The sequence below is a fragment of the Taudactylus pleione genome, unplaced genomic scaffold, assembly GCF_031769625.1.
Source record: "Taudactylus pleione unplaced genomic scaffold, aTauple2 ptg000066l, whole genome shotgun sequence".
NCBI lineage: Eukaryota > Metazoa > Chordata > Amphibia > Anura > Myobatrachidae > Taudactylus > Taudactylus pleione.
The window spans coordinates 5,235,532-5,357,916 of record NW_028284468.1 but is presented as its reverse complement, the minus strand read 5'-3'; the positions used below and the strand labels follow the sequence as shown (position 1 = coordinate 5,357,916).

The 122,385-nt window shown below is 45.3% G+C and overlaps 1 protein-coding gene across 2 annotated transcripts; it reads left to right on the top strand.

The window, feature by feature from the left end:
* The first annotated feature begins 21,845 nt into the window (after positions 1-21,845).
* On the top strand, positions 21,846-101,279 carry PID1 (phosphotyrosine interaction domain containing 1). Of its 2 annotated transcripts, none has more exons than XM_088466566.1 (3): positions 21,846-21,998; positions 51,624-51,770; positions 99,345-101,279. In XM_088466566.1, the coding sequence occupies exons 1-3, from the start codon at positions 21,969-21,971 to the stop codon at positions 99,819-99,821; spliced, it is 654 nt and encodes a 217-aa protein (XP_088322692.1). In that variant the 5' UTR covers positions 21,846-21,968; the 3' UTR covers positions 99,822-101,279. The 2 variants fall into 2 exon arrangements, with proteins under 2 accessions (XP_088322692.1, XP_088322694.1); XM_088466568.1 differs by lacking the exon at positions 21,846-21,998 and adding an exon at positions 29,987-30,065.
* Positions 101,280-122,385: the final 21,106 nt, after the last annotated feature.

Sequence of the window (122,385 nt, the reverse complement as noted above, 5' to 3'; positions counted from 1 at the left end):
TGACTTATAGGTGTTTTACTTGCGCTATACCATGAGGTTTAAACACATTGCAAATGCCAGTGTGTATATTGGGCCTGATTCAGACTTGGGAATAGTAAGATAAAGCAAGTAACTCAGGGCCTGATTCAGCAAGGAACGCACGGATGCAGACACACGCAATCGACCGATGCGTGAATATGCAAATGAATGCATACGCACGGCAATCACAGCAGAATAAGCAGACGCCCAGCACTACATAATACCACCCACTTCCCTTTACTTGCGTCCTCTATACACTGTTGACACTGTTGCTTTTTCCTCCCTGCTGGACTCTCTTCTCTCCCCTATCATTTCTCTCTCCTGTCCTGAACAAGCTACTTCCCTGTACAATTCCTCCCTTGCTTCTGCTCTTGATTCTGTTGCTCCAGCAATAACCACTCACCCTCGCAGATCCACACCACAACCCTGGCATTCCAAATGCACCAGATACCTACAAAAGTGTTCAAGAATTGCGGAGCGTCAGTGGAGAAAGTCACGCTCTAAGGCTGACTTCCTCCATTTCAAATTTATTCTCTCCTCCTACAGTGCTTCCCTATCTCTCTCCAAACAAACATATTTTAAGAACCTCATCTCCTCCCAGTCCTCAAACCCCCGGCGTCTCTTTGCCACTTTCAACTCCCTACTCTGCCCTTCCCCTCCTCGCCTTCCCTCCTCGCTCTCTGCCCTCGACTTTGCCACCTACTTTACATCTAAAATTGACTCCATACGTGAGGACATCATATCCCATCAGACCCTTAGCACTCCTCTCCCTCCTTGCCCTTACCACCCCTCCCCTTCTGTCTCACCAACTCTGACATCCTTCTCCCCTGCTTCTGGAGAGGAAGTCTTGGCCCTCATCCGGTCCTCCCCTCCTTCCACCTCCCCTCTTGACCCTATCCCTTCCCGTCTCCTCTCCCACTTGTCTCCTTCTGCCTGTTCCCATCTGGCTCACCTCCTTAATCTTTCCCTATCATCTGGCACTGTCCCTTCTGCATTCAAACATGCTCTTGTCTCCCCCATTCTTAAAAAACCTACCCTTGATCCTAACATACTTTCAAACTATCGACCCATCTCTCTTCTCCCTTTTGCTTCCAAACTCCTTGAGCGTATTGTCTACAACCGCCTTACCACCTTTCTTTCCTCCCACTCCCTCCTTGACTCATTTCAATCTGGCTTCCGATCTCTCCACTCCACGGAAACTGCCCTCACGAAAGTCAGCAACGACCTCCTTGCTGCCAAATCCAAGGGCCACTACTCTCTGCTCATTCTCCTTGACCTCTCTGCTGCATTTGACATTGGAGACCACCCTCTCCTCCTGCAAATCCTATACTCTCTCGGTTTACGTGAAACTGCCCTCTCCTGGCTTTCCTCCTACCTCTCTGATCGTTCCTTCGCTGTGTCCTCTCATGACTCCTCTTCCCCTCCACTTCCACTAAAGGTAGGAGTTCCCCAAGGTTCTGTTCTTGGACCTCTCCTTTTCTCCCTATATACATCCTCTTTAGGTGAACTCATTAACTCCTTTGACCTCCAATATCATCTCTATGCAGATGATACTCAAATTTACCTTTCCACCCCTGAGCTCACCCCTGAGCTCCTAACCCATATCTCCAACTGTCTCTCTGCTGTCTCTTCGTGGATGTCCCAGCGCTTTCTTAAACTTAACATGTCTAAGACTGAGCTGATCATCTTCCCACCCTCTTCCACTACATCACTTTCCACAATTTCGTTATCTATTGATGGCACAACTATCTCCTCTAGCCCCAAAGTGCGCTGTCTTGGAGTTATCCTAGACTCCTCCCTCTCCTTTAAACCGCACATTCAGCACATCTCGCAGTCCTGCCGTTTTCACCTAAAAAATATCTCCAGGATTAGACCCTTCCTCACCCAGGATGCCACTAAAACCCTCATCCACTCACTGGTCATATCCAGATTGGACTACTGTAACCTTCTCCTAGCTGGCCTCCCAGTCTCTCACCTCTCTCCACTACAATCTGTTCTCAATGCTGCTGCTCGGCTCATCTTCCTCTCCAGACGTTCTATATCTGCTTCCCCTCTCCTTCAAGCCCTACACTGGCTCCCCTTCCCCTTCAGATGCCAATTCAAGGTTCTTACATTCACCTACAAAGCCCTCACCAAATCCTCTCCCGCATACATTTCTGACCTTCTCTCCCTTCACAATCCCACCCGCCCACTTCGCTCAACTAATGCATGCCGCCTCTCTTGCCAACTGATTACTTCCTCCCACTCCCGCATCCAAGATTTTGCCCGTGCTGCTCCCTACCTTTGGAATGCTCTCCCTCTCCCTATCAGACTCTCCACCTCTCTACAAATCTTCAAACGGGCTCTCAAGACCCACTACTTCATCAAGGCCTTCCAGCACTCCTCCTAACCCACCTCATGCTCTTTCCTTCCTATCTTCCCCTTCTGTGTCACGCCTGTCTGTCTGCCCCTCCCCTTAGAATGTAAGCTCTCATGAGCAGGGACCTCTTCCCTCATGTGCTTCTCTTTACATTTTCTTCTACTCTCTACTCCCCATTAGGGCACCTAACACGGGACCGCCAACTCCCGGCAGCTTATTGTGAGTGCTTTAATCACTATTTCAGCAATGTATATAAGTTGTGTCCTTGTCCTGCACTGTAATGTACTGTAAGTTACTTGTTTCTTGTTCACTTATTAGTTCTATGTACTATGTAAGGCGCTGCGGAACACTTGTGGCGCCATATAAATAAAGGATAATAATAATAATAATAATAATATACCTGGCAAGGCAGCGGAGACATCAGTAACATCGAGAACCGTCAAACCCATACGCACAATAGTGGTTGACCTGACCCTGCCGCAGACATAACGAGACTTCCTGTGTGCAACTAGACCTCAGGCTGCCTCCTCCACCGTAAGGGCTTAATTATACACGCCCCTTAAACGCTGTCCAAATGCACAGGCACGCCTGCGTTTGCCCGACCCCCCCCCTCCCCGGCACTACCCACAAATGGCACTTCCTGTCAATCACTGTGCTCTGGGTCTGCGTTACCTCTGCAAACGCAGTTCCCATCGCAATAGCTGGTTCGCACACATGCACTGCGATGCATGCGCATACATATCGTTCAGTGTGGGCATATTATCCACTGCACTAGATGAAGAACGATTGCACGATTACAATGTCGTAATCGTACAATCGTTCTTCTATCGTCTAGTGTGTACGCACCTTTCTCTATTCCCAAATCTCAATCAGTCTAATGTCAGCTTGTGTGCTTGGGATTTCAGCTGACATGTATTAATGCATTTTAAACAAATTGTAGTCTACATTCTCCCGGGAGGTGGTCGGATCGTCGACAGCGCGTGGACAGCTAAATTGTCAATGTGTAATGCCGACTGCAGAATGCCAATGCTGTACTTATTTAAAGCATTTTATCCCGTTTTGGCATTAAGGGGGGTATTCAATTTGGAGCGAAAAGTCCGTGCTGGACTTTTCGCTCCACATCGGAGGTTTTCCGGGGATAAAGTATCTGGCGCATGCCCGTTTTATCCCCGTATTCTATTAGAAATCAACAAAAACGGGAGCCAGCAGAAAGGTAAGTATCGTCAAAAACTATGGGTACCCCCATTTTTACCTGCTGAAGGAAGTTGGGGTTCCTATTCCTAATAGCCGCGGCAGGTGCATATTTGCGGCTGTGAAGAAGTGGTGAAGAATAGAACTTAGATTTTTTTTTTTAAATAACTATTCCTATCAAATTTGGGGTACATGAAAATGGGGGCAAGCATATTTTTAAGTCCCTAAAATGATATTTAAAAATTCTGCAAAAATGCACCTGCCGCTACTCCTGCAATGAAGAAAACACCTGCTGTATTTAAGGGAACCCCTCTGGAATCAATTTTGCTATTTTATTTTTTTTTACACCCCAAAATTTTACATAATTTTGTTGGGGTGTCCCGATTTTCTTTTCAATTTTTTTTTTACACAGATCTTTTTTTTTGGCCATTTCCAGGGGTGCAGGCTATTTTTTTTACGCCTGCACCCCTAAACCCCAATTCTGCACTTTTTTTTTCACCATGGTGAAAAGTTATCCCCGTTTTTTTACAAAAACTTTTCGCACCGGCGAAAAATCTTTGTAATTGAATACGGGGATAATTGAAACATGCGCATGCGTGAGACCCGCTACGACCGACAGCGCCGGTCATAGCGGGTCTCGATCCAAAGGGGGCGAGCTGTCGATGTTGATTGACAGCTCGCCCCGTTTGGAAGGCGGGCCGGGGGGGTGGCAGCCCAAACGGAGGCGTTCCCATGGGAACGCCTACCGTTTGGGGGTGGCCCCACTGACATCACTAGTGATGTCAGTGGAGAGCTTCCGGCTCAGACAGAGCCAGAAGCTCTCCGGGGCTTACGACAAGTGAGACCCTACCCTAGGGTCTCGTCGTAAGCCCCGATGGTCGCGATGGTCTCTGACCATCGCGACCATCACCGAGGCGGTCGTTAGAGCTGTGGGTGTGTGTTTGAGTCCCGGTGTCAGGGAGTCCCCCCCCCAGTGTTACTGTGGCCCCCCGTAATAGGTGCTGGGAGAACTACATCTCTCAACAGCCCTTGCCGCACCCACCTGCCCCTGGAGCCTCCCAGGAGCCCCCGGGACTCCCAGCAGCCCCCTCTCCAGTAAGAAGAGAGAGGGGATGCCACCAGGAGCCGTGGAGACCTGGGCAGGTAAGTGACTTTTTTTTTTTTTTTAAATGTACGCAGTGCATGGTTTTCAGTGATGAAAACCCCGCGTCCACTGTTTTTTTTATTGAATCCTGCAGGTATCGGGAGCGTGCATACCCGCAGAATTCCAAAATTGGCCGCGAGGGGCGCAAGGTTTTAGCCTCGCTAAACCTCGCGCCCAATTGAATATACCCCCAAGGGTGGCCATGAGCAGCATATGTGTGTCACACAGATCACATTTTGAAACTGTGCTACTGTACGTTCTGAGCAGTATCCTCCCAAAATGTCTAAATCATCTGAGAATGTGAGGATGAGTAGTATTGAGGGACATTTAAATGTTGTTATTCTGCAAAAGGATGATGTTGACAACTATGTATCTGACAATGATAATGATGATGACTGTTGTACGTGAAAAAGATTATGATGATGATGATAAATGTCTCCAAGTAAGACAGCCACCAGTGGTCCCACCTCATGCACATGATAAGCACATTGTTGTTATGCCTGGCCAAAAGACAAAACAATCCACCTCTCAGGTGTGCAACTATTTCTACCCCAACCCAGACAATGTTTGTCAGGCCATCTGTAGCCCTTGTGACAAAAGAGGTAGGAATGTTAACCATCTAGGTACCTCCTCTCTAATACGTCATTTGCAGTAATATCATGCAAGTGGTTCATCCAAAAAAGTGAAGTCACACACAATAAGCAGTCCAGTAGCAGCTGCTAGCAGCAAAATTATCATGCATCCTGTGCCACCAACACCCTCATCATTGGCCTCCACAACAGCATTATGTATTCTTGTATCATAGGATAAAATGTAATCTAATGCAATCCATAAATCCCAAGAAGAATCTCTGGGCCCTAGAGCAGCTTCTGTTGGGGGTAGATTATCATCTAAGAAGGGAAACCAGAGCAAGCCTAATTTCCATCAATTGTCTGTCAAACAATAATTAGAAAGGGAAAGCAAGTATGACAGCTATGTTGGCATTTGATCTACATCCAATATCTGCATTAACGCAACAGGTTTCAGACGATTAGTAGAGGTCATGTGCCCACGCTACCAAATTCCACCTCAATTCCATTTCTCTCAAAAATCAACCCCACAGCTGTACATAATTCCCTTGAAAATAATATTGTACCCACTATCCACCTAACTACAGATATGTGGCACTGGTCAAACAAAAGACCACATGACTGTGACAGCCCTCTGGATAGGTGCATCATCCTCATTCTCTCAGCACAGCAGTGCTAGCACACTATGCCAACGCATTCACTTTATCTTCTGCTGGCTTCACAAAGATACATACCTGCGTAAACGCCATAATATATTGAAATGGTTTACCCCACAAAAACTTTCCTCTGGATTTCTCATATCTGATCACGGAGCCAACATGGTGCATGCAATTTGAATGCGTATTTTAAAAAAAAAAATTTAACAATTTTATTAATTTTCATAAAGTGTCATTAAAGACGTATACAAAAAATACATGTGAATATTATCATAAGGATTGACCAAAATAGCAGACATGGTAAAAGACAGACGAATATTACAACATTGGAAGGATATCATACAATCTGCTATAAGTGTTATAATGATCACACTTGAAAAACAAAAGTGTTATAGTGGTTGGTGGGGGGTAAAGAGGGGAGAGGAAGAGACACACGAGGATAAAAACAGGTAATTACGAGCACAAGACAGCAGAATACATCTGGCAGCAGTCTGAAGTATTGCGGTGGTACAATTTCTGTATGTTGACTAATTGGTGTAAACAGCTTTGAATGCGTAAATTTTAACACATTCCATGCTGTGCCCACCATTAAACTTGGTGGTCCAGAATTTCCACAAGAAAGAGCACTCTGTGCAGGAGATGATCTCTGTGGCCCATAAACTTTTGAGGCATTTTCTGTATTCTGCAACAGCATGTAGAAAATTGCACATCTGCAAAAAAATATAACTTATAAATTCATCAGCTATAACAAGAAATTTTAACAAGGTAGAATTCCATATTTTATATGCTTGAATTACTGGAGGAACAGCACTAAGCATCAAGAGCTGCACATCTAACCATGATATAGAGAGAGGGGGGACATGTTACCTTACTGCAGCACACTGGAGAATCTTTCCAGTTTTATGCAAGCTACTAAGTCAAGTCATACCCCTAATTAAACTACTTGAAAAGAGATGCTGAAGTAGGGTATGATAAAAGTGATTCTACAAAGTATGTTGACCTAGCAGATGAATGAAATGACCCATAGGTGTGCAAGATCTTGCAAAATGATGACTACATCCTCTGCTTCAGCTTCTACTGCTGCTATTAGTAGTAATAATAATAATGTCAATATGTATGGGTCAATCCATTAGGTGTGAGATCCTTGCACCCACGAATAATTGCAACTGTATGCCGCACTTACGGTACCTCCAGACTCCATAGGTCTGCGAGCAAAAATGTGCAAGTCCGGGGTGAAATCGGGTTGAGAGGGAGGCAAATTGCCATGCTGTTGTCGGCATTTCTATGCCGTTCCAACAGCAATTCGCCCCCTACGCATCCAATTGGATTGACCCCTGTAGAATTTTGGAGGGATATTTAAATGCCAATAAGCAAAATAGCAAAACAGTATCCATTGGAATTTTGGGAAGGAAGGAAGGAAATTTGGAGCAGGTTGTACACACTATCTGTAGAGTATTTAAGCTGCCCACTCACCAGTGTGTACCCTGAAAGAGTTTTTTTATCACAACAGGGACCATCGGGCCTGATTCAGAGACGTATGCTAATGCGATCGCAACACAGCTGCGAAAATATACTAATGTTAGCAAAGATCACCTAAGCATAAAGACGCACACTGCTGCCTTCTTGCCTGCAAGCAATGACGCATACCTACGTAAACATCAGTTACATCGAAGCACATCAGCGGCCATCTTGCCCTTGCGGCAGGTCTGATCTGACATGCAGAGCTGCGTATGTAGCTAATTTATTCACGCCTATGTAACGGTGTTTAAACGGATAAGGCATGGCTGTGATTTTGTGACCACTCCCCATTACCACCCCTGAACGCTGGCAGTCTGTCTCTTGCTTAACAATGGATTCCTCTTTGTGTGCATAATCGCAATGCGATCGCAGCGCAAAGACAAACATTCGCTCGATCTGCGCGAAAATGGCATTAGCGTCCGTCTCTGAATCAGGCCCATTGTGAGTGATTTATGTAGGATACTTCCAAAAATTTTAGAGAAATTGGTGTTCAGAAAAAATAACTACAAATAGTTTGAAGACCACAGTCATCCTTTAAAACATTGGTATGCAAGCAGGGGGGTATCTACCCATTGGCCAGGATGGCACTCACCAGGGGCGCCGGCTGAGGGAGGGGCGCCACCCAGTGGTGCCACCCACGGCCATGGGTAGAATCGCATAGGACCTAGTTCAGAGTCTTAAGTACTTTTCAGAACTCAGAAGTAGTTCCTCCTATTACCAGCTCGCAGGAGGCTGTCTGACCCTGTTGCCGGGCTGGCTCGCAGGGGGCTGTCTGACCCTGATGCCGGGCCGGCTCGCAGGAGGCTGTCTGACCCTGATGCCGGTCCTGCTCGCAGGAGGCTGTCTAACCCTGATGCCGGGCTGGCTCGCAGGAGGCTGTCTGACCCTGATGCCGGGCCGGCTCAAAGGGGGCTCTCTGAAGGGGTTTCCGCAGCTCCGCTCATCATATGGAAATCGGGGGAGACTGGAGGCTGCAGGAGGAGGAGGGCACTCTGGGGCTGCTGAAAAGGAAGGGAACAAAGCTTCCAGGTAATGACCCTGGGGCATGATATGAGGGATGATGGTGATTGATGGGATTTGGGGGTTAGTGTATGAGGGGGGTTAATCTCATCACTGGGCTGTATTCTCTGGGCCTGATTCAGAGCCGGACGCTCTGACCAGAGCGCTCGCTCTGAATCAGGGCCCTCCTACCTCAAAATGGAGCGGCCTCTTGGACGCTCGCATAGCTGTGGGTGACCATCCACAGCTTATGCGAGCGTCCATGATGATGGCTTGCGACGAGACCCTGCGGTAGGGTCTCGCTGCCGCAAGCCCAGGAGTGATTTTGGCTCTGTCAGAGCCAAAATCACTCCCACTGACATCACTAGTGATGTCAGTGGGGCCGGACCCAGACGGTAGGCGTTCCCATGGGAACGCCTCCGTCTGGCAACCACGCCCCCGGCATGCCCACTAAAGGGGGAGTGCTGTCAGTCACCATCGACAGCACGCCCCCTTTAGTGCAAGACCCATAACGATGGCTTGGCCGTCGTTATTCAGGTCTCGCACATGCGCATTTGGGTACCATCGACCCGCTTGCGAGCGTCCTGCGCTCGCGAGCGGGTCTGAATGAGACCCTCTGTGTATGTATTACACCTCCCCTCCTCACTGACTGCTGCTCCCTCCTGGGGAGCTTTATTCATTCCCATATATGTACCATATCTCCCACCTCCTCACTGATTGATACTCCTTCCTGGAGGGCTTTTTCCTCCCCATTTAGGTACTATAACCCCTCTCCCTCTTCTCCTCCCATCCCCACTGACTGCTGTTTCCTCCTGGCAGCTTTATTCCTCCCCATCTATGTATTATACTCCTCCTTCTCACTGACTTCTGCTCCCTCCTGTTGCGGTATATGTAGTTTAAATACCGCTGGGTTGCTGATGCCGGAATCCCGACACTTGTCAGACTCCCAGCACCGGCATCCAAACGGTAATTTTTGGGGTTAGTGGGATGGGTAGGGTTATGCACAAGAGGGAGGGTTAGGCTGCGGGGGGTGAGGTTTTGGATTAGGCTTGCAGGAGGGGGGAGGGTGAAGATTAGTCTGTGGGGAGGGAGGGGTAGGGTTAGGATACTTACCGACAGGTGTTGGTGAACTAACCCTGTCGGGATGACAGCGTCAGGATTCTGAGTGCTGGCATTCCTTACCCAAAACCGTGGGGGCCTTTATTCTTCTCTTTGTGTGGCATAATGTATATAAGGGGTACTACTGTGTGGCTCTAGGGACTCTAGCATGTGGTGTAACATGTATTAGGAGTACTACTGTGTGGCGTTTCGTGTATATGGGGTACTACTGTGTGGCCTAATGTGAAGAAGGGATATTACTATGCAGTGTAATGTGAGTAAAGGGCAGTACTGTGTGGCGTAATTTGAATTGGGGGTATTAATTTGAGGCCACGTCCCTTCCCCATGAGACCACTCCCCTTTTTCAGAGCGCTCTTTCCCTAGTTACAATACGGGGGGTGGGGGGCACCAGTCCCTTACTTTGCCAGGGGCGCTCGGATTGCTGGATACACCCCTGTATGCAAGTCTAGATTCCAGTGGGGATGAGCTAATATTGGAAAGAAAAGATGATGAACTTCTTGACATCGGCGATGAGGAGGGTGATACTTATGAAAATTATGATGAAATTGTCAATGTCAACAGTGACGAAGATGATCACAGAGACCTAGGCCCAAATAGAAAAAATTAAAAGTATATATTTTTTTTTATTTAAATTGAAAAAAATTATATGATGTTTTGCTTCATTCCACCAAGTTGCTTGCAACAAGAACAAAAAAAATGTGATGTTAAACTTACTTTATATTTCTTTCGTGGGAGCACCCCCCCAAAAAAAAAAAAATACTATCTGCAATCTGAAAAAAATCCATCTCCTCTGTCACAGAAGAAGTGTCTGGTGGTTTGTAAAGGTTAGAATTGCTTCACTTGTGGGTGGAGGGCCCACTCTATAATGGTCATTTTATGAGTTTGCTTGTTGGAACTTGGAGGTATACAGTTTTCAAAATGACCATCATCTGCGCACTTATAGATTCATGTTTCTTGTTGTGACTAAATTTTTTAAATAAATATAAATAATAAAAATAAAGGCTGCATAATGCTCATCAGAGCCGTAACTATACTTTTTGGTGCCCTGTGCCAGAAAGAGCATTGGCGCCCCCCTAATTTTACAAAGGGACATGATGCAACCAAAATGGGCCATTGCTTCATGGGGAAGGGCCAGGGAAGAGATAGGGGAAGTCAGGAGATCCTGGGGATGAAATAAGAGGAAGCTACAAGCAAGAATGATAATAAACAGAAATTTGACAGGCCCAAACAGCACCCCCTGACCTGTGGTGCCCTGTGCGATGGCACCGGCCGCACTACCCTAGCTACGGCCCTGATGCTCATGTAATACTCTCCAGAGCCCTGGGGAGGGGATGCTCTAGGTGCTGATAGCCAAGGCTCTGTAGAGCATTACACAAATAGCATGCAGCCATAATTTTCAAGAAAAGGGGTGGGGGTTGGACTGCAAGGTGAGGGGGCTTTTCCCACAAGAAGCAAATATTTGAAGTATTGTGCAATATTTACAATGTAGGAGGCCAAAAACTTGGTAGACCACACATGGCTAATAGATAAAACATGACGACTGCATTAGTTTCATAATGGAAAGGAGGCTGCAAACTGGGTGTCACTTTCTGAATTGGCCATATGGCTTGCAGTAACATGGCTAGCCAGCTTCACTGCCTTTCCACTTATCCAGCCCTCTCTCTGCCTTCCCGGAGACTGACTTCCCCATGAGGCGGGCCTTAAGTCCAGCGGCAATAGGAGGCGGGACTTAATTCCGGGGGCGAAGCATAAGCCCAGAGCCACGGGTACTGCACACGAACAGAGAGAGGATCCTTGGATGTGGCGGTGCCCACAATAAAAAAAAAAAGAAAGAAAAGAGGTGCGTGCTGGCTGCTCTTGCTATATGTAATTGTTGTGTAAATATATTATATATGCATGTATGAAAATATATAAATATGCATTGTATGCATGCATACATATATATATATATGCATATATATATATTTGCAATTTATATATTTTTAGTAATAAATTGTTTATATATTTTATATTTATTTAAAAATTTTTTGTATTTATTTATGGTTCATACACTAAATTGTGCAATTTTGCACTTTTGAATGACATATGTTTTAAACACACCGGTCGCTATCAATTTCACTGTTTGCACATATATATATATATATATATATTAATTTAGATTACAACACCTCACTGTCTTTATGTATTGTATTTATGAATAATACAACAGAACAGGCTCTGTTGTAAATTTAGGATTTTTCTTTTTCCTTTTAAATGCTCTCATACCCCCACATGTTGACCACTCCCCCAATTCAGTACAGGTGAGGGGGGCGCCACAACATACCCTTGCTCCAGGCACCATGGCTCCTAGCTACACCTCTGACTAAAGCATCTTTTTTCATATTCTATGTGGTCATATTCTCATGCCCTGAAGTCTGGACTAACATTGTATTCTTCTTTCTTTTCATGCCCTGAAGTCTGGACTAACATTGTATTCTTCTTTCTTTTCATGCCCTGAAGTCTGGACTAACATTGTATTCTTCTTTCTTTTCATGCCCTGAAGTCTGGACTAACATTGTATTCTTCTTTCTTTTCATGCCCTGAAGTCTGGACTAACATTGTATTCTTCTTTCTTGTGTCCTGAAGTCTGGACTAACATTGTATTCTTCTTTCTTGTGCCCTGAAGTCTGGACTAACATTGTATTCTTCTTTCTTGTGCCCTGGAGTCTGTGCCACAATTTTATTCTTCTTACTTGTTGTGCCCAACAACAAAAGGAATTTTAGACAAAACCAAAGTCACAAGACAAAAATGGTTCAGAGCCAAGACCAATACCAAAATACGGGGGTCAGGGCACATCTCGGAGTATCATTGCAAACTTGTAACCATTTGTTGGGTTGACATTTATTTTTATAATGTTTCTGCACTTTGTAAACAAAACTTTATTTTGTGAGATGCTTTTCGCAGATAAATGATATTCGAGAACTGCTCCAGTGTATATTACTATATTTCAGTTGGAACAATAATGATTGGCAAGTGTCATGGAATGCATTAGGAAGGTTCCGTATATTGGGGGAAAGGCCTCCAAATTAGTAGTTTAATTCTCAAAAGTAGAGAAAAGTAATTCACTTGCCTGTTTCTCCTTGTTAGCAAGCAGTCTCAGCTGCCACTTATGGAGTCACATCTGTCAGGTCATTGCAAACTGAAATTTTTCAGTGGGTTTCATCTCAAAAGGACAGTGGTTCTCAAACTTGGTCCTCAGGACCCCACACAGTCCACATTTTTAATGTCACCCAGCAGGTACACAGGTGAATTCATTACTCACTGACACATTTTGAAAGACCCACAGGTCGAGCTAATCATTTCACTTGTGATTCTGTGAGGAGACCTGGAAAACATGCACTGTTTGGGGTCCTGAGGACTGAGGGTCTCATTCAGACCTGCTCGCGAGCACAGGACGCTCGCAAGCGGGTCGATGGTACCCAAATGCGCATGCGCACGACGGAGGGAGCTCCATCGTGCGCATGCGCGAGACCCGGATAGCGACAGCCAAGCTGTCGCTCCGGGTCTCACACCAAAGGGGGTGTGCTGACGATGGTGAGTGACAGCACGCCCCCTTTGGTGGGCGTGCCGGGGGCATGGCTGCCAGACGGAGGCGTTCCCATGGGAACGCCTACCGTCTGGGGCCAGCCCCACTGACATCACTAGTGATGTCAGTGGGAGTGATTTTGGCTCTGATAGATCCAAAATCACTCCAGGGCTTGCGGCAGCGAGACCCTACCGCAGGGTCTCGTTGCAAGCCCGATGGTCGCGATGGTCTTGACCATCGCGACCATCATCATGGACGCTCGCATAAGCTGTGGGTGGTAACCCACAGCTATGCGAGCGTCCAAAAGGCCGCTCCAAATTTAAATAGGATGGCCCTGATTCAGAGCGAGCGCTCTGGTCAGAGCGTCCGGCTCTGAATCAGGGCCTGAGTTTGAGAACCTGTGCACTAGGAAAAGAGTTCCTTTTTACTGTCAGACGGCTTTGTGTATGGTAAACCATAGCTTTTTATACAATTGGTATTATCTGTTTGTCAATCACAGTTACCCAGATCAGGACAGTCTGCCTATAACAATAAATCAATCAATTCAATGTTTTTTGTTCTCCAAAAGGAGAACATTTTCAAGACCAACTTTCTGAAACCACAACACATTGAATTAATTCATTGCAGATGGCAGGAGCCGCAAAGGTGCAATATCGATAGCAAGGGAACTTGCGCCATCAGACCTTCACCATCGACTGCTGAAACCATCACTGTCAGATGCAAACCATTGACGGGCCAATGGCCATCCCTAGCCTAGATCCAAGAAGATGAGATTCAGTGGTGAGATTCGTTGAAGCTGGATGTCAGAACTACCAAGGTCTTAAGGTGGCCATACATGGCACGATATAAGTGCCGTTCCTACGAATCGGCACGATATAGGTGCTATATCGTGCCGTGTATGGGCACGATATCGCATTCAGATGAAGGAGGGGGGAGCCGGCATATCGTGCGGTCAGCGGGGACTGCACGATTGCCGGCGGTGACAGCATGATCTGTCTGCTGACGGATCGGCAGTCGCACTACATGGTGCATCTACGCATTTACAGCTTCTGCTGGACAAAGAAATTAAGAAAATACCGCAAGGAACAGTAATCTTCCTTAAATCTCATTCCCTACATATCTTGTGGATCTGAGTGATTGACGACACTCAGGTACAGTGCAAGAGTGAAGCAGGATCTCTGCTGTTCTGTCAATAACAGAAGAGAAGCCTCATTACAAACGATAAAGCCCAAAATGGATACCCCAGGGTTGGCTCTAAGGATGTCAGTATTGTGCTGTAACTGTATATCCTGTGCATTATGATATAACTATTACAGTGTGATTGATTTCATCCTTTCATAAATATTAACATATCGTTTGTACTGGACAACAGTCATAAGCTGATGGTAGCCCGGTAAGTGGTGAAATTGTGCAAGTGTACTTTCCAGGTGACTCTGGTTACAGTCTCCATTAGTTATGCTTGTGGGTACCCCTGTATTGTGACACCCCTAATTGGCTCCAAAATTCTACCACATCCCATTGAGAAGTTCAATTTCCTTCAATATTCCCCCAACATGCCCTCAGCTGCTCCATACTTCCCCCACATGCTCTCAGACCTCCAAATGCCACAAAATGCAATCAAATGCCTTCGGAATGACCCCATAAGTGCTCAGTTCCCACATGTATTACCAAACTCACATGCCATTCAGACCACCCCATATGCCCCTCACACTTCTCCACATGCACTCACACATTGTCACTCAGACATCCACACATGCACTCACACCTCCCCACATGGCACTCACATCTCCTCACATGCACTTACACCTGCCCACATGTCAGTCAATCCTCACGTCGCTCATATCTCCCCACATGCAGTGCTGTAACATGGCGGCAGTGCGGCCCTCCCCACATGCCCTTACACCTGCCCACATGTCACTCACACCTCCTCAAATGTCACTCACATTTCCCCACATGTCACTCACACCTCCACACATGCACTTACACCAGCCCACATGTCACTCACACCTCCCCACATGCACTTACACCTACCCACATGTCAGTCACTACTCCTCACATGTCGCTCACATCTCCCCACATGCCAATTTAATCTCCCCACATGCAGTGCTGTAACGTGGCGGCACTTACACCTGCCCACATGTCAGTCACACTTCCTCACATGTCACTCAGAACTGCACACATCACTCAGACGTCCCTACTCACACCTCCTCACATTCTCTATATGGTGCCCGCATACAAAAAGTGACTTATTTTGTAGAATGACATTAAACCCTGTATTGCATGAATTATAAAATATATGTACACATTTGTTGCCCACAGGCAACAGCATGCAATACAGAGTTAATGGAGATTCATGCCATGATTCAGAGGTGGCCACTAGTGTGTCTTTTTGCACAACGCAGCTGCGTCCTCATGCTAATGCCGCAACCCATGGGATTTGTACAGAGACGCCCACCGGCTGCGTGATAATGCGGAGTTTAGGAACCTCTGATATAAGACATAATTAAAGGAATAAATGTAAACTTTTGGTGGCCAGCAATCCCACAAATGTAGGCACATCATACATTTTTTGGTGTGTCTGAATTTTTGTACTTTTGGAAATGACACTCACAGGAGGGGGCTTATTTGGAGCTGCATTGGCATCAAATAATACAAATGAAAGTGACTGTAGTAGTTTTATTCACTGCATATTGCTCTAGCGCTAATTACGCTATGTATTATTATTAATACTAATATGAATCCAGCATATTCCGAGTTACTGCTACAACTACATTCTCTCTTTCACATTTCGCCATTCTCGATTATTATATAGATTATATTTTTTTCTACAAGGAGCCACAAGAGTCCTGTAGAGTCGCACATAGTAAAACATACAGGACTACATGGGTATAATACAGCAGTGGCGTATCTAGGGGGGTCGTGCACGGCACGTGCCCTGGGCGCAATCGGACTTAAAAACAGTGCTGGTGGAGCTCACTCATGCGCTCCACCTTCCGGCTCCCACAGTGGGTTATGGGAGAGACGTCAGAGCTGGCCGGGAGGACAGAGGTGCGTATAAGGGGCACTACTGGGGGCACTGCATAGGGGTAAAGATAAATAGTACAATAGAAATGTAATAATAAAAAAAATATAAAACACATAAAACCCAATACTGAGTATAGGCACATAAAGAAAGAATTTAAAATGTATACATATAATCATACATTGATGTGTATACTGAATAATCAATCTACAAAGGCATTTGTTATGGAAACCCTGTAGGCACTAAAATAGTAGGAATTAAGCAATGATTAAGCACCAGACGAAAGTCTTTAGATGGCAAAAAATCCAGTTACAATGTTAGTTGATTTACTGGCCTGTGATAAATCTTGGAGGGATCCTTAATTAGCGATGATCTCACAGTCAATGTTATTCCAGTGCAAGCAGATGGAGCCTCTTAATAGTATTCAACACCTTGAAAAAGCTGCTCATATGCAGTGAAATGCGTTGGAGATTTCACCCTGGCTATTGGCACTTGTCGCTTTGGAAGCAAGCACTGGGACGCTGTCTGGATTTAGGACTATGGTCCTCATTCAGACCCGCTAGCAAGCGCTATGCGCTCGCAAGCAGGTCGATGGTTGTGCATTGTGCACGTGTGGAATGCGCAATGCGCGTGCGCAAGCCCCGCAGCAAGTGAGAAATTCTCTCACTCCGGGGCTCGCTGCAAACGGGGCGGCTGTCGATGTTGATCGACAGCTCGCCCCGTTTTGTAGGCGGGGTGGGGGGGTGGCTGGACAAACGGAGGCGTTCCTGAAGGAACACCTGCCGTTTGTGGGCAGCCCTACTGACATCACCAGTGATGTCAGTAGTGAGCTTCCGGCTCTATTAGAGCCGGAAGCTCACTGGGGCTTGCGGCAGACGAGATCCTACCACAAGGGTCTTGTCGCAAGCCCAATGGTCGCGATGGTCTCGACCATCGCGACCATCACCTGGACGCTCGCAAAAGCTGTGGGTGGTCACCCACAGCTTAATGAGCGGCTAGGAGGCTGGCTTTAAAAAAGGAAAACGTCCGCCCTCATTCAGAGCGAGCGCTCGCTTTTTGCGAGTGGCTCTGAATGAGGTCCTATGTGCAATATCTCCAGCAACTAGCTATTAGGAGGCTCTTGCATTGGAATACCATTGACTGTGAGATCATCGCTAATTAAGGATCTCTCCAAGGTTTTATCACAGGCCAGTAAATCAACTAACATTGTAACTGGATTTTTTTTGCCATCTAAAGACTTTCGTCCGGTGCTTAATCATTGCTTCATTTCTATTATTTTAAGCGGGGCACTACTACTGAGGGCATTAAGGTGCATATGGAATGGAAAAGTATGTTCCAAGAGTGACAAGAAACGGTGGTGTGTCATGTTGACATGCCCCATTTTCCAGTGGCCACGCCCCTTGTGACATGTGACCACACCCACTTTGCACATACTTCTCCTTTTTGTTACTTGTCCTGGGCTCCAAATACCCTAGCTATGCCACTGGTATACAGTGAACAATATAGACAGATGTGGTCAATACACAAATTGAAAAAGAAACATAATTATAATCTGAAAAAAAGGGGGGAGGCTGGGCTGCACATCCTAATATAAACATAATAGGAGGTGCTATTATACTGAGACCTGTAGTTCTAATGCAGAAAAAACGGAAAATGTAGGTGCACACACTAAGCACAAAGGGCCATATCCAATTAGCTGCGATAAGCCGCAGCAGTGCAAAAAGTTTACACTTGTGCAAACTTATTGGAAAAAATGCGTACCGCGCTATCCTTTTAGCCGCGGCTATTCGCATGTGCGAATTCTTCATAGTCAAAAGCAGCAAAAAATTTTAACCATCTCAGAGCAGGTATAAAGTTAATTGTTAATTAGCTAAATTCGGCCGATAGTGACATGTCATTTTTGGGGTGAAAAGGTAAAAACTGTTGGGAAATAGGTCTAAAGTAATGGTATTGGTATTTTAGGGAATGTATGGATGGGACATGTGTTTTTAGGATTGCAAGTACAAGTAACAGTTGTATTTATAAAAATTTTTTAAAAAATGCACTTTTATGACACAAAAACATACTTACATCCATTTTAATGCACCCCCAATTTAACCACAGCATTTATTTTTCCTCAAAAAGTGACACATGCGGGCCAACAGTGCTCAAAGTGTTTGCATGCGAAAACTTGATGCTTTCGTGTCTAATTGGATGTGATCCTATGAATACTGATGATCAAAATATTTATACTAAACTCTAACAATTAACATGGTTTTTAAATAAGGTTCTTAGGTGCCCATTTATCAAAGTTAATTTGAGGTAAATTCCACGTAAACACCTGTTTTCGGGGATTTACCTCAAATACTAAGTATCCCCCGGATGTATCTCCGATACCTGCTTTGATCCCTCCATTGCCGCCCGCAGCCGCCTCCCACATAGGTTTCTATGGGGGATGCGTTGCTGCCAAATGTATCAATATCGTGAATGCAAAGCATTCCCGGTATTGGCCCCAGTAGCTAACGCCATCTGAAGATAGCGTTAGCCGCTGTAGTCTATGGGGACTTACCGCATGTCAGCCGGTGGAGGGATCTCCCAAATCCCTCCGCCGGCAATGGGCGCCGCTCATGTGCAGTCCGCGAGACTACGCATGCAGTAGTCCCGCATGCACTCCGGCCACATCGCATGTCTCCCTGCATGTACCACTACATACATTCAGTCGGTATGATCGCATTTTGCAATGCGATCATGGGCGGTACTGGATGCCCTGATCGCATTGCAAAATGTGATCATTAATAAATGGGCCCCTCAGTACATGTTTGGCCAAAAGTGTTTGCCCACCTACCACATCACGGTGAACCTAACCTGGGTTCCTAACATCCCTAATACTGACACATAATTCTAATCTGCGAAAGGCATAATTGCAGACCAAAGCATAAGGAGGGCCTTGCTCGCAAGAGCTTACACTCTATGTAGTAGAATGCGTGCTTTGGGGCTTACAATGCAATTCCTTGATGGATTTAGAAAAACTGATACTGAATCCACCAAAACTAGCCAGACGGTATGCAAACGTAACAACTATTTACCTGTCAGTTAGCTGTCCACTGAATGAGAGCAGACTTGTGTTAACATAATTTAATTACCTGCTGCGGAAAGGAAACGAAAGGGGAAAGGTGAAGAGCAGCCTTTCCTGGAGGCCTTTGTAAAGAGCTTTGTGAGTTGCAGAATATAAGGAGGAAAATAGCTCCCATGATTATTTGTGTCACAGGACAAGCAGCTCAGAAAGCCCATTACAGGCTTATAACCTGGACTCCAGGTGAATAAAGAACATTTAATCACTTTACAAATGCAAAAACAGTAACAATCTCACTTGCGCTTTCGGATTGTTCAACAATGGCTGAAGATGTCGTTCTTTCTTTTAATCAATGAAACCGTCCTCTGTGTTAGATCAGCCCAGGGCCGTAACTAGGGTAGTGCGACCAGTCCCAAGGCACAGGGCACTGCAGGGCAGGGGGCGCTGTTTGGACCTGTCAGTTTTTCTGTTTATTATCATTCTCACTTGTAGCTTCCTCTTCTTTTATCCCCAGCATCTCCTGTCCTCCCCTATCTCTTTCCTGGCCCTTCCACATGAGGCCATGGCCTCATGTGAAAATTGACAGGCCCAAACAGCGCCCCCTGCCCTGCGGTGCCCTCTGGTCGCACCACCCTAGTTACAGCCCTGGTATTCATCCTACCCTGGCCCAGTGTTGCAGAGACTTTGGGCTAAGGATGGCCATTTACAATTGATGGTTAACAACCATCAATAGTTTGTACCAATGCGTGATGGTTTTGCCATTGATGTTGGACATCCGATTGTTTTCCGTTATTGATGGCAGGGAAGGTGGTAATTTTTTTTCCCCTTGGTGAAGTGCTTATCTCTGGGCCTGATTCAGTATGCACTGCTGATCGCAGATTCCCAATGTTCGCACCAGTGCACATGCATAGCTCCCAACTGTCCCACATCCAGCAGGACAGTCCCATTTTTTTGGGACTGTCCCAGTGTCCCACCCGCGGGCCACAGTGTCTCTCGATGGGGGGGAAGTTGGGGGGAGCACAAACAACTGCTCTGTTATGCAGAGCAGCGGGTGTGCAGGAGAACAGATGCCGTGCGCATGCACACGGCATCTGTTCATCAGTATACGGAGAGTGCTGGGCACGCCACCATAGTGAGGTAAAAGGGGTAAACCACGAGATTCCACCCCATTTTCCCGAGGCTCATCCCACTTTTCCCGAAGCCTCGTCCCTTTTTGGTCGTGCAAGCACGCCTATGGCACGCGAACTGTCCCTCTTTGGGAGACCTAAAAGTTGGGAGGTATGCACAATTGCAGAAGAGGTCTGCGATCACACATGCAGTTCAGCAGCAGATAAACAGTCTGCTGCCGTTTCTGGACAGGAATGGGGCGGCAACGGCCTCAGTTTCTCAAAACGAAGGTGTGTCTCCGCCGTGGGGGGAGTGTAGAGACTAGGAACTGACAGAGATTTCCTGGCCTCTATTACTCATCTGTGGCGTCGGGCTTGTGTGACCCCCATGGCAGCGCAGATGATCCGTTACTGCTCGGATCAGTAATATATGCAGGAGGCATGACGCCTCCTACTACATTACCATATTAATGCTATCACGGCCGCTACCATGTTAGCAGCTGTGAGTCTCTGCGTCCGCAGCTGAATCACCCCTTCTGCTCCCAGCGGCCTGCTAAGCCTATCCCCCCTCCCTAACTTTTCTGCCGCCTGTCTTTTCCCGCAGCATGGACAGCCATCGATGGTTTAGTCAATGGTTTCATGCCATTGAGGTTGTCTACTGATGGCACCAACATTGGTTATACCACCGATGGCCATCCCTAGGCTCAGGTGCTGGGAGGCAGAGACTCTGAAGGGGGAATGCCTACACCCTCTTGTATACATTGTGCACATGGAGGTCTTGGATCACAGCCTTGCAGAGGGGTATGATTACTCCTCCTCTGCACTCCTACTGGGTGCCTACTGACCTGGGTAATCTGTACCCACTCCCCCCTCCTCATACACAAAAACGATATATATATATATATATATATATATATATATATATATATATATATATATATATTTAAAGCGCAACAAAATTTGCTGCGCTATATAAGAAACAGTTAATAAATAAATATATGGATGTGTGGCAGTGCTATCTTACCTCCAACTATAAATAAGCCCCAATACTTTTTTAGCTAATAACAGATGTTAAGAATACTTTTCCAATAATGAATAAATGCACCTAGGTTGCTGATATTGGTGGGAAATCAGTGGTGTATGTAAGCAGAACACTGTCACACCCGGGACACATGCATGCTGTCAGGTGTGGGACAGAAGTATAATAAGGAGGAGGGAAGGAGACTTCTCCATCACTGGTGCCAGTGACACAGTGACAGCAGCACTGACAGACGTGACAAACTAGTGACAGCAGCACTGGCGCCTCTGAAATGGTTAATACGTTTCTATGGTAACAGCGCATGTGACTGGACTGGGACGGAGCGGCAGGCGCGCATACTTTCTATGGTGTCACGTCACACCCAGGGGGCGGGACATACATTGGGACACCCGCCCCTTTGCTAAGAACGCCGGGACAATAGGGGGAGACAGGGGGAGGAGAGAGGAATGCCAGATAACGGGCGGAGTCTCTCGGGGTAACGTTTAGAGGGAGTGGGCGGGGTTATCCGGGATAACGGGGAGGGAGCAGCAGCTGTACCGAGGGGAGCGCCGGTCGGGAGTGCGCACTTTGCAGACGGTGAGAGCATCCTGTGCGCGGAGTCGGAGGAGAGATGTGGCAGCCGGCGAGTGAGAGACTGCAGGTAGGGTGCGGGCGGGAGCGAGAGCCCGGTGCCCGGGGGGGAGACTCCGTGCCCATGGTTGCGCTACAGCCCCGGGCCCAGTGTGGAGGGGCGGCTAACAGCGGGAGGGTCACGGTTCCCGGGTGGACATGTCTGAGGAGGGTATGGGATGTGCTAGTATCTGTGGTATTGGAGGGCATTCGTGTTTGGTGTCATGAAAGAAAAGGGTATTACAGCTGGGCAGAGGGCAATGGAAGAAGGGGTGGTTGCTGGGTACAGAGGGCAGCACAAAAAAAGGTTGACTGCTGGATATGGGGCTATGACAAAAAGGTGGATGCCTGGTGCAAAGGGGGCATCGAAAGAAAAGGTAGATTAATGTTAGGCATGGGGCAACGGAAAGAAGGGAGGATGACTGCTGGGTACAGTGGGCAATGGAAGGGAGGTTGACTGCTGGGCATGGGGCAACGGAAAGAAGGGAGGATGACTGCTGGGTACAGTGGGCAATGGATGGAAGGGAGGTTAACTGCTGGGCACAGGGGGCAACAAGTGGAGAGGGAAATAACTGGGCAGAGGGGGCAACCGATGGAGGTGAAATTCAAATAAGGGGGGTGACTTATGGGCCAAAAGGGCAACAGAAGGAGGGAAGGATGACTACTGGGCAACGGATACAAAGGATGAAGGGGAGGAAGCAAAGTAGAATAATTACTGTGAAGGGAGGTGATAGAAGAAAGTACCAGGGCAGAGGGGAGGGTTCCTACACCTTCAGACAAATACTTTGATACTCCAGACATTTGCTGTTATTTCAACAATACGAAACTAACAATTGTAGTAAAAAAAAAAATCTTTGTTCAAAAATAACTAAAAAAAAAATCTTTGTTCAAAAATAACTCCTTCATATACGGTCTTTACAGAACAAACCATCTTTTGTGTTACTTTTGTTATGTTCTACGGAAGTAGGTCTTGAGTGGAGAGAATTGGGTTGACAGTGTGGCTTACTGCATTACAACCTGCCCCTGGAGGGTATACCAAAGGAAAGGGCAGTTTGGTGTAGTGTGATGATGATCTGACTTCTTATATGGGGCACTTCTGACTATCATAGTGGATAGAGCCTTGGATTTCCATTTGTCTGCTTATTGGCAAGTCTCATGTGTTCATAGGCGTGCTCATATTCTATTTGTCTACAATCCAAATAGCATATTGTTTAGACTGTTCCTCAGTCACTGTGAATGTGGCCTTCTGCAAATATCACCTAGTTATTGGTAGCATGACGTAAATTGGTGACACAGAATCATGGAGAGCTATACCAAAGGAATTTGAGGAATGTGACATTGAGATCTTAATCTGGGTACACACTTCTCCGATCCTCTGGGGAACCAACTCCAGACCAGACTGTTGACACAATCCTTCTAGAGACCTGGTCGCAGATACAACACCTAATCTATGCGTACACACCTGTCTAATTTTGCTGCAGATCTCAAATCTGCATCTGCTGAAAGGATTGTGTCAACCTACACCCTCTTCCATTCTTTGGTAGGCCAGCTGCCACTCACTGCTTAGTGGATGATTTGGACAAACCCAGTCGCAGGAGTGTACACACTTCTACATTGGTCAGGTGATTGTTGATCTGGACTCTCTAGATTTTTCAGCTATTTTAAATATCTTTTGACAAGACAAGGACTGGATGAAACCAGAGGTTGTGTGGGTGGTACACACTCTACTTATGTTGAACCAATTGTTTGGTCGAAGGTCAGATTGGATGAGAATTGGACAAGTGTGTATCCAGCAGTACCTCTTTGTACATGTGTTTGTAAGTTTAGTTAGCCCTGTAATTCGTGTCTAGTCTATCGATCTAAATAAGAATGTTTATCTAACTAAACATGGAAGATTGTATTGTGATTGCACAAGTTCTATGCCTGTGTGTATATTATTGTAACTATTAACCATTTGACTGATTGTTCTCCTCATGCTGCTTATCATGAACTTATGCTGATAGAGCAGAGGTGGGGACTATCTACAGCCGGGGGATTCAGAGTGCTACTGGGTCTCTCCTGCCTGCTAGCACTATTAAGGCCATGTAAATCCTAATAGAAGCCACTCTATTGGGTCCATTTTACACTGACCCTTTAACTGCTGGCACCCATTTTCAGAAAAATAGGGGTTCTCCACATTATTTCACCATGCTGATATAAGAAAATCCTATCTGTTCTGAGAAAAAGTTCACATTTGTAAAATAAAAAACTTGAAGTAATTCCTGAGAAAGTCGATAAAACTAAAATAAAGCATTGGCTTGTTCATTGGCGAAAAGAGGAAGTTGGATAGGGTCAAAAAGTAGTTGTTAATTTAGTAAAGTAGCCTATATATTTTTATATTTAGCAGTATTTATTGTATAGCTCATAATTAGTTTTTTTTTTTTTTTTCCAATATCTTTTTTGGAGTTCAGCAAAAACTTTGCTTGACTCGCTTGTTGCTTTTCACAGTTATCTAGTTATAACTCATTAACACTGTTCTGTTTTTACTTGCAGCATAAGTCAGTTTTCATATTCAAATATCAATATTTGTAAAATAGCAAAAAACACCTGTGCATGGCATAAAGGTAAAAATAAAACAAAATGATAAGGTGTAGTTTTAAGGCTGGTAAGCCTGTATACCTGGTTGAGGTGTATCAATCTAAGCACGAGGTCTTAATATTACTGTGCAGAGCTGGCTTAGGACTGGATCACTAGACTGCTTTGAGGGGTCCCACAGCCAGTAGTGGCAGTATCAACCTTTTGTCGTAGACAGAGACGATGTGTCCCCACTAGATACTGGCACTGATTCCGATTGCTCCCTCTCTAGGATCGGCAGCTCACTGCTACTAGAGATTGTCAGGATGCCAATCTCGACCATCAATTTAGTGAAGCCAATGGCTGGTACACTGCCAACTACCAGCATCTCCAAACCACACACAATGATGGAGTCGGTTATGCACCTGGCTCTGTGCTCACTTGTTTACACTATTTCCTTTACTAATTGTGTCAGTTTGGTATATCAAAGAAAGAGTATTCTATCCATTGATCTGCCTGAATACCCTGAGATATGTTGCATATCCAATTATGGGCCTGATTCAGCAAGGATCACAGTTATGATCGCAATAGCGCTTACGCACGCAGTCTCACTGTGAAGATATGCTAATGATCGCGATGCCATACGCAGCCTAACATAAGGACGCCCACTTTACCTTACACACATTCGTAATACTTGGCAAGACTGCGAAACCATCGGTAACACCGAGTACCATAGCAGCCTCACGCACACTTGCACAAGGTCTGACCTTACTCAGGAATTGCTAACCTCATCGCACGCAGCTGCGTATGGCATCGCAGTGGCTAATTTTATGCACGCCACTGCAACAGTGTTCAAACAAACTGGCACGCCTGCGTTACGCTGACCACCCCCATCACTGCCCCCAAAAACAGTACTTCCTGTCAATCACTCTGCGATGGGTCTGCGTAGTTAATGCGATCGCAGTAGGGTGTTCGCGCACTGTGAAACATGCGCAGAACGCAACAATTGTCCGATTGCGTGCGTAATCGCAATAGTGATCCTTACTGAATCAGGCCCTATGTCGTGTGTGTGTGTGTGTGTGATTATAATTAGTGTAAGGTGGGCATGTGGTATGTTGGTGGGTCGGACCTGTCTATTGAAATAACTGGTGGGGCTGTTGATACTAAGGTAGTACACAGTTGTGAAAAAGTTGTGGTATACCATATCGACATTGAGGATGTTGACAAGGTCAATGTCAACATTCACATAATGTCGACACGTCCACAATGTGGACAATATCAACAGTACTATTTTACCCTAACCCTCATATGTTCATAATGTATCATGCATAATAACGACAGTCTGAATTCCAACAAGCAGCTACATACCTGTGGAGGGGTGGTGCCTAATATTCAGTAGTAATACATTTTTAGGACCATGCAGGACAAACCCCAGCTGCCATGGCAACTAAACAACAATGTCCATTTTCTTGGCTCAGTCCTACCTCTGAAGGCAGGCGATGCATGGTGTCTGTATGTGCACAAGATAGTCCCAAGATTTGTGGTTTACAAAATGCATAGCACAGCTCTGCGAACCGGTATTATTCTTACGGTTAAAGCTGCTCTCACTGGAAACATGAGTGATGTCACCTTCTTCTTCTTTTTTTTTTTTTTTTTTTTTTTTTTTTTAGGTGTCCAAAAGTGCCTGTGGTTATAGCAATTCACTATGCCCAACACATTGGCTGGAATTGCAAAGGTGTGGGGAATCGTCTAGTCATTTTTTTCATTTATCTAAGAAGGACACGTTGCGTTTTCTTGGTTGGTGCATGGGCTGGCATATTCCATTTTTGTTTTGTCAGTGCACGCAGACTGGTTTGAATATTTTTCTTTTTCCCCCTCCGTAGGGGTGTATAATGAGAACACAGGCAGGGTTTTAAGTGCTTTGAGGTGGCACAGGCTGGCATGTAATCACTACCAAAGTACGTGGCTTCCACCACTAAAACTATACAAGAAATTTGTCCATGCCTGAATTAATGGTCTTTATTATATTGCACAAACATGTATACTGGGCTCTGTGAACATAATCACTTGCACATATGTTTTGCTGAACATATTATGCTCAAAATTGCATCCTGCTGTAGTCTTTAGAAGGCATAGAACAGCCTTAAATAAAATTATATGTTTAATTGTAACTAGTTATCAAAAGGTATTTGGACGTGTTTATGATCGTTACCAGTTGCTCTTTTGTATTAAGCAACTTCTTTATTTTGTGAGCATGTATTAACAATGGGCCTGATTCAGAGATAGACTGTATTGCACAGCCGGGAAATGAAGCAGTAGTGCAGCTTGTGTGCGTGCAACGAGGTTAGCAATTTCTGAGTAAGGTCAGACCTGTTGTAATTGTGCATGGGGGCCAATGTTACCTCGATGTTCCCAATGTGTACGCAGGACTGCAAGGTGTTACGGTTATGAGATAGCGGTAGTGGGCGTCTCTATGCCGGCTTTGCGATTGCATTCATTAGCATATTTTCGCAGCAGGACTGCGTGCGTAATCGCAGCAGTGATTGCAATAACGTTCCGTAGTGAATCAGGCCCTCTTACATGCCTGGCTCTATCCAATTCGGCCTGACGCGGGCACTGATCGGGGTTTTGTTTTGTTTTTTGTCGGGACCCGAAAAAAAAAAACGGTAAAAACACAGGTCCGCAAGCTTATCGCGGCACCTTCGTGTTTTCAGGGAAACTGTCCTATTATTTCAACCGAAATAATAGGGTAGGGTGAAAAAAAAACAAAAAAAACATTGGCTAAAATCAGGGATAATCGGCGAAAAATCCCAGTTTTTCACAGATCGCGGGGTCAATTAGCGCCCGAACAATGTTCGGGGCTAATTGGATACCGCTCTTAGGGCCCTATTCAGACCCGCTCGCTAGGCTGCGATGTTTGCAATCTGCGCATGCGTATAAGTCGCAGTGCGCGAACTAGTCCATGCAATCGGGAAGCGCTCGCTGCGCATAGCCAGCTCACTAGAATGACAGGACAAGCCGTTTATGGGTGGTGACTGGATGGTCGATGAACATCGAGGGGGGCGGGGTATGGGGGGTGCGAACGCAGGCATGCCTGAGTGTCTTAACACCGTTTCAGAGGCGTTCATAATTAAGACGCAGCGTCATAGTACACGTCACATGGTTGTTTTACACACTGAAGCTCTCTCAGTGCTTGCGGTAGGGTATGGTCGACCACAAGTGCTGCGTTTGCTTCCGATGGTACTGAAAGTGGGCGTCTAAATACACATCGCGATCTCGAGGTAAGACATAGTGGTCGTGCCTTGCCGTGCGATCGCAGGAATTGCATACTCTGGCTCTGTGCGAACGCATCTAGCGAGCGGGTCTGAATTGAGCCCTTAGTCTGGATGTGATATTCTGTAAGTTTTCTTGTAGTGTCTAGAATGAGTCCTATGACCAGTTCTGTTTCCAGTGTAGATTACAGATTACTTGTTTTCAGTATGTTGACATTTTGGACCCTTTCCACAACTAAAACTTGTACACTGAAACCTAGATGAGAACCATTAGGACTATGATTATAATAACATTTTTATTATCTGCTGGTTGGTAAGTTTCCTCTGTAAATAAAGCCTTGGTGAGCAGGACACCCTCTACCTTCTCTCTCATGTGCAGCTTCTTTATCATCCTTGTATGTAACAGTGTCCATTTATGTAACACTTCTTATACTCTCTTTCCGCTGCTGTAGAGGTTTGTGGTGCCTTACAGGTAAACAATGATAATTATTAGGTATTTTTTAGGTTTAGGATATCCTTATGTCTATATCAATCATGTTTAACTTGCCCGGGGTATTAGCCTGAAACACATCTGTCACTTCTGTTCCACCTATCTATGTACTATGCTCCAGTTTTAGTACATGTTCTCTTGTTTTAATCTTAATACTTTCTCTCTAGAATGATTGTAGACTTTTCCCTAGTGTAGATTTTTGAAATGTTCATGTATTAGAAAGTTTATATCCTACTTCGCTCTCCTCTGCCTGTACTCCAAGATATACATGAGGACGATTCAATTGTTTTAGCCGCTGCTATTTGTTTTTGGTAACTGACGGAGCAATGAAATTGTTGCGTGATTTGGGCGCGAAGAGCCGCAGCTGCGCACATTTCTGCTCGCAGCTTCCCGGGGTGGCGAGCAGAAATGTATGATAAGCCGGCCGGTTGGGTGGCCAAAGCAGCCCTTTAGACTGGGTTAGCCACTGGTCCCCAAACGGAGCAACAATTGAATTGCTCTGTCGGGCTCCCATTGCATTTGGGCACCCAGAAAACATTTGAATCTCCCCCCTAAGTGTTCAAATTAATGGAAATAAACTGGTGTATGCTAAGCCGTGTGTAATTGTTTGGCAAATATGATAAATCATGTCAGGTCCACTTTAAATCTCTATATTGGTCTGTCTTTCAAACATCATAAAAGGTTATTTGTGGGTTTTTGGATAATCCCGAAATTAACTTTGCATTGAGTTTTTCTGTAAGAGCTAGTGGTGGCAGCCATTTTCCCATTTAAACTTCTTTGCTTTTAAGAGTCAAATATAAATGACAGATTTTGTTAAGTTACTACATTTATAATCTAAATTATTGCTATTTTATAACTTATTTAAAATGGGAGATAGTCGGCATCACGGCGTGTGGGATGCCGACTGTCAAAATACCGGCGCCGGAATCCCGACCGCCGGCATCCTGAAGGTAAGTATCTGGGGTTAGGGGGATGGGTGGGTTTAGGGTTAGGCACTAAGGGGTGAGGGTTAGGTTTAGGGTGCGGGAAGGGAAGCAACAACATCTCTACCAAGCCTAGTGCTTGCTGGATTTTCCTTTCACCTGGGGGTCCCCAGAGTGGGAGCGCGTCTTATGGACTTCAGAGTAGTAGGAACGGAATTTAGTACAGACGCTTGGGTCCGGGCTCTTATCGCTCAAGATACAGTTTGACTTTTTAGTCTCCTCCTCTACCTTGGTTTTTTACCACAGGTTTGGACGACAGGAGTATCATTTTACAGTAGACTATACACAAGTTCCATCCACGAGTATGGTGGTCCAGGTCCCCAGACCGGGGAAAGAGGATTTTAATCTAGTCTCTTCGTGGTTACGAAGCCGGATGGCTTGATCAGAAATCTCAATCCATTCCTACGGATAGAGTCCCTTTCTCCGGGGAAGACGGTACTAGGAACGATCACGACATCTCTGAATATCAAGAATTCCTATCTAGTCACCTCTCCAGGCGTTCCTGAGTTTCGGATTTCGAAACTCTCATTTCCTCTTACCCTTCAGCTTATTATTTAACCCTCGGTATTCACAACAGAGGATCACTATGTTCTGTGTACTTGCTTTGCCTCCTCCTCTTCCGTTTGTTTGTTTTTTCTCAGCTCCCCTCGGGCACAGTTTTTTCTTAGACTGGGGTATAGATGGGGAGGAGCTAGTCACACTTCTTGAAATTTAGAGTGCCAGCACCACTTAGTACCGTCTATACCCCACTGTCTTTAGCCTCCAGTGTTCCCTATGGAATCGGAGAAAGGGATTTATCGGTAAGTACCAAAATCCTGTGTTTTTTTGTTTTTTTTTGTGTATATTTAGGATGTATAATAGGGGATCCGGTCAATATCCCGGCAAAGGGGATGCCGGCACAGGTATCCTGAAGGTAAGTAGCGGGGTTAGGCACTAAGGGGAGGGTTAGGTTTAGGCACCAGGGAGGTTTAGAGATAGGGAGAGGGTTGCCTTACCGACCGACAGGTGTTTGTATCCTAACCCTGTCAGGATGCCGGCATTGGGTTTTTGACCGCCAGGATTCCGAGCGCCGGCATCCCGTACTCAACCCGTATACTTGGACAGTGCTGAAAAGCACTGATCATCCAGCACACCTTGATCTATAGTACTGCCCAACCACAGGACGTAATGAAACATTTCTCTACCTCTTTTTTTGATTGTAAAGGAAGCCTACAAGCAATTATATAACAAATAGGAAGTAAGCCTGTAATTTTCTATTTGTATGGAAATCCAGACATAACAATTTAGTGTATTGTGGTGCAATGTATAAGGTCAGAAAAGATCATAGCACAAGTCAAACTTGCATTCATAATAGCTAAGTATACTATCGGAGATCTGATATGATATTGCAGTCCTCTGCTCTTGGTTGCCAGCAAAACTCCTATTCATGCATAGAACCGAGTGTCAGGAAACCAGTGAAAACATTATAGCTGCAGAGGGAATGTAGCTCCAGATGTTGCCTGGACTTAGAGAGAAGGATGACGTGACTAACGAGTGGCGTGGGTCTGAGGGGTGTGCTAGATGATGAGAAGAGTCTGGGATTGTCAATGCCAGCATATTTAGGAAGTTACTTGATCTAGTAGAGGACACACAATATACCATCTTTGCGGGAAGAAGCATTACCGACACTGCCTTCTTGGCCTCCCTTGTGAGTTACTTTCTAAATTGCATTTTAATTTTTATTCAAAATGCTATTATGGTAGAAGATATTTGTTTTCAAACTGCTAGAAAGTCTACCGACTCTGCCTCCTTCTGTAGGCATGAAGTGGCTCTAGCCTCGAGAGTAGGCTGCAGCAATGGAGGGGAGGAGGACGTGTAAAACAAAATAAATGAAACCACAAAAAAAGTTCTGCTACAAGTAGCTAACCTAATATACTGCTATACACTAATATACAAAGTATAAGTTTACTGCTCCTAATATTATTTGGTACTGTATGTTAATCCTCTGTGTGTGTCTGTATATACAGCCAGATTTAAAGTTGTACTTAGGTTTACATTGGGCAGTGTACTTAAGTGCATATGCAAGACTTGTGTCTATAGCAGTAGTTCCCAAACTGTGCGCCGTGGCTCCCTGGGGTGCCTCTGGACACTTGCAAGGGATGCCTCAGGTTGCAAGGGATGCCTCAGGTTTCCAGCACCAAATCAAATGATTTGTGGTCAATGTAATGTAAAGTGCAAACCTGTCCACCACCACATAACTCAGCCTAAGGATGACAGATGAGCACAATTTACTTCACTACATTTATCTTTAATTTCTCAATAACAAACTTTTGGCATAGGGGTGCCGTGAAAATAGTGCTGATACTCTAGGGCAACGTGATTCAAAAAAGTTTGGGAACCACTGGGCTATAGTTAAAAATAACACTTGTCTTACACATGCAGCCCCTTACCCTTGGAGAGGCGTTTCGGGCCATTGACGTGAAAGTAAGGGTATACACATACAAGAAAAGGACTATCCTTTTGAGATGCATCTTTTTTGGATTGAAATGGGTATTGAAATACAATGGATCTAAATTCTGCACTTACATAAACCTTATGCAGGTTTTACAGTTAACAATGATTGTTACATCTTTGCTGCAGAAGCAAGTACACCATGGATTTGAGGTTCCACATGTCATAAGATGTGTGTGTTTTTGCATACGACCTGGAACTGCTCATATGCAAACGAGACACTTTTTTGCTTTCAGCTCAATATCAACCCAAAGGGTCTTTTTGCCAAATATGAACTCTGTAATTACCTCTGCTGCATCTACTGCCATCTGCACTGGGCCGAGTAATCTGTCTATTGCGGGTCCCTTGTTACTAGTCACAAACCAACACTGAAAATTGTAAGAGCTGTAAGATGAGGTATGTGTTATATACCTTCTACAAGAATGTACATCTCACTAATGGCTACAGATAGGATAGGGTTCTATTTGTTAATTAAACAATTTAATCCTCAGGGGGTAGTTTTAATTCCAAGCAATGTTTGATTGTGACGTGTGGCTGTGCACTTCACTCTGAATTACAGAAGCCCAACATTACAGATTTTCCTGCGCTCCTCTGGGGCGCGAGCAAATTTCTACCATGTTGGTGGTCATGAGTTGACAGCAAAGCAGTCGGAAAACCATAAACTTGCAGCTATTGCTCCGAATTGAATCGTCCCTCTTAGTTAGGAGTAATGTAGCTAGAAGTGCAATCCATGTTGTGGGGAAGGGGGGCAGATGTAGAATGTTCAGACAGATTTAGAGTTGGCAGGAGGAGTCCCCTAGCTGAACTGCAAATCACAGTGTAAAACAAAGTACTTCTGTGCTACATACAGAATTGCATTTGCTCCCTTGCATCACAACATGGTTTGTTTAGGTGCAAATATGCACACTTTGACAGTTCTGTGCCAAATGTTCTATTTAAAGGACCACCAACCTTAAAATAAAAATTGTTCATTACAGATGTTTAACATTCACAAATATATTCAAAATTCGTCATACTTTGGCTTTGCATTTGCTTTTATAGCAGAGATCAAACCATTTTCTCCATTTTCTATATATAAGGCTAAGGGCTGCTTACCAGTGGCTGATATTTGCCTGCAGTGCAGGGACCAGGAAGTGACCTGCAGTGAGGGCGGAAGTGCGGTTCCATGACCATAAAGCCATCTAAAGAAGAAACTTGTCCCCTCGCGGGCTCGCTGCGCTTGCTTCGGGCACGGTGACTAGCTACAAGATTATATTCCCTCTCTGTCTACGTGTATGGTAGGGAATTACGTTGGACAGTAGCTGATGACGTCAGGGTCCTCTCCACGAAGGGAGTTTAGACACTACCCTGCTTCGCTGGGCAGGCTCTGAATGTTGCTTGTTACTTTTGGTCAGTCTAGTGTGCATGGACTGCACCCAAAGTGGTTCTCATAACGATGGATGGCTCCACTATATTGAAGTCTGCTTTCAGTGCTTACCTACCCGGCTATGCAGGACACTGGATGTTACTGATGTAGCACAGACTGATCTACAACGGTCATGATTACATATCCTAAATCAGTGTTGGCTAACTTTGACACTCCAGCTGTTATGGAACTACATAACCCAGCATGCACTGCTACAGTTTTGCTATTAGGGCATGCTAAAACTGTGGCAGGGCATGCTGGGATATATAGATGGAGTGTCAAGGTTAGCCAACACTGTCCTAAATGTTGCTGCCTGCCAGGGCCGGATTAAGGGGGGGAGACAGGGGCGGTCATCCTGGGGTCCCCACACACATGCGTGGGGACTAGGGGCACAGGTGGACTGCTGCCTGCGCTGCTGCATGATCAGCAGATCGCAGGCAGATACCTGTAAGGCAGGGCTTGACAAATTTTTCTAAAATCTAGGAGCCAAGATGAAAGTGTAGGAGCCAGACCACCGTCCCCCAAGAAAATACAGGACTGAGAAGCACAGCTCCGTGTGTTATGCAACTCTTATACACGCTATACTAGTCCACAAAATGGATACAGTAAAATGGAGGCCCCCTCACTGCTCTGCACAGCTCCCCTGCTCCACCCCCCACCGTCTAGTAATCAGTCCACATTTCACATAAAATAATGGTGCCAAAAAGTACAACAAAATCCCCCTCCCCTTGTGGTCACACCTCTGCAGCCGCTCCGCAATCCCTGGCCACGCATAGACCCTACTACTGGAGAGCTCTATGCAGCCGGAGATAGGAGACAGTAGACAGCCGGGACGTACAGGAGGAGCAGCCTAGACTGGGACAGACAGCAGGGATCAGAGCAGGCCGAGCTGGAGAGGAGTTGTCAGTGCAGCCCGGGACAGACAGAGGCACAGCAGTCACCGCAGGCACCACTCAGCACATGCACTCCTGTGCATGATATGAACACTGCAATACTATAGACCTGAATCTCCGCCAGAGCTAATGAGTATCTGCTTCCTCCCTCACTGCAAAATCTGGTAGCCATGGCGACCTGGTCCCCGGGATTTGTCGAGCCCTGCTATAAGGGGATAGTCCAGGGATCCGCAGTGCTCAGTAACTTTATTGAACCGGCGGTGCCAGTGGGCGGTGCAATATAGTTTATTTTGCTTAATCTGTGCAGTATGTGTGACTCCATGACGTCATGCAGTGCTTCACCCATTGAAAGAGAGCATGCAGCCCAGGAGCTGTGCTGCAGTGAGCAGCCGAAAAACAAATAAGGTTAGGGGCTGGGGAAGAAGATGCAGTGTGCCGAAGAGACAGACCGGGTCTGTGAGAGGGTCACCAGGGGGAGGGGGGGCACTGAGGCTGTATTGGAGGGGGACAAGGGCCCCCACAACTTAATTTCACCGAAACCCCCACAAGACTTAATCTGGCCCTGCTGCCTGCAGTATTCTATACAGGGATACTGATATGAAATATGTTCTCTCTCTGGCATCATTGCTGGTAATCTCAATCAAACCTATATGTCCCATTCTTCTAATGCCTGTCTTCCATGACGAATACATTAGTTCATTGAACTGAGGTGTCTTGTGCAATCTGGAAACTTAGATGGTATTCTCGTCTTGCAGAAGGTTGTCCTGAGTGACACGTATTAAGAAGGTCCCGGGGGACCAAGGGCTGGCTGTCCTGTCCAGCTGGAGCCTCTGCTCCATTCTAACCCACTGGAAAAATCTTCTCCAGATGGTGGGCCGGACGCGCTGCCAGATGAATTTACACAATCCCACAGACAGAGTTTATTTGGCAGATCCCGAGCAGCTTTAAATCTCTTTCTAAACTCTGGAGAACTGAAATAAAACATCTTATAAGGCAAAACTAAACTAAAGGCGCTAGAGGTTTTTTACAGCATCACGGAGACTCGTATGCCGGACAAAGTGTGCTACTGTACGTGCTTAGAAAATACATCTGGGCACTCTGTACACAATTTTAAATGAGATCTGTAAGATCTATTGATTTACCAGATAATTATGAACTTCTAAAGTGACAATTTGGAGTCAAAATGATCTCCCTAGGGTTTGAAACTTAACCAGGAACTCTTTACACTAATGAAGCTGTGGTACTGTACATACCTGTAAATTGCCATTCCTGTACAGTAAATGCAGACACTTCTGAATACGCAACCAAACCGTACTTCCTGTTTAGAATTGGGAATTATTTTCTTTACTGGATATAGGCCATGCTCCAAAAGATCTCCCAGCAGTAGACCACAGTCTTCCACTGTTACTTAATCGATAAGTTATTATTTTAAAGCAGTTTTATCATTTTATTTTAAAAGTGCAGCTTACATGTGGCACTTAGGCTCCATTGTTAGTTTGAGCTTAATTGTGTACATCAGCGGGAAATGTGACACCTGCTTCTTAAATAAAAAAAATAAATAAAAAAAACACCAATAAAAAGTGATTTTAACAAAACAATTTTATATTTTCAAAAACTTTGAAGAGAGCTGGTACAGCAGATGAAAGGGGATTTAGGAGGCGGGGGTACAGATTTTGAGAAGTCATGGGCATCATTATTTGCATCATGAAGTTCAAGCAGTAGGTAACTTTGAGTGAAGGAGGCATTGCTCAGATTTTTACGAAGGATCAGGAAGTGAACAGGCTCATTGAGTGCCAAATTGAATAGAGCAATCATGTACTATACTGTTAATATTCTGTTATTACATTTGGGAACGAAACAGTAATAAAACAAGACTGGGTAATAATAACACAAAGAAGTAAGAGGGCCCTGCCCGCAAGCTTACAATCTATAGGGACAAATATGTTCTAGTTTGTATATTTCCAACACTTTATTAATTAGAGAGGGTAATATAGGCATTAAGAATTCTTCGAGTTGAGTGTTGTTGGATATCTGAATGCATATGGCCTATTAAATGATTATGGCTATCTAGAATTGAGCATAGAAGGAGGCAATATTATGAAAACTTGGGTGACAATTGATTGTTTGTAATTTCTTCAATAAGTCAATGAGTCTACTGTACCACCAGAAGCTTCTTAATTAGACAGCATCACCAAATTTGAGACTGGGTGCTCCATCTCGCAACCTGTTCAACAACGGTTTGTAGTTGATTGTTGGACGGTTTGTAAATAGGGGAACCCGGTCCCACCTAAACAAGTTTATAGAAATTGTATTTATTTGTGTGCAAATCAAATATTTTGTCACCTCCTTTTAAATTTAGCACCAATCTTCTAGCTCAAGTCTCCTCCTCCCATCTGAGCTCATGCAGTTCCTTTTGGAGGCTGAACTAATTTCAGTAGAAAATAATTAGAAGTAGAAATCAAGCCTCTATGACCTGCTTAGGTAACCAGCCTCCATAGAAGAGAGTTGGCAGGGAGCTCACGACTCGATCGTGGTGTTGTATAATGGGCAAATATGGAGATAATGGCGGAAGAGGTCACAAACTTCACAAATCTTATGGAAGGAGTGTGAAGGTGTCACCTGTGATAGGCACCTCATGTCCACATTGCAGTGGGAGGGTGTGCTGTCATCTAGTGGGCATGGCCACACAGCCAGGGGCATGCCAAATGGTAGAGATCACTAAACTGCTTCTGGTCCATATCGTACATCTCTTTAACTGCTACTTACATCAGTGTCACCCATTCACTCCTGACACAGCTACCCAACTGCCTGGCGATCGGGACATTGCAATCCCAATTGTGATAGCAGCTCTCCAATCGGGACTGTTGAGTGTAAATTGGGACTGTTGGTGTATGCTGGTACCTAGAGTTGAGCGAGACTTTCATCACATATACGGTATGCTATGATCGATGCACAAGCTTTCAGATTGTATTACTGGTACTCCCATCTCTGTGAAATGACCTGTTGCACTTGAGCACTAAATATGTGTGATATTCTGCAACAGTTTGGCACATCCCTACTGTGCAGCTGACTTGTGTGTTCCTCTGCTGCTCTAACTGGTAAGACAGAGGCACTGGCTGACCTCACACCTTTCCCTTGGGACTAGTAAGAAAGAGGCACTGGCTGACCCTCCCACACCTTTCCCTTGGGACTAGTAAGAAAGAGGCACTGGCTGACCTTCTCACACCTTTCCCTTGGGACTAATAAGAAAGAGACACTGGCTGACCTTCTCACACCTTTCCCTTGGGACTAGTAAGAAAGAGGCACTGGCTGACCTTCTCACACCTTTCCCTTGGGACTAATAAGAAAGAGACACTGGCTGACCTTCTCACACCTTTCCCTTGGGACTAATAAGAAAGAGGCACTGGCTGACCTTCTCACACCTTTCCCTTGGGACTAATAAGACAGAGGCACTGGCTGACCTTCTCACACCTTTCCCTTGGGACTAATAAGAAAGAGGCACTGGCTGACCTTCTCACACCTTTCCCTTGGGACTAATAAGACAGAGGCACTGGCTGACCTTCTCACACCTTTCCCTTGGGACTAATAAGACAGAGGCACTGGCTGACCTTCTCACACCTTTCCCTTGGGACTAATAAGACAGAGGCACTGGCTGACCTTCTCACACCTTTCCCTTGGGACTAATAAGAAAGAGGCACTGGCTGACCTTCTCACACCTTTCCCTTGGGACTAATAAGAAAGAGGCACTGGCTGACCTTCTCACACCTTTCCCTTGGGACTAATAAGACAGAGGCACTGGCTCACCTTCTCACACCTTTCCCTTGGGACTAATAAGAAAGAGGCACTGGCTGACCTTCTCACACCTTTCCCTTGGGACTAATAAGAAAGAGGCACTGGCTGACCTTCTCACACCTTTCCCTTGGGACTAATAAGAAAGAGGCACTGGCTGACCTTCTCACACCTTTCCCTTGGGACTAATAAGACAGAGGCACTGGCTGACCCTCCCACACCTTTCCCTTGGGACTAATAAGACAGAGGCACTGGCTGACCTTCTCACACCTTTCCCTTGGGACTAATAAGAAAGAGGCACTGGCTGACCTTCTCACACCTTTCCCTTGGGACTAGCTGTGCAGTACATGGCTGTATTTTAAATCGCTTCTTCCACTGTACTCTTCTCCACTGTTTTGTGGAAGGAATGCAAAGCACATGGGATGTCACATTGACATCTCCCTGGGAGACGCGGGAGATTTCCTGCAGTGTCTGGCTCTGACTATCAATGCCGGCAAATGTCTGTGCAGCTGCTGTCAGTCTGACAACAGAGGGTTTAGGGGTAGCCACGCTCAGAGCGCCCATGGTATCTAGCATCCTGACCTCCCATAAACATCTTTATATTTTTATTTAAATCATGGCTGTTATTACAGCTGTATATTAAGGTTTCCTGCGTGGATGTGATAAAGTAACTTGTAAACCCGCTTATTTATATGCTTATCAACAATGATTTCTATAGCGCCTACATAGTGTTCAGTTCTTTACAAACAGTATTTAATCCTTCTCATCAGTCCAGGCTCCAGTGGATCTTACAATCTACATTCCCTATGTCACATGTGATGTAAAGCATAACATACAGTATTGGTCCTATGTCCAGTGGGTATGCAGTCGGACCTAATCCCGACTGCTTTATCCCGGCGAGGGTTAAATGACAGGCATCTAAATCTAGATGCCTGTCATTTTACTGACGCCAGGAGACCGGCGCCCGGCATCCCGATCGAAGTGATGCTGGGTGCGGATAGCCACAACTTAGATTTAGGGCTCCCGGGGGGGACTTGGGGTTAGGCACCCCTCCGGGAGGTTAGGGTTCGGCTAGGGGGAGGGAGGGTTAGGATTAGGCACCTAACCCCAAGTCCCCCCCGGGGGATTTAGGCTTAGGTGGCGGGGAAGGGGGGGTAAGGGATAGGCACTGGGGGGAAGGTTAGGGTTAGACACCCCTAAGGAGGGTTGGGGGGGGGGGTTAGGTTAGTGAATACTTACCTGGGAACGATTGGGATTTTCACCCATGTTGGGCAGCCGCTGTCGGGATTCCAACTGCCGGTCCGGCGGTAAATCATACCGATTCTGTCCAGTGAGACCCTCACACACGCCACTGGAAGAGACTACATTATCTGAGTTAAGTCGTTCTAAAACCTATTTCTTCTTTCACCATTTTGTTGCTAAATGTTACACTTTGGAATGCGTTTTATGTAATGGCAATATGCTACATTTTTCACTTCTAGTTTATATAAAACCACAGGAAAACATGATCAGCTCTTTTAAATTATTCCATCAATGATTCATAACCACACAACCCAATCTGTGTGTCACAGTTCTAGGCAGAATGTGTCAGTGTCATAAGAATTTTGTGTTATCAGTGAGAAGTCTCAAAATAAAGTAGATGTCGCATTTATATAAAGCGTGTGTGTGGGTGGGGGGTTATTTCTAAAGAAGGGGCCCACAAGTGCCTTGGTTTATCAACTTTTATTATGTTTTATAACAACATTTTACAATGAACTTAGGAAGTACAGACGCTGCGTTTGTTGGGTAATGTAAGGTGTGAGGGACTTATGTAACTGCGATTCTTTGCCAGACGCTGGATATGATTAGAAAGAAGGGCAATGCAGCACTCACTGCTCCTTGCTGGTGTAAAGGGTAATTGAGTATGGATATGCAAGTGTAATGCCTTATTAGAGATTAGCAATGTGCATATTTTATTTTGTTTGTTGTGCAGCACACATTTAGGGGAATATTTACTAAAGGACGATTTTAAAATCTATCAACATTACTGCTCTGTCTCTGGTGCTAAATCGCACATTTACTAGCAGACGATATTTGATTTGGTTTTTTAAGTGTTAGTAAATGTATGATTTAGCCCCAGATCGATTTTAAAGTGTGGTTAAGGGCGGGGGAGTTTACTGTCCAAAAATGCAATATTAATAAAATACATAGCTGTGTCCTTAATACCCCGAAGCTAGTTATTTCCTCATGTGCACTTTCCATCAGCCGGCTCAGTGACAGCTCCATCCTGAACTTTGATCGGTGATTTGGTGTTTGTGGTTTTCTTGGCATCCAGAAGAAAAGGGACTAAATTAATTAAAGTAACCCCAGAAATGCCAGCTCTGTTCTAAGCAATCCCAAAGCATTGTGCTGCGTAGTTGCCCCTAGCATAGGCATGTCCCAGTGACATGCAGTAAGGTAAATGCTGGGGAGGCACTGGCACTGTATGATTTACAGATACATACAGTATATGCACCTGAGGGGTCATGTGGGCATTATACATACAGTATATGCACCTGAGGGGTCATGTGGGCATTATACATACAGTATATGCACCTGAGGGGTCATGTGGGCATTATACATACAGTATATGCACCTGAGGGGTCATGTGGGCATTATACATACAGTATATGCACCTGAGGGGTCATGTGGGCATTATACATACAGTATATGCACCTGAGGGGTCATGTGGGCATTATACATACAGTATATGCACCTGAGGGGTCATGTGGGCATTATACATACAGTATATGCACCTGAGGGGTCATGTGGGCATTATACATACAGTATATGCACCTGAGGGGTCATGTGGGCATTATACATACAGTATATGCACCCGAGGGGTCATGTGGGCATTATACATACAGTATATGCACCCGAGGGGTCATGTGGGCATTATACATACAGTATATGCACCCGAGGGGTCATGTGGGCATTATACATACAGTATATGCACCCGAGGGGTCATGTGGGCATTATACATACAGTATATGCACCCGAGGGGTCATGTGGGCATTATACATACAGTATATGCACCCGAGGGGTCATGTGGGCATTATACATACAGTATATGCACCCGAGGGGTCATGTGGGCATTATACAAAGGTGCTGCAGTATATAGTGCTGGAAATTTGGTGTGTTTTAATCCATGATGTGCGGAAAAGATAGACAGGGGAGGCAGTGCCTCACCTGCCATACACTTTTTACTACACAGAGTTTTGACTATAACAATGATTAGAATAATACAAAGAAGATAATTTATAAAAATTTCTTACAATTTTTCTTATTTTTATAGTCAAAACTCTGGAGCATACTGAAGTATGACAGGAAAGGCTCTGCCTCACCTGACCACACATCACTAGACTGTACCTGGTTCTGCTTATTCAGTATTCTATATAAAGTACACACGCCTAACAAAGTATAAAATGGTCTTTCCTGTCAGTTGAAGGGTAACTTCCCCCAAAACTAAATTATTCCTTTTATAGGAAACACTATTTTTAGATAATAGTTTTTCGTATATAGGGCCTGATTCAGTAAGTGCAACTACTGACACAGATTGAGTGATTGTTTGCCATCGCACATGCGTCTAAGCCGAACTGCGGTTGCAATGTCATTACGGACAGAGAAATCCATCGCAAACTGAGTTACGAGCTGTCAGCGTATGGGGGTGGTGGTCGGAAGAACGCAGGCGCGTCTCCATTTGAAAGCTGTTTCCTGGGTGTGCAAAAAGTAGCCACTGCGATTGCATACGCAGCATGAGTGCCCTCTGCATACAAGGAGACTTGCAGTGTTTGCGGCTGGTCAGATTTGCTGTAAATGCTGCGTGAGTGGCCGATGTGCGTCGATGGTACCAATGTTTACACAGGAAAAACAACATTGGACTGATGTGAGAAAGCCCTGGTGGGCGCCTTTAGGCCGGTGGAGCTTTGGCAAGCATTAGCATATTTTAGCAACTGCGTTCCGTAAGAATTCGCATATGCGATCCGTACTGAAACAGGTCCATTGATATTAGATATGTATAACCCAGTAGCAAAAGATTACCTATTGCTTTTATAACAATTCTGTTCCCTCGTGTGGAGTGAGACGCAATTTCAGTTTGTGGCAGCACAGACGGTGTAATGGTTAGCATTACTGCCTCACAGCACTGAGGTCGTGGGTTCGATTCCCACCACAGCCCTAACTGTGCGGAGTTTGTATATTCTCCCTGTGCTTGTGTTTCTTTCCTCCGGGTACTCCGGCTTCCTCCCACACTCCAAAAATATACTGGCAGGTTAATTGGCTCCCACCAAAAATTAACGTGTGTGTGTGTGTGTGTGTGTGTACCATATGGTAAGGAATATAGGCCCTGATTCAGAGCCGGACACTCTGAAAGAGCGCTCGCTCTGAATCAGGGCGTTTATTTTTTTGGGGAGCGGCCTTCAGGCCGCTCGCATAGCTGTGGGTCACCTCCCACAGCTATTGCGAGCGGCCAGGATGATGGTCAAGACCATCGCGACCATCGGGCTTGCAACGAGACCCTTGTGGTAGGGTCTCGTGGCCGCAAGCCCCAGAGAGCTTCTGGCTCTAATAGAGCCGGAAAGCTCTCCCACTGACATCACTGGTGATGTCAGTGGGGCCGCCCACAAACGGCAGGCGTTCGCATGGGAATGCCTCGGTTTGTGAAGCCACGCCTACAAAACTGTGCAAGCTGTCGATCAAAATCGACAGCCGCCCCCTTTTTGTGCGAGACCCGGAGCGACGGAGCGCCCGTCGCTAGCCGGGTCTCGCATATGCGCGTGTCGGATCCGGCTCCGGCATGCGCAGTGGCCTAACATCGACCCGCTAGCGAGCGGGTTTGAATCAGGCCCACAGAGTGTAAGCTCCTCTGGGGCAGGGACTGATGTGAGTGGCCAAATATGCTCTGTAAAGCGCTGCGGAATATGTGTGCGATATATAAATAACTGGTAATAAATAAATAATTCCCGTAACTGTGCAGCTTGTGGGGATGCACAGCGGATGCTTGCTGTGTGTGCTATGTAGATAGGGAAATGGATTTCATTCCACAGTCCATGATGGCGTTGGCTTGTGTTTTAACAGGGCACAGCTGTGTGACTGCAATGTGTAAGTCTGTGAAGACAGGCTCCCCATCCTACAGTTTCCATGATCCCTGCTATGGTGCCCACACACCGTAGATAGACTGTCCCCTGGTACTAGAGATTAGTTCCTTGACTTCAATACACTTTTGGCTGTGAAGTTTTGCACATTTCACTAGCTCACAATTCTAATCCAACAACATCACACGGCAGTGTGAATTTACCTTTTGTGTTCCCGACTATGGAAACACAAAGCAAAGTGGAATATTGTATAGCTGGGACTTTGCACCTCTGTGTAATGGACTTTCTTGCAGCAAACTCTGCACCAAATTCTGCCACTGCTTTGCTTGTCTCTACCTGCAAACAACTGCATAGCTGTCACTAACAAGGCCATTATCCCGTTCAGTGCTCTTAATACATTGGATGTAGCCAGTAGGCTGAACGAATAGGATGTGTGTTCTGCAATCCATTCCTACCAAGCCACTAAAACTACATGAGCTGCTTGGTGTGGTTACTGATAGAGCTGTAAGTCTCCTGTCTGTACTGAACTTCATCCATCTTATCTCTTTATACAGCTACAATTCTCTGCCGCTATAAATTGTTTGGTAATTCTTTTGAACAAATATGTGACCATGTCATTCCTGTGCTCTCCAGATGTGACCCCTGTGCAAGCTCTTAGTCTAATCCCCCTCACTTCAGCCAGCCAGGGCTTTTCCTGCCTTTCCCCTGTGCTTGGCAGATGGTACGCTTAACTTGGACGTTTCAAATTCTGAATGGAAAAGACTATTGCTGAAATGTTGTTTGGGAAGGAGGCCAGTTCTTTTATTCTCCAGTTTACGAGTAAGGATATAACCTCTTTGGTTTGAGCACCTATGTTTTGTCACATGCTTGGAATGTTTACGTACAGTGGACCTATTACCTACTCATGGAGAAGGCAGGCATATTATGGGCTGTACCAACAGTCTAAAGAATGAAGCCAGTCTGTTCCATGAGAACTTGTGCCATTGCTGAAACAAAATGTTGCCACAAGAAAACAGGGGAGGTTGCGGTTCTGGTTCCAAACCTTCAATTCATGTAGCTGGCTCGTCCTTTACATGTGTCAGCAAACCTAGGAGACACACACACACACACACACACACACACACACACACACAGCTGCACTGTAGAGCAGACTAAGGCTTTGTTGTATTTAGATCTTCACTGCTCAGTGGGCATTTATAGCTGTGCTGGCCATAGAGTTTGATATATATTATGTAGAGTGGCAAGTGGATGCCAGGACCATATAAAAGCCTGCCTGGATTGCATCCAACTGAATGGCTATGGAATATTGCTGTATGCAGCAGATTGATTTATATAGCACTGCAAAACAATCCTTAATGCAAGGTTCCATTTCTTATGTAAATCTCTATGCCATCCTATGGATCTAGGTCTTAGCACAACATTTTTTTTTTTTTTTTTCTGTTAACTAAATTCTCGACAATTATTGCCTATGAAATGGTATTGTAGGCAACACCTTTTTTAAAGGAGATTTTCTTCCTATTCAGGTAAAGAATAAATGGGGTGATTCAGCAGATGACACACAGATGCTTGCCTGCATGCAGATTCCCGATAGTCTGGAATCTGCGCGTGCGCAGGACCCATTCTGCGTATGTGCACAATGGGTCCTGCGCGATTGCACGTCGAGTGGCAGCAGACTGTCAGTGATTGACAGTCTGCAGCTGTTTGTGGGAGGGAACCGTGACCGTTTCCTTTTTCCAAAAAAGGAGGCGCCTCGCTGCCGTTTGGGGGGGAATGGGGGGTGCAGATGACCCGGTGCTGTGTATCCCTGCCTACAGTATCCCTGCCAGTGATTATTTTGAACAGAGGATCTATACCCTTATGAATTGGAACTCTCTTGTGACACATCAGTGGACATTCAATACAAGAGCAATCTCATTACTGTATACTTGGACACGCACACTGTATGCTTTATGATAGTTTCCCAGAGCGCTGAGATACCTTATTTTTCCTTACTGGCAACAAAGGTTACCTAATCTCTTGATGCTAGCGACACATACATCAAATACCTGGATTTCCGTACACTGCTATTCAAAGCTGGCAGCCAGGATATACCACATCAGATTGGTTCAGTGTCTGGTTGCCATCGCAGATGCAAGTAGAAGTGTCTACAATTTGACTTATACAAAATTCCCCTTACTGACGTTTTGCTTTAATGGCCACAGCCATGTGAAGGAAGGACCCAGGTGCCTCTCCACAATTGGTAAGGTATTGTGCAGCATGACTAGAACATAGGTGTAGATATAAAGTACCAACCAGTGGGGTGTGGATTGAAAGATAGTGTCGACAGTGTCTAGATAGACACCAGATGTTAGACAGTCAATAGGTCGATCGGGACAAAAGGTTGACATGTAAGAAGGTCGACAGGTACAAATGGTTGACGGGGTCAAACGTTGACACAGTAAACAAAACAAAAAAATGTGTTGCCCATTTCTAACGCTAATCTTCACCCTAACCCTTCCCTTGATTCCTAACCGTCGTGGTAGGTGCCTGACCCTAACCGTCCTTCTAGTGCCTAACCCTAACCATCGGGGTAAGTGTCTAAACCTAACCCTAAAAAAAAAAAAAAACCAAAAAAAACGTGTCCACCGTTTGTCCCTGTCGACCTATTGACTGTCAAACATCTGGTGTCTATCTAGACATTATCGACCTTTTACTGTCGACCTATAGACAGGATCCAAAACCAGTCGGCTCCTGTCCTTTTTAAAACGCAGCCTGTAAAGTGACAGGAGCTGATTGGTTGGTACTTTATAGCTCTCCACGAGGAGTCTCTGGCCATGGCAGGTAATCTGTGGGTTGGATCATACCCTTCTACCTGGTGCATGAGATTTTTCTTAGATGCGTACTGCAAAGCTCATGGTAGTGGTGGCTGATATTCCTTTTATAATTTCCATTCTGACTTTCTGCTAAAGAGAAGATGCATTGTTCCAAGAATTAGATGTGTGGGCTATTGTTTTTAGTTTTCCCTTTGGGTACAGAATCTCCATATGCTCTGCATACTTCAGCTATAGCCAGATTTTGCTTTCCTGTATGAGAAAAGATTGTCTTTGAAGGTCCTGTCTGCTGAAAACTAGAAATGTGGAGTGTAAGATGCTGCAAGAGTATGTGATCTGAAAGGCTGTGAAGTTCTGCGACTCTCCCGTAACCTGGGATCTTATGCTGAGGAGATGGCAGGTCCCTGAGAGTATTATCATGAACAGACTTGTTTTGGACAATCTATAAAGCATAGCATAACATAACGGGTTTTCATGTTATTATTCAGCATTTGGAAATGAATCACATGTTTGCCTAAGAATAGGAATTTCCTAGAAACCAATGGATTATGTACTGTACTTTACTTTAAACTGCATGAGAAGGGTACATGGGCTCTACCCTAACTCTTCACAGAGCTACCATAGGACTGTGCTGCAGGCTATGCGGCTGATGCGGAGTTGAAGATGTGTTCGTTTGCAGAGCTGAGTGACTTTGCACTGCGCATGCTCCGGGTATAAATGTACACTAGCACAGTTGGGTACATTTTAATTAGTTGTACACTACACTTATGTTGGAAAAGTGGTACTGGGTTGTAATGGGGAGCTCTCACCTAGGCCCGAGTTCAGTGATGGTGGAACTATGGACTATGCAGAGTTGGATGTAAGCGAAAAATATGGTAGTGTGAAGGCGTATTTTTTTGCACCTAGTATAATAGAGAACTGGCTATTTACAGTCACCACTACTACACCAGTCTTGTCTGCCAGCCACGCTACTTGGTGAGTGAATGGCCAAATAAGAAAATGTAGCGCTCATTCTAGGTCCAACATGGAGCCGGCAGCTGGACCGTAAAAAGGGCACTTGTGCTGAAAAGGAGGCATATCCTTAAGGTGCACCCACTTGTCATCACTCTTGGGGGTGTGCCCAGCACTTAGACATGCGGTGCTACCCCTAAGCTCTCACATCGCTGTGAATAGATTGTGTGCCTGCGCACTGAATCTATTCACCGGCAGTGAGCGCTGCAAGACCACCTAAAACCACACCACCACCCTCCTTCCCCCTGCGTGTGAGTGGACGGCACATGGCACACCCAACAGGCTGTTTCATCAGGGCGTATTTTGCAGGTTTGAATTTAGGTAGGATGCAGTGCCCAGCTAAAACAGCCTAGCTGGAACATTAATATGACACCAGTTAAAATTCAGTAAGCAGGGTAGCTAGTAAAATCAGAGGTGCTTATAATACTGGAGAGTAACATACATTTTATGGTTTAATGAAACGTGCCAAAAGGAAGGCAATTTTTTATTTATTGCTAATGCAAGCTGTTAGCTGCTATACTTATACCTGGCTGAATTCCCATGATGAACAGGGTTACTCCTTGTATTCGGTACACTCTGATTTTCACACCTCTCTGCTTGTGTAAGAACAGTTTTTATTTCTGGTAAACTGGTGGTTTGGACCAGGAATCTGAGCCTTCCATAGCTGGACTGGATTTCCATCGAGAATGACTTCATATGATCTGACGAGCCCTGGGTGCAGGAAATGTTTCTCTTTTATATACGCTTTTAGGTTTCCTGCTGCTTTATCATGAGATGCAAACCTGTTTCAAGTCATTGCTGTAAAAGACAGAATGGGAATGGTTATTATGTAAAACTTCCCATACAGCTTTTATGGGTAGCCCTTAACTTTTCCCCGATGTCTTGTTTATTTTCTGTGATCGTCTCCTCAAAGGAAATGGCAGCTCTTATCATCATAATTCAGCTTCTGTAATGTGACTTAATCCAATGTAGGCCCTTCAGTCTTAGGGGTAGATGCACTAAGCCTTGGAGAGGGATAAAATACCAACCAATCAGCTCCTAACAGTCACTTTTCTAACACAGCCTGTAAAGTGACAGTTGGTACTTTTATCTCTCTCCACTTAGATCTATCCAAGGTTTGGTACATCTCTCCCTTTTAGTTGTTCTGTCATTTTCGGTCCCTGACTTTTTCAAAGCTTTAAGATCATGTGTCCGGAACAGAGATCACATACGGGGTCAGACAAGTCAAAAATGAAAGGAAGTATGCCAAAAAGATCCAAAGAAATGGAGGTCAATGTTTGTCATTTTATTTTCTCTTGAAATTTTTATTTTTATTTTTTTTGCACCAGTGCTATTTACAAACAAAATATACGTAAAGGTATTTGGGCAATTAAAATGATAAATTTAGTGATGAGCAGCTAGTACTAGAATTTCTACCTCTGAGGTAATGTAGCACTTGCTGCCAGTAGAGTGTGCATTGGTTTATAGTTTGCTATGATCCTGCTAATGGTTAGAAAGCCAGTGTAAATCTATTTGGGTTTCTGCAAAATTAGTTTTTAATGTTGGAAGTTGGAGCAGAAAGTGCATATCGTGAATAACTTCCTTTCTCATGTGGAATCTTGTCCAGGTTCCCGGTGACTGTCATTTCACTTTTGTGTGCCTATAATTCTTTTTATTGGCCAGACATAAAAATCGTCCATAATGAGATTTCCATTCCTCCGCAAACCTGAATCACCTTTACGAACTCTCAGTTCTAATGTGATAATTGCATTGGGATGTAGGAGAAAATCATTTGCAATCATTTAAAATACTAGGCTACAATTTAATAAGTAGTGAAATGAAGGGGTTAGAATATTTGGTGGTTATTTCTGCATTATATGTTTTAGCCACAAAAGAAATCCTTGTCATTTTCACCAAAATTCCACTCGGACATTCGCTTCTTCAAAATTAGTCAAAAGCATTGTGAGGAATTTAAGATTTTTTTTTTTTCGCACTTCAGACCAAAAGTGTTGTGAGGTGGCTTGAAGTGAAGGCAAAAAAAGATGTCTATCATGTACATATGGGCACGATTCTATTCAGCGCGATGTAAATAGCTCCCGGAGCTATTCAATACACCGCGCTGCCAAGTCCGACTAATGATTTCTTCTCTCATCCCTCCGGGGATGAGAGAAGAAATCCGACAAAAGTCCAGGCGCGAGGCTGTTTTCTGCCCTTCGCGCCTGGAAAACAGCCTCGCGCCGGGAAGTTAGGTCGGGGAATGCCCGTTATCGTGCCTAAACACCCTGTTTAAGGTGCGATAACGAACCTTCCCCGACCTAACATCGCGATGAATTGAATAGCTCCGGGAGCCATCTCCCGGCGCTATTTACATTGCGCTCAATTGAATCGTGCCCAAAGACACAGCTACAGAGGACATGCTTAGAGAGAGTTCAGAAGGAGATTCTGCTCAAGCCAGAGGATGTGGTAAGTGTTGTTGATCATTGTGATTGTGCTCCAGTGGAATTCCACTGCCCACGGATATTGAAAGTGGGCGTCTCAGGGCTTGCAATTTCTGGCACTCGCAATTGGGGGAAGGTTGAGACCAGCATTTTATATTGGCAGCAGCGAATCCGGAACAAATCGCAGTGGCACATGCATTAGCCACCTCTGAATCGGACCCACTGTCCCACAAGAAATGTACTCAAAGTGGAGGGCCTGATTCAGAGTTGGGAACAGAGTAAAGCTGCATATACACGGTATGATCTGTTCAGTGAACGATATCACTGAACAATTTCCCTTGAACTTTCTGTAGTGCAGAACAAACGATATTGGGTGTACACAGTGAAAGATATCTTTCAGTGAAGTCATCCTGCCACATCTCTGATCAGGCAAATCTACATGAAATTGTCCAGGTTGGCCTGCATGTACGGACGACCAAAGATATCGTTATTGTCCATGCGGGAGTGCTCATCGTTGGTCATTCGCTGCATGAAAATGAATGATATGGTTTATCGTTTAACATTATCGTTCATAGATATCATACCATGTGTATGCACCTACCATCAAGGCAGAGATGAACGAGTGGGAGTCGATTTTTTTTTTTTTTTCAGAACGGAGCTTGGCGCTGGCTAAGCCCCACCCGTGTTTTTGATTGGTCTGCCGTCCGCAGCAGTGGCCATTGAGGGGTACAAACCATTGATGGTTACTATCGATGGGTCCATCAGTGGTTACCATCGATGGCATACAAACCATCTATGGTAACCATTGATGGACACCCCTCCGATGGCCATCAATAATAAAAAGCAAGTAACTGTGCATCTTGGTAAAACCATGCTGTACTGCAGGTGGGGCAGATGTAAAATGTGCAAAGAGATTTAGATTTCGAAGGGGTGGGTCCAAACTTTAATATAAATTGCTGTGTAATAATAAAGCTGCCCAGCATTTGTGGGATACATGCAAAAGCAGCCAGTATTTACCCCACATGCAAAAAAAAATATGATTTAAGATTGGCTGAAATATCCGTGTAAAGAACACAGAGGATTGTTTAGTAATATACGATCAGCATTGCTAAAGTTTTCTATTCCATTTTAAACAATGCGGCATAACATTTTTTACTTCAGAACAAGAAGCTTTTAATGGAAGACATCACATAGAAAGCAGTGATCACAGTAATGAACGGTACCTTGGATATTCAATTGGGAATGGGTATGATATACTGCCGGCCGCATGGCCGGCGGTTCGATTCCCATCAGCGGCAGCCCGACAGGAGTAGAGTGTGACGCAGCGGAAGCCCGACAGCGCTGGAAATCCCGATCGTGGATAGGTAAGTATCCACTAACCTAACCCCCCTAACCCTAACCCTCCTTAGGGGTGCCTAACCCTAACTTCCACCCTCCCAAGTGCCTAACCCTAACCACCCCCTTCCGCGCTGCCTAAACCTATGTCCCCTGGGGGGGTGCCTAACCTAAGTCCCCCCCGGGGGTGCCTAACCCTCCCTCCCCCTAGCCTAACCCTCCCGGGGGGGTGCCTAACCCTAAGTCCCCCCCAGGAGCCCTATACCTAACCTCCCCCACAACCCATCCCCCCCCACGCAGCTGTCTGCTCGCGGCGCCCGGTGTCGGGGAAATGCGGGCGTATACATCTAGATGCCCGGCGTTTCACCCTTGCCGGGATAAGACAGTCGGGAAGCCGGCTGCCGGTATATAGGCAGTCGGCTTCCCGATTGCTTCCCTACAATTGCGTGCTACTTTGCTTTTATAGCAAACAGATGGTACCCTATAGTATGTCTGCAGCGATGGGACGATGGATAGGACTATTTATTTATTTTATAATATGCTTTAGGATTCATACATCTGTTCTGCTAAATTCTAGGAACTAGAGCATATAAAACTGGAGGAACCTAGGACTTCAATGTTAGGTTTGGGGGTGGTGTCCCTATGAGAAGTAGTTATGTAGAGACACACACACAGGTTAGGCACTTGCCCAAGATGAGTCCATCATTGTATACATTCCTGTTCCTGGATGATATCTATACAAGCCATGTGTTCCAATACAGAGCTCTGGGATCTATGAGGTTAAATCCATTCCCAGTATTGCCACATTTAACAAATCTGTACTTTCATGGAGTTCATGGAACCCTGTTGCATTACCGGAAATGGTTTGCGCAATGCACAGAGGTCACCCAGCTCGCATAAGAAAAACCACATATGCTTCATGGTTTCTGTTTATTGTTTCTGTGCATTGATTGTCCCATGGTGGCAAATGAGCAATAAGTCTGCTAGAAGGGGACTATTGTTTAAAATTAAGAAGCTTGTTAAACTGCTTCCTGTGCTTAGTTGTTTGCTGGTAATCCATCCATCCTTGTGGTAAATACTTCTAATTCCGTCCGCAGCACTTCCAGACCATGATCAAATCCAAGCTGAACGTGTTAACCCTTCGTAAAGAGCCTCTCCCAGCGGTGATCTTCCACGGGCCAGAAGCGATTGAACTTTGTTCCGCCACTCCACTCATAAAGCCTCGGCCGCAAGCCGGATGCAAGGTATCGTTGTGTTAAATAGAGGGCTTAGGCATATTCTGGCATGCGGGTATTCAGGACACTAAGAAGGTGTAGCTGCCGTTTAAATAATTGGACTTTTTCCTACAGCTCTTCATTTTGTCTAATTGGTTCTTTTAATGTTTGCCATCTGCAATTTTATAATACTGTCTCTAACAAACAAAGCTCGAAATAATCTAATGCAAAATCTTGTAATCTTTATGTAAATGCTGCAGTTCCCATACCAAGATAGAATCCACTCATTTCATATTCCGCACAGCGTTGTGGTGGAGATTTCATTGCCAGCCTGGTGGCTTGGGGTTACAGGCAGGAAGTCTGGTGTGCATAGGGTAAAAATGCTTCCTAAGCACTTACAACTTTTCTGCAAGTTATTAGAATTCATATCCGGTTATTTCTATAAAATCCTTTTAAATGTTTGTTTTATATATTTACAGATGTCCAATGTCTATGATTTATAGTTTAAGTGGTACTTTAAAGCTGGGCACACAGATGATTTCTCAGACGATATGCACGATTCGGTCGGATCGGGCCAACATATTGTCAAAAATGGTGTAGTGTGTACCCACTATGTTTGTGTTGCGCGCTCCAGTTTGGTGTCTGCAGCATCGTCAGGTCGTCCCTACATGCAGCTCAACCTGACGATGCAGCTGATGACCTCATGCAGTGGGATGCGGCAGTGGCCAACATATCGGGTGATCGGGCACCAGATCTTCTAATGCAGGGATGGGGAACCTCAGGCCCAGGGACTGTATAAGCCCCCCAGAGCTTTTTTTCTGCTAGCCTTATTTGGCTAGCAGGGTGCCTAGAATAGCACCCTGGGTGGCCGTTTGTGGGTGGTAACAGGGGCAGGACACTAATAACGGGGGGTTGGAGCTGCGAACACAGGAGTGCCAGATTGTTTCAACGACGTTTTTACAGACGTGCATAATTACCAGGCAGAGTCATAGCACACGTCACTTGCCTTTTTTTTACACTGATTTCCTTGCAATGCTTGCGGTAGGGTAAAGCAACCGCAAGCACTGCGTTCACAACCGATGGTGCTCGATGTACCAATGTTTTAATACACTTCCTGGAGATGACGTGGTGCTGGTGGGCGGCTCTGCCTGTGCGATTTGGCGTACGCTCACACAAAGTGGCCGCTCGCTAAGACATGGTGGGCGTGCTTATGCCTTGGCGAGCGATCGCTTCCCGTGGCATCACTTTGACAAATTTCCATACGCATCAAGCAAGCGTACGCAGATAGCGAACTGGTCTGAATCAGGCCCATAGAGGGGAGGCAGCCATTTTGTGAGCTGCAGTAATATTCATGAGATTGCAGTCATTTCTCCACATGACTGACTGCTAGTGCATAATGCTGCATCCTAATAAACGTGTTCATTCACTGTGTGTATATGATATATACATGTATAGTACAGTGCAATTTATTAGTCCATTGTTTCCTTAACTCTTCCAATAGTTAAATATATAAAGTCTTGTCACCCTACTTTTTAATTATGCATTGTGTGGTAATGGTCTGTTGTATTGGAATACATTACATCTCCCAGGTAGAATAAGCCTGCGTAGTGTTTTGCATGCACATGCAGGCTGCCTAGAAGAAAGTATGTGCATTTGTGTGCGTGTGTATTTTGTTCACTTTCAGTGTCTTGGGTAAGTATTTAACGTGAACCACAACTTCATTTTTACATGTCCCCCTCACTGAACACAATTTCACTATTAACCTGCAGTGTGTGATTGGACCATACATTGTGAGTTCCTGTGTCCATCAATCCACAGTAATGGATCATAAGCTGCTCATTCAATTTGCTGGCCGTGGAAGACTCTAGGTGCCAGATATATTGATTTGCCTTTGTCTGTGCCCATTTGCATTCAGCAGATGAATGAAGAGATTGGTGTTGGCTCTAAACTCTTTCCTCATATAGTAGCCAGCATTGGTTCCTGCCTGCTCTTGATATTGAAGGAAATGGAACACACAGAACAGAAGACTTCGGAAAGCCCAGTGCAAGTCCTCTGTTTAGGCTGCTGTCACTATCTAGATCTCTAGGTCCCCTCTCATGTTGGAGGGAAATGTCTAATATTTTACACATTTTTGCATCCTTTATAGAATTTGTCCATCATGTGTTCAACTTGGGAGAGTGTTACATGTGATTAGCCTAAATGTGTGACCTGTGGCAGCTCTGTCGGAGTCCTGAAATGTTGTATGATAAGAGTTGCCGGAGAATGGTGATTAGTGTAGCAAGTACATACTGTAGTATCATACTTCCATTGTACACATCCCATTTAATTACGATTTGGCTGCAGACTCCTTTATGATGTCGATGAGAAAAGCTGGAAGAGGCAGTGATCCCATTGTGATGACTTGATCCTTTTATGATGACATCTGATGTCACTTTGAGATTCTCTCAGAGGACGCTGGCTGGCTATAGCATTATCTTCTAACTGCTTGCATGCAATATTGACATTCAGAAGTGATATTGGTGTCTATCAGGTTTATGCTGTATCATGGTGACAAAGTATCCTGACTTCCTCATTCAGGGATTCCTAACTGTCTGACATATCTGTAAGTTCTCATCGTAAGTGACTTAATAATTAGCGTAGGGGTAGACAGCCTGTGGAACTCCAGATGCTGTGGAACTACACGTCCCAGCATGCCCTCCCACAGTTTTAGCATGCCCCAACAACAAAACTATGGCAGGACATGTTGTGAGGTGTAGTTCCACAGCAGCTAGAGTGCCACAGATTTCCTACCCCTGGATTAGCACATTCTCCCAAAATGATCACTCATTGATTGACCTGTCCTGTCCTGAAATGAGATTTGAAATCCCTACAATGTTATCCAGTTTTCATTAACCAACATGAACCCAAGAACACAAACTCACTCCTCCTCTGTGGTAAAACATTGCATTGTACAGTATAAATACATCAAGATACTGTATCTGCAGTAAGGAGTTTAACCTGAGACTACTGTAGTCCTGTAAATTATGATTATATATATATATATCTATTTAAGTACTCTAATTTATAATACACCAATATCTTCTCACAATGCTAATTATGGTGGATATGTAATTTACTCCTCCATGCAGTGACATTAACGGTGCCTGAAATGATTGTAAAACCAAGGCATAAATGATGCAGGGATAGGAGAACGGAGACGCTTGCAGCTGCAGAAAGCCACGTCAAGCACTCTAGCACAAAAGATCAAAAGGCTGCAATTTTGGAAAAGGACCAAAACACTGTATTCATGAACCCCAGTCTGCATTACACAGGGGCCACTTCCTTACACAGGCTCACTGTTGTACAGTACGATGCAGGCTGCATGGATATTTATTAACATGCACATATTGTATAAAACGCCGCCATATCCTGCAATGCTTTGTGGTGGAAAATAGCCATCACTGATAATGATACTGTATGTTGGGAGATAACTATGAATGTATGAATTTTGTTTTATAACAAAATTCCTGCCCTAGTTAGACAGCAGTTTCCTATCTCTGGGGGTCATTCAGACCCGCTCGTGAGCGAAGGACGCTCGCAAGCGGGTCGATGTTGGGCGAATGCTCCGTTGAGCTCCATCGTGCGCATGCGTGAGACCCCGCGAGCGACGAGGAATACGTCGCTCGGGGTCTCGTACCAAAGGGGGCGTGCTGTCGATGGTGAGTGACAGCACGCCCCTTTGGTGGGTGTGCCGGGGGCGTGGCTGCCAGACGGAGGCGTTCCCATGGTAACGCCTATCGTCTGAGTCCGGCCCCACTGACATCAGTAATAGTGGGAGTGATTTTGGCTCTGATAGAGCCAAAATCACTCCTGGGCTTGCGGCAGCGAGACCCTACCGGTAGGGTCTCGTCGTAAGCCCGATGGTCGCGATAGTCAAAGACCATCGCGACCATCATCATGGCCGCTCGCTATAGCTGTGGGTGGTCATCCACAGCTATACGAGCGGCCAGGAGGCCGCTCCATTTCTAGGGAGGAGGGCCCTGATTCAGAGCGTCCGGCTCTGAATCAGGCTCTCTGCTCTGTGAATGAAGAAACAAATGGGTAGATGTAAATATGTGTGGTCATTTTCTTTTTTTTTTTAAATTCTTTATTTTGAAAGCTCATAAAAAAGAGAACATAAAAAAAAACACAAATATAATAAACAGTATACATGAGCCATTTTTCAATAAAGTAAATAGCAATAAACATATATGGGGGGAGGGGGTGAGAAGAAGGGGTGGGAGGGTAATGGGGGGGGATTGGGAACAGGACTATCAAGAGAAACAAAATATGTCTTTCCTTTTTTTTTTTTTCTCCCCCCCCCTTCCCTCTCTCCTTTATAATAAATAAATACTAGACAAAAAGTGTTATAAAGATAGAAAGAAAAACATACCAGTTGGAAAACAGGAGAAAAGAATAGTCAGTTAGGGAGGTTTGCATAGGGAAGTCGGGGTAGGGAAATCAAACTCAACCATCGCGCATGAGTCACATATGAGTAGTGAGCGCAGGGAGCAGAGGTAGTGAAGTGTTGTCATATGAGAGCCGTGGAGCCCAAACTTGAGAAAATATATAGCCTCTATCATGAAGATAATAGGTAATATTTTCCATTTCCGCTATATGCCGTATTTGTGATTTTAGGGCAGAGAGAGTCGGTGGAAAAGGGTTTTTCCAATTACGGGCAATCAGACTCCTAGCAGCAACTAGAATATGGGACAACAGCTTAACAGAGCGGTTGCTGAGATTAGGAGAGGGGTAATTTAAAAGGAAAGTCCATGGGTCTTTTGGGATCGGTTCTCCAAAGACCGTATTTAGGAGAGTATGAACAGAGGTCCAGAAAGTTTCAAGAGCCGGGCAGGTCCACCAGATATGAATTAAAGTACCTCGGAGGCCACAGTTTTTCCAGCAGAGAGGTGAAGCAGAAGGGAACATATGGGAGAGCCGTACTGGAGTATAGTACCAACGGTAATACAATTTATAAGAAGTTTCTTTAAGGCGAGTAGAGATAGAGGTTTTAGCAATTGCCAGTCTCATGTCGTCCCAAGCCTCTTCATCAGGTGGAGGGCCAAGATCTATCTCCCATGAGGATTCATGGGGATTATTAGTAGGCAGAGCAGCAACAATGAGGATACCGTATATTTGAGAGATCATCCCTTTGGACATAGGGTAATATTTACAGAGCCGTTCGAAGGGAGTGAGGTCACGGAGAAGCGGGGTCTGTGGTAGGGAGCCTAAAAAATGTCGTATTTGTAGGTATTCATAGGGATTTAAAGATTGAGTTGGACATTGCAGTTGTAGGTCTGAAAGAGAGAGCCAGAGCCCTTGTGAACAAAAATCAGCAGGAAATTTGAGGGATGCTGTTTTCCACGACGTCATGTCGGTCGCATGTAAACCTGGGGGGAAATTGGGGTTAAACCATATAGGGGTAAGAGGAGATATAAGGGTGGTAATATTAAATTTAAGTGAATATTAGACCCATATGTGGAGGAGGAATTTGAGTGTTGGAGGAAGGTTAGAGGGAGGAGGACGGTGTTTCTTTTGTAGGCTCCATAGGGAAGAAAGGTCTGGGGAATTGATATAGCTAGATTCAATATCAAGCCAGGAGGACATTCCATGGGGGGAGTAGGAGGACACTATTTGGGAAAAATGTGAGGCTAAATAGTAGAGCTTAAAATCCGGGAGACCTCTACCCCCTTTGGAAATAGGTTTTTTAAGGATGGAAGAAGATAACCTAGGTGGCTTACCATTCCAGATGAAACGGTTGACTGATTTCTGAAGGTTTTGAAGGAAGGTAAGGGGTACCGCCACTGGGAGGGTTTGGAAAAGGTAGAGCCATTTGGGGAGGATATTCATTTTTACTGCGATGATCCTGCCCAGCCACGAGAGTATAAGCCGTTTCCAGGAAGTCAGATCCGCTTGTAATTTAGCAAAAAGTAGGGGAAAATTTTCCTGAAATAAAAGATCATAACGGGATGTCAGAAAGACCCCAAGGTATTTAATTTTTTTATATTGCCACTTAAAACTGTAGGAGGATTTAAGGGTCTCAACATCCTGGTGGGGGATGTGGAGGGGCATGGCTTCAGATTTTGAAAAATTAATTTTATATCCAGAGAGGACACCATAATGGTCTAATAACTTCTAAAGGTTGGGTAAAGATATCCGGGGCTGAGTGAGGGTAAGTAGGATGTCGTCAGCGAAGAGGGCAATTTTGGAAGATGAATTCCCGACCTGCACTCCGTGAATGCTAGGGTTTAGTCGGACGAGGGCGGCCAGGGGCTCTATCACTAGGGCGAAGATCAAAGGGGACAAAGTGCATCCCTGCCTGGTGCCATTTGAGATAAAGAAACAGTTGGAGGGGATTCCATTGATGGAAACAGTGGCAGAGGGAGTGGAATAGAGGGCCATGACACCAGTCAGGAAGTCTCCCGACATCCCAAACGATCGTAGGGTCTGAGACATAAAGGTCCAAGAGATCCTATCGAATGCTTTTTCAGCATCGAGAGAAAGAACAATAGCTGGAGATCTCCTGGAGTTTATGGTATGAATTAAATCTATGGTTCTAACGGTATTATCCCGAGCTTGACGACCCGGCACAAAGCCAACCTGATCATAATGAACCAAGGAGGGAAGGACCTGGTTGAGTCTATTGGCTAAAATTTTAGCATATATTTTAATATCTAGATTGAGAAGGGAGATAGGCCTATAATTAATTAATTAATAATTGTGCGGGTCCTTACCCTCCTTAGGTATCACGACAATTCTGGCTTCTAACATATCCGCAGGGAAGGAGCCCCCTTGTAAAACAGTATTAAAGAGGGAGTGCAGGTGGGGAACCAGATGCTCCATGAATTTTTTATAGTATGCAGCTGTAAAGCCGTCAGGTCCGGGGGACTTGCCAGACTTCTGTTGTTTAATAGAAGTTATAATTTCCTCTTCTGAGATCTCCTCACTCAAACCCCGGAGTGCCTCCTGAGATAGCTGAGGAAGATTGGCGGTGGAAAGAAATTCTTGGATTGCCGTCTCAGTAGGTGGGATAGAAGTAGGGTATGAAGAAGAATGTAAGTTATACAATTTATTGTAAACATTTTGAAATTCAGATCGAATGAAGATTATTGGAATTTTTAATCATAAGGATATTTCTATGGGTTCGTGCCGTACGAAGCCTAGATGCCAAAATCTTATCAGCTTTATCTCCTTTTTCGTAAAAGGTTTGACGCAGCCATTTTAGACGTTTAGCTGTGTGTTGGGAAAAAAGGAGAGCGAGGGAGTGTCGAACAGCAAGGAGCTCTTGTTGGAGGGAAGGGCTAGGGAACTGTTTATGTTGTGACTCTAGTTGTTGAAGACTAATTGAGAGGGAGTTAGTACGGGTTTGAAAATCTTTTTTAGCTTTGGAAGCTATACTAATCAAATGTTCCCGTAGAACAGCTTTATGAGCCAACCAGAGAGTGGAGGGAGAGGTGTCTGGGAGAGCGTTTAATTGAAAATAATCCGTAAGTAGGGTTTTGAGACGGGTGATCGTATCGCGAGAATGAAGAATGGTGTCATTTAAGTGCCATGTCATTGGACGAGGACGTTCAGTAATACAAGATAGATCGGCTGAAACAGGAGCGTGATCAGACCATATCAAAGGATGGACATGAACATCCACAAGTTGCAGGGCTAGGTCGTGGCTGAGCAGGATCATGTCTATACGGGAATAGGTGTTGTGGACAGAGGAGAAGAAAGTATAGTCTCGAGTGAGGGGCTCTCGAACCCGCCAGGAATCATAGAGAAGCTGGGATTTCATGAGATCAAGCAGCGCCTTGGAATTACGGAGGTCTGCCCTGCCAGAGTTAGTGGCTCCCGAGGTAGATCTATCCAATGAAGGGTTCAATACTGCATTAAAGTCACCAGATACAATAAGGGAGCCCTGCCGTTTACGAGAGAGGAGGGTGTCTAGTCTAGTGAAAAAAGCTGGTTGGGCTTGGTTAGGGGCATATATGTTAACAATGGTGCAAAGAATATTAAGAGTACCCACAAGAATAAGAAAGCGACCCTCTTTATCTTCATAAGAATCGATCATATCAAAAGTGAGGTGGCGGGCAAATAGGATAGCAACTCCTCGTTTCTTCTGCTTAGAGTCGCAGGCATAATATGTGGTGGGATAGGATTTAGAGCGAAGTTCTGGATGGAGATTTCGCAGGAAATGAGTTTCTTGGAGAAATACTAAATCTCCTTTATATAAATTAAGAGTGGTAAAAAGTTTGCTACGCTTTTGTGGGCTATTGAGGCCCTTCACGTTGAAGGAGAGTACCTTAAGACCCATGCGCTATGGTTGAGAAAACAGCTAAAAAAAACACAAAAAACAATTGAAAGTGGAGAGGTAAGCAAAAGTGACACATCATCAGACATGTAAAAAGGAAGAAGTGGTCCTGTTTGAGAAGGAAGGAAAACCGGTAAGGGAAAAGGAAGGTAGGTCGGCCAAATGGTACAGAGGTCCAAGGCCACGGGTGCTGACAAAGGGGAGGGGAACTATGCACTAATGAAGCACATAGGTCAGCAGATGGGTACAAGACCCTGGGGGAGGCGCGGCAGAGGTAGATCGTTTATCCATAAAGAGGTCATAGAGAGGAAAAAATATATACATATAGAGCCCTCCCACAAGCCCCAAATATAATAAATATATGGAAAGAAAAATACAACATCGTACAAATGGAGTATAGGAAAAAAAAAAAACATAGATAAACCTAAAAATAGAAATCAAAAAATGATTGGAAAGAAAAGTAAAAAAAAAAAAAAAAAGGGGAACAAATAAATGGGAAAAGAAAATACAATAAAAACAGAAATATAAAAATTAATAAACAAGAGATGGGAATAAATCGAGGAGTAAAACGAGGGAAAAATCATCCCAAAAAACACTGAAATACCAACCAATAAACAGAGTATATATATATATATATATATATATGTTCATAGATTTATTTATTTATATATATATATATATATATATATATATATATTTTTTTTTTTATATACAGATAAATCAACAAAATCTCAGTAAGATTATAATAAATGAACAGCTAAGATAAGAACATATATAGATGTATCTTATATTCATTATGATGGAACTTCATCAAAACTTAATTACATAAACTTCTATAAAAATATCAAAAATAGGCTAGATGAGTTCCAGATACATATAATGAGACGGTAATGTAAAATATTCGTAATGGGGGACATCCTCACAAGTGGAGGGACCCCATCACGAAATCACAAAAATAATGCAACAATGAACCTATTAGAAGGTCTTAGGTTTCAGAGATCTGAGTGGAGGACTTGGAAGACTTAGGAACAGTAGACCATTCAGATGGAGGGGGGCGTCGAGTCGGTTGTCGAGACCTTTGAGGGAGGGAGACGGAAGGTGTAGGACCAAGTTCTTCGGATATGCCCAGTGTTGATAGAAGAGGTTGAGCTTCGAGGAGAGACCGAGCCATATGTAATTGGTTCTGGTGCCATATTAGAATGCGAAAGGGGTAACCCCAACGGTATCTAATATTATGACGACGTAGCAGGGTGGTAAGAGGCTTAAAGTCCCTACGTTTAGCAAGAGTCAGAGGGGAAACATCCTGAAAAATCTGGAGAGTAGCATCTCTAAAAGTGACTGAGAGAGCTTGCGAACTTCTCTCATTATAGTCTCTTTGGCTGTAAAGTAGTGCATACGTAGGATGACGTCTCGGGGTTGAGAAGAAGATTGGGAGCGCGGCTTTAGCGCACGGTGGGCTCGGTCTAGGAGCAGGTGATCTTCCTGAGTAGAGGGAGAGAGTTGCATGAACAGGTCTTTGAGATAGAGCTCAAGGTGGGGGAGCTCGACGTCTTCGGGAATACCTTTGATGCGGATGTTGTTACGTCGGGCCCTGTTATCTTGATCTTCTTGACCGTCTTGAAGCTGAGCAACATCTTGACGTAACTGTGTAAGGTCGGCGTCGTAAGATTGTTGGGATGTAACCACCTCCTCAACTCTACGTTCTAGTTGGTCTGTTCTGGAACCAATAGCAGAAATTTCCACTTGCATGGCATGAAGAGCCTGAACAGATTTTTTCACATCTTTGAGTTCTTTGAACAGTAAAAGGAAGTCCCTGCGAGTAATGGGAGAGAGGTCATCTTCTTCCGATTCGGAGTTGGAGTGGTCAGGAGCTGATTCTGGTGCAGTATCTTTAGCATCAGGCAAGGATTTAGGTTTTGAAAGATATGGTGTAAGGTCTCCTGCGAGGGATTTCTTCGCCGTTCTAGGCATTATGAATATCGATGTATAAAAGGGAGCAAAAAAAAAATGTAAAAGAAACTCCACGTGTTCTAATTAGGGGTGGGAGGGGATGAAATCAGTTAGTACATGTTGTAGCTGTAGCTGTCAGGTCGGGAGGGTAAACTGTATATCAATCTCGGCCACTGTAGTAAGAGTCGTAAGGGCGTCAAGGGGCCCAATTGCTAGTAATGTATGGAGATCTCTATGTAGGCAGCAACAAGGTCCCAGTCACAGCAGATGGAGAGAAAGTAGCCCGTCAGCGGAGGTCCCAATCCAGCAGGAGGGAGAGAGCTGTGGATTGAAGCAGTGGATGTTCCTTAGACTGCAGGAGGGGGCCCCAGCCGGCGGTGTTCTGCAACAGTCCAAGGTGACCAGCACACAAGGGGAGAGGGTAGCAGGAGAAAGGAGGGCCCAGCAAGAGAGGAGAGGTCTCCAGATGCCTGTATATAATAGAACAGGCCAGCAGTAGTAGATCAGGTCCAACAGGAGGGGGGCAGCCAGTGGCAGAGGACCAGATCCGGAAGAAGAGGGGCAGCCAGAGGTGGTAGCAGAGGCCCTGCACTTCTGGAGTGCAGCCGGGGCTCACAAAATGGCGGCCTCCCGCGATTCGCGGTTCCAGCCGCGGGTATTTCTAGGGGTCTCTGGGGGTATATACCTCTTCAGCCACAGCCAGTGAGGATCCGGAGGAGGGTAGGGATGTCGCGGCAATCACCCGAGGGGAGCGGCAGCGGTATCCAACAGCCGCGATGCCGCTGGCAGAGTCCCGTCGGGGACAGAGCCAAAATTGAGGCCGCGGCTTCACCCTCAGAGTAGGCCGAAGCGGCGGTCGGGCGTCTGCGGATTCGCGACAGGCACAGCAGGGTCTCTGGGAGCCGGTAAGGTGTAGGAGCCCTCTGGGGAGAGTCAGCAGTAAGCAGGGGCTCCACAATATACTGCTTTTATTGCCGGTCAGACGGAGCCAGAGAAAGGCACGTCTGCTCCGGTGCTCAGTTAGGCCACGCCCCCCTGTGGTCATTTTCCTTTGTACTCCGTCATGTGGGGAATGCTCTTCTTTCTCTTGGCAACAACTCGTGGGGGAACAAAGGAGGAAAAAGCAATTCCAAGATCACTTCTAGTGTAATTCACTCATGCAAATTCCTGTACTCCCCTATAATAGGCGATGGTCAGGTATACAAGGGTTTCCTAGCAGGGACATGTCTTACTTCTCCTTCGTAAAGCACCCACTTATGCTTTTACTGAATATATGTTATTATGGTAATGCACCATTAGTGCACTATATACGTTTTTCTCTTTTGAGGGCAATGTATGTTGGCAACATATTGAGATTTGAGACCATGAGGGATTCAAAACAAACCTACAGTCAGGTGCATAAATATTGGGACATTGACAGAATTTTCATATTTTGGCCTCTTATTCACCACCACAATGGCTTTGAAATGAAACAAACAAGATGTGCTTTAACTGCAGACTTTCAGATTTAATTTGAGGGTAATTACATCCAAATCAGGTGAACGGTGTAGGAATTACAACGGTTTCTATATGTGAGTCCCACTTTTTAAGGGGCCAAAAGAAATGGGACTATCAACTCAAAAGCTATTTCATGGACAGGTGTGGACTATTCCCTCGTTATTTCATTATCAATTAAACAGGTAAAAGGTCTGGAGTTGATTCTAGGTGTGACATTTGCATTTGGAATCAGTTGCTGTCGACTCTCAATATGAGATCCAAAGAGCTGTCACTATCAGTGAAGCAAACCATCATTATGCTGAAAAATTCAAACAAACCCATCAGAGAGATAGCAAAAACATTAGGTGTGGCCAAATCAACTGTTTGGAACATTCTTAAAAAGAAAGAACGCACCGGAGAGCTCAGCAACACTAAAAGACCCAGAAGACCACGGAAAACAACTGTGGTGGATGACAGAAGAATTATTTCCCTGGTGAAGAAAAACCCCTTCACAACAGTTGGCCAAATCAAGAACACTCTCCAGGAGGTAGGTGTATATGTGTCAAAGTCAACAATCAAGAGAAGACTTCACAAGAATGAATATAGAGGGTTCAACACAAGATGTAAACCATTGGTGAGCCACAAAAACAGGAAGACCAGATTAGAGTTTGCCAAACAACATCTAAAAAAGCCATTACAGTTCTGGAACAACATCCTATGGACAGATGAGACAAAGATCAACTTGTACCAGAGTGATGGGAAGAGAAGAGTATGGAGAAGGAAAGGAGCTGCTCATGATCCAAAACATACCACCTCATCAGTGAAGCATGGTGGTGGTAGTGTCATGGTGTGGGCATGTATGGCTGCCAATGGAACTGGTTCCCTTGTATTTATTGATGATATGACTGCTGACAAAAGCAGCAGAATGAATTCTGAAGTGTTTTGGGCAATATTATATGCTCATATTCAGTCAAATGCTTCAGAACTCATTGGACGTCGCTTCACAGTGCAGATGGACAGTGACCCAATGCATACTGCAAAAGCAACCGAAGAGTTTTTTAAGGCTAAAAAGTGGAATGTTATGCAATGGCCAAGTCAATCCCCTGACCTGAATCCGATTGAGCATGCATTTCACTTGATGAAGACATAACTGAAGGGAAAATGCCCCAAGAACCAGCAGGAACTGAAGACATTTGCAGTAGAGGCCTGGCAGAGCATCACCAGGGATGAAACCCAACGTCTGGTGATGTCTATGCGTTCCAGACTTCAGGCTGTAATTGCCTGCAAAGGATTTGCAACAAAGTATTAAACAGTGAAAGGTTAGATTTAGGATTGTTTAGTTTGTCCCATTACTTTTGGCCCCTAAAAAAGTGGGAGGCACATATAGAAACCGTTAATTCCTACACCATTCACCTGATTTGGATGTAATTACCCTCAAATTAACTCTGAAAGTCAGCAGTTAAAGCACATCTTGTTTGTTTCATTTCAAAGCCATTGTGGTGGTGAATAGAGGCCAAAATATGAAAATTCTGTCAATGTCCCAATATTTTTGCACCTGACTGTATATACACTAATTTAGCACCTGTTGTAGGTGAGTATTACTAACGAGTATGGTCAGTGCCAGATTGAAGTCCTCATGGGCCTGGAGCTAAAATTTTTGAAGGGCCTACTGAATGCTAATGACCAGTGTTGTGGAGGTGTGGTCTGCACAGGGGGTGTTGGTAAATTTGGCAGCATCGCATACCCCATAGAAACCTATAGAGGATGCGGTTGCCACCGAGAATGGAGGGCGCTATCGGAGATATCTGCTGCTGTCCCTCATTATACATCTAGGGAAAACGTAATATTTGCGGTTTACCCCCGAAAACTGGTATTTTTGGTGATATAGCCACAAGTATACAATGATAAATGGGCCCCTCCACAACACCAGCTGGTGACTGTCACATACAGAAAAGAAAAATAAGACTACTGAGGATGCACATCGGAACCCACATGGAATGTCTGCACAGGTGACCAGGCAGAGACAGAAGGGATAGGAAAGAACAGGAGGAGATGGGATGAACACAGATGGGAGGAAGACAGGGAAGAACAGGAGGAGATGGGATGAACACAGATGGGAGGAAGACAGGGAAGAACAGGAGGAGAGATGAAGAAAGAATGAGACTGGAGAAACACTGAGAAGAACAGGAGAGATAGAAGCAAAATGGGGAGACTGGAGGAAGACTGGGACAAGAACATAGAACGACAGGAGGAACATGGGGGTGGGGGCAGAACAAGGGTAACTGACGTTTTCAGGGTATGCCGGCAAAATGTAAGCCCCAGTAGCTAACACCATATGTAGCCTATAGGCTGCATTGCTCAGAGTTTACTGGGAAAGCCTCCCTGGTAATGGGCACATGCGCAGTATGATGACTGCATGGGCAGTAAAGTAAAGTGATTACATTACTTTGCACATGGCAATGACGGGCTCCTATCTGTGCTCCTGTACCTGGATGTGTTGTTCTTATGTCTGGGCGGTACATCATTTATTATTGCAGCAAATAACTGTGAGAAATTTATGATTTGTGTCAAAAACATTTAATAAATATGCCCAGTCACTTCATCTCTTGCACATCTGTGTGTATCCCGTTTTGGATAATGAATACAGTGCGTGCTCTTACCCTTGTCAAACGCACCTAAAAGTAACGTGCATGCTGTACACAGGAGGCAGATCTTCTTTTTTTTTTTTTTTTTTAAACTAAATGGAATAACAAGTATACGTCAATAGTGATTCCCACTGAATTATTTCAATTTCATCCACTAGGGGACACTGGAGGTGCTTAAACTGGGGTATAGAGGCGTGGATAGCTGGAGCTGGCACTTTAATAATTTAGAAGTGTGAAGCTCCTCCCCCTCTATGCCCCTCCAGCCCTCAGTTTAGAAAATGTGCCTAAGGAGCTGGTCACAACCTGCTGTGCTCTAGCAAGTCAACTATTTTATTTAACATATTTATTTATTTTTGTTTTATTATTTTATAACACATTTTACATTTGTGTTTTTTTTTTGTTTTTTTTGAGGTACCTTTCGCCACCTATCTAAGGTGGGGTCCGGGTAACTGGCGACCTGTTAGCCTCCTGGGTTAATATGGAAGGAGTGTGCAGTGCTTCAACTAAAAGCTACTGACAGCTCCTTAACCCCACACACACCCCTCCACACCTCCCCCCCACAGACTGCCTCCAGGAAGAAGCTATGAGGAGAGTGCTGTTCAGAGGAGCCGTCCAGAGGGGAGCACAGTGAGTAAATCACATGCACATTCCCCCGACTCCTGGCCAGCGCTGGCTTGAGAGAGCGCTATAAGTGCTGCTCATTGATTGTTACTTCTCCCCTCTCCCCGCTGATGAGCGCGACTACTCAGCGGGGCTAGCACAGGGAGGAGGTGATTACTGCAGCGTGGCTACCATTTTAGAGTTCTTTGGACTTGAGAAGGATGGCGGAGCCTAACAGAGCGGGCTTCCTGGCTTAATTAACGCGCCACTGGCTGTTAGAGCAGTGTGGGTGCCGCGTTTAACCTGTTGTTTGCCTGCATCTCTCCACTACAGGTAGTGTGCAGGCACATGCAGAAGGCTGATTCTCCAGACCACATTCCTGGCAAGAGGCTGTGAGTAACACTGGGGTGTCAGTGCAGGGAATCTAATCTGTGGGAGGGGGTACCTCTTCCTCGGTGTCCCAGCCAGCCTTCTGCTTTATTTCTCTTTTACTTCAAATTCACTGTCTACTGTGTCTGGGTGACTGTTGTATATCCATGTCAAACAGAACAAAAGCGGCTCAAAAGATGTTTGTCTGTTCTAGGTGTAACAACAAACTATCTAAGCCGCATGCCACTGGGTCTTCATTATATGATGCTTGTATAGCAATAGATCCACCTATGGCTGCTACTGACTCAACTGCTCCTCCATGGGTCGCTGACATGGTAGGAGTTATGTCAGAGTTAGCTGAGGCACGTAACTCTCAACCTCCCTGGGTGGCGGGGTTAACCAAATCTCTAGACACCTTAGTACAGGTTATGGGTACAGCGGTGCCTGCACCCTCCACTTCCTACCAGAGACCGACACAGAAGCGTACTCTGACGACTGTTCTCCAGCCAGAGGAGTCGGACGAAGAATTCCTCGCTACGGAAGATACCGAAGAAGGGGAATTGGAGGAAGCCTTGCACGATACCCCTCAGGAGTTAGAGTCCACCTCTCCTGAGGTGGAATCTCTAATTTTGGCGGTCAGAAAGACTCTGAATTTACCTGAGGATACAATTCCTCCATCACAGGAGTTTGAATTATTTCACGAACAACCTAAGAGCTCTGCGGTTTTTCAATTCTCACAGAAACTGCAGCAACAGCTCTCGATGGCCTGGAAACAGCCAGATAAGTGGTTCCAAATTCTGCGCCAGTTTTCATCTAGCTACCCTTTTCCATCATCCATGATGGAGAAGTGGGAAACACCTCCCCCAGTAGATGCGTCTGTCTCCCGTCTCTCAAAGAAAACAGCACTCCCAGTACCGGGAGCTACAGTATTAAAAGATCCGTCGGATCGTAAGTTGGAGACAACGCTAAGATCTATTTATACTGCCGTGGGTGCTCAAATTAGGCCCACACTTGTTACCGCTTGGGTTAACAAGGTGTTGGTTTGCTGGGCCGACCAATTGATTACAGGTTTGGACTCTGGTACTTCAAGAGCAGAGTTACGTTTACTAGCGGAACACATCCGTGAATCTGCAGTTTACATGGGAGAAGCTTCAAAAGATATCAGTCAGATTAGTACTCGCATATCTGCTTCTGCGATTTTGGCCGCAGAGCCCTCTGGCTGTGCGCTTGGCAAGCTGACGCAGAATCCAAGCATGCGGTGGAAGGTCTACCATTCACTGGCGACATGCTGTTTGGGCCAGAATTAGACAAATGGATATCCCAAGCCACAGGGGGTAAGTCTTCCTTCCTCCCGTCAACTGCATCAGCTCCCAGAAGATCTTACACTGGACCTTCGTTTAATTCCTTTTGTGCGCCTTATTCCTTTAGTGGTAGGGCAAGGGGTGCGCCCACGCAACCAAGAGGTGGCAGAGGTAGAGGTCGTCCACGCACGGTTGCTCGTAGACAAGAGCCTAAACCAACTGAGAAACAGGTGGCATGACGGCCCCCCCCCCCTCAACCTCGGTTCTTCACTACAAGTCTGCCAATACAGGCAGAGAAAGCCAGGGTTCTACAGGAGGCTATCCAGTCTCTAGTAGTATCTTCTGTGCTAGTTCCGGTCCCGGAACTTCAACGAGGTATGGGGTTTCACTCAAACCTGTTTGTAGTACCCAAGCCGGTTGGCTCGGTCAGGCCCATCTTAAACCTAAAGTCTTTGAACCTGTATCTGAGGATGTATTGTTTAAAGATGGTCTCTGCAGTCAGTCATAGCGAGCTTGGAACCAGGGCAGTTCCTATTATTATCCCTGGATATCAGGGACGCCTATCCATGTTCCCATTTGGGAACCACACCAGGCCTTTCTGCGTTTCGCCATTTTGAAAGATCATTATCAGTTTCAGGCATTGCCGTTCGGATTATCCTCTGCTCCCCGCATCTTCACCAAACTCATGTCAGTCATGATCGCTCTCCTTGGTTCATCAGGAGTGAACATAATACCTTATTTGGACGGCCTGTTACTCAAGGCTCCATCTGTGTCTCTTCTATCAGATCATGCCTTACTGACATATCACACTCTAATCCAACACGGTTGGATAATCAACTTCAAGAAGTCGAATCTCAATCCGTCCCAAAAACTTCTGTTTCTGGGCATGATATTGGATACGGAATCACAGAGGATTTTTCTTCCAACAGACAAGGCCAGTTGTTAGTTCAGCTGGTCCTCAGAACAAAGAAGGTGTCAATGCTTCTTTGTCTGCGTCTCTTGGGGAAGATGGTAGCTGCTTTCGAGGCACTACAGTTCGTCCGGTTCCACTCCAGGGTGTTTCAGCTGGACCTGTTAGCACAGGGGTCAGGGTCTCATCTGCTTCTACATTGACAGATCAGTGTGAGCCCAGTTACCAGAGTAGCCCTTCTTCGGTGGACACAATCCAGCGATCTGTTAGCTTGCCGAAGATTCGGAGTGTGGGACTGGATCATCGTAACAACGGATGCCAGCCTTCGAGGATGGGGAGCAGTAGTCCTCGATCATCACTTTCAGGGTCGATGGTCCCCTCTAGAACAGAAGTGGCCAATAAATGTGTTGGAACTCAGAGCGATTTAAAAAGCTCTGATAGAGGAAACAGAGTTTCTAAAGGCTCGTCTGGTAAGAGTTCAGTCCGACAACGCGACGGCCGTCGCTTACATCAACCGCCAAGGAGGGACTCTGAGTCGCATGGCTATGCGAGAAGTAACTCAGATCATCCGGTGGGCTGAAAATCAGTCAGTAATCCTGTCCGCGGTATTCATTCTGGGTGTGGACAACTGGGAAGCAGATTAACTAAATCACCAGGATATCCATCCCGGGGAATGGAAGCTTCATCCAGACATGTTCAACGTGCTGATACATCGATGGGGATGTCCTCAGGTGGACCTCATGGCGTCACGATTGAATCGTCCGCTTCCAGTATACGTGTCAAGAACTCGAGATCCGCAGGCGGAAGCAGTAGACTCTCTGACAAGTCCGTGGATCTACGACTTCGTTTACCTTTTTCCTCCGATTCCACTTCTTCCTCGTCTTCTAAAAAGGATAAAACAGGAGACAGCCTCTGTAATTCTCGTGGCCCCGAACTGGCCTCGAAGAAGTTGGTTCTTGGACCTTCGGTCTCTATTGTCAGACGATCTGTGGCCCCTTCCTCTGCGCCCGGATCTTCTACAGCAGGGGCCTTTCATACACCCCAACTTAGCGCAACTGCGTTTAACGGGATGGCTCTTGAAACCGATATCCTAAGACGTAAAGGCATCCCAGACGAGGTTATTCCCACCATGCTACGCGTCAGGAAGACAGTTTCGGCTGCGCATTATCATCGCATCTGGCGTGCTTATATCTCATGGTGTTCTAGTCGGGATCTTCCGTCTAGGACCTTTCGCTTATCCCGGTTTCTGCTTTTCCTTCAGACGGGTCTGAATTCTGGCCTTCGTCTGGGAACCTTAAAGGTGCAGGTTTCTGCCCTTTCCATCTTCTTTCAAAGGAAATTGGCCCTCATTCCTGAGGTGCAGACGTTTCTTCAAGGGGTCTTGCGCGTGCAACTTCCTTTTCTACATCCAATTGATCCATGGGATCTTAATCTAGTTCTTCTGTTCCTTCAGTCGCCCATGTTTCTTAAGTACCTATCTTGGAAGACTGTAATCCTCCTGGCTCTTGCTTCGGCTCGTAGGGTTTCGGAATTGGGGGCTCTTTCCTATAAACCTCCTTACCTAGTGTTTCATGCGGATAGAGCGGAACTCCGGATGATGGCCACCTTCCTTCCTAAGGTCGTGTCGTTTTCCATATCAATCAGCCTATTGTGGTACCATCGTTGGTGGAGGACCTACCGGTAAAACCTTTTCTCTGATTCCACAGGGGACACTGGATGCCCACCTCTGTGCTCTTTGCCTGTGTTTGGTTGCTTCCGTATGATGTATGATACAGTTATTGTGTGTTTTTCTCTCCTTTTTACTCCGTTTGTTCTCCATCTCCTCTCGGTTTTCATTTTCTAAACTGAGGGCTGGTGGGGCATAGAGGGGGAGGAGCTTCACACTTCTAAATTATTAAAGCTCCAGCTATCCACGCCTCTATACCCCAGCGTAAGCACCTCCAGTGTCCCCTGTGGAATCGGAGAAAAGGATTTACCGGTAGGTACCAAAATCCCGTTTTTGCAGTTACACTTACAAGATGTCTTTAATTGATCGGTACAGTTATAATGTAGATGCTTTGCTTTCTGATGTACTGTACATTAGTAAGAAAGCCAAGCTTCCAGTTCCTCTTGTGGCCCAAAGAAAATATTATCAGTTCTGATGTTGCAACATTGAGAGCACATTGTAACTACAAGCCATAATGTGGCTTCCTGCTGCTGACTACTAGGGAATTGTGTAGGGGAACTTGTTTGGTGGTATTTGCTTGGAATGATTTTTGCTGACATTTTGAATAATAGCTAGTACTTTACCTGCTACATCATGTGCTGTTTGATACCATTGTTAATGGGGAATTACATCCATAATAAAAATGTAGTTGAGATGTGTGTATATGTGTGTGTGTGTGTGTGTGTGTGTGTGTATATGTATGTGTATATATATATATATATATATATATATATATATATATATATATATATATATATATACTCTCTCTATATCTATCTCGCATACACATATAGCACTCCCATTCTGTTAGGTCCCACAGAGCCTCTAATGGTTTCAGCAGGAGATCCACTCTCATAGTAATGTTTGCCATTAATTAAAATACTTATTGTGTATTTATTGTTATTTTGATTATTGATTTTGGCTTGGGAGGGAGCTAGACCCCCACGCTGTTGTGCCAGGGCAAAGAAGTAGTACAATACATAGCTCAAATCAACCCTGTAGTCACAGTATAGCACCACCGGAAGAATCCAGGAGGTAAAGATGCCAGGGGGTTGCAGCAGGGAGACTTGCAGATGGGTGAGCATAATGTCACCTCCTAAAACACACCGGATCGGTACTGTAATTAGACTAGATAATGGTGGAGAGTTTGCTGTAAGATACACATACTGTGTTGGCCTTAAAACAAACTGCAAGTTAATTCACCCATCATCCGGTTACATTACAAATAAGTGTTCTTCCATGTAGTGTTCAATTTTGCTTTCAAAATAATTGGTGTAGATGGCTAATATTATGTAGGCAGTGCTGTAAGGGAACACAAAGCAGCAAAATATCCTGTTAAAGCTAAGTGTACTGTGTATTACATACCCTAAAACACTGGCGTTTCATGTCTTGTATAATGCGGAGTCACACTTAACGATGCACCTCTGACGGACCGATACTGCACGATTCGGTGCCCGATATGTCGGCACCAGCCTCATCCCACTAAATGTCAGATTGAGCAACATGTAAGTCCGATATGACAATGCGTCTGACGACCAAATGGGAGCGTGTTTTGTCGTTAGTAGTGTGTACACACTGGCCGATGTTGACGATGTGTCGGCCTGATCCACCGGATCAGATGACACATTGTCTACATATCAACTAATGTGTACCCAGCTTAATTTGTCTCCTACCCCATCTGTAGGAAAGACTGGAATATGCAATAAAAAGTCATATGTATGTAGCAAGTTAAAAAAAATAAATAATTCAGTTTTAATTAGTTTGTCTTTGTTGTAATTATGTCAGTACACTCCATATACCAAAATACTATTCTTTCATGAAACCTAAGCTAATAAGAAGAGTCCTGTATCTATCCTGGCAATTATGTTACTGATCTGTTGTGCAAGACTGTTTAGCATGTAAATTATCTTTAATGCATATTTCCGAGGCTTTGAACCTAGGAATGCACAAAATCTACTTTTACCAATTTCCTTTTAACTTGAATCTGCAAATTCCATGTCTGAATAGATAATCTCAGGACATCTATTTATGTTTTTAAAGAAGTTCCCAGTTTTAAGTATAGACACAAGTAACAAAGAGGCTTGATATGAACTACATATTAGAAGCATTTATTGATTCTATTATAGTTGATAGGTAATAATTGTGACCTCTCTGAATGGAGGACACTGTACCCTCTATTAACGTGCATTTCATGTTGTAATTGGGTTATCATTTAGTTAATAGAACTTCCAGACACAGAAATGGAAAACTACAGATGGTCTTGTACTATAAAGTACAAAATAACTGGTTACTTTCAGTGTTTTTTCCTCTACAGTTTTATTTTACTTTTGAATAGAAGGGATATATACGCATGAAGGAGAAGATAAGTGAAACGCGGGTGTTGGGCAAACATTCTTATTTACTTTGATCATCAATATGCATGAAAAAAACTAATTGAAAGTTAAAAATATAACAGTATGCCCTGAATATAGAATGTTACAATCTAAATGTATTTTTAAAGGCCCCCCATATGCTGTAGGATATGCACCTTGTGATGAGACTTGCGATCCAACGACCAACATATCAGGCGGTCCCCACACACGGAGCAAACGGGTGGCCGGCACCCGATATGCCGGCATCCCCCTCCCCCACCCGCCTAGTACTGCATGGGATCGTACATCGCATCCCCAGATCGACTGACCATGCAGAAAGATCTGGAGGTGCGATGTACCATCACACTGGAGCACGCACAGGCCGATATCCCACCCACACACTGAACGATATAGCAGCGATATCGTCCCAATCACTCGGATCGGCTGCTATATTGCAGAGTGTATGGGGGCCTTTAGGGATCATGATTATACAAAATATTTTTTAAAGAAAAGAAAAAAAAAAAGTGTGTAATCAATTCAAAAAATTATGTCCAAAGAAAGAATAGATATTACATAATAAGAATGGATTTACACATGTTGGTAACAGGCCTTGGTTATACGTGTCACCCCTGTAGTGTAGCAATTACAATATATACGTGGTCATACAAGTAAATTAAACATAGCCACGTGGAAAGAAGCATATTGTGGTTATATTAACAGATAAGTAGTACTACTGCATATGGTTCATTTGGATGTAATAAAGATCCCAAAAACCTTCTGATAGTATCATTCAACACTTGGAGAAGAGACGATAGTGCCTATAGATCAGGGGGTCTTCAACCTGTGGGCCGTGGAGCTGTTCCCCGTGGCCCCCCAATGGTTATTGTAGTGCGATCCGCACTACACAGAAACAAGCGCCAGGTAGTATACACCGGAGGCGGTGTGTTTGTTTTGGTAGCAAATGAGAGTCAGACAGACTCTCATTGGCTGCTGCACCCACGGCCGGAGCTCACGCGTGAGCTCTACCTTTCAGCTCCCGCAGTGGGTGGTGGGAGAGATGTCATGACGTCTCTCCCATAGTGGAGGACAGAGGAGCGGACAGCAGCAGACACATGAGATTCATGTAAGTGTTGTGGTGTTTTTTGGGGGGGTTTGTGTCTTTGTCCTATATATGTAAGGGGCTCTGCATGGGGGGACTACTACTGGAGGCACTGCATAGTGGGGACTACTACTGGGGGCACTGCATAGTGGGGACTACTACTGGGGGCACTGCATAGGGGGAGACTACTACTGGGGGCATTATATAAGGGGCACTGCATAGGGGGACTACTACTGCGGGCACTATATAAGCAGCACTGCATAGTGGGTACTACTACTGGGGGTCATTGCATAATGGGGACTACTACTGGGGGCACTGCAGAGGGGGGCAGTTATAGGACATAATTAATGGAGGAGGGGGGACTGTTATTGGGCATAATTATAATTGTGGCAGGGGGATCTAATTAAAATGATAGGAGGAGGCAGTTATGGGACATAATTGTCTATTGAGTGGGCAGAGTCTAAATACCGCAGTACAGCTTAGTGGCCCTCGGGCTTCGTTTAATTTTTTAATGTGGCCCACACGGTCTTAAAGGTTGAAGACTTCTGCTATAGATAGTAGGCAGTAGAGGAAATAATAAAGAAATTCATACCCTGTGCACAATTAAAGTTCACTTCTAACTAGATACATGGGAGAGATGGAATATGCAAACTATTCATGAAATGGATAATGGTCAAATACACGTGTGTGTGCACGGTCTGTCTGTACGAAGAAGGGGAATATCCTGCGGCACCACGATAAGTTCCATACTACTTGTTCTTTCATCTTTCCTAGGTAATGTAGTTTCACCCATACACCATTGTTATGGCCCAATCAGGAACTTTAATGTTTGTTCTGTACAAGTTCATTATTGGAACATCCCGTGTATACTATTATACTATATCTCTTCTGTATTGCCTCTGCATATTGGTTTTATCCCCTGGATAACGCCGAACAGTTAACGTTATTTAATCTTAAACTTCAAAGGAATACAGTATGCATACTTTCCAACTCTCCCTGATTGTCAGGAAGACTCCCTGATATAGTAGCAATCTCCCTGATTGCACCTTACCCCTATTATGTAGCTGTTATTTAAAAAGAAAAAAAAAAACAGAGATACATACAATACAGTACATTCCAAGAGGATCAATAGTACCATTTCCTTCCATTTGTTATAAGACACAAAGGGCTCGATTCAATTCAGCGCTTGTTAAATAGCTCCCGGAGCTATTCAATTCACTGCGCTGTTTGGTCCGACTAAAGGATTTCTTCTCGTATCCCCCTGAGGGTGTGAGTAAAAATCTGACTAAAGTGCCGGCCGTGTGTTTTCCTGTTTAGCGCGGCGCTAACAGACACGCAGCCGACACTTTATTCGGAGAATACTGGTTCTCTAGACTAAACACCCAGGTTAAGTCATGAGAACCGGCATTCTCCAAGTTAACTGGCAACTGTCGGACCAAAAAGTGCGGTGAATTGAATAGCTCTGGGAGCTCTATTCAGCATCACACTGAATTGAATTGAGCCCAATGATCCCTTTGGCTGCATGCATTTTCTGAAAAGTATCCGTGTGTTTTCATCAACAAGTAAGTCCTACTAACTGCTTTGGGGTTCATTTGGATTTAAATCAATTTTATAACACCTCTCAGATGTAGCAGTACACGCCCACTTTATCTCAGTATCCAATCACAGATTAGCCTGCAGTATACAATGTGACTGCACTGCACTCGCTCTGTGACCTCACTAACAAATCACAGGCTAGTCTGCAGCATACAATGCATGACTGACTGCACAGTTGCTGCTGATTAAATATCTTACTTAGGCCCAGAATGATTTGTATCCCAGCCGACACAACGCCCTATATATCCTTCCATACACACTGCACAATGCAGTGCGATATACACTTCCATTCTGCAGTCACATGCATGTGGTAGTCAGCAACGTCATCCCATCTGACGTGCAGCACATCAGATGACTGTGCACACTGAGCAATATGGACAATATTGTTCCAATCCTCGCCGGAATGCTATATCGGCCAATATATCGTCTCATGTGTCCCCCCGCCTTAGTGTTCCAGTCATTTTGTAAAAGTAATAGGCTGAATAATATCAGTTCACTAGAACTTGCAACATTTCTGAAGCATTCTATATTTTGTGCCCCATGGATAACCATGGTTTCTAATAAATGGATTGGCTTCAGTCTTGTAAATATTTGGTTCACCCCACAAAATGCCTAGAACCCTCATATCCCTTTGTAAATAACTGTAGGAAGTATATGTTTACTGCTGTGAAAACCACATCTCCACTGGAGTAATGTTGTAAATAAACACGTGAGTTATTTTGTGCTCCTTAATTGCCTGAGCAAAGTCCTACAGTGTCCTTTGGTTTATTCGCTAAACAGCTGCCAGTGTAAGTAGATTGCTGTCAGTAGTGGTTGTGTGCTGCTGTGTTGTAGAAATGAAAGCAGGAAAAGCCAGATGATGAATACTTCAGATAAACAAGGCTGATGTGCAGTTAGGACTTCTTGGAAATCCTTTTTTGTTTCTTTTAAACAGCGTTTTTAGCGAAAATGTTGCTTACTGAAGACATAAAATTGTTTATTATGCAATGTGTCACGACAAGCCTCACATAAGCATGCATGATGTGTGGGTGTGAAAGGGTTACTCAAAACAAGACCACCTGGTCTGTCTAAAAATAACTAAAATTCATCTATTGCATCCATTTCTGCCATCACTATTTGGGGGAAGAACTTTAGCAAGCCTTCATTTGGGTGTAGTAGCGTCCAGCGGTTCAAATACCGACAGCGGCAGCCCGGCAAGTATGAAAATCCCGATCGTCCCTGAGGTAAGTATCACTAACCTAATTCCCTACCCTAACCCTCCCTTAGGGGTGCCTAACCCTAACCTCCCCCCCAAGTGCCTAAGCCTTACCCCCCTTCCCTGCCACCTAAACCTAACTCCCCCGGTTTAACCCTAACCTCCCCCGGGGGTGCCTAACCCTAACCCTCCCTTTCCACTAGCCTAGCCCTAACCTCCCGGGGGGGTGCCTAACCCTAACTCACCCCCCCGGGAGCCCTAACCCATGCGCGGCTGTCGGCGCCCGGCATCACTCCGATCGGGATGCCAGGTATCGGTTTTCCGGTGTCTGGTTAATGACAGGCGTCTAGATTTAGACGACTGTCATTAGTACCACGCCGGGAGTAGAACGTCTGGATGCCGGCAGTCGGGATTTAGACCGTCTGCTTCCAAACTACATCCCCTTCATTTACTCCGTATTTTTTTCGTTGTACTTGCAACGTAACCAGTATAAAACAATGATTTAATGTAGCATTATATGACATTAAAATTCTTTAAGAACACAAAAACAGAACATTAATACATGGAGTTTAAAATGGCAGTCTGAATGCTCATTGAGTAAAAAATGGTGATAACAAAATGACACGCAGAGACAAAACTGTTTACTTGAAATAAAAAAAATTTGGAATAGAACCAGAAACCGTTGTTTCTCATTCACATCCTTAGGAATGCTGCAGGCTCTGGAGAATTCATCAGTAGAAAAGAGAACCCCAATAATTGACAATTTTTAACTTCGTCAACATTTTTTAAAACTGCTTTTACTCCCTAAGCCCCCCTTCTTTGTGTCATCAGATAGAAGGTGGTGTATGCTGATCTGTTTTATGACTGAATTTATTGCTGTTATTATTTCATTTATTTGAGAAAGCTGTACCTGGGAAATCTCTGCTTTTGGACTTCTAGAGATTATACTAATAAGTCCAATAAACAGTGTATGCTTTTACGCATAGGAAAAACATTGTGTTAGATGAATTCCTTGGGAAGATATATTATGTGGCAGTTTTTTTATGGATGACCCATTTCAAAGGGCTAGTTCCACTTGTAAAAATATACAAAGGTCTCGCAAAACTTTGATGTATTATATTCCACATGTATGAAAACCACTCCTATCGAGGTGACGCTGTTGAATACTGGACCTCAGCCTCCCTAGGTCGTCCTTCCATCTTCCTAGGACTTCCATTTGTAATATCTAGTAGCTTACCAAACAACATATATTGATCCTTGCCATTAATCCCTGTGTTACACTGCCTTGATTTGGGGCATGTGTAAGAGCAGACGTTCCTTACATTAGACTTCTCTTCCGATGCTCTTATTACGGGACAACCGTGACGTCCTTCTAGGCCTCTTCCGGCGTGCTCTCCGGACATGGATTATCGCAGGTATACGCTTTGTTTGCAAACTCACTGATAGTGGTTCCTGGTTGACCTTTGCTGCTTCTCAAAGAAAGCACACCACACTCTCATGCAAATTTTCTAACTTTGTGACCCTGTTTCCTGCCATTGGATGGGGTTGTCAGGAGACCTACTGATCTTGATTAGCTTTGTATCACATCCTCCACCTCCATGAAAAGGAATGATATATTTTCACTAAATGAAATGCTGCTGACCAAGGTCCTGGTTTCTCAAGTCAGGTATGTGAGGGAAATGGATCTAGCCCCCTACCCCACCCTGACTGCTGACAAATAATTAGGAATAGGACATTCTCAAACTCTGTCCTCTGGACCCCAAACAGTGCATGTTTTCCAGGTCTCCTCACAGAAACACAAGTGAAATAATTATCTTCCACCTGTGGATCTTTTAAAATGTGTCGGTGAGTAATGACTACACCTGTGCACCCGCTAGGTGACCTGGAAAACGTGACCTGTGCGGGGTCCTGAGGACCAAGTTTGAGCACCACTGGAATAGGATAACTGATAGCTTCATTTCAGCTTGGATAACAAGGACATTCTGCAAAGTGTATTGTGTATAGTTAAACCTCAGATTTATTTATTTTTTTTTTTTCTATGTTTCCCTCTGCCACTTTATACTTTATCAGGGACTGTAGCCCAAAATTGGCAGTGTGTTGGGATAAGATCTGAGATCTGCTTTCCTCGTTCCTACCATGTCCTTTTACTAATGATCCTCACAAAGTCTATTCTGCTACCCCCTACATGTTGAACATGTTGTTTTAGGCTCCTTGGTTATTTCTTCAAAGCAAGTCAGCTGGTCCTCATTTACACAGTATAGACCAGATTTCATCTTCAAGATCCACTGGTTTTCATTGTCCTCCATAAGATAGATACGAATGATACAGAAGAGAGGTCGTTAGGCAAGGCTCAATGTCTAACTGGTTATTCACTGTGCTTACAGAGAAATCGGGAAGCCGTTTTGCAGGCTAAACATATACATTCAGTAGGAATTACTGATAAAACGAGGTATGAGCTAGAAGTGTGAGACTTCACTGGAACCTATTAGATTGGTAGGCTGAATTCTCATGAATAATTAGTTCAGCTTTAGAGACAGCCTCACTGAAACAATAAAGAGGGTTAGAATGAGTTTAGAGCTTTCCCCCTTAGGGAGTACATATAAATAAACTACTCTTATTGCATACTATCACCAGGGATTACCTTAAAAACTTTCCCTGACCTTTTTTCTTTGTTTTAGTGAGGCTGACTGTACTGTAGCTGCTTGAAAGCTGTCAGATTTCTCATTTCAAGGTAGAGTTCCTTTTCTTCCCATCCAGTACGTCTATAATGGCAGAATAACCGTTTTACTGTGTCACGTGACCAAATGATTCCAACCCAGCACTCCTCTTCTAGGTATGAGATAGCAAACCTCTGTTCCTGACCCATTACAAGTGCCTCTGATCAGGGAATGCCCTCTGGTCTAGTCCAAGCACAATTCGACTATAGTGGGTGAGAGTGTGCACGCAGCAACAGACAGCAGCCTGTTGTAGTTAATAACATCACTACTTGCTTTGAAGACCATATGGCATGCAAAGTACATTCCATGAATTGTATACAGGCCTACAGATACGTACATCAAAGGCTCATTAGGAAGAATGGAAAATGTTAGGCATACGGCTAGTTTTAAACATTTGGTAATGTCTGTTAAAATTAGGGATGAGCGGGTTCGGTTCCCTGAGAACCGAACCCACCCGAACTTCGGGGATCCGGGGCGATCCGAGCCCAAGCTCGGATCTCCCTGTCTGCCCCGGATCCCTCTCCCGAGGCAAAACCTCGAGATCTGCTGTCGGATCTCGAGGTTTTGCCTCGAGCGGCCATTTTAAAAAAAATGCCTTTGCCTTTAATGGGCAAAGTGCTGATTGGCTGACAGAGCCGTCTGTCACGGCTCTCAACCAATCAGCATTATGGTGCTCATTTGCATGTAGCACGGACTCGTGAGATCCGTGCTACATGCATCTGTGTGATTGACAGTGACACAGAGCACAGATGGGTCAGTGAGACCCGTCTGTGCTGCTGTGTATTTCAATGACACAGATGCACGCACGGACCAGGAGATCCGTGCTACTTGCATCTGTGTCATTGACACAGAGCACTAACGGGTCCGTGAGACCCGTCTGTGCTGCTGTGGTAAAAAAAAAAAAAAAAAACCTGTGTAAAAAGAAAAAAAAATGGCGTGCCCCCCCCCCCAAAAAAGAGCAACCAGCCCCGGGCATTAGTGACCCAGTGCTGGGTGTGCTTAAATACAGGGGACAAACGACATAGGGGTCCCCTGTACTTAAACACAACCAGCACCGGGCTAGTCAGAACCAGAGCTGGTTGCCAAAATACGGGGGACAAACGACGTAGGGGTCCCCCGTATTCTGCGCAACCAGCTCTGGGCTCTGATCCGGTCCTGGTTCTGGAAATACAGGGGAAAAAAATGAGTAGGGTTCCCCTGTATGTTCCAGAACCAGCACTGGACTTTTTCTAGCGGGGGGCTGATGCCACAGCCAGGGGAGCCCTTTCACCGGGCCCCCCAGCCGCAGCATCAGCCCTGACCGCTAGTCAGCCCAGGCCGGGGATCCCTGGAGAGCTGGGGACCCCCCCAATAAAGGGGTCACCCTCTCCAGGGCTCCCCAGGCCCATGCTGATAGCCCGGTGGCGGGTTGATTGTGTGGTGTGGTGTAAATAAAGAATATCAAACATTGTCTTTACAAGTAGAACTGCAAGTCCCAGCTAGCCTGCCCCGCATGCTGGTACTTGGAGAACCACAAGTACCAGCATGCAGGGCATTAAGGGCCCACTAGTACCTGTAGTTCACCTGTAAAAAAATGTTTAAAAAAAACACAGGACACACACGCCGTGACAGTATAAGTTTATTAAACATACATACATACACACACACACACACACACACATGTACACATACTCACCTATGTAACCCTGTAGCATCGGTCCACTTGTCCGGTAAAGTATCCATAGGGAACCTGTGAAAAAAAACATACTCACCATCTCCTATGCGAGGTTCTGTCCTCTTCGTTCCAAAGTAGGCATCCCCGGACTTGGCAAAAAAAAAAAAACGAAAACGCGATCCACGAACTTAGTACCGTTCTATAGAACGGTACTTCCCGAATGAGAGCTTAGCGGCGGGGTATCACCATGGAAACCCCGCTGCTAAGCGTTCATTGGCTGAGAGAGGCCATCTCCCGTCTCTCTCAGCCAATGAACGGCTCCCTCCATTGTAGTCAATGCTGGGAGCCGCAAGGTTATTAAAGTTTACCCTGCGGTTCCCACCATTGACTACAATGGAGGGAGCCGTTCATTGGCTGAGAGACGGGAGATGACCTCTCTCAGCCAATGAACGCTTAGCAGCGGGGTTTCCATGGTGATACCCCGCCGCTAAGCTCTCATTCGGGAAGTACCGTTCTATAGAACGGTACTAAGTTCGTGGATCGCGTTTTCGTTTTTTTTTTTTGCCAAGTCCGGGGATGCCTACTTTGGAACGAAGAGGACAGAACCTCGCATAGGAGATGGTGAGTATGTTTTTTTTCACAGGTCCCCTAGGGATACTTTACCGGACAAGTGGACCGATGCTACAGGTTACATAGGTGAGTATGTGTACATGTGTGTGTGTGTGTATGTATGTTTAATAAACTTATACTGTCACGGTGTGTGTGTCCTGTGTTTTTTTAAACATTTTTTTTACAGGTGAACTACAGGTACTAGTGGGCCCTTAATGCCCTGCATGCTGGTACTTGTGGTTCTCCAAGTACCAGCATGCGGGGCAGGCTAGCTGGGACTTGCAGTTCTACTTGTAAAGACAATGTTTGATATTCTTTATTTACACCACACCACACAATCAACCCGCCACCCACCGCCACCAGGGGTGGCGGGGATAGCCCCGGGCTATCAGCCTGGGCCTGGGGTGCCCTGGAGAGGGTGACCCCTTTATTGGGGGGGTCCCCAGCTCTCCAGGGATCCCCGGCCTGGGCTGACTAGCGGTCAGGGTTGATGCTGCGGCTGGGGGGCCCGGTGAAAGGGCTCCCCTGGCTGTGGCATCAGCCCCCCGCTAGAAAAAGTCCAGTGCTGGTTCTGGAACATACAGGGGAACCCTACTCATTTTTTGTCCCCTATATTTCCAGAACCAGGACCGGATCAGAGCCCAGAGCTGGTTGCGCAGAATACAGGGGACCCCTACGTCGTTTGTCCCCCGTATTTTGGCAACCAGCGCTGGTTCTGACTAGCCCGGTGCTGGTTGTGCTTAAGTACAGGGGACCCCTACGTCGTTTGTCCCCTGTATTTAAGCACACCCAGCACTGGGTTACTAATGCCCGGGGCTGGTTGCTCTTTTTTGGGGGGGTGCACGCCATTTTTTTCTTTTTTTACACAGGTTTTTTTTTTTTTTTTTTTACCACAGCAGCACAGACGGGTCTCACGGACCTGTCATTGCTCTGTGCCAATCACACAGATGCATGTAGCACGGATCTCCCGGGTTCGTGCTACATGCAAATGGGCACCATAACGCTGATTGGCTTCCTGTCTGCCACTGCAGTGCCACTCCTAGATGGGCCACGTGTTTGTGCCGCCCCCTTGTGTCGCTTAGCATAGTCATCCAGCTTCCTCGGTACAACCTTTTGGCCTAAAAACAATATTGTGAGGTGTTCAGAATAGAGTGGAAATGAGTGGAAATTAATGTTATTGGGGTTATTAATAGCGTAGGAACAAAAAAAGGCCCATTTATGTGATTTTAGCGTTTTTTTTTTATTTTTTAAGAAAAAATCCAGATCCAAAACACAAAACCCAGAACCCAAAACACGGAAGGGTGGTTTTGGCAAAACCAATCCAGATCCAAAACACGAAGAAAGATCCAGATCCAAAACCAAAACACAAAACACGAAAAGTGTCCGGTGCACACCCCTAGTTAAAATGTACAAGTGTCTCCAACAGCAACTACAATTGTTATTCTACTACCTTACATATCAAGTGTTCTCACCACCTCTTAGATTGGAAGAGGTTTAGACAGAGACGTAAAAATTGGGCATTTGTGTACACCCAAATTTGCATCCATATACTTTTAGGTTATGTGGCAATAATTGGAGTTGGGTGTATTATAAGATTTGTGCTGTTAAATCTGGCAAAAAGTGCGTCTGTTGTCTTAAACTCCCTAGAAATTGTACTTTTTTGGCCATATTCACTGTAACGTGTTAATGTAAAGATCTACACTGAAATAAGTGTGTAATCAACTCTGGGGAAAGATAATCAAAGTAAATGACCCCAAAAGAGAGCAGGGCTACTTCAAAGAAATAGGATTTTGTTCTATACTGAGAAGCTGAAAAATTTGTACTCAGTGGAAAATGCTCTGAACTCAGCTAGTTAATGTACATTAGATGTCATAATGCACTTCTGTTTCCTCTATAGTCTGTCAGTGTATTGTATTGTTTGTGTGTTTCTGTCTTTTTTTCTTTTTAATACGCCCAACATTCCCAGTTTACAAATGCACTTCATTATTTGCATGGACCGTGCTGTGGTGTGGATTCTTTATGCCCACTGTAAAGACAAAATGTCATTCTATGGAATAACCACTATTGGTGAAAGCCAATAAGCTGCACTTCTCACCCTTTCCACTGTCCAGCTATCTCCTGAGGCCCCAGAATAACTGTCTTCTCATTGGTCATTATAGAGCGCTAAATGGTGCCACCTTCTTCCCCTCCTGGAAATTATTACAGAAATAATACATAATGGCATGAAAAACACAAGCCAATCAAAACCCAGAATGAAAATAGAAATTCTGGGACTTTCTCATGAATGTTGGGACTGTTGGCTGATATTATGAAAAGGCAAATAATGTGCAGACTCAGACCTGCAGACACAGTTTATATCACAGGAGAACTGGACACAGCAGATTAATATATTTGTCTTAAAGCTGCATGATGAATGGGCTCCATATACTACCTGCATTGGGGATTTATAATGTTGAATATTCTAAATGCCGAGAACATCCCATGGAAACGTTCTGCTTTATTCTTGCTTTTGTTTTGCTGCTGCTAAGAGTTCTTCCAAATCTGTGACTTTGGATGTAGAATAGGCTCCACAAATGACTGACTTGGGATGTGAGGTGAGATCAGATACATAAGTGTCCTCACTCGTCTCTGCTGCAGTCGCACCAAACATCCCCTCTTGGCGTGCCTGGTCCCGTGAGACTCTGCTAGCACCTTACGTCTTGTTAGACCAATTTTCAGGCAAGGAAAATATGCAAAGTCGCAATGCGCTGCAACTAGGATGCTCTTGGAGACTCTGCTGATTAATTTGATCTAGAAGTAATGCATATCTATGTGCGACTGAGTCTCTCAATCAGCAAGCCAAGTGCTATGATGCAGCGATAACAAATAATTCAAACCTATGACGCTGCTCTCCAAAACAGCAACAGTCGATGACCGTAAGTCACCAACTTACATGAATGTACATATATGACCTGTCTCACATTGGCGAAGTGGAAGATTGTGCCCATCACCAAGAAGGAAAATCCAGGCACAAGCGCAAATGGGAAGATAATAAGGTAGTTGCAGAAGCACAATGGACTCTGAGCTGATGCAGAGTTGAACAAAGGGATTATTCTATTATATGGTGACTCTCCCTAGTGGACCATGACGTATAAGGATTCCTGTTCACCCACAGTAACCACCTGCTACTACATTGTAAGAGGTTAAGTCACTGCCATCACCAGGCTCCTGCAACAACTACCTGAAGCTCTTGTTTCTGGGTATGTGTAGTCCTGCTGCTGCAACACCTGGATGGCGATGGCTAATTCCTCATTGGCTGCTTTCTACAGACCATTCTGCTTTGGTCTGCAAGCAGAGCTCTAGTTTGGAGATACTCTGCTCAAACCAAAAACAGCCAGAGAATGGATAAGAATTTGTGCTTATCTGGTGATCACAGGATAAAAAGTAGATGCAAAGTAACTGTTATTAGTGCCTATAAATTACCCTGAAAAGGACTGTATTCTCAGGTGATGGTACCAGGGATACACATCATACAAGGTATACAGGAGCTCAGATGATCTACACATTCCAGGGCCACAGCAATCCTTTTTATTCTGTTCATGCCCATATTATAGCAGGGTAATCCAGTCCCTGTCTTTAACCAACCCATGTGGATGTATGTGTTGTGCATATGTATCCACCTGGAGCGGTTACACACTTGGATACATTGTATGCAGTGATTTTGAGGGGGCTCTTACCTATCCATGCACTGCAAAGGAAACGCAGCTAAGCCTCTTTCAGCTCCCTGGCATCTCTAGGTGAAAGGTCTAATCTTTAGATCCCCTGCCTAAAATACTTAGAGGCTTTGCCCAGTGTCCTGATCCCTTGGGCTTATGTGGGAGAATGTCCATGACACGGGATAACAGTCACTATCTGGGCTCCAGTGTAGCAGTTTGCTGGTGCTCCCCTGAATCGCTGGGCCTGCAGCCCCTCTACTGGACCGCCAGGGATGTGGGGATCCCTGACAGGACCATCAGCACACTGGTTCCTGAGGCCAGGCATTGGAGCAACTAAAGGCCCCTGGAGACCACCAGAAATTTACTATACATACCGTTTGCATGTGCTTGCTTTATCCATCATGGCACTGCTTCCGGGGATCTTACGCTTCTGGCTGTAGCCAGTGCTTTACATTACATTTCTAATAAGATACATGGGTACATGTTTTATTATACACAGTGCCCTGCACTAAAATAATCAGCATTGCACTGCAGGACGGGGCTAAGGGTCTATTTACTAAGCAGTGTTAGGAGAGAGAGTGAAAAGTGATAAGGTGCCAGCCAATCAGCTCCCAACTGTCATTTTTCAAACACTGCCTGTGAGATGGCAGTTAGGACCTGATTGGCTGGCACCTTATCACTTTTCACTCTCTCTCTCCTAACACTTAGTAAATAGACCCCTTAATGCTCCCAGATTCACTCCTGCACATCGTTAACTCTACTTGATCCTCTGCACAGGGACATAACCCTCTAGGTGCCACAGCTGCCAGACCCAGGTTGGGTGCTGAGCAATACTACTTTTAAAATGTGTTTTATATGCAGCTCATACATTTCTAAATTAAATTTTTACACTGGGCGCATAGTGCCAATGTTCACTACAAATGACGCCACAGCACCAAAGGGTAACCCTTTCAGTGCCACGGCGGACTTCTTACCATGTGAAGCCAGTCTCCAGCCACACTTATGATAAGCTTTCACAGAAATAATGACTTGGGATGTATCATAGGATAGGCTATCGCAGAAATAATGACTTGGGATGTGTCTTTGGACGTAGGATAGGCTATCACAGAAATAAGGACTGTGTGTGGCATTGGCTTTAACAGACCTGATGATTTATGCAAATACAAATTATCCAAATAAAAAAAAAAAACAACTTCCTCCTATGGAAATCAGGTTTCCAATAGTTAGATGTGAAAAGGTTCCATCCTGGCAAGCTAGAGGGGGAAAGCAAGAGAAGCATTAATAGTACGATGAGCTTACTTCTAGATCCGATATATCAATAGACCAGTAGAGGTTTAGGCCCCAAGTGCCAAGATTTAAAGCGGCAATTTTTTTACCTGGTTTTGCTGCTTTAAATCCAATCCATAAAATGTGCACCTTTAAAGTTCGATATGAACATAAAGTTTGTGTACAGTATTTAGGCCCTCATTCAGAGCCGTACGCTCTGAGCAGAGCGCACACTCTGAATGAGGGCCGCCCTCCATAAAAATGGAGCGTCCTCCTGGACGCTCGTATAGCTGTGGGTCACCACCCACAGCCTATACGAGCGTGCAGTTTGATGGTCGTGACCATCGCGACCATCGAAACTGCGAGCCGGAGCCTGCGGTTGAGGTTTTCAACCGCAAGCCCCGGAGTGATTTTGGCTCTATCAGAGCCAAAATCACTCCCACTGACATCACTAGTGATGTCAGTGGGCCGGCTTCTGACGGGAGGCGTTCCCGTGGGAACGCCCCCGTCAGGGAGGCACGCCCCCGGCACGCCCACCAAAGGGGGCGTGCTGTCAATCAACATTGACAGCACGCCCCCTTTGATCAGACACAACGAGCGAAGGACTTTCCTTCGCTCGTCGCGTCTGGCGCATGCGCACGACGGAGCTCCCTCCGTCGTGCGCATGCTCAGTGCAGAACATCGACCCACTTGCGAGCGGACAGCCTCTCGCGAGTGGGTCTGAATCAGGGCCTTAGTCTTCTACAAATATGGGCGGGCGATTCGATTGTTTTTTAAGGTGTGATAATTAATGAGCACCCAGTGTTGCAATTCAAGTGTTCTGGGCGCTCACTAATTATCGCCCTCTTCGCCGCGTTTAGCTGTGTAAAATGGCTAAACCCATCTAAAATTCTCGTTAGGGCACGCTAACTGCGGTACACCTGTCAAACCGTAACGTAGGTGTCCTAAGGCGAGCTCAGGGAGGACAGAAACCTACCGTGGAGCAGAAGGGCACATTTCCTGAGGGTGCAAGCAGAAATGCTAGCGCTGGCGGCTATCGTGCCCTGACGGAGCAACAATTGAATTGCCCCGCGGGTGTCTTAGAAAAAAAGCAGCCAGCAAAACAATTGAATTCCCCCCCCCTTCCCTGGAGTCCAGATAGTTGTGTATTTAAAATATTTGTTGATCTGTAATGTAGAACATTTGCTGGCCATTTCTCAACACATGGAGTTACATTGATACTGTATGTAATGGTTTTGATTAGGAGTATGTGAGCATCAGCAAGTAGACACATTCCTGCTGCCTGCACTGTCTTCCTCTGTCCCTGCCATTCCTGACATTGTTCCTGCCCAAATCATTCCAGCAGATTAGGAAGATGATGTCGGTAATGTGCAATGCTTGTGCTGGTGTTTATACGTAATTGGATACTGCCGTTGGAGAACATCTTGTCGGTCATTAACAGTATGACGGGTTAACGCCTCCCACGACGAACATCCCTACTACACCCGTGTAAATGACAGAGTGGAGCGCTGCTTCTTACACGCATGTGTTGTCTTGTTTTTCAGTAGGAATGAGAGCCAAGAGACCTGACCAGTGCTGCCATAACCTACAGCCCTGTTCTGGGAATTTCATGAGTGTTTTGCATAAGAAATCTCTGTTCCTCTTGGCCTCATTTTGAAAACAATCTGCTGCAGCAAGAACAAACCCGTGACTGGTTTGGATAACTGCGACAAAACAATTTTGTTTGTATCCGTCCAAACTGGGAACTATATTGAACTGAGATGAAACCTTATTTATGAAAATTAAACCCTTCCATTCGTTAGGAACACTTGATTTAATTGAGGCCTACACATTGTCATTAGTTCCTAGTGAATTGAATTTTGATTGCAGCCACAAATGTGGCGGCTTCACTGTGTGTGATTGTGTGTGTGTCCATAGTCACCAACAACTGTACCTATGAAATATGACCACCCACATCAATGCCTATATTGGTCAGTGACCCAGGCAGAGCAGCAGGATTAGCCTGTGTGCGGTAACATGACTGTGTCCTTTCCTCCTTTTGTCTACTTTCTAAGGATTGATGAGGGCCAATACAAGTAGGAAAACAAGACCCTTTCTGTATTGGGAGAAACTCCTAACCCAGTGGTGTAGTGGAATGAGCACCTAATGTACATTTATTTCTCTGTAGATGCAGCTGTGTCATTTAATGACAACAAACACGTTTTGATTGGCTTTGTAATCTCTCCAGGCCACAAATCAATTTCCAGCTCACTATTCTCTTCAGACAAACTGCGCTGTCAGTGTTGAGGTGCAGTCTGGTGATAGCATGGCAAACACTGGGTTAACAGTTGAGTGCATTTCAGTACGTCTGGCTTTGGAATGTAGAACTGGATCCAATGTTTTGGCTCCACAGGAGCTCCTGCCAGATGTTTGGTGTTTTTGTCTTATGTAGAGCTCTGCGGTTGTGTCTTCTAACACAGCCCAATGCTCCGTCTTTTAACGGTTTCCTTGCCAGAATGAGCCAGAACTTGTTGGAGGATCTCTAATTAGGAAGTGTAGGGTTAATAAAGTCTGTTTGTCCTCAAACTTGAAAGTATTTATTAACAGGGAAAACAGAGGCGTAGCGGAAACTGACCTAATGTCTGAGTTTAACATCTTTCAGAGTGCATAGCATCAACAGGCTGATTTAGAGCTCAATACTGAATCCGGTGCCTTCTGAATGTAACAGGAGCCTGCATCCATATCCAATTTTAAGCTTCAGCAGATCAACATTGGATACATCTGCAGCCATAATTCCTAAAACTGCACTGATGGTTCCTTTTTATGTTGTTTTTCTTTCACTTTAAATTATTCCTTTCACCTATTTGCGAATTTAATCAGTGAGAGGGCATTTAAAAAAAAAAAAAAAAAAAAGAATATCACAAAGACATGTATTTAAATAAAACTACCTCAGTGTACATTATAGTTCTCATGATCTGATTGGTCTGGAGGAGACACTGGGAGATTTTGATTGACATGACGGAGACTTCCTTTATTCTCCCACAGACTTGTTGAGTAGAACTGTCATGTAGCTATAATTGCAACAATTATGAATAACCAATATCCTCAAGCTAGCGCCAGTTCTAGTCCTCTATTTTTGTGTCCAATATTTAATGCATCAGTTTGTCTTGTATTGATTTGTTATTGTTTGCAATTTGTGTACTGTATATGTATGCATGTTCCACCTCTTTAATGTTTAGTTTGCTCAGCTAACCTAGGCCCTGATTCAGAGCCGCTCGTTCTGACCAGAGCGCTCGCTCTGAATCAGGGCCCTCCTCCATTAAAATGGAGCGTCCTCCTGGACGCTCGTATAGCTGTGGGTGACCACCCACAGCATATACGAGCGTCCAAAAAGATGGTCGCGATGGTCTTGACCATCGCGACCATCGGACTTGCGACGGAAACCCTGCGGTAGGGTTTCCCAGCCACAAGCCCTGGAGTGATTTTGGCTCTATCAGAGCCAAAATCACTCCCACTGACATCACTAGTGATGTCAGTGGGGCCAGCTTCAGACGGTAGGCTTTCCCATGGGAACGCCTCCGTCTGGCCGCCACGCCCACCAATGGGGGCGTGCTGTCAGTCACCATCGACAGCACGCCCCCTTTGGTGCGAGACCCGGAGCGACAGCTTGGCTGTCGCAGTCCGGGTCTCGCGCATGCGCACGAGGGAGCTCCCTCCGTCATGCGCAGTGGGGACCATCGACCCACTTGCGAGCGTACTGCCGCTTGCGAGTGGGTCTGAATGACCCCTCTAGTGTGCTTCTTGCATTTACTGGTTAGTGGTAACTGTATGCCCCTAAAGTCTAACACACTAAAATGGATACATGCTTATTTCTTATATGTTAAGGTGTGTATCCACTAGCAGGTAATGGAATGACAGTACGATTACATCATTGTAATCATACAGTCGTTCCTCATCCTGTAGGTACCCACACTGGATGATATGTCGTTCCGTGCAGCCACCCTCCCTCATCCCCAAAAATGCCCAATCTGTCGTTATCGGCAGATTGACCGACATGTTCAGGCGATGATTGATGTAAAAGACGACCAGCGGTAGCGCACATCACTGCTCGTTTTCAACATTTTCATGCCCTATATGTGAACGATTAATGAGCGATTTAACAATGTCTTTCTCGTTCAATCGCTCAAATTAATCGCCTAGTGGATACGCGGCCTTAGTGCAGATGTTATATACCTATGTGCGTGTAAACCCACATGTAACCAATTCCCCTTTGAGATAAAAGTGCATGAAGTCACCCAGGAAAAGCAATGTGGTCACCATTGGAGTTTGTTAGCTGTGAGTGGAAATTCCCATGGCTTAAGGTAGCTATAAAGCCAAAAATATGAGATATGGTAAGAACTTACCCTTGTTATCTCTATTTCTACGAAGTCCATAGGGTTCCACAGGATACCTTGGGGTATAGGTGTGACGTCAGTCGCAGGGCACCAAAGAGTTAAGCTTTCAGCCTCCCAGGATGCACTAGGTCCCCCTCCTATACCCCGCCCCCGGGCCAAGGCACCTCAGTTAGTTACCAAGCCATAGGCCGGAGGAGGAGAAGGAAGAGAGAGAACAAAGATCTGGACACATACAAGAATCACATTCTCACCAGAGGGAGACGGAAAACCGGTGACCAGAGCAAAGCCCATCTGCAGCACAGGTGCGACAGGGCGGGAGTCCTGTGGAACCCTATGGACTTCGTAGAAATAGAGATAACAAGGGTAAGTTCTTACCATATCTCATATTTTCTACTTCAGGGTCCATAGGGTATCCACAGGATACCTTGGGGATGTCCCAAAGCAGTATCCTTTAAGGGTGGGGACGCTCCTGTGCAGAAAGGAGAATCCGCCGCCCGAAGGAAGCATCCTGAGAGGCGAAGGTGTCAAACCTGTAATACCTCACGAAGGTATGGACAGAAGACCACGTAGCAGCCTTGCAGATCTGAACTGCCGAGGCACCACGTCGAGCTGCCCACGAAGGACCCACAGACCTAGTGGAATGAGCCTTCAGAGAAGGAGGGACCGGTAGGCCTTCATGAAGATAAGCTTCAGAAATAGCCATACGGATCCAGGCTGCCAAAGTTTGCTTTGAAGCAGGCCAACCCTTTTTACAGAAGCCATAGAGGACAACAAAGCGTCCGACTTCCTAAACAAAGAAGTGCGGTCCACATAAGTCCTTAAGGCCCGCACAACATCCAAAGAGGCCTCACCCACGGACAGACCCGGTGAGTTAAAGGCCGGAACAACTATTTCCTCGTTAACCTGAAACTGGGAAACAACTTTGGAAAGAAACTCGGGCCGAGTGCGGAGCACTGCCCTGTTCCCATGAAAAACCAAGAAAGGGGGTCTACAAGAAAGAGCCCCTAACTCAGAAACACGTCTGGCTGAAGCAACGGCCAGAAGGAAAACAGTCTTAGCTGTTAGCCATTTAATATCCACTGAGCCCAGTGGTTCAAACGGCGGTCCTTGGAGAGCCCTCAGGACCACAGCCAAATCCCAAGGCGCCACAGGTGGAACAAAGGGCGGCTGAATACGGAGAACACCTTGCATAAAGGTGCGCACATCCGGGATTGTAGCAATCCTACGGTGAAACCAGACAGATAGGGCCGAAACCTGTACCTTCAAAGAAGCAAGGCGAAGCCCATGATCTAGTCCCGCTAGCAGGAAGGCGAGAATCCGAGACAGACGAAACTCCCGCGGTGCATAACCTCTCGGTCGACACCACTGGAAGAACGTATGCCACACGCGATGGTATATCCTCGCGGAAGACTGTTTCCGAGCTCGTAACATGGTACGCACCACAGAGCTGGCAAACCCCCAGGACCTCAGCATGGCCGTCTCAACAGCCACGCCGCCAAAGACAGCCGAGTCAGGTCCGGGTGAAGACAAGGACCCTGAGACCGAAGGTCCGGTCGTAGCGGCAACCGCAGAGGACTGTCCACGGACAGACCCTGAAGGTCTGAGAACCAGTGCCGTCTGGGCCACGCGGGAGCTATCAACAGGAGCGTCCCTCCTTCCTGTTTGAATTTCCGGATTACCCGTGGAAGAAGGGAGACCGGAGGGAACAGGTATGCGAACCTGAACGTCCACCGGACGGACAGAGCATCCACCAGAGACGCCCCTTCGTCTCTTGTGCGAGACCCGTACACCGGCAACTTGTTGTTGTGCCGGGACGCCATGAGGTCGATTTCTGGAAGACCCCACCTGTCCACCAGTAGTTGAAAAACGTCCGGGTGCAGGGACCATTCCCCTGGATGAACGTCCTGGCGACTTAGAAAGTCCGCCTCCCAATTTAGCACTCCCGGGATGAAGACCGCTGATATGGCCGGAAGATTGCGCTCCGCCCAAACCAGGATCCGAGAGACCTCTACGAGAGCCGCCCGACTGCGAGTTCCTCCTTGCCTGTTTATGTAGGCCACGGTGGTAGCATTGTCCGACTGGACCTGCACCGGGTGACCCTGGAGAAACCGCTGTGCCTGCAGGAGAGCATTGAAGACCGCACGGAGTTCCAAGATATTTATTGGAAGCTCCGCTTCTGTCGGTGTCCACCTGCCCTGAAACAAGTGTGGACCCGAAACTGCTCCCCAGCCCCGAAGACTGGCGTCCGTTGTCAACAGGACCCAATTTGGAACCCAGAACGGACGTCCCTTGTTGAGGTGGGTCATCTTTAACCACCACGCAAGGGACAGGCGAACCTCCGGGGTGAGCACAATCGTCTGGGACTTCAGAGACTGAGGCAGCCCGTTCCACTTGGACAGGATCAGGTGCTGCAGAGGTCTAGAGTGAAACTGGGCGTATTCCACCATGTCGAACACCGACACCATGGAGCCCAGTAAGCTCATCGCCGAGTGTAAGGACACCCGGCGGCTGTGCAGACAACTGCGCACCCTTGACTGTAAAGCAGAGATCTTGTCCTCCGTCATGAAGATCCTTTGCTGTCCCGAGTCCAATAAGGCTCCAAGATGCAGAATCCTCCGAGACGGGATTAGAGTGGACTTCTGCCAGTTAATTAGCCAGCCGTGCCGTTGCAGCAGTGCAATGGTCAGGTCCAAGTGGTGTAACAGGAGCTCTGGAGATCCTGCCACCAATAACAGGTCGTCCAAGTACGGCAACATGCGGACTCCTTGCAGCCGCAGAGAAGCCGCCATGACCGCCATAGCGTCCTGTATGTCCAATGACACCATGTAGTCCCAAGGTTCCAGCGCCAGAATGATGGACCGTAGGGTCTCCATCCGAAACTTCGGGACCCGCAAAGACTTGTTGAGTGCTTTGAGGTTGAGAATCGGACGATATGACCCATTGGGTTTCTGTACCAAAAATAGATTTGAATAGAAACCCTGGCCCCTCTGGGAGAATGGAACAGGCACTATAACTCCAGCCTGGAGCATAGTGTGCAATACCTTCCGCAGCTCCGTAGCCTTGTTCCGGTCTGATGGTAGACCCGTGGTGAAGAATCGAGCCGGGGGTCTGTGAAGGAAGGAGAGGGCGTACCCGTGAGAGACCACCTCCAGAACCCAAGTGTCTGTCGTAGTGAACGACCAACACCGGGAGAACTGCAGCAGGCGGCCTCCCACCCTGGGATCCCCCAAGGGGAGACCCGGACCGTCAGGCCGCAGGCTTGTCATCTGGCTTGGGGGCCGGACGTCTGGTACTCCATGCCTGTTTCCGGGGCTTGACCGATTTCTTAGGGCCAGCCTGTCGAAACGACTGTGGTTTGGGCCTGCCCTGGGCCCTAGATGACCGAAAGGACGATGGTCCAGAACCAGAAGGAGCAGCGGCCGACGGGAGACAAGCAGATTTGGCTGCCGCCAGCGTGGCCACAATCTTATCCAGATCCGGACCGAAGAGAACTTCTCCGGTAAACGGCAACGCTTCCAGACCTTTCTTGGATCTGCGTCCGCCTTCCAGGATCGCAGCCACAAGGTGCGACGAGCAGCTACCGCTGCTGAAGAAATTCTAGACACCAGAGTACTAATGTCTAGAGCCGCCTCGTTGATGTAGGTGGCCGAATCACGGAGATTGCCAATCAACTCCGCTTGTTCGGCCGGACAGTCGGATTCAAAAGAAGCCTCTAATGAATCCGCCCAGCGCTCCATCGCTCTGGCAACCCAGCAAATGGCCATAGCCGGCCGTGCTGCCCCCCCTGCAAGGGAATAAGCGGACTTCAGGCAGATTTCTACCTTGCGGTCCGTAGCATCCTTAAGGGAGGACATGGATGGCATCGGCAATGTGGCACTACGGACAAGACGGGTCACGTGAGAATCCACCTGTGGAGGGGATTCACACTTAGCAAAATAATTATCCGCGAACGGATAAGCCACCGCCAGGCGTCTCTGCGGCTGGTATCTTTTGCCAGGTTGTTTCCACGCCTCCTCTAAATGGTCCACCAACTGACCCGAAAGAGGAAAGACTGTGGCATCGCCCTTCACATCTTTGAAAAAGGCATACTTAGATTTAGCCGCTGGGGGAACTTCGTCCTCAATCACCAAGGCTGTGCGGACCGCCCGAATAAGTCCAGGAATATATACTTTGGACTTAGCATCAGCGTCCTTAGTATGGAAAGGTTCCTGATCGTAAGGATCCAGAATCTCCCCATCATCAGACGTCCCTTCGTCATCCTCATAAGGAGCGGACAGAGACGCCACCGGCCTTTTATGAGGCCGCATCACAGACTCCCCTTGCAACACATCCGACAAGTGCTGTAAAGAACTCGTCAGGGAGTTAACCCACGCTGGCTCCTGAGAACCCGGGAGCGGGGAAATAGGGAGACTGTGTGGTACCACCAATTGTCGTGGGAACCCCTGCCTGGGTGACGACACCACAGACTGCTGGGACAAACCCATCGGAGTAAACGCGGGCTGCGGAGCTAACTGGCCCACTAAAGCTGTTAACGCCTGAGCGAAACAAGCCCAGGGCGGCTCCTGTACCGGTGCTGTAACCGTAATAGGCCGCGCCATGGACAACACTGCCGGCAAAGGCCCTCCGCGCTACCCTCCCCCTCCGCTAACGGTACTTTGCACGTGGTACACTGTAGCCGGAGGGGAAAATCACTTTCAGACATGATGGCACCACGTATGTGACCTCTCTCACCAATTAAGTATTAAATAGGCGAGAGACCACCCTGCAGCACCGCACCGCAAGGGCTTTAGCAGAAAGAACAGGGACAGTAATAAAGCTGACAGTTTAGAGAAGAATAGTTACAGGCAGCGCTAGCACAGTCACATACAATGCAGAGAAATAACAATTCCTGCACTAACAGCGCTGATCACTCAACTACACAGACACAGGGCCTGGTAGGACACAGCGCTGCATACACAGACCTGAGCCACAGCGGAGGAGAGGTATGCGGGGGGACCCAGACCACGATGCTTCCTTCCAGACTTCCAGCAGCGTTCACCATGCGTTGCAGAGAAGATGGCCGCCGAGGAGCAGAGAGAAGCTGGCCTGGGGGAGGAGCGCTGACACAGGACCAGTCAGCACAGTGCAGAGAGGGCTGTGTGCAGCGGGGGAGGCGCCGGCTGTGAGACAGGGAAGGCGCGCTCCCCTGGCATGCATTTAACCCCTGGGACGCCGCAGCGCTACCGCTCTGCTGCGGTCCGCTGTCCCAGGGGGTAGTGGAAGCGCAGGTTGGTCGCCTGGCTCCACGCTGCAGCCAGTCCCCAGGGAGCCCCCTGCCTGGGGACTTAGGACCATGTGATCAGCGGGGACCCACCGCGGGACCCCGCTGCTTACCTCTGTCCCCCTTGAATCCGGCCATGGTCCGGAGCATCTGGGGTCACCGCTAGCTGTGACCCCAGACGCCCACCAGCATCCCCGGATCAGTACCGGCGTTCTGGTACCGGCGGGGTGTAGGGAAGACAGCATGGACGTCAGGACTGACTGTCCATGCTGTTCATCCAGATATGCAGCCACAGCTGCATGAAGAAAAAGCTTCAGGGGCTCTTCTAGCCCCCACTCCAACAGGTGCACCCGACTCCGGCCGGGCACCAAACTAAACTGAGGTGCCTTGGCCCGGGGGCGGGGTATAGGAGGGGGACCTAGTGCATCCTGGGAGGCTGAAAGCTTAACTCTTTGGTGCCCTGCGACTGACGTCACACCTATACCCCAAGGTATCCTGTGGATACCCTATGGACCCTGAAGTAGAAATGCATGTTGGAATTGGTGGAACCTCTGGAGACTTCTGCTGCAATGCATTGTGGACCGATCACATACGTACAATTGTGAGCTGACCCTCTATTCATCCATCACTTCAATAGTGTCTCCTGCTGCAGTCACTTGCTCCCAGGGGATGTATTGGCAGCTTTTCCATAAACTTTGGTTCATTCCACAAGAGGTGACGGGTCCAATTTAAGCCGCAGTCTCACACTGCAACATTCAGTGTTGTCTGGAAGTGAGATATTCAATGTATCGCTGCCATTCTGCTTGTGCCAGCGGGAGCAAACCAGAGGAATTTTAAATGGTCATTACCCTGCTGCATGCCAACTCTGCCTGCTATAGACTGAATGGAGAACGGTTTGTGCATTTCTCTCACAGCTAGGGACATGTCTGTGTGGGCAGACCTAGACATATCCCTGTTCTGTCAGCTTCTTTTCCTGTCTCTTTGTGACCAGGGCTGTCACTGCTTGTTAGTGCTGTGCTGGGCAGTGAGTGCACTTGGCTCAGAAAGCTGGTTTTTCTATAGTCACCTTCTGTTTATTTTGTGCAGTGTAGGACACCTAAATAATTAGTATAATAAGTTGGAGGTAAAATGTTGAGCAAGGTAACTATTTTGGGGGGAAGGTGGGGGGTAGCTGCGAGACTCCTTTTTTCTTTTTTTTTTCTAGAAACTGTATACAAAAACTTTCTTTACCAGATTGTATTGCATTGTGTTATTTGTGCTACTCCTGCTCAGGGTTGGGTACAAGATCCTGGCAGCCGGGATCCCAGCAGTCAGAGTACCTACAGCAGAATTCTGACAAAATTAGGTAAGTATCCTAACCCTCCCCTCCCACAGCCTAACCCTAATACTTACCGTCGGGATTCTGGAGCCGTGATTCCAGCACCGGTATGCTGACTACATCCTCCTGCACATGGCCCTCAGGTAGCATAGGTGGGCGAGGCAAATGATTACATTGGATATCTAATATACTACTAATTTCCTTTATAAAATAGCATTCATAATTGACATTTATCACATGGGATGCAGTCAGCAATGCTGACCGCCGGCTTCCTGACTGTCAAATCCCGGCAAGGTACTAATGACAGGAGTCGAAATCCCGACGCTTAGGGGGCTCCCGGGGGGGGGACTTGGGGTTAGGCACCCCCCTGGGAGGGTTAGGCTAGGGGAAAGGGGGGTTAGGGTTAGGCACCCCCGGGGGTGAGGTTAGTTGGGCACCCCCCGGGAGGTGGGTGGGCTGCGGGGAAGGGGGGGTTAGGGACATGGGGGGGGGGGGGGTTAGGGATTCCTAAAGGAGGGTTAGGGGGGAGAATAGGGTTAGTTATATTACCTTTTCAGCTGTCGGTATCTCCACCCCTGCCAGCTTTCGCCGTCGGGCCATGTGGCCAGCGGTATTACCTACTGATTCCTATCATATGCCTTTTTGAGAAGAGCTGAGCAGACTTTAATACCATGTAATTGCTTTAATTATAGAAAGTAAAATATGGACAACCGCTGCAATTGAACTGTTTATTCCCGTGCAGTTATTTGTAGGTGATCTCTTTTGTAACAGCTTCAAACTCCTGGTCATACCATGATGTATAGGATTCACATCAAATACAGTCCCTTGCCACGTGCAATGCACAGTCCCGTCCTGGCTACTTGAATACCTAGGGGACTGAACCAGTCCTCCCTCTGCCAGCACACTCCTCTTCCGGCTATCAGATGTAGTGGGGACACAGGATGGGAACTACTTGTGAAGAAGTTTGTCCTATTGACACTGAATATCTGGACATACTGTAAGATATGGTGGCACGCAATGTTTTTATGCTGCAGGATAGAACCTCCTTTTCTAATGCAAATTCAGTTTAGGTACCTGAATCTAGCATAACATATTCATTAATGTATGTATTTTTTATATTCTGTAGGGGTGTTTTTGTTTTGTTTTTTTCTGCGTAACTTTCCAGCTATTGAATATATATATATTTTTTTGGCTTTAGGTGACTTATCTGGGAAAAATATCTGCAACAGGAGTCCAGTTCTCATCAGGATGCACAGAGCAGCTAGTGATTGAATTGTGGAAGAACCACACTCTGGCGCGTGCAGATGTGTTCCCCTCCAACGCCATCCTTGAAATCCGTCCCTTCCAGGTACGACTCCATCACCAAGACCTCAAGGGTGAAGCTACTGTGCACATGGACACGTTCCAGGTGGCCAGGATTGCCTACTGCACAGCAGATCACAACGTAAGTCCCAACATCTTTGCCTGGGTATACAGGGAAATCAATGATGACCTGACCTTCCAGATGGATTGCCATGCGGTGGAGTGTGAGAGCAAGATAGAAGCCAAAAAGCTGGCACATGCTATGATGGTGGCATTCAATAAAACCTTCCACAGTATGAAGAGCGATGGGCGAATCCACAAGGACAGCTCCGAAGAAGAGACGTCTCAAGGATTCGAGTCTGATGACGGCTGAACGCACTTGGTCCTGTTCCCGGATTAGGCATCAACAGTCTGGAGCAGCAGCAGATGGTGAGAGGTCTGTATTGGGAATGGGACCATGGAACATTTGCTGGGCCGCTTCCTGCAAAGTACTACAGCATCTACAGAGGAGTGTCTGTTACAATGCTGCTTTCCCAAAAAATGTGACAACACTTTTTCCCTAACCTCTCCAATTGGAGCCTGGTAGTTTTTAAAGATATGAACGATCTAATGTTGACGCCAGTTGCCTTGGAAACCCATGGATCCATTATCTTTTCATAAAGCATGGATCACTCTCTCCTACGCAGAATGAAAACCTTTAATCCAATTGAATCGGACCAAGCCCCGTTTTTATGCGTAAAAAAATAAATCAAATGTTAATTTTAAGCATTTCAAAAGCATATTTTTATTTACACAGCATATGAATTGTATACAGTATTTTTTACCATGTTATTGTATTGTCTTTAAACCATATGTGCAACCACTTACCTACCTTGTTATAATAGTATTACTCCTGGTTAGGCTTTTAGAGCATGTTCTACAGGTATTTTTTAAGATGGGGGGGTTGAGGACGTCTCGCATAAAAGCCTTTTAGTTTACAGTCCTACAGTCTAATAGATTCTCACGGTCTAGATTATTGATTTATATAAACTGGCAGAGACCCCTCAGATGAGACCAAGCACTTTACAGATCCCTGTACAGCATCTCTGGCTCAAGGTGGTGTCTGTACATAGATATACTGGCAGTGACATTCAGTTGTCTCTTCGACACAAACTAGAAACCCTTAATTTACATGGTACCACTTTTGATTTCTCTTCCATAAATCCACCGTCTGTTTGCCCCTCTATATCAATTAGAAGTCCCTGATGTAACCTTTCTGCCCTGTACCTTAGGACTGTGAACATGTATTAGGTTCATCTATTAGTGCATATTCAGAGAATAATAAGCTATTATGCTTTAGTACAAATATATCTGCTGTCTAGTTACTTGTTCAACAGGACAACACATGTTTGACGAGAGGTACGACACTGAAGTTCTGGCAGAGTGCAGCATAACTCTATCTAGGGTTGTTTTGTGTGACTTGGACGCTATGACTTCTGACAGATTAATAAGTCGGTCATGTTTTGCAATGCGAATTGCACATTGGATAATAAAGTTTTTATTTTTGTATTGGGCTCCCACATGAAGGTCTGATAATATATCGGATTATGTAATATTCTGTACATAGGCATTTTATGAAATTATATTCCTTAATAAGATGTATGTTAATAGTTAAACAAAATCTGTACTTTTTGGCGTCACTGTGAATGTGTTTTGTCCTGTTTGCTAAAACTTAAGATTTGTTTTTTTAATATATGTCAAGGAAATCTTCCCCACAAGCTATTTGGTTTGTCAATGTGTTGCTTTTTCATATAAAAATGTATTATTTACAAAAGTAAAATACAGACCTATTTACGAGAAAGGTGTAAGTTGTATTTTATTTTAGTGTTCAGAGAAATATTGGTGAAGTTGACTGCTTTTATTTACTTATGTTATGCCGCGTATCCACTAGACGATATAATGAACGATGTCGTAATCGTTCATTATATTGTCCAGTGGATATGCCATCAACGACCAGCGATGCGCGTTTCCGCTGGTCATTGACGACGTTGCTCATTGCCTGTACTTGCAGGGCAACCTGACAATTTTGTCAGCTTCTGCAAGTATGGGGATGATTGAGGGTGACGTCACTGAATGATTTATCGTTCAGTGTGGGTGCTCAATGTCGTTAAGGACATCACTGCCGGGGACACACTACAGGATATCGCTCATGGAGTGAATCGTGTACTGGATATGCGCCTTTAGCCTATAACTGTTTGTTTGATTTTATAATTTGCTAATTATAGAACATGTTTGTTGCATGTTTCGTTGCACTGTAAGAATATTGAAGCAATGTGATAAAGTGCACAAGTGTCCTTGTTGCCCTGACATAGTGGAGGCAGCCATCTTGTTGCATAACTAAAGCTGGGTACACACTTTTGGATCTATCGCAAGTGCGTCGGCGGGTGTGTACACCTGATATGACACTGAACAATGTTGTAGTAAGCGGAGATTGACAGCATGCACGGGTTTTCCACAAATGAAGTTATCCTAGTAGACGCCAAGCTTTGTTTATACATAGAGATTTATCTACCATTGGATACATTTACACTCAGAGCCTACGTAAGGAAAGGCGCATTCCAACATATTTGTTATGGTGAGTCAGATTCATTACAAGATGTGTCCCGCTCAAAAATATTAGCACTTAGCCGAGTGGTTCCCAAACTGTGTTCCGTGGCACCCTGGGGTACCTTGGGACACTTGCAGGGGTGCCTCAGGTTAGTGGTCCAGCACCAAATCAAATATTTATGGTCAATGTAATGTAAATATGTGGACAAGCAGCAGCGCAAACCTGTCCACCACCACATAACTGAGCCTAAGGATGACAGGTAAGCACAATTTACTTCATTTTACTACTTTACATTTTTTTCTGAATTTCTCAATAACAAAATTTTGGCTTAGGGGTGCCGTGAAAACAATGCTGACACTCTTTGGCGCAGTGATTCAAAAAAGTTTGAGAACTCCTGACATTAGCCTATGAGTGTACAGCGGTGTGTATTTGTGTCGAATTATAACGTAGGCTTATAACTTACTATGTAGCAAATGTGACATTAACCTATTTGTGGTAATAAAGTGTCATATACACAAAGGAGAATAGATTGACATTTAGTAAATGCAAAAATGAATATGGAAAATGTAATTAAATACAATTCCCCCCCTTCGGGAAGCAGTCGGGAAGGGTTAGGTTAGGGGCTCCCGTGGGGGACTTAGGGTTAGGCAACCCCCCCGGGAGGGTTTGGGGAAGGGGGGACGACTCTAATCTGGTCTTCCTGTTTTTGTGGCTCACCAGTGGTTTACATCTTGTGGTGAACCCTCTATATTCACTCTTGTGAAGTCTTCTCTTGATTGTTGACTTTGACACATATACACCTACCTCCTGGAGAGTGTTCTTGATTTGGCCAACTGTTGTGAAGGGGTTTTTCTTCACCAGGGAAATAATTCTTCTGTCATCCACCACAGTTGTTTTCCGTGGTCTTCCGGATCTTTTTGTGTTGCTGAGCTCTCCGGTGCGTTCTTTCTTTTTAAGAATGTTCCAAACAGTTGATTTGGCCACACCTAATGTTTTTGCTATCTCTCTGATGGGTTTGTTTTGATTTTTCAGCCTAATGATGGCTTGTTTCACTGATGGTGACAGCTCATTGGATATTGAGAATCAACAGCAACTGATTCCAAATGCAAATGTCACACCTAGAATCAACTCCAGACCTTTTACCTGCTTAATTGATAATGAAATAACGAGTGAATAGCCCACACCTGTCCATGAAATAGCTTTTGAGTTGATAGTCCCATTACTTTTGGCCCCTTAAAAAGTGGGAGGCACATATAGAAACCGTTGTAATTCCTACACCGTTCACCTGATTTGGATGTAATTACCCTCAAATTAAATCTGAAAGTCTGCAGTTAAAGCACATCTTGTTTGTTTCATTTCAAAGCCATTGTGGTGGTGATTAGAGGCCAAAATATGAAAATTCTGTCAATGTTCCAATATTTATGCACCTGACTGTATGTAATTCAAGCTCTGAAAAGGCTTTTTTTTTTGGGGAACTTGACAGTGAAGCTGTACGCCATGCTGCACGGCAGCTTGTGCAGCAGAGGGTTCTTTTCAAATCCCTCCCCGCTGTGTCCCCACTGCCTCTGGTTCAGTGCATGCTCCACTGCCCACAGTATCTAACCTCTGTGGCCGGGCAGGCAGCCAAGCGCTCCAGGGTGCACTGCTATATGCCCAGAGTCTGCTGCTCCCTGTGCCCACACTACCTCCTGCCCACAGCCTTCACCACTGTACACAGCATCTGGATCTTCCAGTGCCGGCAGTTTCAGTGCTAGCACAACCAGCTGGCTAGCACTGCTAGAACGGCTGCAGATGATGTTAATTACAGGTAAAGCTAAAGTCCTGCTATAAAAGCCTTACCCGCCGACTATTATCACCCCTCCCTGCCCTCTTCGGCACCACCTCTGTCCCTCTTTCCCCGCGTCCTTGGTACCCGAAGCCTGCATGCCCAATGAAACACTGGCAGGCTAGGAGATGGCTGAGGGCACACTGGTAGGGGGGTATGGAGATTGAACCGCGGGGACACTGACAGGGTGATACGAGAGAGAGGGCTGTGGGACACTGACAAGCTCATCTCCTCTGCTTCTGTCCATTGTCTGCAGTGGCTCATCTCCTCAATGGCTCCAGGTTACCGTCGTTGCCTTGGTCCATCCTCCCCTCCAGGCTCCCCGGCATACACTAAGGCCACTTGAGCAGCACAGCTCGCACTACGCTGGCCTCATAATGGGACACTTACTGTGCAATGAAATGTGTTGTTGTTGTTATATATATATATATATATATATATATATATATATATATATCTCTATCGCAACACGTGTGTGTTCTTAAGATTATATATTATAAATACACAATTCACTGTATACTACTACAAGTGTGTGGTCGGACTAATCAGCGCATGCATCCTTATGGACACCTCAACTACAGTGGAAAAGTATCACTTTTCCGAAAAGCTGACTTCACAAAAAGCAGCTTTGGAAAGTGATCCTTTTATTAGGGAGGCATGATGAATGAGGTATGATGAATGCCTCCAAAAGATGTTTTAAACTCGCTGTGAGTTTAAACAATAAATATCACAAGTGACAATTATGTAATGATGAATAGACCCCTAAATAATCTATGGACACCAGGCGACTGATGCGCCATGTGTTTTGGCCATGTCTTGTGGGGATGCAGTGGCAGACATCTGCAAAGGAGTGATGAGTTTAGCCATGAATTGGCACAAGTTTGCATGCAGATTTGATTCTGTTGTACAGCAGTATTGCCAACCTTGTCATATATGCCAAGCATATAATCTGAATACAATTGGAAAGACAATCCATCAGACAACCTATTTGGTAATTGATTTTTTATTGATTTTTTTAAATCTTTTTATTTCAGTTTTTCAAACAGAAAATTACAAAGAGTAATAACAAAATATTCGTACAATTGCAACAAAAAAGGAGTCACTATAAGTGACCGAGTAAAGGCACCACATGGAGTAAAAATCAACCAGAATTTAAATAACTATCTAGTATCCCAGTTTAACTACAAGTAAACATAAAATGTAGCATAAGTGAAATATAAAGGGAATCCCAATCTCTTAAATCACACAGAAATTGTAAAGACTGAGGGTTACTCCCTTCAAAATTCTGGTATAATATTGAATAAAATCAACAAATGCCATTTAAATAAGTATTACACAATATTACAGTAATGCAGAAACTAAAATAAATATATGTATACAATACTCATGAAGAAGGGAAAGAAAGAAAAGAAGGAAGAATGGAGGGGTGAGGGGGTGGAGATAAGTACCCATACAGCTAGGTGTCTCTAAAGCAAAGCCATCTGTAATAGAGACACTTAATGTTTCAATACAAAGACAAGAACAAATCTCTTCCAAATCCAACAAGGGAAATAATCACAGTATACTAAGTCAGCCTTTGATGTGAGTACCATGTTGTGGTTTCGAAAATGTTATTAATATGGGACTGAGTGGTGTTATCTAAATGTGATATATAAAATCCCCATTTTTTTTGAAAACGCTCTACACCCTTCTATATCAGGGAGAGTGTCACGCTGGTCAAAGTAGAGTATTTGAAGTATCATACGTTTGACATTGCTAAGAAAAGGAGGGGTCTTTATCGTCCAATTTATTACAATAGCTTTCTTAGCGATCGTCACTATTGTCGTAAGTAGCGGTATTACTTTTTTTTTGTGTGGGGACACATCCCAATTACTAAAATTCGCCAAAATTAAAGCTAAAGGGTCTTTCGCCAGATGTAATGATAACAAATCATTTCTAAAGAACATAAGTTTATCCCAGAATTTGCGAATGCGGCCATATTCCCATACATTATGCCAGAAGGTGGCTTTAGTGGCTTTACACTTCACACAATGTCCCGTTTCTTCTAACACCATATGAGCTCTGCTACTTTGTGAAGTATAAGCCCTGTGTAAGATCTTCACATGGACTTCCTGTAGACGAGCTGAATGTAAGATTTTCAAGGTGTCCTCATAATGTGCCAAAAGAGTTTTAGTACAATTTAATGCGGGAATGTCTGCTGTCCATCTCGCACATTTGTGCCATAGGGTGTTTGCTTTAGATGAAATGAAATCAGCTGTCAAAAATTTGGTTTTGTAATTATTTTGTATTGTAAACGTAAATAAAGATTCTAATATATCTTTTGCACCTGGATCCTTCAAAGCTGGAAGTATATGTTGAATAAAATGCCTGACTTGGAGATACATAGAGAGAAATTTAATCTGACTAATTCACAATTCTTTAAGAGTTTGGAACGTAAGGAGGGTGCCCCCTGGGTCAAAAACATCTTTGACTTTCGCAAGACCCTTAGTTTTCCAGACGAGGAAATGAGAATTTTCTAGGCTAGGACTAAACATAGGGTTTCCCCATACAGTGTTATACTTTGTAGAGCTGAAGTTTCGGTTAAGTCTCCGGTTGATGGCCAGCCATGCCTTGTAGGTGTCTCTAAACATTATATTGTTTAAAATTAGATTGGGGAGTTTGGGTTTAGGTGTGTGTAAAAGGGCGCTTGGAGCAAAGGGGAGAATAGTTCTGTTTCTAGGGACAGATCCATGTATGTATTACGCTCAAGACACCAATCCAACACATCTAAAAAGTACAGCTTCTGAGAAGACTTTTAAATCCGGGATTCCCAAATCACCCTTCCCTCTAGTACATTGAAGCTTAGCTAAAGCTATTATGGATTTCCTGCCGCGCCACAGAAATTTGGAGGATGCTTTTGAGTAGATATTAATATCATTCTGAGTAAGGGCAATAGGAAGCATCTGAATCAGGTAAGCAATTTTTGGGAAAATTATACTCTTCAGGACCGCTACCCGGCCCATCAGTGACAATGGAAGCGCACGCCAATCTTCCAGCTGTCTATTGATTTTTGAGAGCATTGGGGAAAAATTACAGCCGTATAATTTAGAAGTTATTTCAGGTATGTATATTCCTAAGTATTTTAAAATGTTCTGTGTTCTTATAAATTGGGTGCAAATTGTGGGCAAGATAGAAGGGGGATTTGTTCCTAAATATAGTAGTTCAGATTTGTGGAAGTTAACTCTATATCCCGAGAAGGATCCAAAGCGTTCAATGTTGTCTAAAATTGAGGGTAGAGATAATTCTGGATGGTAGACAAATAACATCATGTCATCCGCAAACAGAGCCACCTTGGACTCTATTGTACCTATCCTAATTCCAGAGAACAGTTTGTTCTCCCTCAAAGTGACCGCGAGAGGTTCAAGTGCCAGTGCGAACAGCAAGAGGGACAATGGGCATCCCTGTCTCGTCCCCCTGCCTATCACAAAAGGTTGGGAAAGATATCCGTTGCAGGCTATCTGGGTTGTTGGACTAGTATAAATAGCAGAAATTAGTTTTATAAAATTTTCTGGGAACCCAAATCGTCGTAGAGATTCAAAAAGATGATCCCATGTTAGTAAATCGAACACCTTTTCGGCATCTAGGGAGAGAAGCAAAGGTGTCCCCTGGTTCCCACTGAGTTCTAATCCTTGCATAATCGATATAACTCTCCGAATATTGGTTACCGAGTGTCTTCCCATGATAAAACCTGTTTGGTCTGTATGTATTAGCGATGGGAGGCATAACTTAAGACTATCTGCCAAAATCTTCGTAAAGAGTTTATAATCCGAGTTTAGTAAAGAAATAGGTCTGTATGACCCTGGTTGTTCTAAGTCCCTCTCTGGTTTTGGGAGTCATTTAAGAATAGCGCTGTTAAAATATAGTGGTAAAGACTTTTTTTGAAGGATGTCATTATACATTTCTCCACATTTGGGAAAGAGAATCTTTAAATATTCTCCAGTAAGGTCATCTGGTCCCGGAGCTTTATTGGGTTTAAGTAAGCGTATAGCTCTACAGAGTTCCAACATCGTAATGGGGGGGTACTTAAGTTTTCCGCGATCTCTTGACTGATCTGGGGTAGGTGTAATCCCTCCCAGAACATATCTTTTTGTGTGTAGTCTATCTGACTGTTTGCATAGAGATCTGAGTAAAATGTCCTAAGAGTTTCGGATATCTGTGCTCCAGAGTGCACTCGATTACCTTTTTGATCTATTAGGGATTGAATAATATTTGTGGTGTGAGGATCACGTAATAGATTGGAAAGCAGACATCCCGTTTTGTTGCCAAATTTGTGGAATTTAAAATCTGATACATATTGTGATCTATCATGGTAGTTTGATACAATGGAGTCAAAAATCAATTTTTTTCTCTAGGTATGATCTTTTTTGTATGGGAGAGAGTGTTAATTTATATGCCTGGAAAGCATCAGCTAGTTCTCGTTGGGCTTTATGGTAATTTTTATAGTAATTCCTCGTATGTTGCTTAACAGGATATTATTTCTCCTCTTATTACTGTTTTGGACGTTTGCCAGAACAGGGTAGGGTTCGTGAGCCTGTGTTTCTCATTGTCATTTTTATAAGTTTGCCAGGCTGATTCTAGCATGGATCTAAACACTATTGAGTTGACCAGGTGTGTGGGGAATCTCCATTGCTTATAAGGACCTTTGTCAACTTCTTCCGCAATAGTGACCCGGATCAATGCGTGATTGGAGATACAGATCGTCTCAATGTGCGCCTCTTGTACTTTAGGGAAAAGGTGAGTAGAGATCAGTAAGTAATCAATTCTAGAAAGTGAGCCGTGGGCAGCCGATAGGCATCTGTATTCTCTCTCTAATGGGTGTAGCGCCCTCCATGTATCTATCAGATCTAATTGTTGCTCAAAGGATGGAATACCAAGTTTAGGTGGTTTAACTGGACGTGCCCTAATTGTTTGTCTGTCTAGAATTGATGACGATATGATGTTGAAATCTCCTCCAACTAAAAGTCTAGTCCCGTTAGGCGAGTTTAGTTTCTTAAGAATTTTTTGGACTAAAGATCTATCATATATATATATTAGGAGCATAAATATTGCATATTTTGTATTTAGTGCCATTTATAGTCACATCAATTATTACAAAACGGCCTTCTGGGTCCGAGATAGAGGAATGTACTACATGGGAGTGTTTTTTATGTAATAATAATACACCTCTTGCCTTGGAAGTGAAGGTAGCAAAGGCAATAACTTTGTACTGGAACATGTTCAATTTATTTACTTCAGGCTCTAGTGAATGAGTTTCCTGAAACATCATCAAGTCAATGCGTAGCTTGCGGATATATGTAAATACTCTCTTCCTTTTAATAGGTGAATGCAACCCACCCAGATTCCACGAACCAATATTTAGGGAGTCCATGGTGTGAGAGAAAAACTAGACCACTCACCAGCATCACCACCAAGGGTCTTCCCATATAAAGGATCGGTAATAATAGACCTTAGTAAATTTTTAAAAGTAGCGAGTTGTAAATTGAGTACTTTACCCCCATCAAGATGGGAGAAGGGTGGACTAGTAAGCGGAAAGGGAGGGGAAGGGGGAGAATAAAGATAAAGAAAAACATTCAAATACGTAAAGACAAAGTAGAAACATATATAATTATCCTCTAAAGGGAGGAAATCTATAGATGATGCCCTCAGGCAACACATTAAAACCTCTGATATGGTTAGAACCGACACCCAAAACATCAGGCAGAAAAGGAAAAAAAAGAAATACAACAAATCACACTTCTAACCTGCCACGAACTTATGATAAGAGTGTTGACAATTATCGTATATATCTATATGAACGTTAGAATAAGTAAACAGATGAGATATAAGTATGAAAATCGTAGTATTTACCACATTCACTATGCACCGGACATTAATGTATTAACGATAGTCTCTGGGTCATCCCACCGAAGGGACAGAATGGACGAGTGTGGATTGAGCAGCGTCACCTTCTTCCGATAGGAAAGCCATAGCATCTGCTGCCATGGAAAAATCTTGGTATGAGGAGCCATCAAACACCCGAAGACGTGCAGGGAATAATAGTGCAAACTTGCGTCCATCTTTAATCAGCCGGGAACATACCAGATTGAACTCTTTACGGGCTCTGGTAACCTCGATCGAATGGTCTTGGAACAAGAATAGCTTCGCGTTTTCCCACATTAAATTGCGTTTGCATCGAGAAGCTGACCAGATGGCTTCTTTAGGAGTGAAATTTAAGCATTTGAAGATGACCACTCTAGGTCTATTTGATCCTGTGTCTCTGACCGGGCCCAGGTGGTGCGCTCGTTCGATTACTAAATCAGAACTAATATGACTCAACTCCAGCAACTCAGGAAGTGTCTGACGTATGAAATGGTATAGAGCAGCTCCCTTGACAGATTCAGGAAGTCCTACTAATCTCAGGTTGTTCCTTCTGGAACAATTTTCCAAGTCATCGATCTTATTGCATAGTTGATAGTTAGTCTTCTCTAACGTATCACATTTACCTTTAAGATTTTGTATGTCATGGAAGTTGACCCCCACTGTTTTCAGTTGTGGCCACAAGTGTTTCAACACGTGTAACATTAGACTTAATGTCAGCTATAGCCTGTGTAAAGATGGTTATCTTGGTCTTGTAACATCGGGACCATTGTATCTTTTATAGCTTGCACCATAGATGCATAGCTTATAGGCTGCTCGGAGCTGGATTGTGTAGGTTTAGTAGAGATCAAGTCGGAAGGTTGTAAGTTAGAGTCTCTCACCTGCGGCTCCGTGGCAGCGGCCATGGTAGAATCTCTGCATCTGTCTCCTCGTTTCTGACTTGATTTTCCTAGCATCAGCGGAGGGAAGAATTTCTCCATACAGTGGAGACACTCAGCAAGAGGTGTGTCAAATAATGAGGGGGGTCATGGACGCCTAAAAGGCGATTAACATATGGACGAGGTGGCAGTGGAGTTTCAATATATATCTATTCCATATCCTGCCGGAAGCCAAGGTTTAGTAGAATTCTTCTACTACATAGCAGAGGGCAGCAAGCAGGTTTGTACAGTGAGTAGCAGACTGGGTTGGAAGTAAACAGCAGGCACCAGGCTTGGAGGGAGAGACTCCAACCTAAAAAAGTATTCAGAGTCAGTCTCAGAAGTCAGGAGATTAGGGAGACTGAGGATCCCCGTCACCAGGTATTTCACTCCTGCTCTGTGAGCCGCGGCCAGCGCACTGCTCCCAGCGCTCTACAAAATGGCGCCGGCGTCCTCCCCAGCCCCACCGCAAGACATGCTCTGGAGGGTAGCTCCGGATCCTGAGGACTACCGCGAGTGGGTGGAGGTGAGTCGCGGCAGTATCTGTGCAGGACGGAGGGAGAGGGCGCACCTTGGTGTGCGCGGCAGCCGCGAGTCCCGCCGGGATGCGGCAGTAAATTGGGGCCGCAGCTTAGAAGATGGTTGGAGGCCGCAACCCGCGACAGTGGGATTATGCACTGCCCGATTCCGCGGACCTCACAAGCCTAGTGGGACAGCTTAATGGTGGGTATAGTGGTTGAAAGCCGGTCGCTGTACCGTGTTATTATACCTATATCTACTTTAATCAGCGGGAGCTCCGGCTGCACGCTTCTGGCTTCTTCAAAGATCAGGCCATGACCCCATTTGGGAATTGATTTTATACAAAAGAGAAAGACGCAGCTGAATTTATTATTATTTATATAATTTATTTATAATTTTCATGCTTTTAGGATGGAATGATGTAGCCTGTCTACGTGCAACTGTTAAGAAATTACTGAAATAATTGCCTGGATCAGTATTTTTTTTATCCATTCACAAGGAATACATCATTGATCGGTTAGCATGGTTTTGGAAATGAATGAAAAACATCATTGCCTGTACTACCCACAATCTTCTGGTAGAGTAGAAAGACACAATGGGATGCTAAAAAAAAAAAAACCCCTGAATCCACAGATATCCTTCAAGGAGACTACTGCTATGTTTCCAGGCAAGTAAAGCCAACTTGTTTTATTAGTGTCACCAACCAAGAAGACCATTTATCACTTACAAATATCAATCAGAGCCACTCCCATTCCTTTCTATGAGAGTGACAGACACAGACAGTGGAATCTCATTACCGTTGGGACTACGTTAGGTGTATTTGTTCTCCACCAATGTGGTTTTTAGGTTGCCAAGATGCCATGAATGCTACATGGACTGAAGATGACCCGTCACAAAGGAAGGAAGTGCCTTACTCAGTCGCACTCTATGCCGATATGAACACAGTTGGCTGATGTTTTAAGTACTGTGCTAGCATTCTGATTGTTTCTGCACAAAGACGCAGGATGAATTTGGATGCCGGGAGTGTGGTTTTTAGTGGGCATTCTTGTTAGATAATGGGTATGGCTAGGCAGAGGTGGGCGTGTCGCTGACAGTGGCTGCATAACTGCTCACACAGGACGCCATTCTCAGATGGAAAAGCTGCACCTGTCATAGTTTCAATGATGCATCCAATTTTGCATCTAAAGATACAGAGATGGATTTCCACCGTTGCAAGATGTTACAAGTGGGCGCCTCAGTTTTGACGAAATCGGCTGCGGCATTAGCAGAAAGACGCGTCCACCTCTGAGAGTGACTCCGAATCAGCCCTAAGTGAGTAAAACATTTTTTTTTTTTTTGCTTTATAGTTGCACTACAGGTGCTGTCTGCCATTCCGTGCTGACACTTATGGTTCTCAAAGTGCCAGGATGCCCTGACAGCCATTACAATTGGGCGTGATAGAGTTAGCAGTGTGCCAGGAAGGAAGAAAATTAAATCTATATTTCACACAATTATTAACCATACACCCACCATCTAGGAATGCATGATGAGTGTCCCCCTTCCTGCTACCAGCCTTGACTGGTAAAGTCTAGTGGTGGTTAGTGGAAAATCAGGGGGGAATCCACACTGTTTCCCCAGTTTTTCCATTCCCAGCTTAGGCTTGAAGAACTAAGCCTGGAGTGGTTACCATATTTATTTTTCTTTCAAAGTTTGTTTTTTCACATATTAAAATATACAAGGTATCAGTGCAATTCTTAAACCTAATAATTCTTGCTGGCAGGATTGATATTTAGAACCTGTTGGGCATTGATGTGGTTTACAAAACAGCATTAAATTAGAAGCTTAGTAAATTTTGGTTTCTAAACTATGCCCAACCAGCATATGGTTTCTATGGCAGCATCTGCTGATTGGCTGAGAGTGTCCGAGTTTTAGCCAATCTGCACTTCACCATTGTGTAGTGCAGAGACCCACATGGGAACTGTCATATCTCAGGTAGCGCTGTACATAGTGTACAGCTTGTGGGCTCATGTCACTGCATTTTTTTTCCTCCTTCATCCACTAGGGGACAGTGGGGTATAGACTGTGCTAAGTGGAGTTGGCACTTTATATTTCAAGAAGTGTGACTAGCTCCTCCCCCTCTCTACCCCCCTACAAGCCCCAGTCTAAGTTTGTGCGCGAGTGGAGCTGGGTGTGTATATACACTCCTCAGGGTTTTTTAATTGAAAGCGCTGCTGCATTGAAATAAGAAAATACATTGAGGACAGACAAGGCAGTAGCTGCACTGGCTGTCTGCAATGATGGAGTTGCCGGGGGGACCCGCTCACAAGTGCACGCACTTCGTCTGGGGTCCCCGACTGCTTAGACTACTGTCTACAAACGGGGTTCCACATGCCGCTGCGTGCAGCTCGCATAGTGGCCCCCATCAGTCATACCGCCGCTGGCAGCATGAGCAGCTCTGTGGGTATACTGTGGCTCCCCGAGTAGCGGGGTAGCCAGGTTATTATCTCAATAGGCGGTGTAATTAGCAGCAGGCTGCTCCGACTAGCGGAACAGAAAGACAGCAATCAGAGAAGGGCATTTATTGGAGCTGCTGGATAATCCCAGGGTCTGGAACACGTGATGCGCAAACACTCGGCTGTAAGAGAAGCCAGTGATGACAGTAAAGGTAACGCTGTGGCCTCCACAAGTTGAAGCACACAGATCTATATGCAGACATAGCGCACTCATAGCTGAATTTGAGCGCCATAGTGTGGGGGGGGGGGAGGTGGGGCTTGGCTCCGGAGACCTGCTTCTCCCTCCCAGCGGCCCCAGCACTTCTCTGGACGTGCTGGCGGCCATTACACAGAGGGACCCTGTTTGCTGCATGAATATATCGCTTCTGCTTAGAATTGGTTTTCTGGCACTGCTAGGAGCGCTATTAGGTCAAGTGTGGCTCTCTCCTGCCTCTCTATATCCCAGCTTCTTATTTTGACCTTTTTCACTACACTTTACTGTTGTGTAGGGGGGCGGTCTGTATGTATCATGAGGCTCTAAGGCATCTCCTTACCTGCAAATATTGTGCAGGATAGTTTACACAGGGGCAGTCACCTAACTCCCTATTGTGTAGCACGGATGGTGTGGTGGTCGGCATTGTTGCATCACAGCGCTGGGGGTTCGGTACTCACTGCAATTCTGGCTGTGTGGAGTCTGTGTGTTCTCCCTGTAAAATAACCTACGGCCACACAACCCTAAAATACACCCTGGGAATACCAGGTGCTGTAGGCTTATGCATAATCTTCAAAGATGGCAGATTCACCATCTTGGATGGCGCAGGTTACACTAACACAGCAACTGAGCTTTGGACAATTGTCTGACTGTCCTTAAAGAGCTTATTCCGTTAGCGTAACATATAGGAGAAGCGGCGTCTTACTTTGGCGTCCAATTACGTTTGCCTGTGGCTTACGCAGTGGCTTCTCTATGCTGAGCTGAAGGCTTCTCGGATAAATAGAGGGGCTTCCAGGTCAGGGACTCTAGAAACATGACCTTGGCTTAAAACTATGGCTCTTTCTCGTACCACTAAACAGTGTCAGATGCGATAGAGGCTTTATTTTCTGCAATACGCCAGGTAATGCAGTTACAGGAGGAGGACACTAGTCCTACTCCACCGTATTTCTTTTTAAAGAAATAAAAGACAACCTATTCCTTTCCATTTTCCGTAAAACTGGGTTATGTTCTGAAGTCAGCTTGGAAACATCCAGATAAACAAGTTTCAGATGTCCCGGCGGTTATCTTTTTCTCTTTTTCATGCATATTGCAGTAAAACTTACTACACTACAGTAGGTCCATCGGTTTCGTGATTGTCGACGTTACTGGTTCCTGGGCCATGTCTTTTAAAGACATCGGGCTGGAGTTTGAATTATACTCTCAAGTCCATTTATACTGCTGCAGGTGCGATACTGTGACCTGTCATTGTAATCTGCTGCAGGTGGATGTGGAATTGAGGCAGCTGTAAAATCACTTCCATTTGCGGATAGTGTATTACTTGCAGTGAATCTAGAAAAATGGATTTCTCAAGCTACTGGAGGTAACTGCTTTTTATATTCAGTATGAGGCTCCTCCCCCTAGAAGTTCTTTCTCAGGACCCTCGTCTTGGTTCTTAAGTGCACCGGGTTGTTCACGGAACCATCAACTTCACGTGGTTCCGGAGGTCGGGGCAGAGTCGCAACAACATCTACTCATCATGAGGTTAAGTACACTACTAAGCCTAGTACATGCTGGGTTTTCTTATGGACTTCAAAGTAGTAGGGACAGAATCTGGTACGGACGCTTGGGTCCGGGTTTTCATAACTCGAGATAGAAGCTTGATGTTTTAGTCTTCTCCTCTACCATGTTTTTTTTTTACCACGTTTGCTACAACAGAAGTATCATTTTATGTAAAGTTTTACTATAGTCTCTTTTTGTGGTTGTGAAGGCGGACGGCTCGGTCATACTTACTCCGAACTTAACGAATCTCAATCTATTCCCATGGATAGAGTCCCTTCCCTCGGGGAGTGCGGGACTAGAATCGGCTATTTCACAATATCTCTGGATATCAAGAATCCCTATCTAGTCGCCTCTCCAGGCGTTTGAGTTTCGTATTTCGGAACTCTCATCTCCAGAGTCAGGCCTTACCCTTCGGCTTATTATTCAGTTCCCAGGGTATTCACAAAGGTCAGGGCTGTGATGAGGACTCTCCTTTGGATACAGAGGATCACTATAATCCCTCAGGAGATGGTGAGGATGGTCTTTCGACGTCCTCTTATTTTCGGTTCATGTTTCCATTCGCCTCCCGAGGAAGATGGCTACGGGATTCGAGGCCTTTCCTTACGGACGATTTCACTCCATCACCTCCTCTCTCAGTGGACAGAATCCCACCTTTTCCTTCACCAATGGCTAAGGTTCAGTTCCAGAACTCTGATATCTCTTCTCTGGAGGTTGAACTTAGTACACCTACTGAAAGGAAGAGATTCAGAGTGTGGGATTGGACTCTTCTTACCACAGAAGTGAGTCTGAGAGGATGGGGGCTATAATTAAGGATCCAAGACCGCTGGACATCGCAGGAAGTGAGTCTGCCGATCAATCTATTGGAATTGTGGGCGGTGTTCTACGCTATTCAGACAGCAGATCACCTGTAGCGGGGCCGAGCAGTCAAGGTCTAGTCGGACTTCGCCACAACAATGGCGTACATGAACAGCGGCTCCAGTAGTCGGGCGACTATAAAAGTAAGCCGGCTTCACACCTGGGCGACAGTTTGCAATGGGAGTAGAAAATTGGAAGGCAGACTACCTCAGCCGACAGGATACATCCAGGGGATACATCCGCAGGTTTTTCAACAGTTGGTCCAACGGTGGGGTCTTCCACAGGTCAACCTCATGGCATCAAGACAAAATCATCAACTGCCCCTCTACTGCTCTCGGACAAGAGACCCGGAGGTTGTGGCAGGCTATGTACTGTCAATACCGTGGAAGTTCCAACTTTGTCTACCTGTTCCCTCTGTTTCCTCTTCTCCCGCGTCAAAAGGGAGACAGCCAGGGTTCTCTTGGTAGCTCCGGATTGGCCTCACGTAGCTTGGTATTCCAACCTTCGACTTCTGCTGATCAATGATCCGTGGCCACTGCCTCTGAGAAAACATCTCTTACTACAGGGTCCTTTAGTCTATCAAGACTTACGTGCACTGCTGAATCAGGCCCTATGTCCTGTCGTTTTGCAATACTTTTTTTAAAGTGGAACTATTGGTTCCAGCTAGGCCAGGTATGCTGGCACTTGTGGTTCTCCAAGTGCCTGCATGCTGGTCCACTGTAAAGAACAATATTAAATCTAGCTTTTACACATTAACCCCGCACTCACTGCCACCAGGGATGCGGGGAAAAGTCCTGGGGCTGGAGGCTGATCCTCAGGAGGGGAGACCCCATTTTATTTTTTGGGTCCCCACTTTGACGATTTTCAGCCCTGGGCTGACCAGTTTGGAGCTGGTTTTACATTATGGCAGGGAGACCCCACGCTGTGTCTCTCCCTACTATAATGTAAGCCTCCTGACTAGTTCAGCCCAGTGCTGGTTACTGAAGAAATGGTGGGACCCTCACTCTGGTTTTTTACCGATTTGAGCTGGTTATGCTTTTGAGGGGTGATTCCCTGCACCATTTTTTTTAAATTAACCCTTTATTTAAGTTTTTAAACAAAACCCTGCACATATCATACTGAAATGTAATGTTCCTTTTTTGACATGCCATTCTTTATGTTAATAATTCCCTAGCCCCAACCGCCTGTACCCCTTTTTCTCTGTTTCCACCCCGTTATCAATGATAAAACATTATTTGTGTGGTTATCTGAGTCAGAGGTCATCAGTCACATGATCTTCATTTGGATAGACTTCAATGGAATCTTTAAGGTCGCCTGGAAATTCTTTACATGACTTCAAACCACTATTCCCACATGGAACACTGGTGGGAGGCCTGGGACCCTCTCAATGCTAACTGATATATTTTGACTGATGTATTGTGACCAGAGATGTAACCTGAGGATTTCAGTTAAACCATATGGAAGATTGGAGAGATGTGTTCCATGTAGAATTAATGGTTGGAATGTTTGAAGCCATGTAATTTTTCCTGAAGAGCTTATTTTGAATATATGTAAGGTACATAGGTTAAGATTATTTTATGTATAAGGTGTCACAAAGTGTCTGCAGCGCCAAAAAACATATCACAATCAGAGTATAAGAGCATAAATACAACACACAATGGCTGATCATGGCATAAGTACATAGCAAATTACAAAACATTACAATACCACCCCAACAGGAAAGAAGAGATAACAGGGACATGTCATAAGGAGTCGCGGGTGGGAATCGAAACAGTACTCACTGACCCTGTGCTCCACGTATGGGTAAGCAAACAGGGTCAGACTCACTGAAGGGGGGAGGAGCTTTGGTGACACGGATAGTGCAAAAGAAGAATAGAAGGAGTGAGGGCCCTGCCAGTGAGTGTGTGTGTGTGTGTATATATATACACACACACACACACACACACACACACACACACACACACACAGTCAGGTGCATAAATATTGGGACATTGACAGAATTTTCATATTTTGGCCTCTATTCACCACCACAATGGCTTTGAAGTGAAACAAACAAGATGGGCTTTAACTGCAGACTTTCAGATTTAATTTGAGGTTAATTACATCCAAATCAGGTGAACTGTGTAGGAATTACAACGGTTTCTATATGTGCCTCCCACTTTTTAAGGGGCCAAAAGTAATGGGACAAACTAAACAATCCTAAATCTAACTTTCACTTTTTAATACTTTGTTGCAAATCCTTTGCAGGCAATTGCAGCCTGAAGTCTGGAACGCATAGACATCACCAGACGCTGGGTTTCATCCCTGGTGATGCTCTGCCAGGCCTCTACTGCAAATGTCTTCAGTTCCTGCTTGTTCTTGGGGCATTTTCCCTTCAGTTTTGTCTTCATCAAGTGAAATGCATGCTCAATCAGATTCAGGTCAGGGGATTGACTTGGCCATTGCATAACATTCCACTTTGTAGCCTTAAAAAACTCTTTGGTTGCTTTTGCAGTATGCTTCGGGTCATTGCCCATCTGTACTGTGAAGCGCCGTCCAATGAGTTCTGAAGCATTTGACTGAATATGAGCATATAATATTGCCCGAAACACTTCAGAATTCATTCTGCTGCTTTTGTCAGCAGTCACATCATCAATAAATACAAGGGAACCAGTTCCATTGGCAGCCATACATGCCCACGCCATGACACTACCACCACCATGCTTCACTGATGAGGTGGTATGTTTTGGATCATGAGCAGTTCCTTTCTTTCTCCATACTCTTCTCATCACTCTGGTACAAGTTGATCTTTGTCTCATCTGTCCATATGATGTTGTTCCAGAACTGTAATGGCATTTTTAGATGTTGTTTGGCAAACTCTAATCTGGTCTTCCTGTTTTTGTGGCTCACCAATGGTTTACATCTTGTGGTGAACCCTCTATATTCACTCTTGTGAAGTCTTCTCTTGATTGTTGACTTTGACACATACACCTACCTCCTGGAGAGTGTTCTTGATTTGGCCAACTGTTTTTACTTCACCGGGGAAATAATTCTTCTGTCATCCACCACAGTTGTTTTCCGTGGTCTTCCGGGTCTTTTGGTGTTGCTGAGCTCTCCGGTGCGTTCTTTCTTTTTAAGAATGTTCCAAACAGGTGATTTGGCCACACCTGATGTTTTTGCTATCTCTCTGATGGGTTTGTTTTGATTTTTCAGCCTAATGATGGCTTGCTTCACTGATAGTGACAGCTCTTTGGATCTCATATTGAGAGTCGACAGCAACTGATTCCAAATGCAAATGTCACACCTAGAATCAACTCCAGACCTTTTACCTGCTTAATTGATAATGAAATAACGAGGGAATAGCCCACACCTGTCCATGAAATAGCTTTTGAGTTGATAGTCCCATTACGTTTGGCCCTTTAAAAAGTGGGAGGCACATATAGAAACTGTTGTAATTTCTACACCGTTTACTTGATTTGGATGTAATTACCCTCAAATTAAATCTGAAAGTCTGCAGTTAAAGCACATCTTGTTTGTTTCATTTCAAAGCCATTTTGGTGGTGAATAGAGGCCAAAATATGAAAATTCTGTCAATGTCCCAATATTTATGCACCATTAACTGATCATACTAGGCTATATGCTTTCTTTGGAGGTGATTAATCACCAGAAACTTGTCCAAAATAGTTTTTTAGTAAGTTTTGAATAAAACTCTGAGGGAAGAATGAGCCAGAAAGCAGAACCAGGATAACAGGAATTGCTCAATAACTGCAGCAGAGGGAGCAGTGATTAAAGTCTAAATATTGTTATTGTGGACGGAGTCCAGGATCTTTAACTGCTTCTTAAAGCTGGCCACACACTATACCAACTTACATCCAACCAGCCAACTAGTTGATTGGTTGGAATGAAAATCTGGTAACGTATGGGAGTAACTGATGATCAGCAACTTGCTCCTAAATGCCAGAAAACAGATGAAAATGGGCGTCAGACAAGTTTGAACAAATTGTTTAGATCAAACATTTAACAAACAACAGTTTTTGTCCATTTTCTGGCGTTTGGGAGCAAATTGCTGATTGTCATTTGCTTTCATACCTTACCAGATTTTCATTCCAACCAATCAACTAGTTGGCTGGTTGGACAGATAATCTTTAGATGTGTGGCCAGCTTAACACAATGCTTTGGGCAATGATTAGGAATGTAATGTAAACAGAAAATGTTGGTATACAGAGGCGTCACTAGGGTTGGTGTCACCTGGTGTGGTAGCTCATGGTGTCACCCCCCCCCCCATGGGCCTTCTCCTGTATCACACAACACGGAATCCTTAGTAATGTTTTTGTACTAGTTTTACTTGTAAATCATAATTCCTGTACATCACTAAATGCAATGACAATATAGCTTAGTGACCTAGAAAGAAACTGATGTATGTATTATCTCAATGTGACATCAGCGAGAGGAGCAACAAAGAAAAAAACAGACACTTGGCACATGCAGTGTGCAGGCTCCTCAACTCCAAAATGACTACATGTATATAAATATACATTTTTGGGGAGAAATATATTTTTAGGGGCTGCTTATGAACTGTGGAGACATCCACACAAGCAAAGCTGCGGACAAATGCTGGTCTAACTCTAAATACATTATGTTTCCTGTCAGACATTTTATGATAGAGTGCAAATAGAATAGTCAAACAATAATTGCTTCTGATCATTTAAAAAATAAAAGCCGCCTCGAATTACCACAAAAGCACCTTTTTATCTACTTTTTTTTTTGTTACCATTTTTCCTTATTTCCGTTATAAGTAAATTAAATGTGTAAGCTTTTTACAGATAATCACTTCAATCAGCCATGTGATGTGACACCTTTTAAAAGTGTCCAGTACTCTCCTTATGCACACTAACTTTGTATATGATTTTGCTAACAAGGTTGTCATATTTTTGGGGTCCAGAAAGGTCTCCTCACTTTTTAATTTACTTCTCGCAGGTCACATTTTGCAGGAAATTTGCAAACCCTCAACGCGAGCACTGCAATTTTGGCATTTTTAATTGGATTTCACATTTCTTAGGTATGCACATTAATGCAAAGCATGCGAGTTTCATGTCAAAAACACATTTGCACTCCCATAATTAGGGTTAAAAAAAAAAAAAAAATCAAATTTTTTTATTGACTTAAGCTCTGGGTACACACTGGACGCAGTGAGAGAATTAGCTGAGCTGGGGCAGGGTGCAGGAACAGCGGCATATGGTTCAGACTCCAGTTCATGAAGTCGGCGGGGTTCGGTGCAGTGGTGGTGCCGGGGAAGGGGGTGTGTGGTGGGGATGTATCTGAGAATGGGGCAGTGGCGTAACTAGGGCAGGGCGAGCGGGGCTCGTGCCCTGGGTGCCGTTGGACCGGCGGCGCGGGGGGGCGCCGCCGGCCACGGTACCGGCCCGCCCACCCTAGATAGCCAGTGTAGCGCCGACCTCAATGAGTGCGGTCAGCGCTACACATTTGCACAGGACCGGCGCTAGGCTTCCAGCGCCGGTCCTGTGCTGCACGCCTGAGCCCGTTCCCTCCCCCTGAGCGCTTGCCCAATAGCGCCAGGAGCCGGGCTCAGGCTGTGCATAACACACGCATCGCCGCCAGCGCTGGCGGCGATGCGTGTGTTAAACAGCAGCCAATGAGAGTCAGATAGACTCTCATTGACTGCTGCAGCACCCACTGCAAGAGCCGGACTTCCGTCCGGCTCCTGCAGTGGGTAATGGGACTGACGTCATGACGTCAGTCCCATAATGCTGAGCGCGCCAGCCCGGGCGGACTGGAGGGCGGGAGCGGCATCGGCATCGCGGACAGGAGCAGCGTGGAATCAGGTAAGTATATTTATTTATTTTTAAACCTATATGCACAACGGGGGAGGGGTTGGCTACTACTGGGGGGGACATCTACTGGGGGTGCCATTGGGAGGACCTCTACTGGGGGGGGCTACTCTACTGGGGACTACTACTTGGGGGGGGGGACTACCACTGGGGGCATTCTAAAAGGGGCCTAGTATTACTAGAGGCACTGCACTCTGGGGACCACTAATGGGGGCAATAATAGGAAGGGCCACTACAGGGACCACTGGATAGGGGGGGTCACTACTGGGAGCCTGCATCAGGGGGACCAC

Bases quoted from the DNA above. Each gene is read 5' to 3' on its own strand.
- PID1 (XM_088466566.1), top strand. From the start codon at position 21,969: ATGTGGCAGCCGGCGAGTGAGAGACTGCAG. The intron at 21,999-51,623 runs GTAGGGTGCGGG...TTCCGTCCGCAG, and splicing joins CGGCGAGTGAGAGACTGCAG to CACTTCCAGACCATGATCAA. The intron at 51,771-99,344 runs GTATCGTTGTGT...TTTTGGCTTTAG, and splicing joins GGCCGCAAGCCGGATGCAAG to GTGACTTATCTGGGAAAAAT.